Source organism: Rhinolophus hipposideros (genome assembly GCF_964194185.1).
Source record: "Rhinolophus hipposideros genome assembly, chromosome: 13".
Lineage (NCBI taxonomy): Eukaryota > Metazoa > Chordata > Mammalia > Chiroptera > Rhinolophidae > Rhinolophus > Rhinolophus hipposideros.
The window spans coordinates 15,311,872-15,456,050 of NC_138059.1; the positions used below are offsets into that span (position 1 = coordinate 15,311,872).

The 144,179-nt window shown below is 39.4% G+C and overlaps 1 protein-coding gene across 1 annotated transcript; it reads left to right on the forward strand.

Moving 5' to 3' along the window:
• Positions 1 to 5,373: 5,373 nt before the first annotated feature.
• On the forward strand, positions 5,374 to 103,184 carry ENPP2 (ectonucleotide pyrophosphatase/phosphodiesterase 2). The gene is given in 28 exon segments (XM_081070896.1): positions 5,374 to 5,433; positions 5,435 to 5,512; positions 5,514 to 5,636; positions 30,285 to 30,387; positions 40,241 to 40,396; positions 44,364 to 44,489; positions 46,893 to 46,953; positions 48,823 to 48,920; positions 49,145 to 49,224; positions 50,000 to 50,119; positions 57,314 to 57,369; positions 62,155 to 62,220; positions 62,937 to 63,009; positions 69,796 to 69,904; positions 72,803 to 72,928; positions 76,337 to 76,368; positions 77,058 to 77,185; positions 79,177 to 79,264; positions 79,426 to 79,513; positions 80,616 to 80,788; positions 83,284 to 83,335; positions 89,806 to 89,880; positions 91,198 to 91,334; positions 92,328 to 92,463; positions 93,354 to 93,431; positions 96,594 to 96,726; positions 97,871 to 98,027; positions 102,585 to 103,184. Coding segments are annotated over 28 exon segments (2,868 nt in total). The 5' UTR covers positions 5,374 to 5,388; the 3' UTR covers positions 102,756 to 103,184.
• Positions 103,185 to 144,179: the final 40,995 nt, after the last annotated feature.

The following is a 144,179-nucleotide window of genomic DNA, read 5'->3' on the forward strand; positions in this document are numbered from 1 at the left end:
CACAGGCAGGTCCGCCACATAAGAATAGAAGGAAAATAAAGAAATTGCTGGAGAGAAATGCAGATGAACAGACAAGACCCAAGGTCCATGGAGCGAACACGTTCTTCCTGCTAGTGGCACTGAGGAACATTTGGTGGGAAAACCGAGGTTCCTTCCATCAGCTTTTATGCCAGGAATGGGCCTCACTTACCCCTTTCCCCCACTTTCCATTAACAGCTACTCTTCAGCTTCAGCTCGATCCTGCCACTGTCCAGACTCTCATCAAGCAGAACACACGTGACCATCGGGCCGTGGCTATCAGCATGAAGTTTTCCTAGAAAAACAGTCTGCATTCATTTTTTAAAACACCAGAACCCTTTTTCCATATTAAACTGTACTTAGAACAACAATATCTAAGTAGCTGTGGCCAAACTTGAACTACAGTAGCACAACTATTTATCAGGCATTTAGAATGCCTCGAGGCCGTACTGTGCATAGGCATTCCCTCAGTTAATCTTTATTAGAATACGGCGATGTGGTGCTTATAAGGTAGGGATTATTTTTATCCTCTTTTTAGAGAAGAGGAAGCAGGGAATAAAGAGTGATAGCTCATATGTGGCAAAGCTAGAGTCTGACTTGGGCAGTTTGCCCTCAACATGGGAGCCTTACAGCACAGGAGGTCTGGCCCCAGTGGCTCCACTGGGACAGGGCTGGAGAGGCAGAGATGAGCCATCTTGGAATCCACTCCCTTTCCTTTTCTTTTATAGCAAGTGCATCCAAGCTTCTCTATCCTCCTTCCCCCAGCTAAGGCATTTGGATGATTTATCAGGTTGCTGTGTAATATGGTCTAAGAAATACTGCCTTGGTTTGTTCCCCAAGACCTTTACCAGAGCCCATATTCCGTCACATTGACTCCATGTGAAAGGGATGCTTGCGGCCAAATAAGTCTTCCAAAGTAGAACTACCGTGTTTCCCCCCAAATAAGATCTAACCGGAAAATAAGCCTTAGTATGATTTTTCAGGATGACATCCCCTGAACATAAACTCTAAGGCGTCTTTTGGAGCAAACCTTAATGTAAGACCCGGTCTCATTTTTGGGTAAACATGGTAGCTGCCAATCACAAAAAAAACCAGTTATTATATGATTCCATTTAAATGAAATGTCCTGAAGAGGCAAATCTATAGAGACAGAAAGTAGATTAGTGGTTACTTAGAATTGGGAAGCTGGGGAGACATGGAGAGTGACTGTTAATGGGTTTCATTTTTGGAGCGATGAAAATGTTCTAGAATTTACTGTGGTGATGATGAACTCTGTAAATATCCTACAGACCATGGAACTGTACAATTTAAATTGAGGCATTTGTATGTCATGTGATTTATAGCTCAGTAAAGCTGTTTAAAAATCCCCCCAAACAAGCAAGCAAACAAATAAAAGACTGTACATCATCTCTTTAAACATTCATTCAGTGTGCTAATCCATTAACTTTTGAATTCATTTCACTGTCTCTGCAGCAAGCCATCTCTGGCTGGGCCATCTGCTGCACATGAGGATACGAGGGGACAAGAACAGTCATGACACAGCAGGCAGCAGCATGACTACTCTAATAGGGACATGTGCAAGGAGAGAGGAGTCCCTTGGTGACTCTGGGAAAGCTCTGGCAGAGGAGATACTATTGAGCCCAAACCCAGATTTTAGCAGGTGGTCCAGCAGGGAAATTCCTAAGGTAGCCGAGATAGGGTATGGCTGTTTTTGGTAGCATATGAAAACTTGGACAAACAACAGTGTAAGGCTTGTTTGAGGCGGGGTGGGGTGGGCGGTGTTGCATTCCTGGATAACAGATCATGTATAGAAGGACCAAGGAGAAGAGAATTAAAAGATAAGCAGGAGCTACATGACATGTACAGAAGCACCAAGGAGTAGAGAATTGAAAGATAAGCAGGAGCTACATGACTCCATTCCTTGAATCATTCATTCATCCATTCCTTTCTTCATTGAGCATCACCTCTATGTCAGGCAGAGGTTAGGTTAGTGGTCTCAAGCTTGGCTTTTAGAATTGCCTGGAAAGCTTACAAAAAACGAATGCCTTGGTCTCACCCCACAGATAACTAGTCTTAGGGTGCTTTGGGCATCAGGATTTTTCAAAAATCCTCAGAAAATTTTATTTGGAATCAATGTAGAAAACCAGTAGGCTGTATGATCGAAATGGGAAAAACAAAGATCAAAGCAAAGCGGTTCACAGCACTTGGGAGTTTACAATCAACCAATGTTTTCTGAGAGCCTACTAGCTACACCCTGGGCACTGGGATACTGCAGTGAATAAAAGATGAGAATCCCAGCCCTCGTAAAGGTTCAGACTGGTAGAAGGAATAGAAAACAGGAAGTAAACCTACAGAGGGGTCTCTCATTACAACATGGGGTAAACGATTTGATGGAAATAGAGAAGGTTGACAGAAAAGAAGAACAAAGGGGAGGCTACTTCCCAAACTGGCTGGCCAGGGAAGGTCTCTTTGAGGTTACTGGAAGCCAGGTTCTGTAGGAAGGAACTGGACTTGGAAAATCCATGGGAGATGTGTCCCAGGCAGTGGACACAGGTGCTGTGTGTGTGTGTGTGTTTTGTTGTGGTGGTTACAAGGGACAGGCACATAGTCAGAATGCATCAGCAGAAAAATAGTTCATTATATGGGAGAGACTTGGATGTGTTTATAGATTGTGGTGTTTTATTTATCCTTTTATACCTGGAATCAAAGATGCTGACTGCATATAATAGTTGTTTTATATATGTTCACTGAATAAACAAACTAATGAAATCACGAGAGGAGAAATGGAAAGATAAGTGCATGGTTGATGAAAAAATGCGCCCGAGGAAATGGAAGGGAGGAAGTCCATAACACACAGGAGGGGCACCTCTGAGGTGGGAAGGAAGGAGTTGAGACTGGAAGTAACGTTTTCTGGGGCCGGGGCAGGAAGCAGAGTCCGTCCTGACAGCTGTTGAGTTTTTTGCTGGAGAAGGGGAGGTTGTTTGCTGAAAGAGAGCCAGCTGTAGTGGGCTTAGGGTTCTGAAGAGCTGGGAATAGTGGCTTTGTGTGATTGCAGAGGTGGGCCGATCAGGGACACTTGTAGGGTATGCGGTGGTGTGGGGCACGCCGCTGGGACTGCAGAGCACACAGAAATGGTGGTGCCGATGGGCATGAGTGTGTGACTATGTGTAGCTCTAGCAGGTGGGGGTTTTGCAGGTGGGTATGGCGGTGGTAGGACAAGGAAGTGAACACACTCAGGTGGAAGGAGAGACGGATGGAAACCGATATTAAAGTCTAGACTGGGACCTATAGGAAGTAGTGTCGAGAAGGCGCTGAAAGATAACAGGTAGAAGGAGCAAAGGACAAACTCTAATGAGTCGAAAGCCAGATATGTGACAAGAAGGGAGTGAGAGATCTGGAAAAAACAAAAAAGGGAGTTCCTGTTACTCCATAGTAGTCTCTGTACACATTAAATTACTTTGAAATACAATAGATACATTTGATTGAGCGCTATTGTATGTCCCAAGGGAGGCAAGGGGTTTTACCTACCTAAATTCATTCAATCCTCTTAGCTTATCCCATTGTTGCCATTTTACTGATGAGAAAACTGAGGTCTAAGTGAAGTTAAGTATATTGCTGACATTTTTGTAGCTGGGAAGAAGAATAAACTGCATCTGTCTGATAAAGCTAAAGCTAATATGCGTAACCACCAAACTGGGTTGATGCATATAGGTATATAAATATATATATATGTGTGTGTGTGTGTGTGTCTTTCTTGCTGTAGAACAACTTAGGACTCCTGCATCCTTTTCTTCTGAGTTGATAACCCAGGGCCAGTTATATTAATCCCTTCAGCACTGCAGGATGAATTCCACATTTCCTAGAGTGACACAGGAGGCCGGTCAGAGTCCAGCCCCACACCCTCCTCTCTAGAAGCAGCCTCCCACACCCAGTACTCCAGCCTGCAGGAACTATTTTCAGTTTGCTCAAGGCCCTGGGCAGTTTTGATACATGGTGTTGTCTGGGTTGGTGATGTCCTTCTCCTGGCAGACTCCTTCCAGTTCTTGCAAACTGAGTGTGAGTATCACCCCCTTTCCCTTTCTCTAGGCTGGAAAAAATATCATACCGGGTCTTATATACTATATACTATAATAATATAATATAATAATATTATATTATATAAAGCTAAAGCTAATGTGCTTTATTTATATTATATTATGTTATATTGTATTGGATTATATTATATTATATTATATTATATTATATTATATTATATTATATTATATTATATTATATATGATACAGGATACCATCTGATGCACCAGGTGGCCCTAAGGCATCCCTGCAGACCTCCACCATACCTCTGGTCATCACACTGACACTCTGGGATGCTGACTCTTTGTTCAGGATTCTCTTTACAACCTCACAGCCCCATCCCCTTTTATTTAGTGTATCACCATCTGGAAGCACCCAGACAAAGGAGGGGAAAAGGCTCTGATGGTGGCTAGGGACGTACTCTGGGGGCAGTCTCAGGAACCCCTGGCTTGTACCCACACCTCAGAGAGGCCAGTCTGGTTCCCATGGCATTCTTTTTAGCAGCTGATAAAGAGAAAAATTCAGAAAAAAATATATAGTTAATACATTCAAGATACATGTGGGGATCCCTAACCAAAACAGCTCTTATATTAAAACATTTTCAAAGTCACTTTTACAATTCAAAACATTAAAACCATTATTAGCTACTGTTATTTTAGATCATACGTTATCATTTTATTATTATGCTATGTGTTTATGTGTTATAATTAAGTTAGTGTGGCTGGTCACCTGGCAGGAGATGAATCCTTTGTGCCTGTGGACAGGAGGCGGAAGGAGAGAACCCAGATTTCACTCTCTGGTTGGGTGGTTGGGTTGGTACCTTATTTTTCTGGAGCTTCTGTTTATTGTGTATGTGTAAAATGGCAGTAAGAGCAGAGCCTCCCCCTCAGCCCCTTGCATTGTCTGGGAGGCCAAATGACAGCATGATTGTGAAAAGCCCTTTGTACACTGTAGCATGCTCTAGGGGGGAAAATTATGGTATTATTCCTGAAAGAGCCTTAGAGGAATTTCTACAGGATAGGCCTGCCCACAGTTAACCTGGAAATGCGAATTCTGGGGACTCATCAACAACACAGCAGGGAACTTCTGCAGCAAAATCCTTTTGGAAAGGGTAGGAATCCTGCAGCACGAAGGAGCAATGGCAACTCCAACCTCCCAGAGGCTCTCCTTGGGAGATTACGAGATGAAAAATTAACTTGGCACTGTTGGGGGTGGGAATGTGGACCGCTGGCCTGGATGCCCCCGTCTTCAGCCTCCGGACACTTTCCTTCCCCAAAGCCATTTTAGTCAAAGGTCATGTGTGAGTCTTGTCAAAGGCCAGCTTCCAATGGAATCATTGTCCCCCCGGGACCGCGGGCCCCTGACTACATCTGCATTGGAGAAATCCCAAAAGCAAACGGCCCAGTGCAAACAAGAGCAGCTCGGGGCAGCGGTCCCGGGGCAGAGCTCAGAGGTCCGCCGGCCCGCAGCAGAGGCCGCGCCCGCAGCGCCGCGCCACCACCAGGCACCCGGACGCCCACAGCATGCCCCGCCGCGCCGATCGGGTACGGTAGGCGCCGCCTCTCTCTTCCGGTCCTCCATTGCTTGGGCCCCTGGGGCCAAGCCGCTGTTCTGTCAGTCGAGAAGCCTTGCAAAGGGCCTCCAGATTTGCCAGAAAACGGTCCCTGTTGGGCTGCGTTCCCGTGCCCTCTGGGCTGGAGCCGTTTCCAGGCGCGCAAGATGCAGGGCTTAACTCATTCTGAGTGTTCGTGGCCGGGGAGTGTTTGGGTTTGTAAATCCGTATCTCGTTTCGGGGGGGGGGGGGGAAACGAGCCGGTGGGACGTGCAGAGAGGGACCTCGAACCGGTGCCAAGTGGGAGCCCCCTTGAGCACAGCCGGTGGGTCGCAGGGGACAGGGAGCTCTGACCTCGTGGGGCCGCGAGGCGGCTCTGCGTTTTGTTTATTACCTGGGGGACAAGGGCTTTGCAAGAAGGATGGGGATTTTTAAAGCCATCTGTTTCGGTCATGGTCTCTGGGATGCAAAGGAAATCGAATCATTTCCCAGATGGAGGGAGCCTCTTCCGCACCGCAGGGTCCCCTCTCGGGCTCCACAAAGGACAGACGGTGATTGGCGTGCACAGCGCTGGGGCAGCCAGTCTCTTGGCCCTTTGTACTTCACTATTTGAACAAGCCTTTCAAATAGACCCAGCACATTTTGGATAAGCGTTGAAGGAGCCTGGGGTCTCAACTGAGTAGGAGGGCTTTTGATCCTGACTTGGAAATCTCCCAGGACAAACAGAGCAGGTGGGGAGGGAGAGGGCACCTCCTGTGTTCAGGTGTGAGCGGTGGGTCAAAGGGTTCCGGTTGTCTGCCCTGCCACACTCTAGTTTCTTTTTAACAGGTTAAGCCTAGAGCCATTTCTCACTGATAAAGGCAATGAAAACAAAAGCCCTTCTAGGGCTCAGCAGGAGAAGAGAGAAGCCGGCACTGGTGTTTGTTTATGTGTTTATCACACACCCAGTTCCACAGAGGATAAGAGGTCTTCCACACTTCCTTTCATTAGATAGTTTTTAAGCTTCTGCTCTTCCCCTCCAGCTGCCATCTCCATTTTCTCTTCCTTCCCACCAAATTTCTTGAAAGACAGGCAGTCGCTGTTTCCATGTCCTCTGTACCCCCCCATCACACCCAGTTAACCTGCGTCATTCCCAAGGCTTCGCCCACTACCTGCATACCTATTAGCCTCCCATTAATTTATTCCTAGAGACCAACCTTTTATAGAGAACATCTCCACGGTGACATACCATGGAGCACCTGGGATTTTGTCTTCTCCCTCCTCTCCCAGGCCTGCTTTCCTCTTCCATTTTCCACCGCTCAAATGGCGTCGCCAGTGGCCAAGACAGATGCAACAGAATCATCCTAGGTCACTGCCTCTCTTTCTTTCACGATACATAATCAGTTCCCAAGTCCACTACTCTGCCTGCTTAATACACACCTGTGTTTCCAGCTCTGCTGCTACTCTTTCGGGTTAAGGCAGTACCACCCTAAGTTCTATTCTGGTCGTAACTACCCATTAGTCTTATTTGGGGGCTGTGTTGGCCACTCCCAAATCTCCTGTCTTGTTCCTGTACTGTGTCACATGGTCTCTCTAAAATGCAAGATAATCATGTGAATCTTTTTGAAAAGTCTTCAGTGGATTCCTATTTTTCTCCTTTTATGAACAATGTTGGTGTATACAGGTTCTCTGTGATGTGCCTTGTACTTTCCTCTTCAATCTCATCTCTTACCATTCACTCTCTCTCCACAATTTATGCACATTTTAATGCACACTTTATGCACATTGTGTGCAAGTTTAGGCACATTAAGCTATTTGTTAAACATGGCTTTCCTCTTCATCCTTCTCTTAGGTCTGTGTCGAACTTTGTTTTTCCTTAAAGACTCAGCTGAGAGCCTTTTTCTCTTGGAGATGACCCAGACCATCTGCTCTTTATCCTCCAGAATGGATTAGGTGGCCCTCCTACATTGTCCCAGAGCGTCCTTTATTTCTTCTGTGAGAACATTTACCATTCTTTATTGCAACTATCTATTTACTTGTCTGTCCCCCACTGGTCTGTAAATTCCTCCAGAGCAGGAATCAGCTCTTTGTCTTAGCATCCTTAGAGCCTGGACCCCCCTGAGATGCTCAATGACGTCTTGTGAATTCTTGTGCAATTCTTGTCAATGTCTGCTATTCTCAAGCAGTGACTAGGAAAGCACATTTGGAAATTATCACCTATAAACAATACAGTGAAGAAAGAAGGATGACAATCAACCATGATTAGCAGGAAGAGGCACAGTCTTCCACTCATTTAACCAAGGAAGGGTTTAGACTTTCTAGGTATTTGAGACAATGCCCATGTCTCAAAGTCTACCAGCTCCCTCTGCAATCCACATCTCCACTGATGGGTTTCTTCCATTGCTACCTGCATCTGTCCTAACCATGCTCAAGTCTGGGAACAACTGCATGAAAGACCTTTTGCAATTTTGCTTTGGCTTTGTGAAAGCAAAGGAACCCATTTCAGACTAGAACCTGACATGGGAAGAGGACACTGAGAGGTGGGCTTCTAAGAGAGCCTTAATAAGCTGGTATCCAAGGTAGATGCTCATGTATTTTGATACCAGAGAAGATATTCAGGGGCCTCAGAAGGCTCCAGCAGGTGATATCTCTAAGGGCTTCTAAAGAATGATCAGGCTTTGGGAGAGACTTTGGGACACTAGAGATGAGAGAACTCAATTTTGACTTTCTAAAGAGAGAAATATGTGCATCCCCAAACTCTAGAGAGAAAAATGAATGATGATTATGTTCTATAGAGAGTTATTTAAATTGCAAGTTCTTGTTTGAAGCTGTGGTTCTTTTGAGATTTGGATGTACGGTAACCTAAGGAAAAAATGCACACTATACAACACAATAGTATTTTTCACAAACTTTCATGGGGTTCATACAAGTCTACCCTTGGACCCCCTTGAGTTGTTATAAACCTCAGGTTAAGAATCTTTAATCAAAGGACTAATTCATTCAATGGATAGTTGAGAGAGTAGGTAGTGATTTATAGGAGCCAGCATAAGTCCAGTTATGCATATTTTCTCTTTTGAGAGGATCCCAATGTAATGTATGGTATTAGCCATGAACTTAGAGTCACAGGACCTGGGCTCATGCCCCTTCTCTGACATTTACTAGTAAATTTACTTTCTCTAGGAGTGATTGTTTTATTATCTATTAAAAAGGATAACAGGTGCTGGGAATTTTAACTAAAAAACATATGTGAAAGCACCTGGAATATAGTTATACTCAACTCACATTAATGAATTTAAAACTTTGATTTCATGAAGGGCCCAGATCTTATGATATTCTTCTCGATTAGAAGGATGCGTGTAGGCTGGATTAATGACTGGTTGAATATATTTATTAAAGGAGAGATCATTAGGATGGATGATTAAATATCATTAAACATCCATGAAGACATTATACACTGATTAAAGTTGCTCAGATAAAGGGCATAAGGATTAGGAGTCCAAAAGCTATGAATAAGTTGTAGTCTATTTTGACTTTTTATTTTCAGGAGGAGTGTGTAGAGATAGATATAAAGTGTATTGTGCATGGGTCCTAAAAGTCAATTGTAAATTATTTGGTATGTGTTTGTATGGGAAAGAAAGATAAAGAGTGGGGGGGTTAGAGAGAGAGAGAGAGAGAGAGAGAGAGAGAGAGAGAGAGAGAGAGAGAGAGAAATAGAAATAGAAATTGGCTTACCGAGTCTGAGAAATCCAATGATGTGTTATCTGCAAGCTGGAAAGCCAGGAAAATGGGTGGTGTGTTTCAGTTTGAGTCCAAAGAATTGAGGGGCTGATCGTGTTTGTGCTAGTCTGAGTCCAAGGCCGAACCAGGAGTGTCGATGTACAAGGACAGAAGAAGATGGATGTCCCAGTTCAAGTACACAGGGCAAATTCACCCTTCCTCTGCCCTTTCTGTTCTCTTCAGGCCTCAATGAACTGGATGATGCCCATCTGCATTGCTGAGGGCCATCTTTATTTAACTGATTCAAATGTTAATCTCTTCCAGAAATACCCTCACAGACACACCCAGAAATGTTGTGCCAGCTATTGGGGCATCCCTTCGCCCAATGATCTTGGTACAAAATTAACCATCACGAAGTCTTTACAAGGGTAATCAAAGTCGAGTGAGGTCATCAGGGTGGGCCCTAATCCAATATGACTAGCATCCTTAGAGAAAGGGGAAATTTGGCCCAGAGACACACATGGAGGAAAGATGATGTGAAGAGATACAGAGAGAAGATGGCCATCTCCAAGCCAAGAAGAGAGGCCTGGAACGGATCCTTCCCTCACAGCCCTCAGAGGGAACCAACCCTGCCAACATTTTGATTTTGGACCTCTAGCCGCCAGCACTGTGAGGCAATAAATGTATGTGTTTGAAGCCACCCAGTTTGTGAGCAGCCCTAGGAAATTAATACAGGTTTCATGACAGCATAATTCCTTTAGCATGGTTTCTGCTGGGAACACGCCACACAGCATTACTTTGCTCTTCAGTCAGAGATTCTGCTGTTCTTCATAGAGATGATACACGACAGTGTGTTGCTATTTCACAGTTAGCAAATCATTGTTATATCCATTATCTCCTTGACCCTGACCGAAGCATAAGCGATGGACTTCTTGTATCTCCGTTTCAGGGATAGGAAATGGAGGTTCAGAGAGGCTAAGTGAATTATCCAAGTTTCCGCAGCTTGGAAGTGGTAGAACTGAAACTCAGACATGGGTTTTTTGATACTAAATACTGTACTATTTTAATTAATTAAAACACTATGCCTTTCACCTTTATGGACATGTCAAATATCATCTTCCTTCTTTAAAGTTTGAAAAGACCTGAGTTTGGCATGCTGAGCCAGATTTCTCTTCCCCCGCCCCCCACCAAATGATTTTATAATCCTACTTATTGGAGGCTATCTGCTGCCGGAAAGCACCTACTCCACCCTCAGCTTTACCATCAAACATTTATCGGGAATTTAGGCACCTGTGTTTACGTGCACAGACTACATCTTCCACTCAAAAGCTTTGTTTACTGACAAACTGCGCTTTCTCAGTACACAGTTTAATTACCGGCAAATCCAACTGCAAAACTTTGGACGCGTTGGATATAATTGAGTTTTTCCATCATTAATACTGCTCAGATATTAATTCAACATAGTGATGTGAAGGGCACCTCACATTTTCCAGGAAGCTGCTTGACTTTAATCAGCAGGAACAAATGCAAGATTATCGCACTTTTTCCTTGGGTGACCTAAGCTTGTTCTTGGCACCAATGAGGGCAGAGCACTGGTTGTCTCATAGTATTTCAGTGGCTTCTACCCAGGGGTCTTATTAGTTTTGAACCTTGGGGATAATTCCATAAGAATGCAATTCTTTTCCTCCCAGAAAGAACAAAATGATGCTTGTGTTTGGTTATTCTTGTTATAAATAAAACCAGTGGTTCCCACATTGTGGAACCCTAGATGTCTACAGGTAAGGTTAACAGATTTTGAAAACAAAACAAAATAGACAACAATAACAACCAAAACCCCAGGATATTCCAGTTAAATTTCAATTTTAAATAAACGATGCATACTTTTTTTTGGCATAAATATGTCCCAGACATTGAAAATCCTAAAAAAGGTATTGTCTCTGGCAACCCTACCTATAAGGTAGTATTGGAGGTAGAGCAACCCTACCTGTAAGGTAGAGTATTGATCATTTTCAAAAGTCTAGGAAAATTATACAGTGTTACTTGAGAAGGCTCCAGAGTTTTCTGATAGTGTTAAATTTCCTTGATTTTTAGCTGGGATTTTTTTTTTTTTTTAACCCAACTTGAAACTATTGACCATCACATGCTGAAGCCATAATTATACCACCATGTTTGATGAGTTATATACTAGGGATCATGCAAAGCTCATACATTATCTCATGTAATCCTCAAAACGGGGTGTTGGCAAATGATAGTTTGCAGGCCAAATCTGGTCACCACCTGTTTTTTTTTAAATTAAATTTTATTGGAACACAGCCACCCCCATTTATTTTCATATAGTTTGTGGCTGCTTTCATGCTACAAGAGCAAGTTGAGTAGTGGTGATAGAGATTGTTGTCGTATGGCCCTCCAGACCTAAAATATTTATTATCTGGCCCTTTACAGAAAAAGTTTGCCTATACCGGCTGAAAACCACCCTCTGAAAGAGTTACTGTTATTCCTATTTTTAGAATGAAAAAAATGAAAGCCTGAAGAGATTTAACTGGGCAAAGTCTCATAGTTCTTAGAATTCAGACCTAGGTCTGTTGAATTTCAACACTTCTGCTCTTACTACAGCTGATCCAGAGGCTGGTTGTCAATTACATTTGTCTTCAATGGGTTTAACAATGGGGAAACCGATTTGTGATTTCTTATGAAAAACGTCCATCTCAAAGACAAGGCAGATGGGGTGGTGTCGTGGTTAAGCTGAGGCTCTGGAGCCACACTGTTTAAATCCCAGTTAAACCACTCAATTTCTCTGGTCCTCGGTTTCTACCCACGTGAATTACAGATGATAATAGTACCTATTTGCGTGATTATTGCTGGAATTAAATGAGATGATGTCTAAAAAGTAATTAGAAGAGTACCTGACAAATGGTCTACAAAACATTTGTTATTTTTATTTCAAATAAGTATTATTTCAAAGTAGGGGCAAAATAAAGAGTATGTAAAGGTTGGGAGCCTCTAGCATGGCTGGGTGACAGAACACTTCAACCAGGAAGCTCACAGAGCACAGTGTCCCCCGCTTGCCAGGTAATAGTGAGGAAAGATGCTCTTCCAGCTTCTTTATAATAGATGTCTTTGGCCTGAACGTGCCTTTTAGTCCCTGACTGGCCACGTTTGCTTTGGGAAGGAGTGTTGTGAGGTGTTACAGGGTGTTCATCCAGTGTTTGCTGGACTCTAAACCTCTTATTACTGTTACCTGATATTTATAGTCCTAACAGCCACTCTCAGTGGCTCCCAATTGACTAAAAATGTAGTCGGGCTACCAGAGAATGACCTTCCTAAATAACATAAGACAAGCAAGTGTCCTCAGGAACACCTCAATCTATAATTTGATCATTAGACAAAAACAAGGGGGAAAAATCAGTTTTTGCCAGTATTCCTCAACCTCCAAAGCATATTTTGTATATGGACTCACTCGCAATAAAATTTGTATGTAGTATGTATTAAGCATATTAGAAAAGCCTTGATCTTTTGAGGAGATTACATTGTGCCCTGAGAGAAAGGGGAGTGTAAGGCTTGAAAAGACTGGAAAAATGTTCAATACTACGAACAAACAATTCAAAGGCTAGTCACTCTGGCGGCCACGACAGCTGGAGGCTTTGCTAAAGTGTAGTGGCCTGACTGTGCATGGATATCATCAGGGTGGTTTTGCAATTTTTGCAGCATGGCATTATGGGAGAAGTCCCCAGCCACCCGGCTGCCATTTCACGGAGAGTAAAGCTGCAAGGCAGTTGCCTGATCCTTTTTCTCCTCTGCCACAGCCCTCCACCCTCTGATTACATTTCCCTTCCTCTTTCTTCACCATTCTTTTCCTTTGTTAAGTTACTAAGCTGCTGTTAATGGAATGTCCCTGTGTTCCAGGCACTGTGATCGGCTCTGGGGATACATGGGAAGGGAAAGTAGACCTGGTCTTTAACCTTGTGGAGTTTACAGTCCCTGGGGAGAGGCACATCTGCCAGGGGTTAGGTGAAGTGTTGCAAGGCACAAAGGTGGGGTGAGAAGGAGAACCATGGGGTGGGGAGGCGACGTGGTAATGGAAGTCCTCTCTCTGAGCTGAGAACTGAAGGCTCCTGGAGAGCAGAGAAGTCTGACAAATCGGTTTCCAAACTCAACCAGCTAGTAAGTGGCGGCACTAAAGTTTGAACCTGGGTTTCCCCGATTCTGAGAACTACTTTTCACTGAATCTCAAAAAAAACAACAACAAAAAAACCCTTGCTCTTCAAAAGTTTCCTTTTAGCTGTGTGGTACACCCATAAAGCAACTTGAACACCAATGAGGAAAATCATTCATTCAGCGATTCTGATCACGTACCGTGGGTTAAGCCATGATGTACGGGGACATAAGCGCAAAGTACAGCTGTGAGCACCCCTGCTGAGGGGCGTTGAGAAAAGCATGTGGGACTGGAGTTGCGATGCAGTAAATCGTCCACATCCCCTTCAAATTCATCACAAATGCCCCTTTTACTCCATAGGGTATGACTTTGATTAAAATGCAGGGCATGTGCATTCCGCTTGTTTATTCCTCTCATTCCTAGACAAACACAAGTCTAACAAAGAGGGAAACAAGTCTGCCCAGGCCACAAGTCGGCGTGGGAAGGTGGGTGTTTCGGGGAGGTTAGGCTGATCCTACCAGGTTGCCATTGCATCCCGTCCTCTGAATGCCATTTGGCACTCTGAGGTTCAAGGGGTACTGCAACCCACTGCCAAGGGAGGTCCAGCACTCCTGAAACTTAGAATTGGCAGCCATCTTTCTTAGGTATTTCGAGTTCTGTCTGTCTGAGAGCTGCAGCTCGTGCCTATATAGAAACTTCAACAGCTTTCCATGTTAGAAAGCTGTTGAAGTTTCAGGAGACAATGGGGAGGCAATCTCTGTCTTTGAGGAACTTCCAGTTTAGTAAGAAGAATTTCCCACTCTTCAGAAGAGGCAAGGAGTGGTGGAACGATCAGGGTCTCTGACCCACTCAGACTGGGTTTAAATCATTTCTCCGCCATTTGCTGTGCAGCCCTGAGCAAATTATTTCATCTTTCTGAGTCTTGGTTTCTTCACTCATAAAATGGGATTTCTATAACTACTTCGTGCGATTATAAAACTACCTTAATAGGTAGTCACTATTATAATCATTGTTACTAGATTTATTATTGTTATTATCAGAATATCAGTGTTCTAACACTGACTGGGTGACTTTGGGCAAATTATCCAAATTCTTCAGCTGTAAAATAGGATTGCCCTCACGGCCTTATGTGTGTAGTTCAAGAGCTCACTTCATTCTCAGATCTCTCTTACCTCTCTATTTATTTTTTTTCAAAGCTCTTATCACTAATGGAGGTATTTTTATATTTTATATTATTTCAACCCATAAAATGGAAGCTCCACGCGCAGGTATTTGGGTTCTTTGGTTAGTTGCTGGTGTCTTTTTGGGCCTAAAACTGCCTCCTGGACCATACTAGGTTCTCAATGAACTATTCGCTGCATCAATGCATGAATGAGTCAGTGAATGAATGCTAAATCCTATGTTAAATGTTTAGCAAGTGGAGGCTCCCTTCTCACTGTCATATCTGGTACTAAGCATAGTGTCACTATGATCGTTAGAATATGATGTGTGTTGCCAGAGACACCTATACAGAAAGATCGCTCCCAGCTCGGTCAGGCCGCGATCTTTGCTCTTAGCCCTGGCATCTCATCAGCTCTTTTGTCGTTGGGGTGAAACAATCAGGGCATTGTCAGTGTAAGGTCACATGAGACTGACTGCAAAAATAAGAGTTTCAGAATTTTTATCAATTCTCAGGAAGAAGTGGAAACAGCTGCAGAAAGGGAGGCAAGACTGCGAAAAGGAGAACACAGCATCTTTGGCAAAATATTTTGTCACATGAGGCCATAGGCTACATGGCTGTGACCGAGATTTACCCAGCCCCAAACCTGAAGGCATGCAAAACCAGCTGCAGCGATCAGATGACACAAAAAGAATACGCTGGTATAATGGCTCCAACCTCTAGTTGGTGCCAAAGTGAGAAACTATTCAGAATAGGTTCTGTTGCTGAACTGGTAAAGGCACTCAAGAAAAATCCACTGCTCTCCAAATGGGAGACTGGAAGACTTTCTTTTCAAAGCAATAAAAATAAATGTACCATAACGGTGTGGACTACAACAAGAAACGCTTAGCCGCTGGACTCTGGTTAGGCAGACGTGAGTTTGAATGAACTTGTGTGAACTTGGGCAGATTATTGAAACTTCTAAGCCTCTGTCTAAAAAGAGAAAGCAATATGTGCTTTACAAGAGCGTTGAGAGAATTCAATGAGATGATTTCTGTACGATGTGTGGCACACGCTAGGTCCTCAATGGAGGGTAGCTGTTGTTATGAACACTACATGGATTATTTTATTTAATCCCCACAGCAACCCTAAGAGGAAAGGACTGGGATTATTCCCGTTTTACATCTGAGGAAACGGAGATCTAGAGTGGTTTCCTAAGTCAGTCAAGGCCACACAGCTAGTGAGCATCTGAGCCATGACTCCAACCAAGCTGACAGCTTAGGATTTTAGTAATTAACAAGTTGTATAACATCTCTAATAAGAGCAACAGAAGCTTAGCGGGACAATGTAAGGGCCAGGATTTCGGCATCCTCTTGCGTAATACTCTAGTGGCATGCTGTGGTTATTGGATTTCAACTTTGCAGTGGCTCTGTTTACAAAGGATTGTGAGAGACCTATAAGGCTGGGAGAGGCGAAATAAGGTCAGTTTATCTTCCTCCGGTCTTCTCGTATACTACCCAGAAATATATTACTTCATCTCTTGTTGGGGGTCCATCAAATGATTTTGTGAAAGGTATTGCTTTCTCTTTTCCTTAGCCTCGCCCTGACCAGTGTTCGCTTTAAGTGGCATAAATTAAATTGCACACACCAGTTATATCTCTGTCCATACCTATCAGTATCATATGTGTATTTCCTTCAGGAGATGAAAAAGTAAGAACAAGGTATGTACCGTTCCTTTTGATTTATCCAGAAAAAATAAAACTGAATTCTGGTTATGGCATTTCGTTTGAGTAGCTCTTTGCTGATCATTACAGAGGGAGAAGACAACTCCGTCTTCAGAGAGTTTTAAGAAGGGAGGAAAACATTAGATGCTTAGAGTTGGAAAGGACTTTACATGTTGTATAGCCAGTCTTCCTTTGAGTTTAGATACTTTATAAGAATTCCTGACCAACATCACCCAGTCTTTCTTTGAGTACTAACTGTGCATTCTTGTTTTGTAAGAGAACTCTGGCAGCTGATTGCTACAAAGTTCCTCATAGTATGAGATGAAACATACTTCTCTGTAAATTCTAGTTTTGTCCAAGGAAGTACACAAAATCAAACTCATATGTCTTGCATTAATTACCCTTTGAACATTTAAGAAAGACAACCACACCCACCTTCTCCCATCATTCAGACAGGGCACCCGTCCACCACCCCACATAGTCACACATTCCTCAAGCATTGGCCACAAGGGGGGCTTATTAAATATCCAGTCTCTAAATATCAGTCAGCATGAGCCTTTTGTGTCACCGCCAGGCTCCAGTCCCTCTAGTGGCTTCTCATCACGCCCAAAATGAAACACAAAGGTTCCACTATGGCCTGTAAGGTCCTGCATGAAGTCCGATGGCCTGTTTGATATCCTCTGCCATGGCTCCCCCATCTCTCACTCTCCTCCAGCCATACTGGCCTTCCTGAACATACACAAGGCTACTCTGACCTCAGAGCCTTCCACGTGCCGAGTCCTTCTGAAGACACCTAGTTCTTCCATTTCCCCATCCAGTATCGTGTTCAGACATCTTATCTTCAAAGACCTTCAGTGCCACCCAACTGAAAAGGGCTCTTTCCGTTACTCTCTGTACTTGTGCTCTGGTTTGTTTCTGTTATCACTTAATTACCTGGCATTATATTCCTTCTCTCACTAGAATGTGGGACCCATGGGGCAGAGCCTTTATTCTGTTCACTTTGTATCCCCAGCGCCTGAAACATACGAGGTGCTCAATGCATAAATAAACAAATGAATGAATTAATGAATGGATTGGATGGTATGGATTCCTCATGATTTTAGTCATGCTTTGAGATGTCTCTCAAAGCTGTCTAGTGGTGATGTCCTAAAATGAGACATCCAAAATGAACAATCCAGATGGAGTCCAGGCAGGCTTAGACTCAGCTGAACTTTTCTCTTCTGGATCTGGGTGGTAATTGTTCATTAAAGGAAAGTAAGATAAAATGAGGTCATGTAGACTTGTAGTCAAGCCCTGTTGAGCTTTCAGGTAATGAAAACTCCCAGGTTTCTTTTATAAGAATTGTCATCAATTCTGGACTCTCTTAAATTCTGTGAAGTTGTATAACTGAATTGTGTATTCTCCTTCAAGAATGTTATCCCAGGGAGATTGATTTGGCTCTCTCTCTCTCTCTTCCAACTTTTTACTTCAACCTGTCAAGATAGTTTTGAATTTTGGTTCAGTCCATGGTACATACTACCTGGCAGCTAGCTGACACTGGAATATTGAGTTCAAGAACATACCCCCATATACTTGACGTAGGAATCAGGAAGCTACCATCTCTGTCAACCCCACAGATGTCTCCTGATGTGTAGGAAGCTGAAGAATGGACACTGAAATAAATGACATTGTGGAAAACAGTCTTGTTTGTCCAGTAGAGTAACCACTAAAAGGGGTAGGAAGATGAATACTGTCTCAATTATGCTGTCCAAATTTCTTGTGAACAATGACCATCTCAGGAACATAACTGTCAGGGTCTACAAACTGTATGTATAGTGCATTCTGAAAAAAAAAAAAAAAAAAAAGAATCTGTAAGACAGGAAGGCCCCCTGGGAGTGGGGTGGAGCAGAGACTGAGTGAGGAAGTTCCCACCATCCTCTGCACATACCCGTCACATACCTCCATGACAGATCTCATGATAGTATGTTTTAACAAACTGTTGACTATGCAATTTCCCAATTAACACATGCTTTTAAAAAATCAATATCCCTGATATCAAGTAGTACTTTGCCCAGAGGAAGCTTCCAATAAGCATTAACTAATGTAGTTAGGGCTTACGCCTACTAAATCTGCATCAAACCGATATTATATGAATTTGTAAAACTCTGGTTTTCCAAAGTTGAGGGCATTGTCTCACAATGACCAGCATTCTCTTTGATCTATTAGGAGCTTTGAAATGACATGGTGTGACGCCCACAGTTCTGGTCACTTCCTCCTGCCCAACCGGTTCTTCCTTTTTGGGTCAGAACCAGGTCAACGTTAAGAACAGAAGTTTATCCATGGCTTCTGATATGTTCTGAATTAGGAAACATGATCAAGTATCAAAGACTTATCAAACATTTATCAGATTCTCTGCCTTTAATAAACTTTTGCTAGGTTTCGTCTCACAAATAGTTGAAATTCCCATTGCTTTTAGAGCTTGCCAGTTTTGTAATCCTCATTGGGATGTCAGAGAGAAAAGATGGCTCCCCCAATTAATAGGTGCTTGAACGTGGGCGAGTTGTCTGATATATTTGAACTTGTGTTCTCTCTCGTATGTTGACAATGATAATACCGTAATGGATTTTATGAAGATTAAATAAGGTAATATATGTAAATATCTCTAGTATGTTGCCCTGCAAAAAGCAGACAGTTACTAGATACTAGCTATCACTTATGGAGTGTCTGCTCCATGCCAGATATGGGATAACTAACTCATCATACTTTCGTTTCCCTTTTTCTCCATCCCATTTGTCATATGAGCTGTCCTGTTCTTCCCATCAGAGGTACTTTAGCTCTGCAATCTTGCCTATGAGCAACCTTACAGTTTTATTGATTGTAAAGTGGGAAGAGTTAGTGAGCCTTGATTCTTCTGACATACAGGAATGTGTGTGTTTTCTTTTTGAGAAGTGTTCTTCAAATGCAAGGTGTTATTATTTTTTAAAACATTGAGGTATAATTGACATATAACATGAGTTTCAGATGTACACCATAATGATTTGATATTTGTAGATATTGCGAAATGATTGCCACAAGAAGTCTAGTTAACTTCTGTCACCACACTGTAGTTAACAAAATTTTTTCTGCGGATGAGAACTTTCAAGGTCTACTCTTAGCAACTTGCAAATATACAATTCAGTATTATTAACTATAATCATCTTGCTGCACATTACGTCCCCAGGAAATTTATTTTGTAATGGGAAGTTTGTACCTTTTGACCCACTTACTTCATCCATTTTCACCCACACCCACCCCCTACCTCTGGCAACTGCTAATCTGTTCTCTATATCTATGCGCTCGGTTTTGTTGTTATTGTTGTTTTTAGATTCCTCGTATAAGTGAGATCATATAGTGTTTATCTTTTTCTGTCTGACTTATTTCACTTAACATAATGGCATCAAGGTCCATCGATGTTGTTCTGAGATGTTGTTCTTAAATTCCCACAAGTTCTTAAATTCCTACAGTTTGTTGCCATTAAGATTCAAACCCATTGAGATTTGTAGGCGAGAACTGGGTTCTCTTCTTAGGCTATTTTATTTGAAAGTAAAATGAAACAGGAAACCTGATGCAAGTGGTATGGCAGAGGGCCTGAAATGCATTGAGAAAGTCCCAGGAAATCCTCCTATTTTTAGGAATGTAGAGAGTTTCATCAAATACAGGGCCTGGTTGAAATAGGTCCACACTACGACTCACTCTTTAGTCCTCCTGTTAATTGTCAGGTTTGGAGGGCAACTGAGGTGACTCAGGAGACAGCTTTGAAGCCACTGACCTGAAAGCTGAAGGTCAAGGTTAATGTTCCTTTTTTGTGAGTTCAGATGCTTTGGAATTTGCTTCCCTGCAGGGATAATCTCACTGGCGCTCTCTCTCTCTCTCTCTCTCTCTCTCTCTCTCTCTCTCTCTCTCTCTCTCTCTCTCTCTTCTCCAGCTCTTTTTATAATTCATAAACCATAAAATCCAGCCTTTTAAACTGTATATTTCAATGGTTTTTAATATATCCACAGAGATGTTCAAATGTCACCACTGTGTAATGTTAGAATGTTCTCATCACCCCAAGCAAAGCTTCACGCACAAAAGCCTCACTCCCACGTCACCTGACAACCACTAATACACTTTCTTTCTCTTGGACTTGCCTATTCTAGCTGTTTCATATACATGGAATCGCACAATATGTGGCTTTGATATCTGGCTTTTTAAAAATTTAGCATGATGTTTTCAAGGTTCATCCATGTTGTAGCAAGTATCAGGACTTCATTTCTTTTTATTGCTGAATAATATTTCTGAATATTTCTGAATATGCTGAATAATATTGTATGAATATGTCTCATTTTGTTTATCCATCCATCAGTTGATAATTCTGCTATGAATATTTATGTACAAGGTTTTGTGTGAACATATGTTTTTAGTTCTCCTGCGTATCTATATAGGAGTAGAACTGCTGGGTCATATGATATCTTTTTTTTTTTTTTTACACATTCTGAGAAATTGCCAAACTGTTTTCCAAAGTGACTGTACTGTTTTATAATCCTACCAATAATATATGAGGATTACTGTTTTTCCTTATCCTCCCCAACACTCATTATTATTTTTTTAATTTTAGCCATCCTAGTGGGTCTGAAGTCGTATCTCATTGTAGTTTTGATTTACATTTCCCTAATCAATAATGATTTTGTGCGTCTTTCCATGTACTTATTGTCTATTTATATGTCTTGTTTTGAGACATTTCTTTGGAAACGTCTACTCCAATCATTTGACCATTTAAAAAATTGGGTTTTGTATCTTTTATTGCTGAGATGTAAGAGTTCTTTGTTTATGCTGGGTACTAGACCTTTATCACATATATGATTTGTAAATATTTTCTCCCATTCTGTGAGCCATCTTTTCACTTTCTTACCATTTTAACAATAATGCATTCCAATCCATGAACATGGATATCTTCTCACCTATTTAGGTCTTCTATAATATATTTCAGTGGTGCTATCTTATTTTCCATATATAAGTCTCACAGTTCTTTTGTTAAATTTATCCCTAAGTATTTTAGAGTTTTTTTGATACTGCAGTAAATGTAATCGTTTTCTTAGTTTTATTTTAGATAAATTGCCCATTGCTAAACATATATTAAAAACAGATTTTTATGTTTATTTTGTGACATGCAACCTTCTTGAATTCATTTATTAGTTCAAATAGTTTTTTTAATAGATTCATTAGGATTTGCTATATACAAGATCATGTCATCAGTGAATAGAGATAGTTTTATTCTTTTCCAATTTGAATGTTTTGTTTGTTTGTTTGTTTTTCTTGCCTAATTGCCCTGGCTAGATGTACAGTGTTGAATAGAAGTGGTGAGAAAAGACAGCCTTGTCTTGTTCCTGATCTTAAATGGAAAGCATTCAGTCTCTCGCCATGAAGTATGATGTTAGCTGTGAGATTTTTGTAGAAGTCGTTTATCAGGAGGGGGAAGTTCCTAGTTAGTTGAATGTCTGTAGCTATTGTTTGATTGCAAGGGAAATCACAGAAATGGCAGTTTTGCTTCCCCCTGAGAGGGTACCATTGTACTATAAAGCATGTGACGATGCCATTCCAGTAGAAAGCATAAACTTCCTTTTTAGTGTGAGTTGAAACATGGTTCTTGAGTTGAAGCTCAAATTCTTGGGGCTTTCCAATCCAAATAAAAGGTCTTTATTATTTTAGTTGAAACCTGTGTCTTCAAAGCTATCTTCAAAGTGCTGTTCATTTTCTCTTGAGGTTAGAGAGAATGAGGCAAGAGGGGGTCATAACATTTCTAGCTTTAATTTACCTATAATCTCACCATAAGTAAAATGACTTTTCCTAGAACCCATGTGATGACAAAGCACTTATTATGTGCCCAGCAGTCTGCTGAATGCTGGGAGCATGATAGCAGATGATGTAGTCTTTATGTCCCTGGCTGTGATAATGGCCAATATTTGTGTGTTTCTGTATTTCAGGCACTGAGCTACTTACTTTACATGCATTGTATCATTTGATCTTCATATCAACCCTGGGTGACAAGAACTATTATATTACTTTTGTTAAAAGAATTCCGAGTTTTAGAGAACTTAAGTAAGGTCTCATGACTGAATGTGGCAGACCCAGATTGTTTGGATTCTAGAACCCAGATTCTTAGTCCTTATATCATGTCGTTTCTTTCTCCTTTTCTCTGGGAATTTATGATCTTGTTGCTGAGAGAAGAAGTACTCAAATAAAACAGGGACACTTAGAGAGACAAGGGACAAATGTCTTGGGTAGAATCCACAGTTTCTTGAATTGAGGATGGTGTAGTGAGTGTTACAGTTGAGAGGGGGATTGTTGTGAAGATTCTGAGCTTTGAGGAAGGCTGTTGATTGACGATAGTTTGGAGGAGCACAGTGGAAAGAGGAGGACTTCAGGGCTGAGACACTGCATGAGGAGAAGTGTGGATGGAGAAATGAGCTTGGACTCATTGGGGGAAGAGCTTGAATAGAATGTGAGTTTCTGTCCCTCATTAATGAAAGATCTGGCCCCGGGGGGCAATTTGGGCCAGATTTTGGGCTATGTGTAGGTATCTGAATACTACAACAAAGGGCTGGATTTAGAAGAGTATTTAAATAGTGGAATTAACTTAGTTATTGATTGTTTTCATTTGTTCGTTTTCACAAATTGTCCTCTTTGAATTTCCAGTTTCTGAGAAGGTGCTGTAGGGAGAAGGGAGGTGGCTGGTTAGTTGAGAACCAGACTCTCCATCCCACTGAAAGTGGAGCCACTCCAAATTTAAATGTTGGTATTCATTTTGAGATTTCATTTGAAAATAAGATTTTCATGCTTAAAAAAGGGTTATAAACCACTCAGTTAGCCAAATCCTCCTTTACAGATGAAGAAACGTGGGTTTGAAGAGACAGATAGTTAGTAAGAGAGCAAGAATTCAAGTTCCAATTCAAGTTTTTTGATGCCAAGTAACTTCATTCAACAAACATTTATTGTCTGGCTATTATCTCCCAGCAAAGATACAAAGTTCTGTGGAGTGCTCTGTGGACTGGTCCCTGCATTCAAAGATACCCAGAGGGCTAGAGTTGCCAAAATAGGGATTACAGATGAATTGGGAGCAGGGCAGGGGAGCCTATTGCATGGGAAGGGCAAAATTGGGAGTAGGGGGCTTCACAGAGGAGTGGTGTTACCTCACCTGAATCTCCATGAATATGTTGGAGTTTGCCAGGGAGATTAGGTAGAGAAGGGCATTCTAGGCCAGAGCAACAATATATAATAAGGACTGAAGGTGTGAGAGAGCACAACTTAATCAAGGAATACCACATATTTCTCTAATTAAGAAAACTTACCATTTATTAATCATTCTTCTGTGCCAAGCATTGTGCTAGGCAATTTACAAGGATTATTTCATGTAATACTCTTAAGAATCCTATGAACTGGAGACCAATGAGAAAAGTGAGTCTTGGGACAAAAAAGGGTCATGTAAGGTTTCATAGTTAAACAGTGGTAGAGCTGAGATCTGAATCCAGGGAGCTTAATTTCAGATTTAGTGTCCTGGGTGCCTTGCTAAGCAGTTTGGATTTTATCCTCTGTGTCAGTGGTTCTCCAACTTGCATCAGAATCATCTGGTGGGCTTGTTAACACATGGACTTTGGGGCTCTACACCCCCCTCCCCCGCCCCAAAATTCTGATTGAGTAGGTTTGCAAAGGATTTGCATTTCTCACAGGTTTTCAGGTGATTCTAACCCTACCAAGCCAAGAATCACACTTTGAGAACTCCTGTGATTGGAGTTCTCATTGGAAGGTTTCAAGTTTGGAAGAAAAAATCATCAGATTTGCGTTTTGTGCAGGGCTCTCTGGGCAATGAATGGGAGTGAATGACAGGTTGGATAAGAGAGGACTCAATGAAACAGTGTTTGGAAGAGGTAGAGAGGGCAAAAGGAGGAGCAGTTATGAGACGAATTTCTAGTGCGTGTCCAGAAGCTTGAAGACGAAGGGATGAGCCTAAAAGTAATCACATAAGAAGATAATTTAAGTACTAAAGACTCAGAGAGCTCTGTTAAGTGATGGCAATCATTGTAATTAATAACTAGAACCTATGGTGTCTGATCAGAAACGAAATGAAAGGATTGCAGCAGAAGAAAAAATAATTTTAAGGTTTCCATGAAAAGAAAGGAAGTTGGGAGGGTAAACAGGTTGTTTAGGTAGCTGCATCTTGGATGTGTCGGGTTGAGGCCCTTGTGTGGTGTAAGAGAACGACATCATGCTGTAGTGGAAAGAGGAATGAGTTGCCTTTGGGGACCTGGTTTCTAGACGTGGCTCAATCGCTTGTCCTATCACTTTGGAGATGGCACATACTCTTTGAACCTCCATTTATTTCTTCATCTGCAAGCGGAGTTGACAATAGCTTCTCAGCCTGCCTATATAAGACGGGTACAAAATGAAAGTCTTCGGCCCTGTGGGGAAACTTTTGGTACAACAATTTTCTCTCATCATACACCCTTCCGTTCATGCTCATGTGTTCCACAGTCCATATTAAAAAGTGGACTTAAAGATGTGAACTTTCAGGAGACCCACACACATGCTGGTGAGCCATCTCGCCAAACAGTTACAACCTTCTTCCATTCGCCTGGATATTTAGCATGCAAGTTTCACAGTAGCTGAAAAGAAGCAGACTTAAATTGAGTTTCGAGTTTTAAAGTACGTTATTATGATCTAGATTTAGGAACAAAGCTGAGTTATTTCCTGGCGGTAATTCCTTTTAAACCTCAATTATGGGTAAAAGTATTTTCAGTGTTTAAAAGTCCAATATAACTTTACTTTCAATCAGAGTTTTAAAACTACTGAAAAATGTTTTCAAGCTCCTAGCCATAGCTCTTCTTTTAATTATTTAATTCTAGAGCGTTAGCAAATGGATACATATATCTATGTCTTTCTTATAAGCCAATTAAAATTTTAGAAGCGACTTTACCAAGTATGTATTTGGTCATTGTAATTGTTAAATATTCATTAACTCAGGAGTCACACTTAACATGTCCCTGCCCCTCCACCCCCATACCCAATTCATTAACCAGTCTTTGTCCTAACTCTCCCAATTTTCTCCCTCTCCACTACCACGATAAACTTTTTGGTGCTAGGTATCACTTTCCTTTGTCTGGACTACTGATATTGTTTCCAAACTGATCTATTGCATCCATTCTTGACTCCCTCCACTTCATATCCATACTGTACAAATCAGTTTAACCAAAATGTGATTAAACTTCCACCTGCTTCAGCCCTTTGAAGCCTTTCCATGGCTTTTAGGATAACAGCAATACCACCTAACGTGACCATTGAGGCCCCAGTGAACTGGCCTCTACTAACCTCTCCAGTTTAATTTCACTCCCTGTGAATTTTGCTCTCTCTGCACTAGTCACGCTCGCTGCCTTTTCATCTCATGCATGTGCTATGCTTCCACTCTATGCAGAAACTTTGCATATTAGTTCCCTTTGCCTAGAACATTTTCCTCCTCTCTTATCTAGTTACGCCTATTTCCCTTCACATCACAGCTCAGTTGGTTCTCCATGAAGTCTGTTTCTATGGCCCTCCTGACTAGATCAACCCTGAATTACAGTAGTTCCCCCTTCTCTGTGGTTTTGCTTTCCACAGGTTCCATTACATGCAGTCAATCTCCATCTGAAAATACGATGTGGAAAATTCCAGAAAGAAACAATTCATGAGTTTCAAATGGGATGACTTTTCCATTTATTCCTGTATCTGTTTGATGACTATGGAGGGCAGGGGACGATGTTTGGTTCACTCCGTCTGTATTACCAGTGCCCAGAGCAGGGCTTGAGACACAGTAGAAGCTAATGAATATTTGTGCAATGGATTATTATCCTTAGAGAGCAGGGATTGTTCTGGTGTAAGAGCTTATGCTTGGATTCCATTGGGGGTAACTGTAATCGAAGTTTACGATAGGAATTGAAGTCACTGACAGAGGTGCCTGTTGATTTCAGCTCTCAATTGTGTAATAACTAATACATAGCACAAAGCCTGTTTGCCTTTGAGTAGGCGTATGCTATGTCTCCAGTGGAGAACCCCCTGGGAACATAAATTGCTCACAGAACTTTACATCTGTGGTTTTAGCATCTTAAGTGGTGTCTACTTTATACACATTTTCAGTCCTGGATTACAGGAGCAATCGAGCCAGCTTGTTTCTCTATTAGCTATCATAATTTTCTGCTCCGTTTAGATTGGCAAAAGACGGTTGTCCAGTTTTTATTCTGAATGTTCTAATAGCTCTCAACCAAAGCAGAACTGAAAAACATGGCTGAAGTCAAAAGATTTTAAAATAAAATAGGAAGAATGCCTGAGAGTGTTTTTCTTACTTTCACGGGGTATCTGCTGTAGTTATTGCTACATGATACTGCTGAAAATCAGGTGGTCAGTCATTGTCTAACAGCGTCGTCTTAGAACTATTCTGGGAACAGCACGAAAGTCCACGTAAGGCATGTTAATTCTGCCTCATGAGAAACTGGATGTGGATAAAATTTGAATCCGTTCCTGAAAATTTCGTGATTAACCACAAAAGGCAAGAATGACAACCCTCAATTACATATCTTTCAGATCTCACTGTTAACCTCAAGCCCTCTTACCTTAATCAGAACTTGGGAACAAGGATTCACAGAACCATTTCATGAAAAGGTAGACTGTGCATTTGTATAAATGCAACTACTGTATTGCAATTAAGCAATACACACACTGCTGCTTTGTGCCACCAGCAAAGTAAATAAAAGACTGTTCTGCTGCTTACATTTTGGAGATGATGTCCGTGGAGGAGCAGCCATGGTTTGTCATGAAGAGATTTAAACCTTAATGTCCAATTAATAGTAAATACTATTAACAATATATTAAAATTACATTATGAATTAGACCCAGCAATTCATCATTCAGAGCATAAACACATTTACTCAGAGTAATTTATTCTAATGCTCCATGTCTCTAAATGTGGTCCTTACATTCATTACTTGCATCAGAATAATCTATTGTGCCAGTTTTTGTCTGGCCCCCTAAAATCCCACTTCCTTCTCCCCACCTTCTAGATCTAATGAATCAGACTCTTGGGGACTAGGTCAGATACATCAACATTTTAAACAAGCTCCCAGGGTGATTCTTATGCCCAATAAAGCCTGATAACCGCAAGAGTGATTTCTAGAGCCTGAAACTGTGTCTGTTTATAATTGTAGGTTTTCTTCTACCAGGGGGCAGTGTTTTCTGAAATACAGCTGGATTAGTTAGTCATGCTGGAAGTTAATTTTAGTCTTTCTGATACACTTTCTTGTTCATTGACCCAACCGTGGCTAACATTATACCGCAATCTTCACCAGGAAAGCAGGTGGACTTTCTTACTTTGGTTTTGTTATAGAAGGGTTTGGACTATCTTTTAGCCATTTCAGTTGAGTTTCTAGACCTATCGTATGCATTGTCAGACCTTTTGGTTTTTTCAGTTTTAGACAATGAGAAGTCATTGTATTTTGTAGTTAATTTGATGCCCGAGGTAGGGACTTTGGTAATCTTGACAATTAATGTATAACGATGACTTGTAGTAAAATTCTGGTTAGCTGTGGTTAGATGGTGTGTGTGCGCACACAGGCACATGCGCACTTGTGTGTATGTGTCTGTTAATGAGTTCCATATGCATAATGACCTGGTAGAAGATAAAGTTCTTTGGCGGAATGGTGAACAGAAATAGTGACTGAGCTCAATTCTCTTAGGTAATTGGTAACAAGTGCTGTACAGAAGCCAATTATGGGTCAACTTGGCTATTACACTTAAGGCCCCCCACCCCCTGCATCGCTACTCTTCATGTCAAAAAAATTAATGAATGATGTTCAGCTTCTCAGTCTAATTTTTTTCCCCCCAAGGGGAGCTTTTATTGTCCTCAAGCTAAGTCCAATAGACAGAATCTAAAATTGTTGGACACGGGCAAGAGCTGAGGAAGTTGGGCAGAAGGGGAGGCAGATTTTTTGAGAATATTTGCAACGCTGTGGCATCAGATGCAATCTCAGGGCTGTCTTGATGGTTTCCTTTGGGGTTTGTAGTGTGTGTCTGTGAAAGCAAGCCTGCATCTCGAAATTGAACATCAATAGTAGAAACCTCTTCCATGGGGTTAACATCTTTCATAAGTCCTGCCTAATACCCGACGCCAAATCATTTCAGTATGTCCCACAGACTAAAGCGAGAGACATCTACAGAAAAATGCGTGAGTGTGCCATCTCTGCAAGAGTGCAAAACTAAAAGCATTTGAGAAAGGCAACTTAAAGTTTGGCCGTGTGTTTTCTTTTTCTCAATGAGCTGTTACTAAACTCTAGAATATATAATGAAACCCAGGCTTACTGTGCAACCCACTGTAAACAAGTTCTTGCTTGTGCACTATCGTGTTTTATTTGAGCACAGCCTCTGCTCCGTGAGTAATTTGTTGCATGGTAAGTGGCATATTTGTGTATGTACACACATATGCTCTGTGCAAGAATGACGGTCCCTGGGCCTGGGGAGAAAAGCCAAGGACAAGCCTTCTGCCCTCATTTGAATCCTAAAAGCGTACAATATTTAAATAACTTTCAGATTTAGAGGCCTTGATTTCTTTTCGAAGTCTCTCTTGGTTGCCAAATAGCTTAGTAAAGAAACTTGAACACTCACAAGAGCCTCAAAGGACACCGTTTTTTGGTGGCTGCATGATCCGTTAACTGGCAACTAACCAGGGAAACAATTCTTTAAAGCTAAATTCTTGCTACCATTGAGGTTTCCTTCCTAAATTCAATCATTAATAAAGCTTCCCTGTCCACTCCTCCACCACCCCCCGTCTACCCCCCCCACCAAAAAAAAGCTGACAGTTTTTTGGGGAAGAGGAGGCAGAAACTGAAATTATTTTGTCCCTCCTTATAGGGCAGAGGACTTTATGCTGCTTAGCTGGCATTCCCAGTGTTTTGATAAAAGTTACTTCTCTAAACTCTAACAACATGGGGAAAAAATAATGTTATCTCTTTTGTTAGTTACAGTCTTGGGAGATTTCATGGTGAGAAATACGTGAGAAATCAGGAGTAGCTGAGACCGTGGCAAGAGGGACAGGGCCGTTTAAACTGCCAGAAAAATAAATAAATGAGAAAGACAGGGAAAGTTATTAGGTTTATAAATTGTAAAACTTTCCTGGTTTAAAAAAAAAATAAAGTTGTGAGGTCGTCGACATTGAATAACTACATTGTAAACCTTAAAAGCTTTAAAAGCTGGTCAAAACCCTTTTATGGTTCTGTTTCATTTTTGTCGGATAGGATAAAATACATTTGGTTTCTTTTTTAAACACCGTGTTTTTGTGAGGGAAGGAAAATGAACATGAGCTGTTATTGGCTAGAGCAACACAAGAAACCCTCATGTTACCAGAGGAAACCACATGAAAGTGTCTGTGTGTTAGGGGAGGGACCCATAAGGGGGTGGGGAAAAGGAGGCTGATATTTCAAGCCTCTTTTGCTCAGAGCTGTGATTTGTGAACAGTCTGTGATGAAATCAAGCTTTGGACAAATCAGAGGAGCCTGTCAACCTCCCAGGTGGGATTACTTGTAGTTAATAGACTGAGCTCAGAGCCCCAAAAAGCAGTGTCCTCAGGGTAGGCAGAGAGGACACACTGCAAAAGGCTTTCCAAGAACCCTCTGCCATGGCAGGGAGCAGCCCACTCCAGTCGTGTCAGGTAGGAGAAGGATGGAATGAGCTTTCGAATCAATTCCTGATTTTGAAGTCTTCTGTTTGTTTTTGCAATTAAGACAGCACTGGATGGTGCATTTTGCAAGTTGCAGGCTTGGGGGGGCGATGCTGAAGTCATTTGAATGACCTTCAGATTATTCGATTTAGTCTTGTTTAGTAGCTGTGTTTGACAACTCGACCTCTTTATCCCCTTAGGTAATATCCCTGTTCACTTTTGCTATTGGAGCCAATATCTGCTTAGGATTCACAGCAAATCGAGTTAAGAGGGCAGAAGGATGGGATGAAGGCCCTCCTACAGGTAAGTGGAGCCACTCTTTGCATTTTCCATCCTTTGAAACTACTAGGTGATGAATATGAGCTCACTAAGAAAGTCCTCTTCAAGGTAATCTTGTAGTCTAACTAAATTAGTCCTGGATTTCTCTGGAAGAAAGCCAGCTTTGTGTATCACTCAGGTGAGAGAACACGGTTTTACATAGAGAACATTTATGATTCCTTCATGATAACTGCCTATTTAATTCTTTGTACTCTGACATCCATATGTGTTAAGATACAATTAAAACTCTTGTTAGTAGACAAGGCTGAAATAGAAGAGCTGAGAACAGGTGCTGGTTTAATATTGGAGCTACATGAATCTGACTTGTCATGTGATATAGGATGTAGTATGTATCTCCGGAAAGTTCTGACATCAGGGAGAAGAGGTATGGAAGTAAAAAAGACAATGAACTGTCTTTATGAAACTTCAGAAATTTAGGACTATCAGATTAAGATTTACCTAAAATAGGAAAAGCATAAAAGAGAGGAGGTGCTTAAAAGAGCTTATAAAGTCGACCTGCACTCGTTGTTTTTTCGTTTGGCGTAAAGAAAGGTAAGTTTTAATGGTGTACCTTGACTAACTAGTAGAACCGAGGTGAAAGACTTTCCTTTCACAATACACCGTGCCATACGCAGTGTGGGAATTCTTATAAAGGAGCTCCTTGTGCAGATGAAGGGGGTTTCACTGACCAGGTATTAAGTAATGAGTTGGTTAATTTCCTGGAAATTGGAGCTGCTGATGGTTTTATAAGTAAAAATTACATATTAAGTAAGGGTACTCTAGGGGGCAATATTTTCTTGACTTTCGCTGACGTCTACGCACGTTTGTCTGCCTTCCTGTGACTTTTGTATTGCTCTGTAATTCTTGACCTGCCCAGTATAAAAGACGCTCACCTGTCTCTGTTTAGCCAGCACGAGCTTTTATTAACCAAGCTATGAGGCGTATGTTGGTGGAATTCTAAGTCTTCAAGTACGTTACTTTTGCGTCATGCCAGGAGCTGGAAAGTAATTTTATATTGGAAGTAGTTTCGTGAGTCAAAGTGGGGTGTGGTTGGGGTGAAAAGTGAGAAAACAAATCATAAAAATGGCACCCCCAATGGAGCCAAATGGACAAAATGAGTGGTCTTACGTTGGGGAGAGAGAGGAGAGTGGATCACGGGGCCAGAGACTCCTGTTTTTATTGATAACAAATGCTCCCTTCAAAGACCTCTTTTTCTTGTTCCGGACAAGTGTAACTCCCATTAACATTGTCACTGCTTATGAATGGAAGGGGGGATTGAGTCCTTAGGATGTCATGTGGGCAAGCTAGCAGCTTGAGAGCCCATTGCTGGTTGTTTCCAATGCAGCCTAAAAGGAACTCCCCCCCCACCCCCGTTTCATATTACTATGTCACTATGGCTAAAACTGATATTAAAAGCTGCTTCTTTAATGAATGTGTAAAATCAAGTCACTCATTTTCAAAGTCGACTTTTTTTGGGGGGAAAACAGTTATGCAAGTCCTGGATTGGCACCCCGGATCCATATAATTTGCTGTGTGGTCTTGGGCAAGTCACTTGCCAAGTCCGTTACTTTAGCTATACAATGAGGAGCAGGCCTAGATGATTTCTAATTTTTCTTCTGGATTAAAAATAAAAAAAATAAAAAGCCCAGGATACTATCTATTCTGTTTCAGTGCCTCTGAACTTATGTGCTTTCTACTTGACAACATAGAAGAGATTTATTAATGTATAATGTATAATGTATACTATAATTTGTAGTATACAAAATATACTATTTTGTATATTATAAATTGTTTATATACATTTTAAGAAACAGCTAGAGGAGCTAATGAATTAATGCTGCTTCTGAGCAAATCATATAATCTATCTTATACTCTACAAAGTGAAGCGATCTGAAGTATGTATACTACAAAATGTTTGCTTTTTGCATTATTTACTTACATCATCCATTATTTTTAGGCCTTTATGGTATCATCTAAAATAGTTTATTAGTGAAAATGCTATTTATATGAAGCTGAGTCTTGGGATACAATGCCATTTCAGTCTGAGTTTTAGGATTTTGGTATGCTGGCACACTTTTTATTTTTTAATTTTTCTGTTGACGTAGCTTGTCTGGTATTGGGCCCCGTGGTTGATGTCTCCTGAATGAAGACCAGACATGTACTTTGGAGACTGGGTAACAGCTTCGTGCAGAGTTGAAACATTTTCATCTTATCAAATGTAACATGTACCTAGAATGGGCCTTTCTCAAATAACACATATGGTTGGTTATTCTGTCAGCAAAGACTTCACATCAGAAAACCCTGGGCAAACTGTTCTATATGTATTAGAACAAGATACTAGGAAGAAGGGCAGCCATGCCTCTATGCAACACTTTTATGTTCAAAGAAATCCTCGGAAGCTCAGTGCTTCTAGGTTTTCACCAAATAGTGGGAACACAAAGGGTGTTAACATAGGGCCCAGCATCAGACTGACCAGAGCAAGATCTCCCTTTTAAACACATGCACTTTCTTGTGGAATAAACGTCGTGTCTCAGAGTTCTCAAGTGCTGAGAACATTCTACACACATGCAGCTCCTCACAGCTGTACTATGGACTGGGGTGTTAGTTTCAAGGCTGTGATAGTACAAACAAATGGTTATAATTAATTAACTAGCACACTTGTTAGCTGGATATATTGTCAGGACCTAGTGAACTACTGGAAGTAATGGAGACATAAGATTTCTTCTAGCAGATCATAAATGATCTATAGATTTATTAGAAGATATCAGATGAGCAGAGCTAATTATACTTCCGTTGGGTAAATACGATGGGCAATCGGGTAAATGAGATGGTTCACAGAAATTTTCAAAGAAAATGTAAATAATAAGTGCACTCTAGTTGGACAGCTTTGCCCATACATCCAATGTAGCTAGCTCAATTCACCTTGCAGATTGCAAGAGAATTGACGTGAATACAGGTGTGTGTGTGTTCATGTACGTGCATATGTGTGTGTTTGTGGTGTTACGGTGGAGTCTATTTTACTGAAGTTTGTGATAGATACTCTTTCAGTCTCCATGTGAAAATGGGGTATCCTCTGAAATAATAAGCAACCTAATACTTTAAAGACAAATTGGGATATGTGAGCTCACAAATATCTGGCTAAGAGACTTGAGAGCTCAGTTTAATGCAACATCATTTTTGGTGGCTTGAAAGTTTAAAAGTATGTGATTGTGAATGAAATTCATGGGTAAATGTGAAATGACAAGTATCTCTAACAACTTTATGCACAAAGCTTTTCTTTGTGAATCGTAGAGACACCAGACAATAATAATAGGAATGAGAAGGTTCACTTTCATTTGATAACTTTAGGAATCTCATTTTACATTGAGATGGAAAAAGCTATTTAAATGATGGGAGAGTAGCATGTAGGAAACTGCAAGGCTGGCAGATAGAACAGTCCTTGCTGTGTAAGGAAAGCTGTCTCTTGAGGAATATCATGTCATGGGATTTTATGTTAAATTGAATGTAGAAATCAACAGGGGAGGGTTTAAGTCAATGTCAGTAGATTGAAATGATCTGAATTCGAATCTAAGGAGGGCACAGATTTTTCAGTCCTTTGTTAAAAGGTAGTGGTTTTTCATTTATCTTCAAACTGTACAGAATCCTCTATCTTGATGGCATGAACAGAAATCTCAGTCTTCAATAGATTCAACATAGATTCTGGAATCAACAAAAAAATCACCAAATCTTCCAAAATCATGTCTTAAAAAGAACATGTAAAACAATTCAGAGCCTTGGTACAAAATTTGAAAAATCCGTTGTTAATGACAACAGTTTTGTAGTTATATTCAGATGACCTAAAATTTTAGCCAGGCCTTTTACTAGCTCAAACTAGACCTGGAAATCTGATTTTCCAACCAGAAAAATGGGGGTGATGTTGCTTTTCTATCTGAAAAAGGTTTTTATTAAACAAAATGCCATATTCATGCTGATGAGAATGTAAGATGTCAAGTATATGATGATAGGTTTAATTCATCTTCAATTATGTTTTGAAAGCCAGTGTTTAAATTTTTACCTTATAGTGTTGTCAATACCTGCTATTTAAAATGACAATGCTTCATTGTTTTGCAGCAGATTAGCAAATCGTTCAGATTTACACTACTGATTACCATCATAAATGCTCTTTGAGTAGTTCAGAAGTTGAATTACAGTTTTTAATTTTTAAAATTGAAGTTCATAGGAATCGGTTTTGTTGTAGTTTATGAGGTCTTTCTGCGTGAGGATGTTGCATTCATAAACCCATTGAAGTACAAGTGTTTGAAAACTTCCAAGTTTTCAAGTATTTATTTAAACACAAAATTATCAATGAAAACTGGCCCAGCAGCTGTGACGAGAAGAGAACAGTGATGCTGGTTGTAATGAGTATTTATAGAAAGTGATGTATTTAAGAAGTGGAGATTCTGACATGCAAGCCTGTGTGTGAGTGCTGCTTACTAAGGTATGAGCCCAAAAGTATCAAGAAAAAATGGCAAGTTCAATACAAAAAGTAGAACTAGGAATATAATCCACAAGAGGTTTAAGGCAGTGTTAAATTCTAGAGTGTGTTGGCCTCTGGAATGTCACCCACGTTATCTGCCTCCTTTCCCTGCAGTTTACCCTTCAGACACAGGGGAATGAAACCAGTTCTGTTTCAATGCTCTTGAAAAGGAGGCGGCATAATGGGTCTGTCACCCATTTCTAAGCTTTATTCTCACTTTCAGGTAACACTGGAGCTGAGAACCACAGAGAATGGGAGGAAGAGATAGAGTACCATATCTTAAACTCTGACCTCAGAACCAGACATAATTTAGAAGAAGAAAGACTCTTGCAGCTTCAGTTAGGCTGAGCTAACTGTTTTCAAACTGAAATACTGCCTCCCTTATCGGCTGTCATTCAAATCTGAAATTTTCTGTTTTGCAGAGGGATTTGGAGGGAAATATGGTTGGGAGTCCAGGATGAAGTAATGTTTAGGTCACAACTCTTGTCATGAATTAGATTCTTTCCTATAGTCTAATTAAAATATCAACAGTCCCCCCCCTATATAAATGGCACCAGAAGTCTACAATACTACCTCTGTATATATATGGTAAGATGGAATGTTTTAGAAATAAGGTCTTCATTAAACACAAATAATTTCACTTGTTTCTATCAGAATTGTGAATTTGAAGGAAAGAAATCAGGTTTACATTGGTGTTTTTTTAAATCGTGAAATCATGCTTCTGTGAAAATAAAGAATGCACAGCACTGTTTTAATGCATATCATATATGTACGTAAGTTTTAAAATTTGAAGTCCCTGTTTTAGAAAAACATGTCAGTATAGACCTGTAACCTTTATATTTCAAGACTCTGGAACTGACTTGTATCTTTGAAGTAAAATAATGTCATGTAAATATGTAATTAAAAAGGCAGTAGTAAAATTGGAATCTTATGAAAGTATTGGCAAGGGCCTTGTACAAAATTCCAAACCTCTGTTATCACACATTTCTGACTTGATCCTTTTAAGGTTTTAATTTTTATTGTTATTGTTTTGATTTGTTTTTGTTTGTGTTTTACTTCCTTGTTAGTATTGAGCTTTTATGGAAGCCTCAGTACTGATCTGAGGTGAAAATTATAGGGTACCACAAGTTCACTGATCCTTCAGTTTTCGTCACACCTTTCAATAAATTATAGAGCCAGAGCGCTCACGTCAATATTCTCTGGATTTAGGTCAGATAAAAAAAAGTTTTACCAATTTCAGAATTCAAACTTGTAAGTCAGAGAATCCTTCAGGTATAATAAAAAGGGAAGTCCTAAAATCTGCCCTTTGCCTGATATGGGAAGAAGGGCATGAGACCTGGGCATGGAATGAAAAAGCTACAGCATGCAATATGAATTACAGAACTACAAAAAGAGTAGGGGCTGGAGCTTGTTATCAAAGATGGCGGGATTGGAACAGGCTCTAGAAAGGCAAAGTGAATATTGTTCTACTCTATCACTTTATTTTATTTAGAAAGGTGCAGCAGTTCAAATATTTGGGATGATTGGATTTAAGCTGGTACATGGCTCCATTCATCTTCCCACTTCTCTTCCTACCATTGTCAGCAGAGTACAGGTCAGCCAAGAATGAATTTTGGCACATGTATCCCCAATCCACACAGGCACAGGAATTTACTCTTATTTGAAAGCCTTTGGTAACCTAATTGTGAGTGCAATACTTTTTATGAGATAATAGCTTTGCATTATGAGTACAGGGGCAACTCTTTCTTAACAAAGCTGTCTTCAGTTTAAGGATTGGCAAAGAGTATTATAACTGATAGGAGCCAACTATTGAGTGAGCTTCAATTATTTTCAAAAACAGAGTGAGGGACCCACTTAGAGAGTGAATAAGAAAAGAGTGAAAATCTCATTAACAGAGTGGAGGAAGAAAGGTAAAAACTGGCCAAAAATTCATAACTATTTTGAAAGTAAAGAAAGAGATAGTGAAGAGATTATGATGAATGGAAAGCAAAGGGCATGAGTGAAGGAAAATTTCAAATGAACAACATAAAGAAGAGGACACAGGACAAGTCAACAACCACAAACAATGTGTTGTGAGATCTCATTTTCTCAGTTATAAGCATAGCTAAGCATACTTATGTATGCAGCTTATGAGAATGAGTGCTACAAAAAATTTATGAGATGGTTGTTGGAATGATTCTGTCTAAATAATACCCTTAAAAAGGAATAATTATAAGCATTTACCATATCTTTGTTTCTACTATAGGACTTTCTCTATTTCTCCTTTTTTCATTTCTCAATCCCTCCTCCCCCCCACAGAGTTTCTTAGGGTCCAGCGTGCACTGTTGATAGGTCGGCCAAAGTCAATAGAAAAATGAGATTTATGAACCAGAGGTAATACCCTGCATTGGACACCTGACGTTATTTCCTAAACTGAACTGTTGTGGTTTGTATGTATTTCAACATCCCAGAATCAGCCATGCAAAAGTGTTTCACATCTCATGGTCTAGTGAATTTGTTTGCGTTAGTTGAACTGATCTGATGCCATAAAGACTACAATTGGGTGATTCTGACTTCAAAGAGGCCTGAGGAGTAAGGGATGAACAGGATGTTCAGATAAACGGCTTCGGTGAACCTAGAAATGTCATTTAGCATCTGTTCTCCCCCGCTTTTGTGTTTTTCTGATTTTGAAAGTGATGCATACTAATTATAAAAAAAGTGAAAAATTCATAATCATGTAAATAAGGAAATAAAATTACAAATAGCATGTCATAAATAACATTTGTTAGATTATTTGCACACAATACATATTATATAATATGTATTTTATACACACATATACACATGTACATATACATATATATGTGTGAGAGAGAAGTAAATAAATAAACAAAAAGACATTTGTAAAATGTCTTAAAAATTTCAAACTACGGAAAAGTAAAAAGTCTCTTTGCCTCTCTTTCTCAGTCATTCTTCCCCAAATGTAATTCCTGTAAAGCGTTTCTTACCGGAAAAAGAAAAGGTTATTTACACCTGCATTTTTAAGAAGTTATGCACAACTACACTTTTTCTCAGTGCCTCTGCCCCCACCTTCTCTTTCTCATCTCTAGCTCTGTTTTTATTTTTATCTTTATTGCTCTTTTTATCTCGGTTACAGAGACGATCTAATATTATAAAACTGTTCTGTACTTTGATCTTTAAAAAAGTCGTTTGTATATTTTATAGATCATTCCATATTAGCCTATATAGAACTGCTCATTCTTTTTTTAAGGGCTGGGCAATATGGATATAGTGATTCTTTCATATACATATATTTTGGTTAATTTTTGCAAACATATGAGAGATAAATTCCTATTAATGGAATTTCTGGGTGAAAGATTTATAGGTATTTTAAAAAGTTGGTATTTCCAAATTGTGTTCTATTTTACAAGTATTTTTATTTTTAGCAACAGGCATGGCTCTGCTTGTACTTTCCGTTCGTCAGAAATTAATTATTTGGTAAGCTAGGATAAGGATCCAATTTATTTATTTTTTTCTAGTCAGCCAGTTCCAACCCTACTTATTGACTGATCCTTCTTTCACTTACGGATTAAGTTTTCCTTCTTCTGATTTAAATCTTACTTTCATTATAAAATAAGTTCTCATATATTTGGCTCTATTTCTTATCCTTACCTCCCAACACTGATCTACTTATTTTCTAGTAACAAACTTTTCTTTTTAAGTGGAATCTCTTTTTTAAATTATTATTAGTTTCAGGTGTACAAAATAATGTAATAGTTAGACATTTATACCCCTCACTAAGTGATAATCCCCCTCCCCCAATCTACTACCTCTCTGACATAATATACAGCTGTTATAATTCCATTGACTCTATTTCCTAGGCTGTACTCCACATCCTGTGACTATATATACAGAGGGTGCCAAAAAAAGTATGCACATTTTAAGAAAGGAAATAACTGTATTAAAATTATAATGCTCAATATATACTGATTACAAAAAATGAATACAAGTCATGTGTATACAATTTTTTGGCACCCCCAGTATGTATATACAATTTTTGGCCCAGAATATATATATATATATATATATATATATATATATATATATATATATATATATATATATATATATATATATATATAATTATAGTTGACATTCAGTATTATTCAGCTTCAGGTGTCCAGTGAGTTGCAGTGGTCAGGCAAATTGTTTTAATTATTTAACTTCAGAATATATTTTACTATCTAGTCATTACCAAATTACTCCTCCATTTCATTTTTTTCTATTTTCACATATCTATTTTTGGATAAACTTTTAATATTCTCTCAAGTTTCAAGAAACCCTCTTCATATTTTTATTGTGATTGTATTGAATCTTTAGGTTTATTTAGGAAGAACTGATATTTTTATAACATTGATATTTTCACCTCCAGGATGGTATGTCTTTCCATTTAATTAAAACCTTTAGAATATCTTTGTGTAGTGTTTTAATGTGTTCTTCATGTAGGTTCTATATGTCCTGTTAAATTTATACCTAGATATTTTCTCTTTTAATACTACAATGAATGGAACTTCCATTTAATTTTTGAATTTATATTGCCTGTATGTTACAAATTTGTGGAATTATCTCACTTAATTCTTTTTTTCTTTTCACATTTTCATTTGAAACTTGAGATTTCTAGATTACGATCATATCATATGGAAATAATGAAAGATGATTTATTTTTCACAAGCTGAGACTGTGGCATTTGTGTTTGTGTAACTCTAGTTACAGGTGTCGATTTTATGGTTGGGAGAGATTTTGAAAGCCTCTCAAAATCTCCAATTCCATATGTTCAGACTCTGCTCAGAACATGTAGGCCCAATTTTCCCTACAAAAAAACCAAGAAACTATAGATTTTAAAACAGGGAAATGAACTATTGTTACTAAGCGTATAGATCAAATTTCTGTTCTGTCTCGGCCAACTTTAGAATCCACAGAGACACTAACCCTCCGAGGTCAGTAATCATAATAATTGTAAAAAGTAATAAGACCGATAGTCAAAACTTGTTACACTTTCTATATGTCTGACCACCTGCTAAGTGTTGGGCATGGATGTTTACATTTAATGCTCATTATAACCTCCAATTACTTTTGTGGGTCCGGGCACTATACAGATGAGGAAACTGGCATGAGCAAGTTCAACAACCTGATGAGGGACTGTCGCTAGCAGCAGGGGATGGCGCCAGGTTGCACAGCCAGAGTCTGACTGCATTGCCACGCTGTACTACTTCCCAAGTATCACCTCCAAGGTGATATGACCCCTTCACCAGCCTCACTGCCTTTGTTTCTTATATCTTGCAGTGTTATCAGACTCCCCCTGGACAAACACCTCCGGATCTTGTAAGGGCAGATGCTTTGAGCTTCAAGAGGTGGGACCCCCAGAATGTCGCTGTGACAACCTGTGTAAAAGCTATACCAGTTGCTGTCATGACTTTGATGAGCTTTGTTTGAAGACAGGTATGCAACGTTTAAGTCCTTTAGCCTCGAAGAGGTGGCTTAAACCCCCCCTGCCGTGGTACACCCTGGCATTGCCACCCTGCTTTTGCCAAACCAAACTGTGCGTTGTAGTTTTATTTCTTGAATGATTGCAGTTGTATGACAGACACACCCGGTGTGACTGTTGTTTACACACAAAGCCCACCCAAAGAAGGTTGTTTGCACCTGCAGTTGTTGTTTGCTGGTTTTGGAAATATTTGTGGTCAGGCATTTTTTTTTTTCATCTTCATTATTTCTGTCTCTTTCTGTCAATTCCTGCATTCAATTCTAGAGCACATGGGCTGAAATTGTGCACATTCTTAAAGTGTTGGGTTATTTTCTTTTATCTATCTGTCTGTCTGTGTGTCTGTTTGTCTGTCTGTCTATCTATCTATATCTATCTATCTATCTATCTATCTATCTATCTATCTATCTATCTATCTATCTATCATCTATCTAGTTAATCTATCTGTACCTGTCTGCACAGTTTATAGGATTTGTTTTATTTTATCTGATCTTATAGTGACTATTGGTCTACTCTGATGTTATTCCCCATTCTTTGTGCAAGGAGAAAATTGTTATGGAATTCTACTTAGGGTTGTAAGCTCTGGGTAGCCCTAAAATCGTCCTGACTTTCTTTATATTTCTTCTCTACCGGAACCGTCAATAGAATATATAGGCTTCTGAATGAATGCACAAGAGTTGAGCAAAAGCCCCTTCGGAGACTTTTGCCATTCCATCTCTTCTGTTTCCAAAGCCCAACACTGCAGATGAGACTTTGAAGGTCCCACCATGTCACTGGGCAATATCACACTCAAATCTGAGAAACATGGGAATCAACCCAGTGCTTCAACCCCTAAATGGGAGATGCCACCGCTCCCTTGACAAATTTCTCCTCATTCTTAGACTTTTACGGTTAGAGGATTCATTCAAAAATCTAACTCATTATCACTGTTATTAGTCTGCTCTTTCTCGTGATATTAGAACAGAGATATTATTCACCCTTACTGAGGAAATAACTCTTCATTTATACGAAAACTGACATCAGATCCCTTACTCATTCTGATTTGTTTGCCAGCCCCGCCCCCCATATAAGAAAAGTGTTAGTAGGTTGTTTTTTTGCATAATACACTTTTCCAAACATTTGGCCATGTGAGTGTATGGGGTGGTTACTTTCCTTTGGAACTCCTCCCAGTTTCCTTAGTGTGGGTCTGAAAAGTTAAATGAACCTTGTAAACTGGTTGTGTGGAAGGAACAGATGTCCCAACAGAGTCCTTTGTCTCTAAAACATGATTTCAAACCAGCAGTCTGTGTTTGCTTGGCACTGAGGAACTAACTGCCATTTGATGTTTCCTCTCTTTGTTGATTATCGTGTCCCTAACATGTCATCCCAGCCCTCTGGATTTCTCATCTCAGAGCTCCTTGCCAAGTGTCATGGGTCTCCTGACTAGTAGCTTAGCTCTCTCTGAATGTAGCTCATGGCTTTCTTCCCAGGTTTAATAAATATGGACTACAGCAACAGGTTTAAAGTAGTTTATTTCCCTATGTATAAAGATAACCTATGCCCTGTGTGGAAGAATCAAATATAATAAAAAAGGTTGAAGGAGAAAATCAAAGTCTTTGAGCGTTTCTTACGCTGACACAAGCACTGTCTACAGATAAGCACAATCTGTTTCAGTGTAAACCCTGACTACCCTGAGTGTGTGTGTTTAGAATGTACGTATGTATGTATAGTTATACAAGTGTGTATTTATATGCATTTGAGGCTGTATCTGTATTTATATATCTTTACACACATCATCCTTTTGAATGCCTTCTTAGTATTCCATTGAACAAACCCAACCTACTTCATTGAGTAATTGATGGGCATTTAAATTTTCCCCCCACTTTCTCTATTATTATCAATGAACATTAGTCAAGCATATTCATGTTTTTGTCTACTTTCCTTAAGATAAATTCCTAGGAGTGGGATTTGGGGATCGAAGTATATATGCATTTTCAAAGTTGCATTGACACTTCTCAAAGTTTATATTTCTCTCAGAGGGCACAAGAGACATTCACCACTTCCTTTTCAGGAATTCTCATTTTTTAAATTGATATCCTCATATTTTAAAGATTTTTTTTCTGATCTTATGTGTAACTTTCTTATTATACAATAAAGTTAAATATGTTTTGTTTATTCTCACGTTCGCCTTGAAAATTATCCACCTGACTTGTAGTTCCTTGCTTGTAGTTCACTCTGAACCCTGAATTTTTAAAATTTCATTCTTATATGAAGTCAGTAGTTCTTCACTAAATCTAGCTTGTGAATAGTGATGCTTTTTTGTAAGCAAAGGGATTTTCTTATGGAATTAGGGGAGGAAAAAAAAAGTATGTTGGCAGATAGACTTATCCTTGAATCGGGAAAAACAAAAAACAAACCATGATCTCTATTAGCCAAAGCAGCCTTGGAAAATTGCTAACCCTTGGGTCCTGGATAAAGGAATTCAAAGTATTTAATCTGCTTGGAAGTGAGGCAGTGTAAATCAGGGATATAAAAAAATCAGAGAATGCAACGAGGATGCAAGATAATTCTAAAAGACTGGACGTTAAACAGTCATTGAATGATTTTCTAGCATGGCGACTAATACCTCTTTTATCTGTTTACTCAGTGACAATATTATCTCTTTGTACGCCATTGCTAAGGAGCAGCATTGCTTTCTAAAATAATTGCTTTCCACTTATGACATATTTGAAGAGAGGAAGACTTGAAGTGTCCTCTTGCCCAGAGAAGTCTTTCTTGATCATTCTACCTCAAGGAGCAGCAACTACCGCCCCACCCCACCCCATGCTGTCACTTTCTATCAATGCCATCCTGTGATTTCCTTCACTGTACTTAGCACAAGCTGAAATGGTCTTGTTTACTTGCTTATGATCTGTCTGTCCTAATTGCAATTGAAGCTCCATGAAGACAGAACCATGTCTTTCTCGTTCTTCACAACTTCCACAGCACCTAGAACGTGGCAAATATAATAGAAATATTTGTTGAATACATGAATGAACTATGAAGTTTCTCAATACAGCAATCCTGAATTTAAAAAGAGTCATATTTTATTTTCACGGTAATTTTTAATTAGACTTAATAAGTGTTCAAGGCATACCTACTATGTGCCAGGCGCATTCTTGGGCACTGGAGATATAATAGTGGAAGGGGAGATGTGTGTTTTCCTGCCTTGGCGCTTACTGTCTAGTGAATGAAAAAGTCAAACCAAATAATACAGCACTCTCTTTAAAATGAAAATATTCCTTTTCTGAATGTATCCTCTTGGTAGGGTTGAGTCATGGACTCTCCATCAAGTATGTTCAGACAGAACTCTGTAACCCATCTACTGGCCTCCTTGAAAGTGGGGACTCTGACCTGTCATTGTAGACAGGGCCCCATTTTGGTCAATGATTGGAAATGTGAGTGTTGTTAATATCCCCATACACTCTTCATATCTGTTTAGGACTTCAACCTCCAGGTGCATCTTGTTGCAGGGAGAGGCCATTTAGTGGCATTATCATTTGTGTTTACATCGAGCTGATTAAAGTTAAGTAAAGCTACTTCAGAAAATAAAAGAGCTGAGCAACAGTGAGTGTGCCTACACTGGTATATACCCCGTATTACAAACCATACATTTTATTGGGTATGTTAGACCCATTCGCAAACAGTAAGGGTTCCCCCCCTTTTTTTTTTTTTTAGAGAAGCCCGATTGTGTTTGGCTTTGCACTCTGATTTGAAAAATTAGGCATTCGTTCTATGTGTAAGTCCTCCAAATATCACCTGGGCCTCAAGCCAACTCTAATTTCACAAGCAGATTAAATGATGTGGGATTCTAGCTCTTTTTGTTGGCAACCCTTGTAAGCGATTGTGGCCTCTTTCATCTGGTTTGCGAGAAGCAGTGAAAGTGTTTTCTTGTGCCGATTTCAGCTGGCGGCTGGGAATGTACGAAGGACAGATGCGGAGAAGTAAGAAATGAAGACAATGCTTGTCACTGCTCCGACGACTGCTTGGCCAGGGGAGACTGTTGTACTAATTACCAAGTGGTTTGCAAAGGTACATGTTTCCTTGGATTGGCTTGAGCTTCAAAAGCATACACACTGGAGGTGCTCCAGGAGGTCCCGGATGTTGGGGGTATAACACCATGGATATGGGCTTGGAAGGAGGGAATGTGGTGTGCTTTTTAATATCTCCTACTTCTTCCTTCGCTTTGCTTCCTGCATTTGAATGATGTGAAATAACCCCAAAGTCCATACTGACGTAGAACCATAGTAATGAGAAGAGATTTCTAAAGTTCCTGTCTTGGCCTTAGGTCTGATTTCCTAGAAGCAGGGCCTCAGACAGGACTTCTGGACATGGGAGGCTGTGCAGAAAAACCGTGTAAGGGAACAGAAGAAGTGGGATTAAGGGGAGGCAAGCAAGGGCATGGTTTTGGGGAAATCTCTCCTTGGCCTACTCTACTGTGGGCTCTGGAAAGTGAATCCTAGAGTTCTTATCCTGCGACAAGAAGGACTGGCTTTCATACCCACTAGATGTCAGCTGTAAACTGGGGTCTAGCTGCAGCCTGAGAGGGGAGTACCCTCTGGTAAAGAGGATAAGGGCACAAGCAGCTCATGTTCTACCCCAAAGCAATCCATGCAGGTATGCTGACTTCGGATGGTTGATTGTAGAATGTGATGGTTTTATTCCAATAATAAATACTAGTCAATGGACTACCAAAAATATAAAAGATGCAATTTCCGTCTTTAAGGAGTTAAGTTGCCATGGCACCCACTTATAGAAGTTAATGGAAAGATCCCAGAATCTTTATGTAAAGCTTGCAAGTCATTTTTTTTTTAAATTTTTATTGGGGAATATTGGGGAACCATGTGTTTTTCCAGGACCCATCAGCTCCAAGTCAAGTCATTGTTTTCAATCTAATTGTGGAGGGCGCAGCTCACTGGCCCATGTGGGAATTGAACCGGCGACCTGGGTGTTATGAGCACTGCACTCTAACCAACTGAGCCAACTGGCCGCCCCTGCAAGTCACTTTTTAGTGTCTAAATTAAGTCCTTCTTTCTAGCTGTAATATGAAACATTCAAGAAGAGTTTCTGTTAAGCATAGAGAATATAGTCAATCATATTGTTATAACTGTGTATGGTGTCAGATGGGTACTAACCTTATCTGGGTGATCACTTTATAAGTTATATAAATGTCTACTCATCATATTGTACATCTGACACTAATATAATAGTGTATGTCAACTGTAATTGAAAAAAAAGTTAAAAAAAGATTTCAGGGGAAAAAACAAATCAATTCTGAAACATGTGTAGTGTCCAGTTGTGGCAAGAGGATATTACAGTAATCCTGAGTTTGGAAAATTTCCTCTACGCAGACAATTATTGTAACTGTTGATAAAGCATAAATTTGATTGAGAATTTATTTCCTCTTCCCTTTTATTTCCCTGTGTAATAAATGTACCAATAAGCCACAAAGACTATCAGAGGAGAAAATAAAGAAAAAGCCCTTGGTATCATTGGTCATTGAATCATTAAACAGTGGCTTTTGCTGGTTTAAAATTCTAGTTGCAGTACTTTTGTGAGGCTCACGTGTGTGCCCTGGGTTATTACAAGTGGGGGAAAGCTTCCCCATTTTAAGAAGCATGGCACTTACTTGCACAGTTGTCAATAGTTAGATCCTTGCTGACTAGGAGATTTCCAGTGCTCTTTACATGGGAGTAATATCTCCAAAGTCTTGGTCGCAAATTTTACTTACACCTATGTTGAAGAATCATAATTGTTGTTTGTTTTAGAACATTTTAAGGCAAATACTCTTTGATAATTTCTGTTTTCTTGAAAGAAAACCTCATTTTCTTTGTCTAAGTTTTTTTCTGTTCTCTATTCTTGATAAAGGAACTCAAGAAAGACATAGATTTATGCCCTCAGATCTTGGTGGAAGATAAAAGTGAAAGATAGCATTGGTTTTTATTCCTAAATTTGAGGGCTGTACACAGATCCATTGACAAATAATCCATTACAGTTTTCCATCTATCATCCCTGAGTATGCGAAGCCTTTCCCCCCAAATACAGGGAAGTTGTGCCATGCTTTTTTATGGCTTTGTGATGTTTAGTGGCTGAGAAAAGAATGTTCCATCTAATGACCAAATAGTTTATTTCTGGAGGGAAACAAACATGACATTTTGTTCACTGAACCACTCGTGTTTTATCTAGAGACCATTTAGACTCTGAAGGCTCACATATAACCACTTGGGGTTATTAAACGTTAGCTATCCCGTCATGCATGGGGGTATTTTAGGAAACCAAACCAGACATTAGATTTGATTTCAGAAGTTCTTTTTAGTTGGTGTCCCATCAACCACCAGTGTCAACCAGAACACAGGTCCTGGAGTTGTACTCTTCAAGCATCTGGATAGCATTGTAAATGAGATTCACCAATAAATGTACCTATTTTCCTTGTAGGAGAGTCCCATTGGGTAGATGATGACTGTGAGGAAATAAAGACGCCAGAATGTCCTGCAGGGTAAGTGTATGAATCGTATGAAATTTTAAGTATTAGTGGGTAAAATATCAGAGAACATGGAGGAGTAAGTAAATGGTTAAAAATGATGTAAAACTGAAATCCCCTTCCTCAGATAAACGTCTGGGTGCTTATGAATCATCGACCAGTCCAAAGCTAGAATGTACATCTTGAAGCAGTATAATTACAAAAAATTTATTTTTCTCCTATGACCTCTGCACATGTCAGAGACTGAATATCCCCTATATTCCATCTTAGCTGCAGATTTTACAAAGTATATCTCAATGTCACTGAAGAAGGAAAGAAACATTTCTGGCAGGGCCTTGTTTTTTTAGTGTTTTTCCTGAAGTGCTGCTTTTGCCTTTTTTTGTCGGCGGGTGGGGTGGTGGTGGGGGAGGGTGGAGGGGTGAGAGAGTGGAGGGGGGGACTGTAGAGCGTCTTAAAAATATCATCCAAGATGGTAACTCCTACCAGATGCTGAAGAAACTTGACAAAGCACTGAAGCACTGCTTTGCTGGGGTACAGCCAAAACTGAGTGACACCCCACAGTTCAGGTTGACCAGCATAAGGCATTTATTATGCCTTCCAGGAAACTGTTGAAAATTCATGGACCCTTAAAATGCCTGGCAGAAAATAAATTGTCAACAAATGTGTTTTCATTAATGTATTTGTCTGTGTGTATTTTTGTTTTCGGCAGTATAGCCTGGGACACAAAATCCAAGTATTTAGATATTGTCTTGATTTGTGTCTCCTTTTTTAATTTTAACGGGCCATTTGAACTTCTTTGGACTTTTAGAATGGGATGACAACAGTTTCTGACTTTAAATGTGTTCAGTTATTTTTGAGGCAAAAACAGTGTAAGTGGTAGAAGCCCTGTTCAATGACAATGGGAATGATAAGAATGAACTCATATAGTATTATTCTAAATGCTTTATATGTGACTCATTTTAAATATGCCTTATTTATTATTTGGCTTCAAATAAACTTAAGCCTAAACTTGCTGAATTATTATTTAACTGTTAGAAACAATTCTGTACATAGTTTAGTATTCTCAAGTCTGATTAAGCAACTATGTATTTAGAATATAACAAAGGGCCTATTTCATGAGACCATGCTCTAGTCAGATGGATAGTTTAGTTCTTTATTAACTTTTTTAGAGATCGTCAATAATTTTAATTGTTTTTGAAATTATTTTGTAATAAACCTAAAATAATTTTTTATTAGTGCTTAGTTCTAGTGACAGGAGTGCTACTGCTATTAATTTGATATTCATTCATTCATTCATTCATTAATGTATGTGATAAATATTTATGGAATCCCTACTACGTGTCTACAAAATAGAGAGATAAATAAGATACCAACTGTGCGTTGCAATTAGTGAAAATGAACATGTTAACAGGTTATTATACTATAATGTGATATATGTCAATGATAAAAGAGGTATGAAATAATATCTGAAAGGAACTCAGGAGTGTGCGCAGCTAACATTTTAGAAGAGGAAACCTTGAGCTGGGTTTTAAAGCCTGAATAGTTTTCCAGGTAACAAATGGGAAAACACCTATTCCAGGCAAATACAACAGCTTTTTACATTGTGACAAACGTTGTTTGCAATGTGAGAGGCAGCAGGAGAGGAAATATGGTAGGGGAAATCTGGAGTCCAGTCCCTTCCCTGGCTGTGTTATGACTTTGGTCACTTCACTCTGGACTTCAGTTGCCACCAATGTTACATGGCTGGAAGCCCAGGCTTGTACAGATATCCTCACTCGTAGTTTCATCATGGAAATTCTTGGTGCCAATTATTGAGAATGATTCAGCATAATGGAAACTCTGTGGCGATACGTTTTTCTGAAGTTTAATATGTTTCTGTTTAAGATTTGTTCGCCCTCCATTAATCATCTTCTCTGTGGATGGTTTCCGAGCATCATACATGAAGAAAGGCAGCAAGGTCATGCCTAACATTGAAAAACTAAGTAAGTCCTTTTCCTACGGTGTTCTCATCTGTAATCCATGAACTGCACAGTCACCGCTCAGCTATGGGCTTTGAGATCCATGCACATGTGGATTGAAATGTATGTTATTGTTTGAAGTACAAAAGTGAAGGGAACACATGCATTTGGTAGATAAAAATGGGTTTCCATACATGAAGTAACTTCTGGTGGTTCTCTTGTTCTAATATCTGAATTTCTGTTTCCAGGGTCTTGTGGCACACACTCACCCTACATGAGGCCCGTGTATCCAACAAAAACTTTCCCCAACTTATACACTTTGGCCACTGTAAGTATTTTCTCAAATGATGTGGACCCAAAGGGCTGGTTTCATTCTGAAATGACTTAAAGGGAGGTTTTTAAAAGGGAGCTTCCATAGTGTTCAAAGAAAATTTTTCTGTTTTCCATCTTATCTGCCTCAGTTGGTCACAGTAAATGCCCTTTAAACTTTGTGGGTGACCAAACTTCATTGCAACTTTAAAACTGAAACCTTTTTTCAACTACAGTTCCATCTGAACACAAACATTAAACCTCTCTCATAAACCACAAGATCCATTGTGTATTTTCTGAATTTTCAAATAAAAATATTGAATTCAGCGCTGCTATGCTTTAATTTTCTGACACTTCCAATTCTGCTTTGCTTTCTTCTTAAAAAACTTAATTTATTTATTTTATTATTATTATTTTAGGGGGCTGTTTGGGGTAGTAGAACTTAGGAAAAAGGAAAAGTGTGTTTAGAAATAGAACCTTCTTTGGAGGCATATAAGTAAATTTCAGTCTAAAGGTTAATTTATGGTAACAAAAATTTTCATCTTATTAAGTTACAACTGTTAAAAATATTAAATTTCTTATAGTCATGTCCAGATTCTCAAATGACTTATAATTAGTCCATAGATAATATTCTTGTTCAGATAGAAACATATAAAGGTTATATATATCTTACATAAATTCGGAAAGTAAATATTGCTATAAAAAAAACTTCCTATGCTAAGAAAATTTATGGTAGAACTAATATATGTAGATTATTATAGTTATTTTAACAATCAATTTTCTTTTACACAAAGGGGCTATATCCAGAATCACATGGAATTGTTGGCAATTCAATGTATGACCCTGTATTTGATGCCACTTTCCATCTTCGAGGGAGAGAGAAATTTAATCACAGATGGTGGGGAGGTCAACCGGTAAGTTTTGTGATTTTGTGTGTGTGTGTCTGTGCATTGAAACATTTCATCCCCACATTTTTTACCTGTGAAAAAAGTGCATGTAATTTTCTCATATGTGACAATGTTTCTGTTTTTTGATATTGTGTATATATATATGTGTATGTATGTGTATATATGTGTATACATAATATATATGTATGTACATAATATATATGTGTATATAACATTTATATGTGTGTGTGGATATACACATGTGCATACATAATGTGTGTGTGTATATATATATATGTCTGGGTGTATATATATGTGTGATATATACGTGTGTATGTGAGGTTATGATTATAAAACTGTGAGATGATAAATGTCTTCATTAGGGTGATAGTAATGGATGATAGTGACATAGGGGTGAATTTCAGAAACATTTTGAAGAAAGAATAGTCAGATCTTCATGACTTCCTAGATTTGGGGGTGCAGTGAAAAACAGAAGTCAATGACGATGATTACCCCCTAATTTTGGTATAGGTGACATATGAACAGAAACAGGGAAACTTGCCAAAAAAGTGAACTCAATGAAACTGACAGTAAATTCATGAATTATTTTGTGTAATCCATATTTCAAACTCTTGGAAGTTCCATATAGAATGTGGAGTCCTACATTGATTCTGTCCCAGCAAATTAATATTTTGAAAGAAATTCTCCTCTTTACTTCAGATCAAATGGCTGAGCAAAAAGTAAACAGTAGTGTAGGTGGCTTCCTACGTAATATTTTTTCTGTGACTGTGTGTATGGTTAGGTAACTGCTTTCGTCAGACATGAGCAAAGCAGCAACCTAACGCCATGGCTGTTGAATGTGCAGAGCTGAACTAAGGGCACACGACCTTGAGTAGAAGGATCAGTACCCCACAAAAACATAGTCCATCAGAAACATGCAGAGGGATGGCAAATGGCTCCATCTCATGTCAACTCTGATTGGGGGCTGTGGCTCCCTGGAGCGCTGGGAGAACTGGGAGATCTTTGTGCAATCTTTCCTGGTAAGAACAGTGGTCAGTGTCTGCACACGTCCATGTAGCTACCATCCCTAAATGATCTCATATCTGGAAATGTTCACTACAGTCTATGGGCAAAAGAGAGAATATAAAGTCAGAAAAACAGATGGTATTGCTCTATGAGAAAAGGTCATTTGTGATAAAAATATTCATATTGCATAACCAATCAGTATGCAAGTTTAAATATGGACTTTTTTAAAAAAAATAAACATTGGAAGACTTGTTGCATGTCTGTAGAAGTGCTTCTTTAGAGCAGAGGTTCTGATTCTGCTGTCTTTATTCAGGCTGGACTCCCAGAGGTCTCTGATGACCTAGGTTGTCAACATAGCGAAATTTGTTTACAGGGCGGATTTCACAAACAAAGTTTATGATAGAGGAACAGTTTATGTGTAAATAAAATGATTGAAATTAGAGCTCTGTCAAGCTACTGCTAGTTGGTAGTTTATATTAATTTTTTCATGGAAGCAAACTTGCCTGGAACCACAAAGGCTATAGAGATAAATAGTAATTTTATCAAATTGGATCACCTTACACCCAGTGTTGACATTAGGTTTCCTGTGGGTTGGCATGACTCAGAAGATGAGTCCACATATTCATTAACTTCTGCAGAAACAGAGCCGAGGGAATGCTACTAACCTGCCCAATGAAGTGAAGTCTCTGTTCTGACTGTTTGCCTGTTTCCTCCCTAACTCTCAAAATTGACACATTTGACCAAGTTTAGTACTATCCTAGTGCTGACCAAGATTTGTGGTGACACTGATTTGTGTTTCTGTCTATCTTCTTGAACAAGAGGCCACCATATGAATTCCAAAGAGCATAGCAGCCATAACTTAAAAACATAGTTTATTGAAATTTGACATAGAGGAAGAACATATGGAGAGAAAGTATAAGAAACTATGTGCACTATATAGATGATGTATTATAAAAAGGTGAAACTTATGTAATTTTCTAACCAATGTCGCCCCAATAAATTTCATAAAGATAAAAAAAGAAACTACAGTATAAGAGTTAAAAAAAAGATAAATATATAAAAATTGAGCCTTACTAAATATTCTGCAAGCATTTACATATCCTTTCAGAGGCTTGTTCATTTCACAAAATGATCAGCGGGAAAAAAACCACAATTGGAGCAGAGAAAATATTTATTAAAAAAATTGACAATAAAAATATAAAAATATGTATAAAAATTAAAATCTGTGGTAATTAAATTAAACTCAATTTATTTTTACTAAGTGATTAAACCATGAAAGACATTTAGCTAACTAATGTCGGAGTCAGATTAAATGGTGAATAAGAACCACTCTTATCCTAGTTTAAAACCTAATAGATGGGATGAGGCATTTGTACAGTGTGCATCGAAAAATTTGAATCTCACCCTCAGGCTTCCAAAAATAATTTGTATAATTTAATTTCATCTTTTGTTTTTAAACCCTGATGTAGCCACTTCAGTGAAGTCCAGTCTGCTTTTAATTTGTTGATCTTCAGAGTGTGCTTATTAAAAGCTATCATTCACTGTATGACCCTACATTTCTCATATGTATTTTAATGAGATTCTTTTGTTGTTGTTGTTTTAAAGTCGCATTTACTTTTTTCTCATTACAGAGATAGGTTCCGTACTCATAATAGGGTTTTATAAGTGGGTATGTTTCTTTAGAAAATCTCTCTGCTATAATCCTGCAATCTCTTCAGTCTAAGATATCACAGTGGGGAAATTCCCTGCTCAGTTTAAATCTGGACTCAGCAAGGTGGATGCATGAGACTCCAGGGGACCCATTACCCGTGGAGATTTGAAGAACAGGACCACAGGCCACCAAGATACAAGTCCTCTAAAACCGTGATTTCTGGAGTAAGGCATTTCTAAGAGGGCCAGATGCCGTCTCATCACTTGTCAGTTGCGAGGCCTACTGTCATTTTCTGCCAGGATTGTGATGCAATGTGTCCTGGGGTCTTCTACTGAATTACAAAAATGCAAGAAAGGTGGTGTGTTCAAGGAAGACACAGCAAAGAGAAGAAGAACGACATTAGAATAGCAGTGAGCTTCCAGGCCAACGGGACAGGCTTGATGGAAAGCGCAAGTCATTCACTTACCTCTTTTTGCCTACTTTGTTATCCTGCTCGTGAGAGGCCTTGCGTGCTTTGCAGGAGTTTCACCATTTCCTTATTCTGTTGTTTCTTTTCCATATCCTACTATACATCTATTTTTTTTTCTCTTTTGACTATATCTGAACAGACTTAGGATGGACTCTGCTCAACTGGCCCCTCTGCTGCTAGACTTTTATTTTTCTTTCAGCTTTCAGTTGAAATATCTGTCCCCAGGTCGCCTTCACTAAGCTCCCCCAGCCCGACCTAAGCTCAGGGACCCTCCTTTGGGTTTTCATATTATTTCTGTCATAAATTTGACCATATTCTTTTGAAAGTATGGGCATGTCTGCTTTAGACTGTGGTCCTCACGGGGGTAAGGACTGGGTTTATTCATCTCCTTATTCTCAGGACCTGACGCACAGCCTGACACATTTAGGTATCCCACTACTGTGTTTTGGGTTGATCGCTTCTGCCCGTTTGTCTATCTTCCTTCCTGTACTTCATCACTTACCTTCTTTGGCCCAGACCACCTGAAAAGAGCCACACTGGTCCACAGTCTCTTCTGCTGCCTCTGCCAGCCCTCACATCCTTTGTTTTGGCTCTTGAATCTCAGTGATTTACTCCTGCTGATACTAGGGCCCCACCCATCCCTTTGGTCTCCCAGAATTCAATTTATTCTAGCTCTGTGCCTTTGAATGCAAAGGAATAATCTCCCCGCAAAGAGCTGCTAGCAGTACTACACTCATAAGTCATGTTTTTGACAAATGTGTTTTGCTTTTTTTTCAAAACTTCTCCCCTTCTCCCACAGCTGCATACTTTACTTAATTGGAGAAAGTGTTGTATGTCACATTTAAATCCTTCTAGTACCAGTGCGAAAACTTATTATTATTATTATTTTTATTCCTGATAACATGTTAGGAAGGTACAATAATATTCCCATTTGTCCCCTTCTTAAAATGTAGCATCTAGGACACAAATGTTGAAATCTGCCTCTAGATAAATTGGGGAAATGGAAGAAGTATTGGAAATAAAGGCAGAAAGGCTAACCCCAGTGTCTTTTCAGCTCAGTGGTTTTGTTGTTGTTGTTGTTTTGTTTTTCTTAGCTGTGTTGTTTTACCAATCTCTAAGGAAATTTATATTACATCCAAAATCAGAGAAATCATAATTCCATTTCTCTGAATTAACAAGGAACTAGGAATTAGTTTTTTTCTCTCTCTCTTTATAGCCCCAGAAGCTCCTTTTCAGTTTTCTTCTTTTGGACCAACGATTTAATGTCTTTTTCTTTCTTTCTGTGTAATTACTAGATTTAACTTCTGAGTTCTGAAATATATATATATGACCTGTGTAAAGGAACTTTTACAGCTGCTTATGATCTAATTTAACTTAAGAACTTTATGCTTTAACTTCATACCATTTGCTAAACTTGACAGATCAACTTCCTTACTGCTAGGGTCTTTTCATTTGAGATTTTTCAGTGTGTTTTTAAATTTCTGTCTTATTGGTTCACTTTTCACACTTTTCTGACCAGGCTCCCAATTTTCTTTTCAATAGTATGGTCAACATGACTTTTACCAACAAACAGAGAGAATTTTTCTTTCTTTCTTTCTTTTTTTTTCTTTTTCTTTTTTTTTTTTTGTATGTGAGAAGAAATAAAAGAAGAATTCTTTTTGTGGGAAACAATAAAAATTTTGAACCTTTAAATTGTCTTTGTAGTTCCCATTGCTTTATACAATTGGGTGATTTTTTTTTTTCCCCTGATGACAAAAATGTGAATTGTCCCTAAAGTTTTTGTGAAGAACAGAAAAACACAAAGAACAAATGATCCTGATTTTGTCATCGTGATAGTTTTAGCACACCCACTTCTGTCATCTTCTCTCCTCAGGCTCTCCCCTTACACCCCTGCAAAGACTGCTTCTGGTGATCCTTTTCCTTGAGTGTTACTGAGCTAAAAGTTATTTATAGGGCTTCCTGTTGCCCAGATAATGCCAACATCAGCATGTCTTCCCCAGCACAACTTTTGAAAGTGCAGGGTCATCATCTGACAAAGTTGCAATAAAAAAAAAAATTTCCATTAGAAACCCCCAGATTGATCTTACCTTTCATATCTGCCAAATATTGTGTAGGGCAACTTTCTTGGAAATATCAAGCAACTCGATTTTTATAGGAAGTTGTTTTGGATAGGAATACACTAAGCTTGTTTCCCTGAAATTAAAATAAGCATGGAACTAGATTACTGAACATAAGAAACTGGTCCCTCCAGGATCTGGTGTGGTTTTGAGGCATCTGTGGGCTGTCCTGCTCTTAGTCTGAATGAATCTTCTTGCTAGTGGAGGTGCTGGAATAAGAATGCATGAAACCCCAAGACATATTTGAATCCTGCTGGGGCTGGGGTCACCTGGGCATACCAGCATTTGTACAGAAAGTGGAAAGATACTCTGGACCAAACCCTGGCAGGGTAATTGGAACAATCTGAGATCCTTAGATCTCTGATCCATCCCAAAGGGATGAGGACCCCACCCCTCCCATGCTGATGATACCCACTAGCAGCTCAGACTCCACAGATCTGAGAGGGTGTGAAAGAGCATATGTTCTCCTGCCCCATCCCTTATGTGCCAGCTGCAGCAGCTGTGATTTTGGGGGCTGGAAATTTTCAGCCCACCACCCCACCCCAGCCTCCATAAGAAGCTGGGAATATTTGCAGAACTCTACCAGGCCAGGTGTCTCAGGCCTTTCTGAAACCATGGCCAAGCTCTTCAATGCCCCCACACCTCCCCAGTACCCCTTTGATAAAAAAAATAAAATAAAATAAAGGCTTTCATTGGAGTCTGTAAGATACTCTCAAAAGTCTGGATGCAGTGAAACCAGAAAAGGGAGTGGCTGCAATCCTAGGCCATTCTTGCTTGGGTTTTTATAACAAACAAGCCACACTTCTCCTTTCTGTTTTCCTCCTAAAGTGAGTGGGTTTCTTCTCACAGGCTTCTGTTCCATGGGACACTGGCCATGCTAAGCTGTTTTTAATGTTCCTAGGATAACTAGATTATACAGAGATGCCAAAAAAATGTCTACACATTTTAAGAAAGGAAAAAGCTGTATTAAAATGGTAATACTCAAATATGTCGATAACAAAAGATGAATACAAGTCGTGTGTATAGATTTTTTTTTGGCACCCCCAGCATTTATTTCCATTATTGCATAATAATTAAGATTAAACTTGATCAAGTGTTTACCAAATGCTAAGACACTGCTTTAAGGACTTTAAATGTATTAACTCCCTAAAGCTTAGAATAATCCTATGGCTAGGTAATATTATCTATACTTGAATGGAAACTGAAGCACAGAGAGCTTAAGTAACTTGCTGGAGGACCATGTGGCCGGTAAATGACAGAAGCAAGGCTTAAACATCCAGCTATCTGGGTGCTAAGCTCAGGTTCTTAACCGCCCTATCTTCTATCTCCCAATAGCATGAGTTGCAAAGAATCTTTAAAAAGTCTGAATGAAATACTTGGTTCCCTTAACTTATTCCAGGAACGTCTTCCTAAAATTCCATTTACTCAAGGCTAAGGAAACAATACAAGGGAAAATCCAGAATGAAAAATAGCCCCTTTCCCCCCTTTTCATTCACCTAGTTTAAAACAAAACAAGACAAAGCTGGGTTCCCATATCCTGGCATCTGTGTGCCAAATTGGGGTTCTCTTCTATGGGTTTTCAATAGTAAAGGAAACATATGGCGAACTCCTGTGTCCTTTGATGAACCGAATGCTGTCGTCTGAGCGTGATGTTCCAAACAATCATCAGACAAAATAGGTACAGAAGAGACTTTTGAGATGAAATAAAAGTTTGAAAAATGCCACTAGAATCATAGCAGAGCCTTTGAACGCCTTTGCAGAGAACGTATCAAATAACATTTATGGAAATAATGATTCTGAGTTCCAGATGTGAAAAAAAAAGTGGTTGCAAATAATGGGGAATTTATGGTGTGTTGTGGTTAAAGCAAAAGATATCTGATGTAATATATTTTAAAACCTTTTTCTTCTTTGACCCAAACCCAGAACATGTTATAAGCCTCTTATATTTTCCTCATTAGCTATGGATTACGGCCACAAAGCAAGGGGTGAAAGCTGGGACATTCTTCTGGTCTGTGTAAGTTCCTTTTCTTTTGTCAAAGTTTGTAAAATTACAGTTATGATTCAATTTATGAAACATTAATTCAATTTTGTTTAATTTCAGTTGTATGTAAAAGTACTCGAACGTTTGAATATTTTATGATTCAAAATAATCCTCCAGTTATTTTTTTTTAGAGGTCGTCTCTCCATCCTTCCTCTCTCCTCCTTTTCCTACCCTTTCTTCCTCTCCCATCTCTCTTTTTCCCCATCTTTTCTTAACAGAATGTAAGGAAGATTTTTCTCTTCTTCTCCTTTTCATTCTTTAGGTTTTTCTGTGCCTGTTTATAAGTTTTGGGTAACTTGCCATCCAGGGAATGTATATTTCTCTTAGACTATTTATTGTGGTTTGCATTATCATTTTCTGTAAATATACGATAACATGCTATATTTATCTGGGTTTACAACTTTAAAAGTCTAGTGTGGTCTCAGGTGGCTGATATAGAAGTCTAGAGATTGGATATTCCAGACAAGAGACAGGAGAAACCTCTGTTTTTATCTCATTTTCTTTCACTGAACTCCAGGATTTTCCTAGTCAGAAACATCGGACCACTTCCCCACAGAGGTGATGTAGTAGTTAGTGTTCATAAAACAGAAAAGACTTACCTAATGAAAGTGTAAACATGTTGATTATTTTTAAGGCTCTTTAGTAAGAAAAGGAATCTGTTTCAACTTTCATGGGGATTTCGTTCCCACTGAGATGTTCTTTCCATTTTTTTTTTAAAAACCACCTAAACCTGTTTCCATGTTTTCCTCATATTCCTTAACAAAAATCTGACTATTCCGTAATAGTAGTGTGCTGACAGCAATCACAGGTTTAAATTAATCCAGAATGGTTCTGTCTATATTCTCCACATTCAGGAATGAAAGTAGCTTTTTCAGATTTGAAGGGCTAAGTTGAAAATGGGTTTGGTGATTTAAAGTTAAGACAGAGTATCCCTTTAAAAGTTTTCCCCCCATTCCCCACTTTTTTTCAAGAGATTTTCTGAATTGAGAACTAAGTTTGGGTATGTTAGACATGACATGGTTTCATGTAAATGGCGTGTCAATTTACCAATTTAATTTTATGCGTTACATTTTTTAACCCTTGACCCTCATAGATGCTTATAGAAGTGATTTCTTCTGCTCTACAACCTGCTTCCTAGCAAAATGGAGAGGAGCCAACAACATAATTAATACTTAGTTCCACCCTTAACCCCCAAAACTGCTGCAAAGTTTCATTGAAAAGGCCCAGTGTTTTGGTTCTGAATGGCAATTTTCTCCACACATTTCAAACCACTTATAAGAAGGTGGCTTTTGTGTGCTCCAAAGAGATCTATAGTTTGCTTTGCTTCTCAGACTATTATTCTTGTATCTCTATATCTTGGAAGTGACTTGGGTTCATTTTATTTTTCCTTACTTTTAAAAATATCTTTTTATAACTTAAAAATAAAAAGAAAGTAAAGGTCAGACTTCCAGTTATCTAATGCAATATATATCAAGGAAATCTATACATAGGACATTCTGAAACATTTTAAATTTAAAACCAAATTCAAACCGTAGACTTAGAAGGCTATCTTGTTAGCATAGTTCTGTACTATGTTGATAATTCTGCAACCAAGAATTATTCTTGCTTTTTAAATGATAGTATTTCCTTCCACAATCAGCCTTTGCTGATGCTCCATTATATGCTTTTGTGTCAGTTCATGTCCGAGGGCAGTAATTCCCTTTATATATGAGTGTTTAGATAGATTGCTGACCTTGGACAAATGATTTAATCTCTCAATAAATTGATGGCCTCATCTGTGAATGGAAATGGTAATATCTTTATCATAGGGTGTTGTTAAGATAGAATGAGTGAACTTATTTTGAAATGCTTAACATGATACCTAGTACATCAAGAACAACCAATAAATGGTGTGTTTTCTTAATCACACTATCTCTTTCAACATTGACGAGACAATGACTATATATGTCCTAAGGTTATTTCTTCTCCTTTATCACTAAATACCTCATCTATTCCTTCTTTTTCCGTTCCTCCTTTTTTTTTCTTTGTTTTTTTTTTTTTGACCATGTCTAATGTACTAGGTCTCGTGACAAATTCTGTATTAATCAGTGATAGTACAGGCAGCAGCATGAACCCCATTTCCCATTCTGTTTGAACATACGTTCTTCCTTTGTCAGATTTGTTTGTGCTGACTTGAAATTGTATTTCAGACACTGGGTAAGAGCCATTCATGTCTTTTTGGTCTGAGGTTATTTTACAAAGATAATCTAGAACTCCTAGGAAGTGTAGGGACCACTTTGTCCAATACCTCATTTTTGAGATCAGAACACCAAGGCTTAGAGAGGTAAAATGTTGGGCCCAAGGTGACACTTAGGATGAATTTACATCTTGAAGTCTTTACACACACACACACACACACACACACACACACACTCACACACACACACACTCAGACCCCTGTCCAGAAAATGATAATCCCCTGCTTATCGTTCCACACACAGAATGGTGTGGACTCCTCCATGAAAGTCGTTTTGGTAGGAGTATCTTGTCTATTTATATTCACACAAATGCCTTGAACATAATAGGCTTTTAACAAATACTTCATGAATGATTGCACCATCTCTTTGGACCTGTGAATCCAGTATCTACTGATAAAAGCTAACATTTTTCTGAACTCTTTCTCTGTGCCAGGCCCTATTCTAAGTGCTTTGCATGTATTATCTTTTTTAATCCTTACAACAACCTTATGGGATAGGTACTATTATCACCATCATTTTGCAGAGGCACAGAAAGGTTAGGTAACTTTCCGAAGTTCATCATCAACACATATGCAGTCAAGATTCAAACCCAGGCATTCTGGCCTCAGAGCTGTTATTGCCTGCCCTGCCCCATCCTCCCACACTCGTCAAGCACCCCATCCAATGAAGGCATTTAAAGGGTGAGCATTCAGGGGTGTAATAGCTTGTATTTTTCCATTAGCATCAAGTGAGTTCATTGGAGTCCATTTTTGTGACTTAACACCAATTACATAAAATAAGGCAGATGGTAAGTAGGTAGTGAAGTTACAGAAAATGAAAAGGCCACAGTATTCACTTTTTTTAAAAATTAGGAAAGAATTCAAAATATGTAATTATTTTGTTCAGATACAGGAGATTTCTAAGGCTGAAGAATTAAATGCCTTAAGTGATTAACCTGTCTTTGCTATGCCTATTTCTTATTCAGTTATAGGATATAATAAATGGGGTCACATGTATTCAATAGCATTGGAATTTATTTAAATTAGGACTCATTTTATGGTAAATGTGATTTTCTGGGCTGGTAGGATAGTTTTATCCAGAGAGGGAGCCAGAAAAAGAACAAATCCATGATTTAGCTAAAGGCTGGTGTGGGTGGGGCTGGGGATGAGAGGAGGCTGCTTCATTAGAGCTCTTGCCACCCCTAGCCTTCTACCTTGGCTCTGAAAATTTGTCTTTCTCTTTGTTCCCGCTTGCTCATGTCCACCAAGAGTGGCTCTTTAAATGGCTCACCCAATAGCCCATGATAAATTTTTAGTAGAGGTTATTTTTTAGAGCAGTTTTAGGTTCGCAGCAAAACTGAGCGGTAGTTACAGATTTCCCATATAACCCAGCCCCCACACATGCACCGCCTCCCCCATGATCAATATTCCCACCAGAGTGGGACATTTGTTATGGTTGATGAGCCTACACGGACACATTATTATTGCGCAGATGCCATAGTTTGTACTAGGGTTCACTCTTGGCCACAATAATTTTTACTAACCACAAGTAAACTTGGGCTTTAGATGGAATTCATCATAAACATGCTGTAATGCCTAGTCTTGGATGGGGGAGCAGAAAAGCCTGTTGTGCTCCTTGTTAGGAAAGTATTAAGCAAATTGCTCTATAAATAAAGATATCACTCAGCTTTGGAGCATCTTAACATAACTCAGCCCAGGATACAGTGCTATCGTGTTAGCGAGAGCTCTTAAAGTGAATACCAGATTTAGGGTAATTATATTTACAATGGAAGAATGAGACTTAAACACAAAAGTCATTGTGGATGAAGATTATACCCTTTTTGTCAGTCACATAATTATATGTACCCATTCCTGATAGATTTTTATAGAGCTAGAAGAGAATTTCAAGAATACCTTTCTAAACCCCTTATTTATAAAGGAGGAATGTAAGTTTCGGATTAAATCATGTTTCTAAAGACATTTAGCTAGAGACAGAATGACAAAATTCTGATCATTAATAAAAATATGATTTTCTTTAAGCATTTACTGTGTGCTAGCACTATACATCCCCTTTGCCTGTTTGGTCTAATTTCATTCCTACAACCAAGAAGTTCAGTGTGCCTTGTTATCCTTCTTTTACTGATGAGTAAACTGAGGCTGAGAGAGGTGAAAGAGGCTTAAAGGTCAAGAGAGGTCACAACACCTGCAAGAGGCAGATTGGGGTTGTAAATCCTGGTCCCTCTGTGGCCATAACTAATAGCTTTACCCAGTAAATGGCAATGATTGCGAGCCTGGGGTCTTTTCCTCATTTGACTGTGAATCAGAGTTTCCAGTCTTATCCTCTGTGGCAGAGGTTGAGCAATATAATATGTTGCAAATGGAAATGGAAGTTTAAACACTGATTCAAGAGGCCCTTATATGAAGTGAAAACAGATGGTGGTAAATAGAGAGCACTTGGCCTGGGTGTAAGAGCAAGTGCTCATCAGGCTGGAGTTTGTGGAAAGGCAACCTCCCATCATGCTTTGCTTGTTATTACCCTCCAGGGTCATCCCTCACGAGCGGAGAATATTGACAATACTGCAGTGGCTGACCCTGCCAGACAATGAAAGGTATTTGTTTCCCTCTCCCTGACTTTCTTTTTTCAATATATTTTCATCTTAGCTTAAAATTGGGTGAAAAACTAGATACACTGTGAAATAGAAGTGTAACCAAGGTTCAGTATTATTAAGTTTTGTGGTTCTCAGCCTTAAGCGTTACTTCCCTAAGAAGGATATAATGGACATATGTGATTGAGGACCATTTAATTCCGTGGATTACTACAGCTGTTAATTCTGGCCACTACAGCAGAGTTTAAGGGAGTTCCTGGCTTTGATAAATGAACCAACAGCATCCCAAGGATGGGGAAGCATTAGGACTGATTTTTCAGTTTAGTGGAGTTGTTCTCTCAGGCAGCAGATTGCATAGCCTGGGTGAATGGTCACTGTGCTCTATTATTTTGAGGGTCAAAGACCTGACTGAGTGTGTTCAGATTTTTCTTTGTGACTTTTGATTCCTGAAGATGGTACCAGGCAGTTGCCAAACTGGGGGCGGTCTGTGTGTGGGAGGTGGGGTGGTAGATGCAATAGAAAGAAACAACCAAAACAAAAACAAGAAGACTTTTTCGGTGTGATTTTAAAATGGTAAGACTATAGTGGTTGGTAGATTAATTACTTTGATTTGAGAAGTTTTTTTTTTTTTTTTTTTTTTTTTTTAATGTGTAGGGATACTGGTATTCTTTGTTATTTGTGGTTTGGGGGAGATTCTGAACCTGTCAATTTTCTTGTAGGCCTTCGGTCTATGCCTTCTATTCCGAGCAACCTGATTTCTCTGGACACAAATATGGCCCTTTTGGCCCTGAGGTTAGTAGCTTATCCTCCACCTGAGCAGAACCTGTGTCCCTGGGCTACCTGACTTACTGACCTCATTTCATCAAGTGTACAAAATCTCTTGAGTGTATGTATCTGCAAGGTTTATACATAGTAAAAGAATTGCAAGACTAAAAATATTTTTATAAATCTTCAACATACTTGTTTCTCTTACAGGAATTTCATTTCCAACTGATTTGATACTCATACTTATCCTAAAGTTGGTGTCCATGGGAGGGTACAGTCTAGCCCTGCAGGCATCAGTCAAAAGGTGAAGGATCCGGCAGCGTTGGCATTTGCCATCCCTGGGATAGGAATGGAAAGGAATCTGGAGATGAAACCTGCAATACAAAACATTAAACTGACTTTCAGCTCCCTTAAGATGATTATGACAGAGTAGGTCAGCTAAGTAGCGCTAATAGCCTTAGCAGATACAGTTAACGGGGCATGTTATAGCAATGAACACTTTTTTATTTGATAAATTATGGAAACCATCACCACAATCAAGAGTATGAACATAGCCATCACTCCCCAAAAGTGAAATGAATTCTGAACTGAGAGAAATACAGTGTTGAATGAATCTGTTTAGCAGAGTAGTGTGGCACCCTTTATCAAACACTAAAGAATCTTGTAGAAGACAATCTGTTTGTAAGGTAGTATCCAATGGAACTTCAAATTCAGGACAGGAAAGGGATGGTAATGTTTTACTATGCCCCTCTTTCATTTAGAGATGGAAATCTTCCCAGCATTTTGGTGTGATTTTAAAATACTATGGAATTTGTAAATCTAAACCTCTTAATATTTTACATATTTTCCACCACTCTTATTAGGGTGGGGAGATCTACAGCAACATAATAAAACTTGATTCTGGATTAGAAATAATTTGAAAAACTCTTTGTTGATGGAAATTGCCTCCAATTCCCTAACAGGCCACGACAACACTCTTGGCTATAATTAATCATTGTATTCCGCATAAGGATGAGTAGGAAATACAGATAAGTATTATACAGATAATACTTGGTTTAAGTATTTTTGAGTGCAATGCAGCATGTTTAAACAAAGGCAATAAACACCAAGGAGCCATAAGAATTTTTGTCTGAATGCTTTAACATTAATCCAGTGGTGATTTTTGTAAGCACTGGAAAACTAATGGCTATTTAAAAACATTCTTAGTTTGCCTTAAATCATTGAAGTCATGTAAGTCTGATGCTCTTTTTCCTCTCCCTTTGATGTTTAACCAGTGTTGCATGATTATGGAACACAAATGATAAAATGAGATAAACATCTGCATGCATGAAACACAAATCTTATTCTTGCCAGAGCAAGCGTGGCTGTTTTATCTTTAGGATGACTTTCTTTGAGATTAAAGTGAACAAAAGGAACCACATTATTAAAATGTTAAAAAAAAAAAGAAAAAGGAAAAAAAAAATCTCTAAGCAGTTCCATGTGCTCTACTCAAAGGTTCAACTTTGCATGGGTATTAATATACCCCTAATAAGCTCCATGGCATAGGCAAAATAAGGATTTTGGGGGCAACTTAGTATAACCATTTTTTTAAAAGCAGGAGGCTGATAACTAAAGAGGTAGGAGCTGTTCGAATTGCTTGTCTGGTTAATGAATTTACAGATAGGACCTCCGGACTTCTGACTCCCAGCCCAGAGTTCTTCCCAGAGAACCATTTAAACTACCTTCCATCCAGGAGATAAGCAGAGTCATCAGTTAATAACTATTCACATCATACAGAGCATTTTCTTTATGTCAAAGTTCGCTTTTTATAATACAGATGAGGTACAGCTCTTACAATCCTCATTTCCTTAAAAGTTATATGGCTCGGCATTAAATGTTCTTTATCGATGAGCATTTCTGCATCTCTAACAGGTGTAGTTCAGTTATAATTAGTGAAAGTGTTTGTGTGTTTTAATCAAGAAATAAACTATTACAGTTGATATTCAATATTATATTAGTTTCAGCTCTACAGCACAGTGGTTAGACATTTACATAATATTGAATGTCAACTGTAATTGAAAAATTTAAAAAACTGTTAACACAAAAATAAACTAAAACTTTTTTTTTAAGTGCTAAGGAATGATAAATGAAGTATAATATAGGATGTTTTAATTTGCTGTAATGATAGTTCTATACTCAGGTCTGCTCATAAATATATGAACTGATTTTGTCTTATAGTATTTATGAACTAAGAGTTGGAAGTCTTCATTCTGTGTTCTTTTTAGTATTAATATTTCTTGTAACTGGGATATTGTCACAGACCTACTGGGTGAAACATTCTTGATTAGATATCTTGGGATGTATCTCCAGTTATGATAACCTGGTAACCTGATCACTTTCTTCTCGTAATACAAGGGATATTTTCAGATTCTGACCGTTTCACATTTTGTTCTAGAAACCTTATTTTTACTGAAATAAAAACAAAATAGTTTAAACTTTTAAAACACGAAACCAAAGTAAGCCAGCAAAACCTCTCTTCTGTTGTAGAATTATTGGTTTATAAACCTGTATATCCATCGTTACATTTATTGTGCATGTAAAGATTATACTCGCTGAAATATTGTTTTTAAAATCAGTGCCATGTTACCCTTTCCGTCTCACGAGAAAATATCTTGTATTTGAAGTTTAATTGCAATGATTCAATCTAGCAAAGTGTTGTGTGCTGTGGAACACAGTTGAAGTTCTACTTTCTTAGCTTAATATTTGAGTGTACTTTTTTTTTTCCAGGACAATTCTCAAAGGCTATTTAATTAGATGATCAAGCATTGGGCTAATAGTTTCAAGAAATGGTGGATTGCTCCTGGTTTCGTAGTGTAATGGTGAATGTTGAGAAATATGCTTGCTTGTGATTTTTGGCGCAATCTTTTTCTCTTTGACCTTCTATGCTTTCTCTGTGACCCCTCATTCGGCTGCTCCTCTGGGCCTAGAGGCAGAGCTTTGGCTGTCTAGTTACTACCTTCAGATGGCAAAATATCCTTCTGAAAAGCAGGGAAATTTGCCCCTCTATCTCCCATCCTTTTAACCTCAGGCTAAATCTTCTAAAGTCAGACTAAAGTATGGCTGGTCAGTGAAAACTTAGCTTTCGTCTACTTCTAACATTAGAAGAAGGAAATATATGCAATATAATCACTGGATGAAAACTCGTTTTGACTAAATCCTATGTCTCCCGCTGCTCCTCTAACCTGCTGCAATCGGAAGGGCCTGCCTTCTGAGTCTTGGGAATGTTGAGGTCTGTTGCAAATGGCCGGGTGTCTGACGGGCAGACTTGAGCGCTACCTGAATGTATTCGGCGACCATGAATTGGGAAACTCCCTTTTTCCTTTTGCTTGTCTTCTTATGGAGAATTGCTTAAAACTAGAAGCATTTTTGTTTTAAAAAAACAGAACCCAACCAGAGTCTGTGGGGCTGTGTCTTTCCATCGCTGTGCCAGAGAGAGAGGATGAGACAGAAATGGAAGTGGCTTTGCAGTCGCTTGCTCTGGAAACAGTGAAACCGCATGGCAGGTGGCCTCCTTTGTGGATACACTAACATTGTCCCTCCTTCTGCCCCTTCCTGCATCTGAATGATTCTCTGGATGGTCCCACCGAGAGAAATCAGCTAGGTAGACAGCAGAGCTTGCTGCTTTAATTCACCTTTGCACCATCAGCAAATCAGGGGCCTGGTTACCTCCAGCATTTGGGAAGTCCCAAAAGGTTGTTTTACTTACTCAGGTGGTATCAGCCTGTATTGCTCTCTAGATTAAAAAAAAAAAAAAAACAGATGCGTAGTACTGCCATTGCCCCCTACCCCCCAAAATGGGGTTCCTGATAGAAAGAATGCAAGTAGACTCTTTTCTTGATATGTATACTAAGAGGAAGCGATCTCAATGACTTTGTTACCTTATGTTACAAGAGAATTTTTTCAAAGTTCTATTTATGGTTATCTCATGGCTTAGAGCTGTCCTGTACTGGAAACCTAAATTATCAGTGACACATTTTCTCTCCTGCTGAAAGTCCTGATTCGTGGAAGTACATTGATGACCAAGGAGGATGGCTTATTATTGATGTTTTAGTCTATCCTTGGTTGTAAAATTTTTCCTGATCCTTGCCAAAGAAGGTGACAGTTGCTTTGATATCATTGGTGGTGTGAACAGATACCTGTCAGATTCTAAATTGGAACCACCCACATGGATCCCACTGTTACCTTGAAATGACCAAGTGGCTAATATTCTACTTAGTTTTCAGCTAGTACTGTATAAATGGCTAGCTTTTCATAACCAAGGACCAGTCTCACCCTAATGCAAAAATTATGGAATGCAGAACTCTATGTCACCTTCAGGTGTACCCATAGTCTCCTCAGCCCAAAGAAACCTACTTGACTAGATCCACTTAAGTTATATTCTTGTTCTCAGTGAAGACGCTGACAGCAGAATCATGATCAATTTAGGGGGCTTCTCTCTATAGAGACCCCTGAATAATATCTCATACCCACTTTTTCCTCACTTAAGGAGGCTTAGTTTTTCCAACTAAGACTCTGCTGACCCAGATGGCAAAGTGTGAGCTTTGTTCTGTGACCCAGAGGGACAGACGACTTCTGAGTCCCGACATCTCTCTCCGCCAGTACAGGAGAGTAGTTATGGCTTACCTCTTACTCCGGCTAAGAGACCTAAGAGGAAGGTTACCCCTAAGAGGAGACAGGAAAGACCAGTTGCTCCTCCAAAGAAAAGAAGAAGAAAATTACATAGGATGGATCATTATGCCGTGGAAACTCGTCAGGACAAAGTAAGTTTATCTATTGTTCCAAAGCTTTGTGGCGGGCAGGTGTGTTGAAGGTTCCCTTCAGTGCTTTGGTTCGAAAATCAGCTGAATACGTTTCAGAAAAACTCTGGCGCCTCATCCTTGGCTTTGAAGTCTGGAAGAATTGGATACTTCCGAGGGTAACACTGATGTGAAGACCTCCTGAACTTTCAGCGAGACAGGACAAAAGAGGCTTCTACTTTCTTTAGAGTCAATTACCCTACAACTAGGATTCATAGTTAGGCTTGAGTGACTGACTGTAAAGGAGACCATGGGCTTTGCTTGCATGTGTCCACAGATTTGTTACAATGGTTTGTAGCCTTGGTTCTTGAGAACAACTAAGCAAGGTAGCTGGGGGAATCCTCAACAATAATGTAGATTAGAACTCAATAGAAAATTGACTTAAAATTGTGGTCAGTACCTTCAGAATTCAGAAAAGGTCTTAGATTATAGACAAGGAGATAGCTGAGACAGAAGGAAGAGGAAACGGTCGGTAGATGGAATCGTGTGTGCTTTCAATTAGAGATAATGAGTAACGTCTAGTCTTTCCAGTATATTCAGACCAGCCTCTAGGTTGTTAATTTTCTAAAACCTTCAGATACCTCTAAGGCACGATCTTATTTATGATTGTCTGAACTAATCACTAAGAAGAAAGCTAAGGATTTTACCTGAGTTATCCTGTTTAGTAAAGGAAAATAAGTCATTGTCAAGGGTTGATGTATGTTTTGTATGTGGTATTTCTTTGTCTAAGCAAAGATCTTAGAGGAGAGCAGTGTTTTCTCAGAAGCAAATACCACTTAGTCCTTCCTCTGTTAGTCTCTTCAGATTATGCTGCATGGATCATTCTGAAACTTTCATTTGTGATTTCCTCTTTGGGATAGAATTTGAAATACTGACCTCTGACATGAAGAAAAATAAGTTTACAATTGACTTTACTGATGACATGATATGAGGAAAGGTTTTGATTAGCATCTGAGAAGATGCTAATGAGAGATAATATTATGTGTCTGAATGAAAAATGATATGCAGATCCCTTCTGTTCTTATCTCAGTCATCTTGTGTGTATGTGTGTAATTGTAGCTAAATTGTAAAATTCATCTAAAGTACTGTTAAGTCTTTATCTGATGTTTCCTGAAAATCTTTCCAATGGACAGAGATGAGAGTGAGAGGGGAGATCCCTAGTATATGGGAGAATTCATGCTGTTAGAAACTTGCATTTGAAGCAAAAAAATGAGAGATGGATTATGTTTCTTAGACTTTGGAAATGTTCTTCAGAGAACCGAGTTTTCATTTTTCATTAGGCTAAATAAGAAATCTTCTAGAACAAGTTTAGTGGTTCACTTCTGTTTGTTAGGAGTCTTATAGATTCTTATTTTATTCAAAGTCAGCTTGAAGGGGACTGAATTGAGAAACAGTAGCTTGTTTCTCAGAAGAGGTTCTTCTATTAAGAATCTTTTGTTCTCAGAATTGACAGTTATTTGGAACATTAGATGCATTGCATTGTGTTAATGATGTCCTAATTTAACATCCAGTGAAGGTTACCTTTTAACCTCCGGACTGCTTTTGATTCACTTAGCCTCCATCTTCTTGCCATGGTTCAAAGCCTAATGTGACTTCACCTAGGGAAAAAGAGACTTAAGTGATCCATTTGACTTTCTGCTCAGTCTCAAAATTCTTGGATTTAAAGACCATTATTACATTAGAAAGGCCATTTTGTCTCTAAAAAATTTTTTTTTAAAAATTGATCTTAATATTTCTGATAATTTTTATATCAAAGTATCTTGAAGGGGATTGGATGAGGAGTGGTTTTATGCTCCTAAAAGAATACAAATAAAAATGCTTAGACCATATTTCCATTAAGAATGGCAGGGAAATCTCCCTAGACAAAGCTCTGCCTCTGGGCCTGAAGTTTTCTTTCCAGAATGTTCTAGGAGTAGAAGATCTGTGGGAAAGTGAACGAAAAAAAAATCTGCAGGAACTAATTTGCTCCTTTTTCCAGATGACAAATCCTCTGAGGGAAATTGACAAAACAGTGGGGCAATTAATGGATGGATTGAAACAACTAAAGCTGCATCGCTGTGTAAATGTCATCTTTGTTGGAGACCATGGTAAAGCTTTGTTTCTTCTTTGCTAATAGGATAGATTTATAGGTAATGTTTCTGATGTTGAGGAAAGGAGCCCTTTCCCCTCAGAATCCCAGGTTGTGTTCTTCACCTCCTGCCCCTGGACTTCTGGATAGAGAAAGAAATCAATCCATGACTCAAAACTGTAAGATCACCTGACCTGACGCTGACTTCATTTTGAACAAAACCAGGGACTTCCTGTATCTTCCTATTCTTTGCAGGAAAAGCCTTTCTATACAAAATCTGTCTCTTATTAAAGTTTTACAGACTATTTGCTTGTGATATTCATAACTTCCTCTGCGAACACAATGTACCAGGTAATAATACCCCATCCCTGATAGCCACATCCCCAAAAGGCACCCATAGAGTTTATGTGGCTAACAATAAATCTAAATATGATAAGGAGGTGGAGACATACGATTCTTCTCTCTGGCATATGAGCAAAATTAGTTCCCTGCATTCACAGAGAGAATTCAAGATGAAAACCAGAGGATCCTTCTTCAGTAAAAAAGACTGTTAAAGAGAGGAAGAAGCAGTTTAGGAAACAGTTTTTCTAAATCACTATATAAAGTAGAAAAATTCATGACCCCCGTTTTGAGGTGATCAAGAGAGTCATAGCATTATATGATTATAGAGCTCGAGGGGGGACCCTCAGAGAGCATTCCTGTTTCACAAGTACTCAGACTGAGTTTCAGAGAGTGCCTCCTGCATTCCAGAATTATCAAATTGAAATAGTGACTCTGGAATATGGGGCTCCTCCCTCCTAGGAGAGAATTTGGAAGAGGGAAATTGATTGACTCTGGTGGTTCTGTTAAGAACAACAGACAAATCTTCCTAGTGAAAGCTCTGCTCTGGACTTGAAATTTTCTTTCCAGAATGTTCCAGAATATTTATGAGAAGTGTTTTTTTTTTGGGGGGGGGGGTTTGTTTATCTTTCCTTTTATTTTATTTATTTATTTTTTTTAAAGCTGTGGGACTACCTTGCTCTTTTGCAAGGACTAAATTTGACTTGCTGCAAAATCATGCTCCGTGAGTCTGACTTGGTGGACAGCTGCAGATAGGACAAAAATTTGGAGCATGTGGCACAGCTGATTCAATTGAAGTTGCCCAGAGGGGTCAAGAGCAGTTGGTCACAGGTTGAAGCCAGATGTCTAAGTAGATGGGTCCCAATGAGTCACATGCTGGAGCATTGTAAAAGTCTTGCATAGGTAGATTAAAAGCTTGTCTCGCTAGTATGTAGGCTTCTGAGATGTGTAGATCGCTTTGGTTTTGGTAAGTCACAGCATCTCTTAACTAAAAGGTAGTATGTCTAGTGTTTCAGAGCCTGTGCTTTGGAGTAAGAAAGAGTTACAGTAGAATTCAAATTGTACTGCTCCACTTAAGAGCCATCTGACATGGTACACGTTATGTGACATCTCCACGTCTCAGCCCCCTCAATCTGTAGGATGAGAACCCTAGCGCCACCTACACAGTCTGCAGGGTGAAGGGGGAATGATGTGTCAGAAGCACATCTCAGATGGCCTTGGAAAGCAAGAGAGATAGTTCACCATTGGGGTGGCATCAGTGACTTCCTCGAAATGTAACAAATGGAAGATCTTTCCCATCTTCCATTAATATGTATTTGGAGACTTCCCCTTCCTGGGTTAATATTCTGCTAGAATATAGTAGCTGTTTATTGTTTTTATTTTTCTTCCTGAGAATGTAAATGTTAAAATGCAAGGTATATAACCCTTGTGCTATGTTTGGATATGTTTTTTTCCTCTCTCTTCATTCCAATTTGTATTTAAAAAAAAAAGAAAAGAAAAAAGGTGGGGCTCTGAATCTGGGCTCCCAGAAAGTGATAATTTGAATTTTACTGGATTCAGGCCACTCTGGGTTATAATTCTTTATTCCAAAATCTTAAACCATCCTTTACAGAATCACTTATTTTCCCCCTCTTGAATTTTCACATATTGGATTGTGCAATGCAATATATTAAAATTTCGTAGTTCCCATGTCATCTCATAAATTCTGAAATGACAGTAAAGGTCACTATCAGCCTTCGTAGTCTGGGATTCTAACACTTGAATTTTTGTTTTTATGTATTTATTTTAAACATTAATCAATAAATTTTCCTTGATGGGGGCAGGAAACAAATCTTGGGTGGGGGAGGGATATTTATTGGTTAAAAAAAAATTCCCTACCTAGCTAGAAGCTTTTTGTGTTCTAGTTGCTAGCATTCAGTTTTGACTGATTACATTGTTTACAACTTGTTTTCAGCTTTATTTTGTTTTTCAGTTTGGGTGGTCATTGGGGCTGACATTTTTCTTTCTCATCTCTTGTTCCCAGTACTGTTTTGTCAGTAACATCCAAGGCCACCAGTGGAGACAGAGTGAGGACTGGTGATTATGTACTCAAGTCAGGAGATATATTAGAGAGAGAGAGTTGGAAAATGACATTTTGTAAAAGAGACATGGAACTATATATTCCAGTTATTTACACCACCCCCAGCTGGGAAGAGTTTGAAGCAATCTAGGATTTTTTTTTTCCCTAAAGAATAGATCTTTTTCATAATGACTATGTAAATAGATTTTTTTTTTTTTTTAAGATTATGGTTACTTCCTTTGTCTTGCTGTTCTTGCTGAATGACTTAAACTGATAACTGCAATGATGCATTTTCAACCTTCTAGTGCTACAAGATAATATGACTAAATCAAAGTCTGGTGAAAAGATGATATAAAGAAGCACATAAAATTGAAAATCAAGTTAAAAACTTAGAGAGCTTCTTGCATGAAGCTGTTAAAAATGAATTAAAGAGATGCCTGGATCTTTAGTGTCTGTGTTAAGATTTTAATTCTAAGATTGCCTGAAAATCCTTTTTTCTTTTTTTCCTCTTCCTTATAGGAATGGAAGATGTCACATGTGATAGAACTGAGTTCTTAAGCAATTATCTGACTAATGTGGATGATATTACTTTAGTGCCTGGAACTCTAGGAAGAATTCGATCCAAATTTAGCAATAATGCTAAATGTAAGTTGAATCTTAAAATACTAAGTTGTTAAAATGGTAATACACTGAAATAGGTAAGGCCGTGTTCTCTGAAGCTTCCCTGAATACCTGGGTAAAAATCCTAGCTCTGCAACTTCTTAGCTAAGTGACCTTGAAGAAGTCATTTAAACTCTAAGCCTCAGTTTTGCATCTGAAAAATGGGAATGATAATAACAGCTACCCCGAAGGGTTGAATTTATACCACGTAGAGTGATTCCTGGCACATGGTAGCATTGTATAAATATTTGCTGTTGTTTTTATCATGTAGAAAACACACTTAATTTGAGACATGTGTATAACCATAAACTCTTGTTTATATGAGAAGAACTTTTCAACAAGATGTTCTGGCTAGCTGTTTAGCTGAAGCTAGGGAGTCCATGATAGGGCTGGCAGAGCCACACTCAGACCCTGAATGTTTTTAGGCTTCCGCTTGAAGGGGACTCTTTACCTTTATAAAAGTGATTGACAGAACCCAGGAGGAGAAACTATTAAGCCCTTGTGAAGTGGCAGCTGTTTTGAACGAGTAGAAATAAACAGGAATAATTTTATCACTTATGTTTTACACACTCAGGTTATAAGATCCCACTGACAAGAACTTGAATTTATGAATGAACATGCTTTAGGGGCTGACCACCTAGCTTTTGAGAAAGGTCCATATAAAATTATTGGAGACATGCTGCATTTTTTTGGGGGGGGGGAATGCTTTAGAGTTTTTAGCCTTGGGAATAAGAAACCATTGGCACCAAGTGTAAAGCTTTGGAAAATTAAGTTTTTCCCCAACTTCGTTCCTGAGTCAACACAAATGGGAAATGTTCCAAGGTCAGCTCCAGGCAACGCTGCAAAGTAAACAAAACATCAGTGTTTCTGCCTTGTCTGTTTGATGTTCCTTTTGTCCTCCATGCCCTTCCTTCTCTGCCCACTTGAGATGGGCACCTCCCTTGCCAGACACAGACTGCAAGTGCCTATGGCACCCTCTTGATTTAGTTTTGCATTTTAGGGCTTCTGCGAGAAAGCGTTTGTCTATTTTGAAAGGTATGTCAGGCATCAGGAAATGTAATGGGGGGGTTGTTTTGGGGGGAAGAAACACTTCCCTTGGGCCAATGAAATAGTAACTATGAAATAATGAAATGTTTTGTACTTTATAAAACACTTTGTGTATGTGATTTGATTTTGTGAAAGACCTTAGATCCGGTGGTGGAGAGCACAGACAGTGGTTCAGGATGTCTGGGTTCAAACCCTGGCTCAGCCAGGTGCTCGGGGGGACTTTGGGGGAGCTGTTCAACACTCTGGGCCTTGGTTTCCTCATCCATAAAATAAGGATAGTGGGGAAGAGTAAATGGGGCATTGCATATCCCTTCGATTCATGTTTGCACGTAGTCAAAGCTAGATAAATTTACTCATGACGATGGTGTCTTGGTTCCATTGCTATTTCAGCTAGGTATATACACCATCCTATTTCATCCTCCCAAAAGCCCTGTGTGATACGTGTTATTATGCCCTCTTAGAAACAGAAGAGATCAAGGCTAAAGAGAGAGGTGAAGGAATTAGCTCAGAGTATGACAACTAGTAAGTAAGTGGCAGAGCTAAGATTTAAGCCCAGATTCTCTGGTTCTTAACCACTACCCTTGTGCTGGGGGCCTCTTACTCTCATGTGTCGTGGGAGCTGTTAGCATGAGAGGACCAAGCACTTCAGAATTGATGGACGGGTGTCCCACACATGGATTCAGGCCTTGGTTACTTCCTAGTAGTTCTCTGGGATTGGTCTGAGCACGAGATTGCCCCACGCTCTTTATTACTATTCATTATTGAAGAACATGACGTTACTCTCTTTGGTCCTTTTGAAGACTGTGGTGTGTGAGGCCACAGAGTGTAGAAGTTCAAAGCACGGCTTGCTCAATCAGAGTGCTGGGGTCCTGGGGTGTCAGCACCCCGAACTTTTAAATGCCCATAGAATTCTAGCACCTACTTCCCAGAGTTGTTGTGAATGACCAGAGAGAAAGTGGCTGGAAAGCTCTTACGGATAGACTATACACGTGTGTGGACACAATTTGGGTTAACCATTATTGCAGTCACGCGCTGCTTAATGATGGGGATAGGTTCTGAGAAATGTATCATTAGGCGATTTTGTCCTTGTGTGACCATCACAGGGTGCACTTACATAAGCCTAGAGCATATAGCCTAGTACATAGCTGGGCGTATGGTCTACCATCGTCATATAGGCGGCCCGTCATTGACTGAAACATCATTACGTGGCCCAGTTGTACTTATTTTCTTTCCATGAAAATATGCAATTGACATTTAACCCCAATTTAAGTAGAATGAAACCCACGTTTTAGCACTGGGTGGCATAGCTTTAGAACTAAGATTCTGAAAATCGTCTTCGAATTGTGCACATTTATACTGGAAGGCAAACTTATTCGTGCATTTTCAACTAATTCATATTTATCAACAAACGTTTATTGAGTGCCTACTAAGCACAGGCCTTGGGGATATGGCAGGAAAGGACACAGACATGACCGGCTTCACCGATGTTTATATTCCAGGGAGGGCTGCATCTCCACAGTTGGTATCTCTTCTGAACTCTGCTTTCCTTTTCTGCTGATTCTATAATAACATACTAAAGCAAATTTTTGGAAAAACAAAACAAAATCCAACCAACCTGCAATCTCCTCTTTCTCCCCACACCCCCCGAAAGGGGACCTTCAGATAACATAATCCCATCCACAGTTTATACACAACCATTATTTACATAGTTCTGCTTTTAGCTAGGTCAGGCTATTGACTAAAATATCCTTTGTTTGCTGGTAATGAAAATAAAGGAGGTGCATACATGTGTGTGTCTGCGGCTGGAAGGGGCAGCTACCTATGTAATTAGACCTATGATCTTTCTGAGGAAAGAGGACTCCCTTTAGAAGACAGAACTAGGTGGATTAGAGATTCATCTTAAACTTGTTTCAGAGATCTGCAGATAAATAGGAAGTTACACTAAAAGCCCCACCCAAATGCCCAATTTAGTTCCTGATGTTCAATGCGAATAAACTGAATCCAGGCTCCAGAGACACTATTTTGGACCATTTGGGGGATTTTAAAGAAGCAACTGACCTAGCCATATCCTGGCGCTCTTGGAAGGAGGAATTCCCTTCCGGAAGAGGATACCCAGACCCAGCAGGGAAATTTACTATAGGAATTGTTCCGCTTGTCGAACTGCTTTTCAGTGACTGAAATATTAAACACCCACACACAATTTAACTGTATTTTAAACAAAACATTAAAGTGATAGCCCTTTTGCGGGGAGGGGGGAAGAAAATTGAGCGTCTGGACGCAAAAATGATTTCTCTCAGTGATCATTGTCATCTCTTTTGAAATTGTTCTCCTTCTCTCTTTGAACAGATGACCCTAAAGCCATTATCGCTAATCTCACGGTAAGTACAGCCCTCCCTGGGAGCAGCTTCATGTGCTAATCTCCTGGGTTCGCTCCCCCGTGGGGCGGGGCGGGAGGAACATTTTCCTCATTGCCCTGCCGACCTGTATATCTGTTCCCCTCAGAGCTTTCAAAACTCCTGGCCTGTGGACAGCTGCAGGCTCCCTAATGGTCTTGGCAGCGATACAAACTGACAATATTTGATCTTTCCATTAGTAGTGAAAAGCATTCACTCATGATTAAACAAATCCTTACTCTCTCTGAACCAGGTTGGCCCACCACCCACCCATCACTCCCCCATCCAGGATAAAGACCTTTTTTAAAAGCCCAGGAGGATGTAATCACATAGGCCTGGCTGTGCTGCCTTCTCCCTTCCCCTCCTACCTCCTATCCCATGACTTGAAACTGTTGGGAAAGGCCCTGGAGCCTGAATTGCTCTTAGCAATACTCCTGTGAGTCAGGAATGTATCTCACTCCTCTCCGATAACCTTCCATCTCCAGCGTTATCTAATCCTCTTTAACCTATTTGTTTTCAGTTTATATTCTTTGATAGGGCGTAACAAACTCCACTTATTCACCAACCGACCTTTTGTGTGGCTTAAAACCTGCTTCCATTTTCTAGAGGGAGACTACCTAAGCCTTTTTATAGAAGACAATCCATCTAAAGTTCAGCTTCCATTTATATTTCAGTGTAAAAAACCAGATCAGCACTTTAAGCCGTACATGAAGCAGCACCTCCCCAAACGTTTGCACTATGCCAACAACAGAAGAATTGAGGACATCCATTTATTGGTGGACCGCAGATGGCATGTCGCAAGGTAGCTTGGGAGTTGGCTGTCCCTGTTTCTCATCTTCATAACCACCTCTTTGGCAACTGGAGTGCTAGGAGGTCCTCAGCCATCGTAAAGAGAAATCTCTGTTGGAAATCTCACTGTTTCCAACGATTCTGTATACTGGCAAAACAACTAGTGCTGAGACAATACAGCTCTAGTTTCTGGGTTTCAGCATCTCTGTGGCTTTCTGTAGCCTCTCAGTGCGTCTCGGTGTGTCTCTCTCTGTTTCAGTTTTTTGAATTTACATTCTAGCCTCTATTCTGATTCCTGAGGAAATCAAAAGTGTCCCTGGGACACTGCTTTATTGCACTGAACTGAGTTGTCTCAGTTGACAAGACTTAGCCTGTAAGAACGTTTATAGAGGAGTTCAGAAAATGTTGTTAACCTTAAAACCTCTGTTACTGTGGACATGTTTTATTTGGCCTTGAATATTTCAGGTGTTTGCTTTCTTTTAAACTACAAAATATTCCAATATTGAAGAGTCTTTTGTAGAATGTGTCCTCTGGAAGCTCTAACCACTTCCAAAGAGTTAATCATTAAAAGTTTATCCATTTCCACACAAACTCGGCAGCAGCCCTTTCCCCCTCACTCTTGTTCTGACTTTCTCCTTAAGAAAAGTGTTGAGAATTAGTCTGTAGTAGTAACTGAACAACTACTATATACACCCTAGCTGGGTACTTCAATGAGTTTTCAAGGGAGAGAAGAGAATGAGAAAATCTTCTTGTCTCGGAACTTACATCAACATGGAACACCTGGAGAGACACATGACAAATACCTAAATATCCTGCTGTAATTCTTGGGGGTGGGGAGGGGGAGATGGTACATAGAGTTAAATATGTAGGATTATGAAGAGAGATGAATGAAGACCAGAAATTATTGAAATCATTTAGAACAGGCATGGGGAGTCTTCATGGAAAAGTTACAAAGCTATGACCCAATGTCTTGGCTGACTGTTCTCTGCAGGAACATTTATATATGGGGCAGCTTAGAAGAGAACAAATTTGGTGCAGTTGATAAGTTTGTATGAAGTAAACCTGGTTGTTGAGTAGAAGTTAAATGAAAGATGATGATAGTTGAGCAAATTAGCATAGATCTAAGCAAGATATTTTAATTAGCAGTAACTCTCTTAAACTCTTGCAACGTTGGGTTATTATATGTGTATTTCTTATTATCCCAAGCTGAAAGTACTTTTCCTAGGGGTGGGAACCCAAATGTTTAATTTCTTTATTGTCCTTCAAGCACTTCACTGTAGTGCGGCATTCCCTGTAGGTACTTAGGGAATATTTGTATTAATAAACATGAAAGATTTTTGGAAAAGTTCTCCGTGACACTTAAGCAAAAGGCATCTTTTTGTCACAAGGAAGTTCAAATACTTTTGATGTATAGAGAGCCGTGTTTCCTTTTCCTATTTTTGTATTGAGATATTATTTAGGCTTTTGTTCAATATGTCACTATTACTAAGTTTACCACTCCGTTATATTCTCTAGTTGTATTATACCATAGGTAAATTTGTATGCAAACATTTTTGTAGAATACAGATCTCCATTCATCGATTAAACATGACATATTTTAAAAGTACCTACTATGTGTTTGACATTGAGCCGAGAGAGGGGCATATAGAAGTGAGTAAACAAACATGGTCCTACCATGGAGAATCTGACAATCGTGGAGCTGAAGCACAGAGGCAGACAGCATTACCTTTGAGAAGTGCTTCGTCAGTGCAAGGGCAAGGGACAAGGAGGGCGCAGTGAGTTCTGTTCAGAGCTCCACATTTGTCCTGGGCTGATTGTCAAAGCAAAGGCACTTGGGAGAAATGAACAGCGTCATCTTTGCATCACCACAGGAATAATGCAATTAAAATAGAGATAAATACGCGTGTAAAACCCACTTCTTAGTGATATTTTGTGCACTGAAATGAGCTTTTTATCCGTGATTTCATGGAAATCCTGACTGATTATACTATTGTTTTGATGTAGGAAACCTTTGGATGTTTATAAGAAACCATCCGGAAAATGTTTTTTCCAGGGAGACCATGGATTTGATAACAAGGTCAACAGCATGCAGGTCTGATCACAGCACTGGGAATTGAAAATGCGTTTTAGTGATCTCAGAAGGGTTGGGGAGCGGTGGTATGAGTGAAGTTCCACAGTATTCCTAAACAGGGGAAGGGTTACTATTGGAACTTAGCAATGTCTAATTGTTTTTGTTTGCTTATCTTTTGGAAGACTGTTTTTGTAGGTTATGGCCCAACATTTAAGTACAAGACGAAAGTGCCTCCCTTTGAAAACATTGAACTTTACAATGTTATGTGTGGTAAGTCACTTAGTTAATAACAACCCCTGAAACACTCTTGAGTTACCATACGAACTTCCTCAATGTCAGAGAAAGAAATGAGGTGTCTTTTTTCTGGGGCCACCTCATCTCCTTGCAGAAATTCTGTTGTAACTGGCCCATTGGTTTGAAGGACAGCATATCATTCCCTTCTATGGCTTCTTTGTCTTCCTTCACCCGTTGACTAATGAGGAGTTTTCATAGTGTTGCTGTTGGCAGCCTTTGGCTGATCTAACATAGCATTACAGTCTGACACCACTGGTCAGAGAGACCTGGTGAGGCAAGAGTTGCGTACAGAGCTTTCTCCCACCTCCATCTCTCGCGTTGCAGCTCAGTTAAAATTTTGCCAGCTTGCGTCCTGGCCAGCTATTTATGTGCTCCTAATTATTTTTCTTCCTTGAACTTCTAGTTGCTGAATGAGGACAACTTTTCCTATTTAGTAAGGGAGTGCCAGTCTGGTGGTTAGAGGGGGAGTCTGAAAGTCGGGTCTCCTGGGTTCTTTTCCCATCTTGGCTGCTGGCTCTCCCCTGTCCTGCCTCTCAGCTTAGGCAAGTCACTGTGTGCCTGCTTGGCAACCATTCACTTGCTATGAAATCAGCCTGTTCATTTCACAGTGGCACTTCAAGGCACAGGGCCAAAGCCTCCTCTTGTCCCCGTACTTCTGTGGAGTGCATTAGAGGGCAGGCTAGTGGTTGTTTATTGATTATAAGTCTCATTTCAAAATTTGGGATAACAAGGTTCATGGAGACAGACAAGCAAGACACTCATAGTCTTTGGGTTGTAACTATCATAGATATTGGCAATAATTAGGTAAGGCCCTACTCTTTCACTCTTTTGCGGGGGGAATGTGTTTTTATGTTCAAACAATGCATATGCTGTTTCAGAAAGCTGTGGCCAGACATGGTCAGGCTAGAATGGTTCAGGGAGTAAGAAGGGAGTGCCTACTATCTAAATTTGGTTTTATCCAAATTTGATTTGTGTTCAGAGTTTTCAGACCCTTGGAAGGTGAAGGGTTTTGACTCTTGCCATATCTCATCAAAAGATATTTACAAAGCACCTGGCTTCTTTTTGTTGTTCTCATTAGATCTCCTGGGATTGAAGCCAGCTCCCAATAATGGGACCCACGGAAGTTTAAATCATCTTCTGCGTACCAACACCTTCAGGCCATCCATACCAGAGGAAGTCACCAGACCCAATTATCCAGGGATTATGTACCTTCAGTCTGATTTTGACCTGGGCTGTACCTGTGATGATAAGGTAGAGCCAAAGGTAGAAATAACCTTTATGTTTATCATGGAGGAGATGGCTGGGTGTAGAGCAGAACTTTCCAATAGAACTCTCTGTGCTATGTGAATGGACTATATCTGTGCTGTCCAAAATGCTAGCTCCTGGCCAGATACGGCTTTTGAGCACTGAGAACTAAATTTTTTTATTTTGTTTCATTTAATTGCTTTATGTTCAAAGAACCCTATGTGGCTTGTGGCTACATATTGGACAGCACAGGTTATAGAAAACAAAGGGCAAAAAGGAGAGAATTCATCATGCTATTTGGTGGAGTCAGAATTCCCCACCGAAAACTTTTTCCTTTTCTTTTTCAGTCTGGATCAGGTGTCTGTCAGTCATGGTCCCAATAGAAAACAGGTGGCCCACACAGAGGAGGTTTTTAAAGAGCGCTTACAGGGATTGTTTCAAACATGTTTACGGAGAGAACTATTAACAAAGGCTGAGTAGAGTAGAGGGATATCACTGAGAGATGGTGAAGTGCCCTGGCACTAGCAGGGTACCAGTCCTAGGCCTGAACAATAAAGGGGGGGAGCAGTGGCTAGAACATGGAGAGAGAGCTATGTAAGAAGGAACAATGGAATTTGGTAGATGGGTGCTAATACACTACAACCTTATAGGAAGGAAGCTGGGGTAATCAATACCCCTGTTGTCTTTCTCTCCTCTAATCCCCTGCGGGAGCCTCCCACCGATGGAACCCAACAGGAAGCCAGAGGTCAGTCTCTCAGGACGCAGAGCAGTGTAGGGAAGGGTGCAATATGGGTAGGGGTGGTGGTGCAAATAGAGACTAACCAGCACATTGTGTTTGGACAATTTTTGAATACCAAACAAACTACAAGTGTTAAGCAATAATTTGTTTATTGAATTCTGTATCGATCAAAGACCTTTATAATTGCCAATCAGTGCTTCTGATAGCAAGAAATAATCAGTGTTACCAAACTGAGTTGATGTGATTCCAACCCAAAGCAAAGAAATCAGTTATTTTTACATGTGTGGTTTTATAATGGGTACATCTGTGCTCTTTCTATTAGAGCTCAGAGAAATGGAAACTAGTTCTCCTAGTGCCCCATCCCCATCCCCTACCGTTTGTTACCTTCCGGAATTCCTAGGGACCTGGGAGTCACCATTTTGGAAGCTCACCACTGGAAGAATCCAGTTTGCTCTTCTTTCCCCACCTCTAGTTTTTCTCCTTTCTAGTTCTGCTTCTGACAAAAAAAAATTAGGGTAATTACTGTAACACAGGTAATCCTCAGAATTCAGCTCAAGACGTTGCATTGCCAAAGTCAACAAGAAGTGGTCGTTGAAGTGGATTCCAACTATAACATTAGAGGAATCCATTAGTTGCATCTTGTTTTTGGAATTATCTTTCTTTTAGACAACAAGAACTATTTTAGATATGGTATCTTAAGCCATATTGGAGGAATTATGGATAATCTTTATTTTGTCTATGGGTTTCTCCAAATGACTACTTTCCTATTCTTAAAAAATAAAAAATCCAGATATACTAAAAAGGTATAGAGATAAATAAAACGACTACCTCAATACACACATCATGAGAAAGAAAACATTACAGATCCAGTGGAAGTTTCATGTGTACCCTCTCTCTTCCCATTCCTATTTCCTTCCTACCCCAAAGGGAACTAGTATCCTGGATATGGTATGTATAATTGTCATGCAGGTCTCTATACTTTTACTCCATACACATGTAACTCTTAAATGACATATTAATTTTTAGTATAGTTCCCTAAAATAACCTATAGTATAGTTATACATAATATAATTTTTATGTAAATGCTGTTAAGCTAGATATGTCCTGTAAGTATTTTGTTCATCATGCTTTTGAGATATATGCACAATAAAACATGAAGTTTTAGCTTATTCATTTTTACTGTTAATAGTTAATATTTCATTGAAAAAATATACCATAGTGATTTTATTCATTTTTGTACATGATAATATTTACTAGTAATTTCTATTGTTAGCTTCTGCCAACAATGCAAATGTCTCCTTGTACTCATGTGCTAGATATGGCTCTCAGATAGAGAAGGGTAGAGTTGCTGAGCCATCACTTTTCAGCTTTGGAAAAAGCAATTTCATAAATTAGTTTGGGAATCATTTTAATGTCACTAGAGATTAATCTGAAATATTGAGGTGCTATTCTAATTAAATTGCATATATGTGCCCACATAATCATCATTACCAGCATGGGAGGTTGAATACACTGTTTGAAGAAAAGGAAACAAAGTCATGGAGAGATTAAAGAAGGTGCCCACGACCATTGAGCTACTAGGAAGTGGAGCCTAGAATGTCAATTTGAGATGAATTTGTACTTCCGCCACAGAGCTTGTAATATTAATAGAGTTTAGGATCTTGTTTTGAATTTAGCAGGCTACTAAGTAGAGACAAGCGTACAGAAAAGAACATTTCTGATTTGCTTTTTTTTCTCTCTTTTCTGGTTTTCACACATGAAGAACAAACTGGATGAACTCAACAAACGTCTTCATATAAAAGGGTCCACGGAAGGTAAGAAGTTGATGGAAAAAGCAATCAGATAAATTTTGTTTTCTAGTTTTCAAAAACTGAAGAGACTGCTTATTTACTTCATAGCATAAGCACAATATTTTTTAAAATTAAAATTTGGATTGCAAAGTGATGTTAATATCCATCTGGCAAAGTGTATGGGTTTATTCTATGTACACAGATGTCAGCTGTGTAATACTCAGAAATATTCTATTACCTTTTTTTCCCCCAATAGCTTTTAAGCCCTTTGAAAAACAAACATACCGTTTTCTATCTGATGGGTCATAAGCTAAGGTGCTGATGGGAACTTCTATGAAGGGATTAGAAGTCACAATGATAAATAATAGCAGCTGGTACCTATACCGTAGCTCACCTACATGGAGAGTCAGTGTATATGTTGTAGTGGGGAGAGAGACACAGAAGGAACCAAATCAGAACTCCCTATTTACATAAGGATCATCTTGAGCCCTAATTCATTCTCTCATTTTATGTACAATGACAACATGCATGATTAGTCAACTTTTGCAAACTTGCGATGAACAACAATTCTCAGTGATTTGTACCAAGAAAGCTGCATTTCTTGCTCATATTTCAATATGCTGAGTAGGCTAAGCATGGCACTGCCCCATGAATGCTCATTATTTTGGAATCCAGGCAGAAAGAGCAGCCCCTACCTGGGACATGCCCTCTTCACGGCGGAGAGAAAAGAGGAATGGCAGAACCCTGCCATGGGTCACAACACTTCTGCATTTATGAGGCATTTGTCACTTCCCTTCACAATTCACTGGCAAAAGCAGGGTACATGAAAACAATGGAGTAGAGAAGTATATTCTTTCAACAGGGACACTCCTGTAAGTAGCATGGCAATGGGTGGAAGTATATAATCCTTCACAAAAGGGCTGCCGATAATTATAATAACAATAATACAATCTACCCCACAAGCTCTTTTTCCTGGTTTTGAAATTCCAGAGAATTAGAAGAAATTAGAAGAGACGGGAAAGGCTCCTGTGCAGGTCACTACAGTAGATGGGATAGCATCTTATAACAGCAAAGGAATGATTAACAGTATATTAAAAAGTAAATAGAACTGAAAGCACAGCAGCCCCAAGTCCTGCACTAGAGATGCACATAGTCAAATTCTCCTGAGAGCAATACTTGAGTTATTAGCTTACATATGGTTCTGTTTATCATATGTGCCGTTTCCAATCTGATTAAGTAAAGGTTGAGGAAACCAGTAGATTTTATTTACTTATTTTCCCTCTTTATAAAGATCTTCATCTTTCTTTTTTCCTTCCTGCATTACCACCACTCCTTTTCTCTCTTTGATCAGAGAACACACAGACTCTTTGGCATGTAATTGGATGAACACAGCTTTGAAGATAGGACTTAGTTGATGGAAGGTACACAAGTCCTTCACAAACTCTAGGAGTCATTTGAAATGTTTGACATCTGACCTCTAGTGGACTACAATGTCATCATAATGAGAAAAATTGGAATGTTTCCAGTGACAGGGGCTGTGGAGTCTCATGATATGAGTTTTTCAAATATACAATCACCAAGGCAGAGAAATAATACTGAGATGTTTCTCTTCTAAAAGTCACTAATGAAATAGGTAATTATGATAATTTAATATTGACTCCCAGCTTGTTTTCACGATTCAAGCTCTGGCTCTTCCTGGTACTAAAACATTTCTGTCTGGGGAGAAAAATTTCTACATTTAGTTTGTCGATGGCACTGTGCTCCTGTGACAAAACCAGTCCCACAACTCAGCGTAAACAGTAGCCTCAAACTTCTGAACATGAAAATAAGAGGCATCTTCTAGGTGAGTCACTGCCTTTCAGAGCTGGTAGGAGCCATAGTTAGTAACCTCAGCCATCCATTGCTCTGCTCAGAAAGTGAACATAAGTGTCTTATTTCAAGATGATTTTACATCACCAAAACTTAAAGCTGATATACTTTCATGGAAATGGACCCTCATGGGCATTTGTTGAGCATCTTGCCTGGACTGGGAACTGATTTCCCTGAGACATCTGGTTCTGGCAGCTGTGTCACCGATAGTTTCTTAGATATGACTTCACATTGGTAACATAAAGTGTTAGGGGAGAATCATCGTAGCACATCTCTTTGGTCTGTTCAAGGCCTATTGGGACAGCCTTTAACGATCCAAAGGACACTTTAAAACTATTACATGAAATAAAAACAATTATATATCATTGTATTTGTGTAAAGCATTTCCTTGTTTGGATTCTGGAATATGTATAAGCCTCAGCATTCTCTCATTTGTCTTTTTCTGTCTCTTGGCCGCTTGGTCTTTGTCTGTCTAAGGATCCTATCTCAGTCATTTCTTTAGCTACAAAGTGACATTTTCTTGGTCAGAGCTCTTTCAGGCCTTTATGGTGTTTCCTGGGTCATAAATCGAGACTCCCACCTGAAATACCCAACGTCTGCTCCGCCAGAGTAGAACCTCTTGAGTTGAGTCACGTGGGTGTGAGTGCACGTGTGTGTTATGCTAAGAGTAATTGCTTCCCTAAAGTTTTACACAAATGTAAGTTGTATTATTTTTATTCTGAGATTTTTTAAACACACCTGTAGGTAGCTGATTATTATTATTATTATTTAGAATAAACCACATGCTATGTACATTCTGTTTGTGACATTCACATGTGGCTATTTTAATGTCATTCATATGCCATAAAAGTTCTCATGCATCTATACAAAACACATTTGGAAAAACTGGGCCTAACACTAGGGAAACAACCCAGGGGAATGTAACAAAAGAAAGGTATATTCAATTAATCTTAGGCAATATTTTTCTATAGCTATCTCAACTGTTATAGAATCAAGTCCCTCACTAAAATGAAGAGGAAAAAATATATACTGTTCAAAAATAGTGGTCTCAACTGCTTGCTAAAGACGTAATAGTTCTAGCTGTGTGGTGAATTCTGCATCTTCACTATATGACCATTGTTTCTGAATGATGTGTGCTTAATGTCTTGGCAAATTTACTGTGCAATGAAAACTCATTTCTTTGAGACACTGAATCAGTGGACGAATGAATGAACAAAATGGAAGTTTTAAATCTCTCATAGCAAGCAATTCTGTCACTACAGTCAGGTATAATTTTCACTGTAAGAATAACTGCACTATTCATTTTCACCTTAGTCTTTCTCTATTTATGTTGCTATAAAAATGTTTCATATTTTCTTAGGTTGGCCTACACTATTATCTATGTGAAAAAAGGAATTAAAAAATTATTTTAACCCCTATATATGTTTGGCTCTTTGTCACACACAATAGAAATTTTGTTTGGAGAAGAAAAATGACTTCAATAAACACTAGTAATTCTTGTGAACTTTAAGGCAGAGTCTTGATTATTGCTAGAGACGGAATTGCTTCTGTCGTTCTTTTCAATTCTGAAATGTTTCTCATTTTTGTTATTTCTGAAGATGTTGTGCCGAATGTTAGTTGTTCTATAGGGTTTCTGTGTATGTGCATTCTTGTATATGTTTTCGGGAAGGAATCAATGCATGGTGTAATTGTGATTTATAGTAAGATTTGCGATGAATTGGATGGACTAGATACTGAATTTTAATAACATTTACCTACCAATATTTCTTGCTGACATTGAAGTAGAGCGTAAACCCTTTACGAAACCACTACAGCTATAACTACAACGACTTTGGGTCAAGACTGGCTTTACATATTTCGCTTCTAAGCAGTGCAACATCCCAATGAAATAGGAGGGAGGCTTTGGGATTTAGGTACAGAATCACAGAACTATAACGAGCTGAGATGAGATTTGACCCTGGTTCTATATGATACTAAAGTTCCTGTGCTTTCCTGTGGAAGTGTTTCTTATTCTAAGGGTTGGAAAAAAGAGAATATGTCAGGAGAGAATCTTGGTACATTCCAGGGTTTGGAAGTTGTTTCTGAAGTTCCAAATGCTTTAATGCAAATTGCCGCCCTCATTTGCTTCTCAACAGGCATGACGTAGGCAGAGCTCATGCCCAGGAGTGGCTGGTCCGTCACTGCGATTCACCCTCCATTGGAATAACCCAGCAGTCAGTATCCAAATGTAGACTGCTTTCAAAACACTAGGAGGAGAATAATGGACCAGGAGAATGGAGGCCTAGATTCTGGGTGTTGCTATGTAGCTGAATGATTGTATACAAATCACAAACCTCCAATTCCTTCTTAGTAAAGTGGAGATGATATTGATCTGCTTAGTCTATCTCTTGGGGTCATATAAGGCACATCACATTAAAAGCAAATTCTTTAGAGTCATAAAAAATGGTATTTTAGAAAAACAAAACAAGCATTCAACAAGTATTTACCAAGTATATATGTGTGTGGCATTGTTGCAGCTAAAGATATGGTGGTGAACAAAACAGATAAAATCCCTATTCTTCTTATTTTATTGTGAAATTTAGCCAGTTGATGAATTACAACATAGTGTTTTAAGGGTTGAGGTGAGAAAGCACAGAACACTAATAGAATCCCAGCGGAGGTTGCCATGGCAATAAATGACAGTAAGCAAAGGAGAAGAAAGGATGTAGGAAAAAGAAAGACCTTGGGTAGAGATTTTGTGGCAAAATGTAGGGGCATTTTATTGTGGGAATGAACATTTTAAAAAATAAACAAAAAGGAGAGATTTTCATGTGGCTCTCAAGTCAGCCAGCTAATCTGTGGGAGTATGAATCAGGAAGCTGAGACGGGAAAAGAAACACAAACTCAAGTCTAGATGACCAAATTTTGGAACACAAAAAGAATGAGTGCTGTGGAAGTCCACACCACTTAAAAAGATTTGCCTCACAGTATTTTGCCAAATGTGGTATCTGGAGGAGAACCTTGGCATGTACCCAAAATGCCCAATACTATTGTAAACAGGGATCTGGGGTGTAGGATGAAGGCTCTGTCTGGAATTCCATGGAGTAGGAACCTAATCTGGGGAAACATGGACTGTACTGGTTCCATATCAAGAAGTCAGGACAAACATATTTTCAAAGCAGAGGCTCACAGTCTTGTCTGGAGATGAAGAGCTTACGTGTTCAAAGACTGAGATTCAGGTACACTCTTACGGTTCAACTAGGGACATTTACGAAATGTAAATGCAATGTGTGGCTTGCCCAAGATGTCATAAAGAGTAGCAGAGTCAGGCTGTGACTCTTTGAGTCTCTGTGGTTCTTTGATACTCTGATAAACTGAGAAAGGAAAGTCTAAATTTTTATTCTGGATTTTGAAGTTTGTGTTTCTTACTGCAAAGATGATTTCACCTCTTTCTTAGATGGCACTATTATGCTTCAGGAAGACCCAAGTAGATTCTTTGGGTTGGGGAGCTTGGTTGATGAACTTCAGGAAACTGTCGAATCTATTGCATAGGTTTTTCTTCATGCTGTATTTGCCCAGTTAGCAAGTAAGAGAAATTTAGTCACATGATATTTGTGTTGCAGCCATGCGCCCAAAATTTCAGTTGTAAGTAATGAAGTGCACGTCTGAATAAAACTATACATCTATACATAAAACTATACAGTCTATACATGCAAAGCAGAAGAGTGAATAGAAGTGGAGAAGCTTAACTGGGGAAATCTTTCAGGAGAAAGTGAAGCTTAAGATTTCTCCCCTTTTGCTCTCTCTCTCCTCTTCCTCCTCATGTCTCTTCCACGAGGGCTAAACTGATCATATTATTTATCATCATTTTTGAGTATGAAAAGAGGCATTGTTAACAAGTATGCCAAGGCTACAGGCATAAACCAGATGTGGGGTCAACCTGGCTTAGCTTCGTATATTCTGTGGGGACTGTCCTGATGCCACCTCACCCTCATTTGCAGCATTCATCATGCTCTGTGTTCCCTTTTCACTCTGTAGGTATCTCTGATATATTGCACTCCATATTGCATTTTAGTAATTTGTGCCATGTTGGTCTCTCTCCTTGAACTGTGAGCTTTTTGAGGGTAAGAGCTGTATCTTAATTATCTTTGCCCCGAATCTCTATTCTATAGCCCAAGCCCTGTCACGGAGAAAGTGCTCAGTAAATGTTTGATGAGGGGGAACACATTAATGAAAAATTTGAATGGAATCAGTGACACGACTGGTAGAAAATTTACTTCCGGTAGAGAGAAAGGGAGTCGCGTGTCTAGAAACATAGAATTTCTAACGGTCATGAGCAGTGTTGCAAATAAATCAACCTTCGTGGAACAGAGTGTTATGTTGAGAAATGCCAATAAATGAGGAGGACTATAGAAGAGGAGCAAGAGTTGGTGGAGTCTATAGATTATTCAAGATTATTGTTTGCTGGCTGCTTTAAGGAGGGGTGTTGCATGGTTAGATGTGGCTGCTGGTTTGTTGTCCATTCATGGAGTAGATTGGATGCTAGGTTTGCATTTGATTTTGGAAGAATATGTTTGGTAAGCATTAAAACTTGAATGATAAAAAGAAAATAGCTTCTCAAAGAATTTTGATACTTCTGCTTCCAGCTGAAACCAGGAAATTCAGAGGCAACAAAAATGAAAACAAGGAAAACGTTAATGGAAATTTTGAACCTAGAAAAGGTTTGGTTTGAGTTTTGAAGGGAAAGCCTGACTTGTTTTACTGCCCCCAAGTACTACTGTTATGATTTGCTGGCTTTTTATTTGTTCATTATATTTCATTTGTATAATGTTATCACATTATATTCTAATTCTTAGGGGTGGGTCCCCAAATTTGGCAGATAAACGAAGGCTTCTACATATAATGCAATGCTGAAGCCAAACTACCCAGAACAGGCTCGTGCTGTAACAGTGTGTGCTGCTTTGCCTCAAATCAGCAGTTCTACTTGGGGAGGGTCTACGAAGAGTTTCCTCTGTTACTTGCATAGAATGGTAATACTTTAATTAAAGCAACATGTATAAATAATTTAATAAGTGATTGCCAGAACTGATTTTCTCTAATAAAAATAATCATAAATTTGTTTTGATTATCACTTAGGGAATTGTGCATTGCCTAAAACTCAATACCTCAATCTCTAAATATTTTCATCTATAGGACCCCAATTTCCAAGAATCTATGGAAGTTCTGACTTTAACTTATCCAAAATGGGCAGATCAAGCTCCAGCCATTTCTTGCGGGTGTGGAATGAAAGTTTGCACACTAAACTCCCATCTCTTCTTCCTAAAAGAGTAAGGCTTCAGACCTTTTATTTTTCCTAAGAGGAGAGCTTTCTCTTGGAGGTCTGAATCTACATTCCGGGGTCTTAACTGAGTTCTTTGGTAACCGATGATCTCCCCTCTTCTGTATTTAAACATCGCTCTTGAATGAAGACTTATTTTATCTATACATGTTCCTTTAAGTTCTTACCGAAAGAGTTTTCCTCCTCGTGGCAAAGCTGCTTACTTTAAATGCTCATTACTGCTCACTGTTTATGCTGAAGTAATGCATATTTGAGTTGCTGTTTGCAACTAATGATCGAAGGGTGCCTTCCTCTTAATTAAATCATCGGTTAATTTGGTGAGCCTTTTCAGGGGTCAAAGGAATTGATTCTACAAAAATCAATCATGTTGACTTCTCATTCTGCTGAATCCTTTCAAAATTTACTAATCGTGTTTCCTTCCTATACAGACTCAAATTCTTTACTACTGAAAAAAAGCGTTCAAATAAGTATGGCATTTACGTTATAGTTTTGATAACTGTAAGCCTTGACCCATACTTAGGTGATCAGATAAACCACAGAAGTGTTAGGAAAACTATCTTGATTAAATTAAGGAGAAGGAGCTCTATGTTATTACTAAGTAAGCAAGCAAATTTTGGACAACTGGACTCTCTTCCAATATTTAACATTTGATGTAAAGTTTAATTTATGTTTTAACACAGTTTATTTTTTTCTTCCCTAGAGAGACACCTTCTCTATGGACGGCCTGCAGTGCTCTATCGGACCAGATATGATATCTTATATCATACTGACTTTGAAAGTGGTTATAGTGAAATATTCCTAATGTCACTCTGGACATCATACACTGTTTCCAAACAGGTCATTGAGAAAATTGGGTTGAATAAAATTCTTCATGTGATTACTTTCTTTGCATTGATAGAACAATTGCTGGCTCAATGGAATTTTGTGTTAGGAAAAATTTTTAATTTTTTTCCTGATGAAAAATACATCCAAGTTTGGATCTATTGCACAATATTTTGAACTAGACTTTATTCAGTGTTCAAATAACTTCATGGTAATGTGTTAAATATTGAAGGGAGTATACTCATTCTTTTAGTGTCTTTTGCTCTGCTTGTTATAGCCCAATAGTTACAGAAGCCACCTAGGTTTGTGTGTTGGTTTGAATAGACTTTATTTGTAGAGCAGTTTAGCTTCATAGAAAAATGGAGTGGGAAGGGCACAGATCCCATATGCACCTACCCCACACACATACAGCTTCCCCCACCATTAGCATCCTATTCTAATAAAAGTTTTATGTTGGTGTTTCAGTTTTGATGAAGGTGAGATAGGTAAATTTATAGCGGGAATTAGAAAATATTACTTGGCAGTTGAGAATATGTTTTTTAATTATTGAATACAAATGAGTACTTCCATTACCCCAAACACAGCTTCTTGTTAATGTCTGTTGTGTGCACGTGTGTATGTTCTGGCGCATGCAATATATATGCAGTCTTTCTCTTTATAGGAGATATGTCTATATAATTGCTCAGAGCGTTATTTTTTAAGTGTCTTCTGTAGAATACTATTTATTATTTCAACAGGGGGATTTCTGCTTTGTATTCTGTGTTATACATTGTTTTCCTTAAAACTTTATCAAGAGACTTCTGCTAAAAAAAGAGTTTGAAAATTTCAAACTGAGGTCTTTCGATTATTTTTTAAGGAGTCAGATTATGAGCATAGGAGCCATAGTAAAAGCTAGCGGGGTTTTGATTCTGGCTGTCTATAACACAGCAATCTGGTTTCAGTCTTGTACTGTTGGTTTGACGTTGTCTTTGCGATGCCATTACTGAATACCTCTGACTCACCATGCAGGCGGAGGTGTCTGGCATCCCCGAGCACTTAACCAATTGTGTCCGACCTGATGTCCGTGTTTCTCCGAGTTTCAGTCAGAGCTGTTTGGCCTACAAAAATGATAAACAGATGTCCTACGGATTCCTCTTCCCCCCCTGTAAGTTATAGAGTATCAGGATCAGACCATTCTAAAGGGATGTAATTTTGTGGAGTCTGGAGTGTGCGACTTGGTATGTAGGACGTCAGTGGTTTTCAGCATTTCTTCAAGATGGTGTTTCAGAGATTGAAGAGACGAGCTTCTGTGGGATCCTTCTAAAATTGGCCAGGAAAGAGACCAGCTTGCACACATCTTATTCTCCAGAGGAATTTTAAAGTGCAAGGGAATATTCTGTGTGCCCTCTCCATCGTGAAATGAGAATCTGAAAGTGAAATAGTAAACCGTTAAGACATTAATTGGGGCAGCTGGATGGCTTGGTTGGTTAGAGGGTGAGCTCTGAACAACAGGTTGCCAGTTCGATTCCCACATGGGCCAGTGAACTGCACCCTCCACAACTAGACTGAAGGACAACTACTTGGAGCTGATGGGCCCTGGAGAAACACACGGTTCCCCAATATTCCCCAATAAAATTTATTAAAAAAAAGTTCATCCTTTAAAAAAAAGATATTAATTATTTAAATAATACCATCATGGTGATCTCTTAAGAATATGTGAAACCCTTTAATTATCTCTCATTACCTTAATGACATTTGTTTAAGGTCCAAATTATACTAGTGACATCAAGGACTTCTTTACATACTATTTAGTAGACCAAAGACGAGTTAGGAAGAAGAAGCATTGTAAAAATTTTTGAGGGACAACTGTTGAGTAAAAGAAAGATTGAATGGGAGGGGATATAGGAAATTCTCTATAAATGAAGGATTGAGTGGAAATAAAAGAGTAGATCCATCTACTTTATCCTGTTTGGACCACTTTAGAAGATTGATTTTTTTTTTTTAAATTGATACAGGTTTTGGTAAGAAATGACAGTTTGTTTTCCTAATATTTAGATCTGAGCTCTTCACCAGAAGCTAAATATGATGCATTCCTTGTAACAAATATGGTTCCAATGTATCCTGCTTTCAAACGTAAGTCCAATATTTACCTAGTAAACTATGATTTATGAAAAAAGTATTTCTAGATTTGCCACTTACCTTTTCTACCTCTGTACTACTTTTTGTGTCTCGTCTTTATGATTTTTGAAGACCTTTCATATAAATTCTCTATTGTTAATCCAAAATATGAATCTGTGAGGGAGATTGGCAGATTCTTTATTCATGGTTTATAATTAAGAAATCAAATCATAAGAAGTGACCCAGATTATGAATAGTAGAAGCTGAACGAAACCAAGCTTGTGTTTTCCTTCTCATCTGGTGTTCTTTCTATTTCCATGTTCACTATAAAGCTCTTTAAAAGGGGTCTTCTCTGTATTCCGGAGGCCACTTGACATTTAACAACATCTATATTTATTTACTGGATGTTACAGTAAAAGCTACTTGTAGCACCAGTCTGCTTTAGGGTGATAATGATGATGTATTTTGATTGATCCTGAAATTTAGCAAGAACGTAATTGTCTTCTGAATTATTAGAATGTTACATTGGTTTTAGAGCCGCGAAAAGTATCTTAGTTTCTCTGAACACTTCTAAGTTTTTTGTACGTGACATAAATATTTGTGGATGATAGTGATGCTATGAATAGTATAGAGACAATGAGCCCTGGGCCAAAAACTGAGTTCTAGTCCCAGGAGAGTGACCTCTCACTACGCAATCATAGAAATGTCATTTAACCTCTCATTTGTAAAATTAAGAGGTTTGATTGCATGACCTCAGTAGTTTATATACAGATCTATGACTTAATTGTCCAATGACCAAAACAATGCTTTCTATTTCTCGTAACAAAGAATTCATTCATTTGCCCATCCATCCATCCATCCATCCATCCATCCATCCATCCATCCATCCATCCATACATACATACATACATACATAGAGAAAGCATTCTGGAGTAGCTTTTACTTCCCTTTAGTTCATTTACAATAAGCAGACTTATATGCTTATAAGGAAAGGTAGGAAAAGAAGACACCTCTGCCTACCTGGTAAATAACATTATGTTACAGGACTTTAAGGGTTGAAATAAAGTTTCAAAATTGGACTCATCGGAATGAATGATTGTAGAGTATCATCTAGAGTGGCAAGCTCCCCAACTTTCGACATTGGTGAAATGTCCAACATGGTTTAGAGAAATAAAAAGTTTGTTTTATGTCCTAGTTTAGTAAATTAGTTTATTCAAAGATAGAATCCATTGCTTGTGAGTGAAAAAGTAAAGTATACTCTTAAAAGAAGGTTTCCTGGTTTGTTCTCAGGCACAATGGAGAAATGTCTCAGAAACCTACAGAGACACATTTCTCACAATATTACATGAAATACAGCTTCCTTTAATTTCCACACATCAGGGTTTCCTGGATTTCTCTATTCTTTACTGATGCCTTTTGACCAAGCAGTAATAAAGGAAACACTCGGTACCACCCTGAGGCTGGCATGGCAAAAGTCCTTTCACAGAGGGCTCACTGTTCTTCACCAGGGAATGGTTTTATTCACATGCCACATGTGGGTTTGGCCTTTAGACTGTTCTTATTGTGATTTTTTTCCCCTCCTTGCCTCTCTAGTTTTTATGCTTAACATTTGAATTTCTCTTCCTCTGTCCTCCTTTCTTTATTGCAAATAATTATCTGCAGTATTTTGGCTTTGGTAGCCTGTTCTTTCTCACTTAGAGTATCAGAAGGTATAAGCAGTTGAAATACTATGAGAAAACTGGCCAAGTACTTTTAAATAGGAGGAGGTAAGGAGTAATAAAGCCTGAACTTTATAACCTCCATGTAGAATGGAACATAGTAAGTTGAATCTTAATACATTTCAGAACCAACTCATCGTTTGCCTTTCCTGTTCTCTTGCTATTTCCTTCCTTTGCCTTTCTCTTTTCCATTCTGCTCCTCTCCTGCCCCTCTGATTGGTTGGTACTAATGTAAACTGGAGCTAGAGTGGACAATTGAGTCTTTTCCAGGGGGTGACCTTGAAACTGAGCAAAGAATAATGGAAGAGAAACCTGCCATGCACAGATCAGGGAATGAGTTTTCCAGGCAAAAAGAAAGAGCAAATGCAAAAGCTTACTTGGAAACAAGTTGACAAGGTTGGGGACAGGAAGAAAGCCACGTACCTGAGGGGAAATTGGTAGGAAGTAAAGTCATGGAGGTAGGCAGGGACAAGGTGCAAAGTTGGGATTTTATTCTAATTACGTACAATGAGAAATCATCTGGAGTGTTAGAAATTGGTGTTGGGGGAAGTGTGATACAGTCTGATTTGTGGTATAAAGGATCCATCTGGCTACTGTATAGAAAACAGGCTACAAGGAAGCAAGAGTTTCTTACAGGGAGCCTAGCAAGTAGTCTTTTGCAGTAGTTCATTGCAGAAAAGATGGTAACTTAGACCAGGGTGGACACAGTGAAAACGGTGAAAGTGGTCAGATTGGACGGCTGCGATGTATTTTGGAGGTGGCACTGACAGGACTTGGTCACATGTGTATGAAGTAAGGAGAGAAGTCAGGGATGTCTGAGGATTTTGACCTGAGCATCTGGTTAAGTGCGAGTGCCACTAACTATGATGGGAAAGCCAAGAGTTGGAGCAAGATTGAGAAGGAAAATCAAAAATTATGTTTGTATAATTTTTTGCTCTACATGATTAAGTATTCAAGTGGATCGTGAGATGTATGGTTGGAAGGCATGCCTGGAGCTCTGTCACGGCTAGAGACATAAACTGGGGAATTAGCATATCTATAAGATCATGAAGAAAGAAAAAGTAGATTAAAGCTTTTTATTGATTTCTCACAAATACTGTTCTTCCTGTTTTATACTTCCTGTTCTCTCTGCCCGGAATGTCCTATCTCCACTTCTTTGCTTACGAAACACCCACTTATCCTTCAGATCTCAGCTCAGTAACCACTTCATCTGCAAAATCCTTCCCTGACTTATTGGGCTAGGGTAAACTCTCTTACCAATGTCCCCATGTCATTCTCTTTGTTGATCCATAAATGACACACACATACAGCTAATGCTTTAGGATGTATTCTACTCAAGAATCACAACAGCGCTCTTGACTCTTGGTTTGAGAGATTTAGCTTGTAGAATGCATCGTAGAGAGAATTTGGCCAAAACAAGGAGTTTTGTTCATGAACTATTGATTTTGTCTTTGCACAGGAGTCTGGAATTATTTCCAAAGGGTACTGGTAAAGAAATATGCTTCAGAAAGGAATGGAGTTAATGTGATAAGTGGACCAATTTTTGACTATGACTTTGATGGCTTACATGACACACAGGACAAAATCAAACAGTAAGCTTTTAATTTCCACTTATTGTGCATTTTTAAATTCCAAGATCTCACTCAGGACTATTTCTTCAAATATTCACGTACTGGAGAAAAAGGGATACCCCTTCAATCTTTTGCTCTTTGAATCTCTTTATGATTTTTTTTTCAGTTCTTTTGAACCTTTGATTAAGCGTGGCATTGGTGGTTGGAATGGAATTGGGTTTTGTGGTAAATAAATGCACTTTTGCGTCCCAGAAAAGAAAATGTATCAAAATATTTTAAAAAATGTTTTGTCATTTATTCTTCAACAACTTTTCTGTGGGAAGATGATAATTTTCACTTATCTTCATTATTGGGGTGTGGGGAGACTTCTAGAATCCTTTAGATTTTCAGAATTAGTACATATCAATAGGAAATTGCATATAGACTTTGGTCAAATCTAGTTTCTATCCCTCTCTGTGTTGCTATTGATAAGATAATAGAATAAGAATATTCTGTTTCCACGTACTTACAGTCTGGTGGAGAAGGCAAGAAAATAAAAATACGACAAATTCATAATGCCATCATTTAATGTTCTATCCTCCCAGGCTCATCACTAACACTCAGTTCTTAGTATTTCCTTTAGTAAGTGAGTTCTTTGTACCCAGCTCAGAATCTCACTGTGGCTTAAAAGGGCTGTTATTCCCTTAGCTTCAGTGTTTCCTGTCTGTGGTCCATTTTATACAACTCTATGAAAGTTACTTCCCCGAAACATGGCTCTCATAGTGACATTCCCTCGCACAGAAATCTTCAGTGGAGCGTTACTATCTAAATAATAATGCCCAAACACCACAGCTCAGCACTTAGAACCCTCCATAATTTGGCTTTTATTGACTCTTCCAGCCTTACAGTTCTGCTACATTGATCTATTCTTCATGTCCAGTGTCCAAGTCTTGATTCAAACTGTTTTCTTTGCCTAGAATATCTTTTTTGCTCTGCCAGGTTGAGAGTGAGTGTGATTTCAGGCAGCAAAAACATGTTCAAAGATAGAGAAGTGGGCTAGTGCTTAGAAGAGAAAACTGATTCTATTGAGTGGGAATTTTAGTGACCTAGGCAATATTCATTGGTCATCACCTGAAAATGAAAGCTCCTACACCAGCTGTAATTTTATTTTACCTTCCTGTTTCAGGTACGTGGAAGGCAGTTCCATTCCCGTTCCGACCCACTACTATAGCATCATCACCAGCTGCCTGGATTTCACTCAGCCTGCGGACAAGTGTGACGGCCCCCTCTCCGTCTCCTCATTCATCCTTCCTCACAGACCCGACAACGAGGAGAGCTGCAATGTGAGTTCAAAGAGAGTCCTTTAGGATTTGCTTACATAATTCATCTTTATTTCTCAATTTGTATTCCCACGGTTGAACTAGAACACACTTATTATGAAACATTTGGATTATACAGCCGAGTGGAAAGAAGAGAGGACTCTAACAAAACTTGACTCAACACTTAGGAATTGTATGTTCTCATGGCTTTTTATTTTTCGATGTAAGAGTGTGTAGGGGTGTGAATGTGCATTTAATGTAGTTCTATTTATGTCTTAGATTTTGACAAATGATGAAAGTGCCCAAATGTTTTCAGTTTTGCAAAAGACATATAGATTTTATAAAAAGAAAGAGAAAAGTAGCAAAATTTTAATAATTGTTTAAACTAGATAAGAGTTCATGGGGGCTCATTATATTAATCTCTCTACTTTTGTGGATGTTTGAAAATGTCTGTAACAAAAATATTTAAAAAGACACACACACACACACACACACACACACACACACACACACACACAGAAGTAGATACTTCACAAATCAGATTTTCCTTTGCTACTAGTTATGAGGGCAAATAGAACAGGTCACCCCATTCTCAAATATCAGGATGACTCCTGATTCACTCATCCCTACGTGGAGACAGGATGGCATGATGAAAACAGCCCATACAGGTAAACAGGAGTCATGCTGTATGCTCCTGGCCCTGAAGTAATTCTGCTCTCAGGTATAAATCACATAATTACTCCAGGTCTCTTCAATGTGATGGAAAAATCTGTGCTCCAAAGCTGATTTTAGAAGTAATAGTCTTTTATGCTTTTGTTCATTTAATAGAAGGAGCAGGGATAAAATCTACAGGAGCTGATTTTTAGTCAACAAGCAGTACTCAGATCCCCACATTGTGTAAGGTACCGGGAGAAACAATAACATGTTTTGTAGAAACATAGTCACTACTCTAGGCAGCCTTCAGTGGGGGAGAGGTGAAATGAAACAGGTGCAGGAATTGCTACACTAAGAGGCAAAGTGCTGTAAGAATAGCTTCCACAGAAATTATCAGCTTCATGGGCAAGGTAGCTTTGGGGCTATGGCTTCAATTGTAGGTGAAGATCTAGGCTGTGATTATCCAAAGAAGATAAGGAATACAGGAAAAAAAAAATTTTGAAACATGGCCAAAAAAGCTAATTAAGTTTGGCCAGAATACTGGAAATGAGGGTAACAGTGGGAGACATGATTTTAGACGTTATTTGAAATCAAATTTGAAATATAAGAAGTAGTAATAATATTCACAATAGCAGTAGTAGTCGTTGTGACTATTGATTGAGTACATGCTGCCGTCCAAGTACTATCCAGGTCCTCTGCATATATTATTTCTGATCATGTAATTACGAGGCAGAGGATATATGGTTATCACTATCCCCTTTTGTTAATGATTGAGAAACCTGTAGCAAATAAAGGGGAAGTATGTTACATGGTTACCTGGCTGGTTAGTAGGATTGCAGAACTTTAGATGCAAGGTTTCTGACTCCAAAAGCCCATCCTCTTTCACGTTTACCAGATTTCTATAGTGGAACCTTGGGATCTGAGGACTTTTTCTTATTGTACAGGCATTAGAAAGCCATGGAAAATGTTTAAGCTTAAGAGCAATATTTTAGTTTGTGCTTCAGGGAAATAAATTTGAATTGGAGGGGATCAAACGTGGTGCTCAAAGGGAACTTTGGTAAGGTTCACAGGATTGAGGTAACAACTTGAACTGGGGTTGTGATCTTAGAAATTTAAGAAGGGCGGAAAGCAGCAATATTTTACCAAAGGGATCAGTAAGATCTTATAAAGAATTGAATGAGAGGTGGAGAAGCAAGGGAATTGTAAGAGAGATGAGTTGTCATTAACATATTGGCTTGACCTTCTCCATTTTGCTTGTTCGTAAATCATTAAGAGTCGCTAATGTTGTATAGGGGGATATAACGCCTCTGTATTGCTACATAATATACTTTCTTTGAACTTCAGTTTTCCTAAAAAAATTTTGTGGGAAGGTAAAATTTTGGCAAAACATAAATAAACACATGTTAATGGAGTGAAATTCAAAATCGCCATGCATTTTTTGAGGTAAAGCAGAGACTGCAAAGAACATTTGATTCGTAATAAGCCATTGAAGGTATACCTAGATCCTTAGGAAATACATATTCAAATGTCTCTGTTGTTAGGGGAATTTGGTGAGGGGAGGGTTTGAAAACGGTCCAAGTTCAGGTCAGAATCATTCTTTAGTTACGGCAAAATTTTCACCTGGCAAACAGAAGACACATTAAATCCACTAATGTGTCTTCCTTTTCTTCCTGGTTCCTGAGTCTGAGTAGAGCTCAGAGGTAGTTCTTAGACAGTCCATGGCCAGTATGCTTCTTATTGAAGAACCACCTTGCTTGGAAGTTCACCTTAAAACTTCTGGGGCTTCAATTCCCAAAGTCAACTGGGAGAAAGTCAGGTGAACAGTACATTTTCAGAGGAAGAAAGACAATAGGCAAATTCCTGGGTTGTGCCTTGGTTTGCGTCAATGTTCTGAGTTGTATATTCTTGAAGTTTCTCTTTTCCTTCCTCCCTTGGTACACATGGACTTTTATTTGAATTTTATCAGTTTTGCATTTTATACCAGGTTCTTCCTCCGCATATACTTCTGTCGATTGCCAGCCAACATCAGGCAGAAGACATTGTTTTCATGTGAAGCATAGCCAGTATTTGCTAGTGACTAATGGGATGCTCGATTTTTAGCACGTGAGAACCATAAAAAGATGTCCCTCCAATGAATTTAGCAAATCACTTCCCAAGGGAAGAAATAGCAAAACACAGATTTTCCCCTGAATTCTTATAATCCTAGCTGGCCATTATTTAAATTAGAAAACAACCTTGTCACCCCTTGCCCACACATTCAAATGACTTACTGACCATTGAAAATCAAATAAATGAGTTGAATACGAAAATTCTCCCAAAATATAGCTTCATGCTTACTCTGCTAACTCTGAGGGGGTCCTAAGGGCTTTGGAGACCTCCTACTTCGTTAATTATATGGTCACGCCAAGGATTGGTCAGTACCGTTGTGGGTAGAGTTATATTTAGGTCTTTCCTTTCCTGTGAATTGCGGAGATCTTGGTTAGCTTGGGTTAGGAGGGTGGGGCATGGAGGGTTAAAATCCTTACTTCCCCAGCCTGCAAAGAAATTTCTTCCTGTTTCTTCATTTTGCCTGGGATGGCCAGGCATCACTTTCCTGAACCAACACCCTCGTGGTACACATTTAGCACTGGCTAAACAAGCTGCTGTAGCTCCCTGTCCAGGTCTGTGTGGGTTGGAGCTCTCTGAGAAAACCCATTGCAGGTTCTTGGGCTTTGGTGGGTCATTCATTGAGACCACCAGCAGGAAAAGAGTTGGGTGAGGGCATGTTTGAACATTCTCAGCCCTGGACGTGCAACCACCCTTCAACTTAGAGAAAGACTTCTGGGAGCTATTGCAATTTAGGGGGCATTTGAGAATGAAATTATTTGCAGAGGCTCTTCTGCTTCATGTCTACTAATGAAGATAGGCATTTCCCTATAAACCTCAGGGCTCACAGATGTCATTCTTTCTTTCAACTTCCCTCAAAAGTGAAAGAAGATCTTTTTAAAATGTAAAGAACTGCTTCGCCTGAATTGCTTTTTAGTTTCAGCTCAGACATGAAATAGATTGTTTGGTGTGGGACATCTGAATGTCCTTTGTTTGGAATGTGTGCCAATGAGGCAGTTCTTGGCAAGGAGCTAAGACAGAAGGAGATTTTTTTTTCCCTTTTTTTCCATGATGTTTCCTTACTTTAGTTTCCCTCCCCGCTTCTTCCATCCTCTTCTTCTTTCTCCCTCCAGGGAGCTGTTGAAGTAAGCATTCTTATCCTTTTGAATCAATGGAGAAACTGAGGCATAGGAAGGTCAAGTAGCTTGACCAAAGTCTCAAAGCTGGGACGTGGTAGAGCCAGAATTCCAAACGAGGCCTCTTGGCCCCAAAGTGCTGGCCGGGTGGATCAACTGAGCTGCTTCAAGTCAAACTCATTATTCCAATGTCAATTCCTTGCACTCTAAGAGATGATGTTGTTGACGTAGCAGGTTCTTCTGGAAGACTAGGCATGCACGCACATGGTTCTGGGCTTTGGGCACAAGCTGTTCACTTTCCTGGGGAGGCAGAAGAGCATTCCAACTTATCTGTGCTCTGTGCTCCACATTGCAATTTGACAGCAGGGGAAGAGCAACACATTACTGAATTCTCCATGACCTTTGGTTTTCCTAAATTTGATTTATGTTTTGAGAAGCGATTGAGCCAAGTGCCCTTTCATACCACATGTCTCGTTTATTTGGTACAGCTAATTGCTGTTGAAAATGTTTACAGCCACGGGCAGGTATTTGTGGTGCGTTACTGACAGGCATGTGGTTGAGTGGCAGGGAGGCCAGGAAGAAATAGCACTCATAGGCTCTGGGTGCAGGAGTGCGGAGAGGTCATTTGTGGACTTGGCACAAGCTGACCATTTGGAGAACTCCTTTGGAAAATTGTGACTCTTATTGTATTCTGTTTGCATTGCAGAACTCAGAGGATGAGTCAAAATGGGTAGAAGATCTCATGAAGTTGCACACAGCTCGGGTGCGGGACATTGAACATCTCACTAGTCTGGATTTCTTCCGAAAGACCAGCCGCAGCTATTCTGAGATTCTGACACTAAAGACATACCTGCATACATATGAGAGCGAGATTTAACTTTCTGATCCTCTGCAGTGCAGTCTTATCAACTGGTGTATATTTTTATATTGTTTTTGTATTTATTAATTTGAAACCAGGTCATTAAAAAAATGTTAGTATTTTAATCTTGTACCAAATCTGACACATTACGCCCAAATGACTCCACTGTTTTTCTCTAATGCTTGATTTAGGTAGTCTTGTGTTCTGCGTAGAGCTTGTAATAAATACTGCAGCTTGCGTTTTTAGTGGAAGCTTCTAAAGTGTGCTGCACGTTTGATATTTGCATTGAGGAAATGTTAATTTTCCAATGCACGGTTGCCACATTTAGTCCTGTACTGTATTGAAATACTAATTTTGTAAAGTTGCATTCATTTACTGTTAATTATGACAGACATATTTAAGCCTTATAGACCAATCTTAAATATAATAAATCACACATTCAGTTTTTTTCTGCTTTTATTTGGCCATTATTTCACCTATGAATTAGAGTGTTTGCATTTGGTATATTCATGCATGAAAGGTATACATTTCCTGTATTGGGCCCTCTTCCTAGTTGAAAATAGTTCACATTCAAATGGGCATCCATTATGTTCAACTTCTTCGGTGGCCTGGATGAGATACTTTAGGTACATATCTATGGAAAATCAAAAGGACAGAGGGAAATGGAGACCAGAACTCCTGAATATCCTATCTCTTTTAAAAATATTTTGAAGTTTGGCAGAATAGATTCTTTTGATCAAGTTGGTTCAAAGCTCTAAGTATTAGACTCAACTGAGAAAGTATTGAGCATATATTCTGTATAAAGTATCAACCTAAGAAACATGGAGGATAATAAAGAGAACTAAGACAGTGGGATGAGATATAGACATAAAAGTATAAACAATAAATCAAGGTAAATAATAAGTACCAAGGTGGCCGTTTGGAGAATGGTCTAGTGATAATACAAAATGACAGAAAGGTTCGAATGGTAGGTTGGATGATTTTAGATGGACACAATTATGGCTTTAAATAATAATGAATCACAGGGTAAAGAAGTCATTCAAACATTTTCAGCCCTCCTGATTGTGTCATGGAAAAAGACTCACCTTAGTGTTATCATATCTATAACAGTTGCTAAATTGTTTCATTATTATCGTGTTAGTTTTCACAGTTGCCCCTTTTATGGTCAGTGAAATGAGCTTTACATTTCTATAAATTTTTCTTTAAGAATAAATTTAAGAAGGAAGACATTGTGTCAAATAAAAACTACAACAAATGTAGGACAGATGGTACTGAGATATGGGAGAAATCACGAAGGTGGTAAGAGAACAAATGATGTTTGGGAAAAGGCTACAGGAATACATTGGGAGAAGTGAATTTGGTAATACTATCAAGCAGCCACTATGTCCCAGGAACACTTCTGGCACTTCACATGCCTTGTCTCTAAACAGTGAGAAGTAAGAAGCTCAGGGAAGATTTTATGGAAGGGGAAGAACAAAGATGGGAATGGAGAAAAATGCTCGAATTGGGCTTTGTAGTTTGGAGTAGGGTGGAAGTAGGGTAGAAATGAATTGAAATATAACTCGTTCTTCATTTAACAGTCAATGTTTTATTGAGCATCTCTATATACCAGCATCTATATTTGCCCTTGGGGATGAAATAGTGAATAAGGTAAACATGGTTCTTGATGCCATACAGCTTGTACTTTAATGGGAGAAAGAGACCCCCTTTAAAAGTCCTCACAGTTTAGTTGCAATACGTGCTTTCAAAGAATTAAACGGACACAGAAGGAAAAGGGGTGGAAAGAAAAGATCCTTGTAGAGGACATTACAGCCAAGATTGGAGGATAAGAAGAGCTGTCCTCAAGAAGAAAAGGGACAAGAAGCAAAAGCGTAGCCAAGGGCTGGGGGTTGGAAAGGTCTTGGGATGTGTGAGGATCTGAAAGAAAACAGGTATGCTTGAATACAGTGGCAAGATCGGTAGGTACCAAGTAGGTAGATTCTTGTAAGCCCCATTGAGGCATTTGAATTCTCTGAATGCAATGGAGGTGTGACAGGATCTAAGATTTCAGTACGTTAATTTCAATATGCAATAATTACATAGTATGGTCTACATAAATTCTATGTAAAAGTTCATTCAACATGAGAGGGTCCACCTACTAGGTACTGTAGTTCTGTCTGCCCACAGCAGAATTACAAGGGAGAAGTGTCAATTCCATTTTCCTTAATAGTTGCAAGGTCCTTGTTTAGCCATATTTCTATATCACCTCAGATTGAACTCTTTTCAAAATAGGTTACACCCAAGGCTTTGGGGGAGAGCAGTTGCAAATTTAGTTGAGTTCTGCTACACTATTTTTATCCTTAGGTCAAGTCTTTCTCATAAATAAACTCCATACCCAGAGAGAACATCAACCACTGTGTATTTCAGGTGAGTGGCTTTGCAGATAAACACATGTCATTAATTGTGGGGTTATTTATGAAAGTCTCTGAATGGACAGGGACTCTATTAAAATGAGGTCTGGAAGACTATTTTTAAGTTGGGATATTTGTTTCTTGTTTTTTATATTGAGACCTTGGTCCATTCATGCTTTCATTGAGCAAGTTGCCAACGGCTTGCTAGCATGGTGGTCCTGTTCTAGTGGATGGAGTCAGAAACTGCCTCTCTAAAATGAGCTCACTGTAAATAGTGTAAACCAGGAAAGCAGCCACATGGTTTCCCAAGGGCAAAAACATTCTGAATGGTTTTGAGGAGAGTTGGCTTTTTTTTTTTTTAATCTCTGAAGAAAAGTAATGCTTGGTGCCAATTGGGTTTGCAAAATTCCCCAAGAGCCATAGGCCCCAAATTCCAGTTCCCATTATTCCTTGTGGTGGTAAGAAGAGGATGGCTGTGAATGAAGTCAAGATGATTCCTCCTGTTTGTATTCCTCTTACTTCATCTGTCTCTCACTACCTCTTTGCTGAGTCAGGACTGGGCTGTCTTGTGGGTGGGAAGTGGTAAAGGCAATAGAAGTTCTCTCATGGGTTTGAGCAGAGGGACTGGATGAGACAATGAGGAACAAGGTTTAGATATTTGAGTTTGCAGGCTGGGGTAAGGAGAGAACTGCTGAAGGCCCAACTGAGTGTTGTGATACTTCCTGTTTGGCTGCATTTCTTTTCTTTTCTGAGGTGCGGGGAGCTGCATTTCTAGGTACCGTGTTTCCCCGAAAATAAGACCTAGCCTACAGTCAGATCTAATTGCATCTTTTGGAGCAAAAAGTAATATAAGACTCGGTCTGATTGTCCAGCTAGGTCTTATTTGGGGGGAAACAGGGTAGCTCTGTAGACCATAAAGCAGACTTAACTAGATATTCCATCACCAAAAGGATTTATTAAGAAAAAGAAAGAAAAGACTGCAATCCAGTGAGTGTTGATATGGTGAATCACCTGCACACATTGCACTGGACAAAGATGGAGGACGACCTTACAGAGAGGAAGAGGAAGTTAAGGGGAGGGACTTTTACAACCGTAGAGCTCTATTGTGAACATAGAGTTGTTCCCATATTCTTATAGAGTTGTTCCTGTAAGGCTCTCCTAGGACACAGAGCGTGAAACTCCTCCCACAAGCCCTAGTGTGGGGACAGAGCCAGGAGTGCAGTTTCCAGGCTCTCGGCCTCACATAGAAAGGTGCTGGCTCAGGTAGTAAATGGCCATCAACTGTGATTGGATGGCCATCAGCTGTGGCTAGTTGGCCGTCAGCTGTAACCAGTGAACCATTGGCCACTAATATAACTGCTGTGGCTACGCTAGCAGAAAATGGGGGCTAGCAAGAAGATGGTGGCTGAGCCTGTAAGCGGAGCAGTGAGGATTGCGGATCGTGTGACTACTGCTTCCTGTGTCTCTAACCCAGCCTGCGAGAATATAGTGGTATGACTCCCCTACCTATGGCTCCGTGACTGTTCCTTTTTGGCCTCATCATATCCTGCATTTCTATGTGGGGAGCAGGAGCAGAGACCCTGCCTGAGTCCCCGCATGACACCTAGCTTCTCCCAAAGACCCTCCCAACTGATTATGCCTAGTTTAAAGTTTCTATCACAATTTTATCAGTGGATGACCTTGACTCCTCTTGGCGGGGATGTTCAGTTTTGTCTGGAATGTCAAAGTGAATGTGATGCTTCCGCCCTAGGAAATTTTGCACTCTAGCTGTTGGGAACAGGCAGAACTTCAATCCCTACATGGGCTCTGGGCACTGTTCTTCAGGTAGTTCTTTAGGTAGTTTCTTCACACACAGCCCGAGGTGCTGATTTGTGTTCAGCTGAACACTTGAGAGCCCCCTGCGGCATGCTGGAAGAGGAAGACCAGGAGCATTTCAGGACAGAGGCAATGAGACAGGCCATATAAGGCAATGGTTAAAAGCTGCAGATTTGCAGTTACACAGCCTTGGGCAACTTAAACTCTTAAATCTAAATTTTCTCATCTGTAAAATAACGATAATAATACCCACTTCTCAGAGTTGGCATAAGAATTATGGCAGGACACCTCACTGAAACATAAGTTGGGGAAATTTCCCCTTCATTTTTATCTCCAATTCCCACCAAGAAAGGTACCCTTTTTAAGTGTTTTCTTGGCTTTGGTGCTTTTTGCAGAGTACATGTGGAGAGCAGAAGCAATTTGAAATTAAAGGATTTCCTGTCTTTTGTGAAAACCTAAACCCACTGAAGAGGTGAAAATAAATAACTTTTAGAGTGCTAAGGGAGAAAGGGACCTTTCCTAGGATCCAAAGTGGAGAGAAGCCTGTGGATCAGAGCAGGTGGTTATACTCCAGGATGAGATGTATAATCCTGTTAAGGAAGTAGACCCTTAGGCCCTGGGGGTCCTGACCACAACTTGGAAACAGGAGATTGGCAAACCTGTAGGGACTGGGAGCCATTCAAAGTGAAGCCATGCATACCTGTTGCACTTCTCCCATCATTTTTCATTTACCAGAGTCTAGTGTGACCCTGGAGGAAAGATGGGAGCCTCAATAAAGACTGAATTAAAACATCATGTAGCCCATATAAGCTGGAAGCTTAGGTTAAAAATGACATTTATTGTAAGGAAATAAAGTTTTATTTCTTGTGGTGTGAGATGTATACTAACTACATTTGGAAAATGCTTAGCATCGTGTTTGGTACATGTCAGGTGTTCAAGAAACATAAGTTAAATGAAATCACGCCAGGAAAAAAGAAAAAAATAATAACGGAAGGAGCAGCCCGAGAGGTAAGGAGTGAACCTGGAAAGAGAGGGTATTGTGAAACCCAAGGATAAAGACACTTTCAAAAATGGAGGAAGTGGTCAGTGATGTCAAATGCCACAGGGAAGTTAAGATGAAAATTTGAGAGCATCTATTGAATTTTGCAATAAGGTGGTCATCTATGACCTTCCTGGAAGCATATTTAATGAAGTGGTCTGAAAAGCAGCCAAGCTGTTCTGGATTGAGGAGAGGATGGGAGACCACACTGGAGGCAGTGAGTGGAGACTGCCCTATGAAGAAATAGGAAATAAGAGAAATAGACAATAACTGTAGCAGGGTGGTAAAGGAAGGGAGGATATTATTCTACTTAGGATGGGTTAAAGCTTTTACAGGCTGTTGAGAAGAATTGATGATCCTGGCAAGGCACTAATGGCTAAAGCAATTGAACTGTAAACAAATTTGAAATTGAAAGCAATTGATGAATAAAGAGTCAGCTGTAATAGATTTGCCTTCAAATTAAGGAACTAATAAAATTACCTCTTGGGATAAGCTTTAGTTAAGAACATATGATATGTATCACACTTTGCAAAATCATGGCCTGCAGGCTGGATACAGACCACAGATGGCTTTGTTTGCCCACATGATATTAAAAAAATAAAATAAAAAGAGAATTAGATGCCAAAATTTAAAAATCAACAAGCTTCCCATAAAAATCCATCTTTTGGCCTCTTAAAAAACGTTAAAACAAATTTTTACTTCGTCATTGTTTGTAGGCTATTGTTCCTATCAACAATTAGTAGAAGCCTATTTGGCTATATTCTCTAGAACATGTTTTCTGTAAAAGGCTTTGTCATACAGTCGTTACTCAATTCTGCCCTTGTAGTGCAAATGCAACCATAAACACTACCTTAAATGAATGGGCTTTGCTTTGTTCAAACTAAACTTTATTGGTGGACTCTGAAATGTGAATTTCATATAATTTTCATGCTTTTAGAAGTATTGTTCTTTATATATATTTTTTCCAGCCATTAAAAATTTTAACTGTTCTTAGCTGTTGGCCAGACTGAAACAGCTGTCTGGCTGGGTTTGACCCTTTATTTGTGACTGCTGCTGTGGATTGCCACCTGTCCCATTGTTCTTCCTACTCCAGGTGGAAGACAAATTGTGCTTTTTTTTTTTTTTTTAATTGTGTGTGTGCTTTTGTTTTGCTCACACTGACCCTACCTACTACATTAATCTGCTTTGCTGTCCTTTAGGCATTTGACTTGCCTTGCTATTTTAACTACCTTGTTTAATAATCTTTAACAATCTTTCATTTCTTTCCTTTCTTAGGGCTTTGTTTGCTAACTGAGTAATAACTGAAGCCAGTCTTGTACTTCAATATATTATCTCCCCCACTTCAAAATTGGGGGATCTTGTCTTGTTCTTCATTATTTTCAGAGAACTTTGCATAGTGCCTTGCACAGATTTGATTATCATCTTGTGATAGGTGAGTGGCTGAACTATACTCTCGCTTCACCCTATGAGATAGTTAATGTCATTATCGGTGAAAAACACTAGGCTGAGATGAAGATAAAATGCTAATTCAGAGGCCCACATCTTACATCTTCTGACTCTGAAATGAAAACTGTGTTTCTTCTGTGTGCTGATGACATCCATTCCGGGCCATGAAAACACCCCAGCCAGAGACCTGAAGTTTTTTTGTCCCATTCCCTTACTTTGCTAAAACTCAGTTGCCCAGTTGGTCAAATGAGTTCAGTCTCTGCACTATCCCCTTTCACTTAAACAGCTTGAATCTGCAACATGAGGAAAGACCCTGGGGCTTTGAAATCAGATGTGGTTCAAGTCTGGGCTCTGCCAGGGGCCAATTCTTGGAACTGTTTTTTACCTTGTGGCCAGCTCATTGGTAAAATAGGGATGGCCACTTGCACCTCTTTGGGTATTTGTGAAAATTAGAGATAATGAATGTACAGTACCTAGTATTGTGTGACTGGTTCAATGAACATTTGCTATCTCCATGGGAAAAAAAAAAAAGAAACAACAACACAGGGCTCTGGCAATGGGGATGTATACTAATCATGTCAATATTTTGAAAGTTTATCGTGTTTCACATGATAAACACTCCATAGGCATTATCATATTAAATACTCACAAAATATAGTATGGCCCACTGTCCTGGGAATGAGGGGAATTCCTGGGATATAAGACTTTCAGTTCTGACACTGGGATAGTCCCTGGCACATTGGGACAAATTGGGTCACCTGAAAGCCCATAAGTTACGTGTGTTAGTGGGCCCATTTTACAGATGAGGAAGCTAACATTTAGAGAGGTTAAGTGTTGCCCAACGTCATGTATCTGTGGCAGAGCTGGAATCCCCGGTCACATGGGTTCAAGGTCAGATCCAGAGTTCTCGATCTTGACCCAGTATTCCTTCTCCTCTCCTCTAGCTATACTGGATGTGGGAGAGATGAGCTGTCCATTCCCAGTAGGAACTTGGTTGAGCAGTTTCATAGTAGCTTGAGTTTTTTTTGGGGTGGGGTGGAGTAGAGGGAGGGTGGTTTAAATTCCATCCTTTCACATTGGAAGGAAAAAAAAATATTTTTTCCTAATGGGAAAGCATTTTTAACGGGGGTGGGATGGGGAGGGTGGTTAAGAGTGAAAGTGGAGGTGGACTTGATCTCTTTCCTTTTTTACGCTCAGTAAAAGCTCAGGATAATCTCAGTCCTGTCAAGGTCCCACCATGTATCCCCGAAAATAAGACCTCGCCGGACAATCAGCTCCAATGCGTCTTTTGGAGCAACGATCAACATAAGACCCGGTCTTATATTATAGTAAAATAAGACCGGATCTTATATTAATTGTTGCACCAAAAGACGCATTAGAGCTGATTGTCCAGCTAGGACTTATTTTCGGGGAAGTATGGTAGTAAGCAGCTTTCTGCGGCTGGTACAAGCACACATCACACACAGCAGTTCCTCAGATAATGTCCTTTTGTTTGACATTGTTTATCAATCTCGTTTATAAGGTTAATGAGATTCCATAGGAACTTCACTCTTGTTTATATTATACGTATCAATGAGTCTTTGGCAAAATTGGCTTCATGGTACATCGTTTCGCTTAAAGTCACAGGACTTAACGATGACATTAAGTGAGAACTTACTGTACCTCTAGTGACACAATAAAGAGTTCTGTTACTCTGAATCTGGGTAAAGCATCCCTTTCTTTTATCCAAGGAGAGGTACACAGTTTTATCAGATCCGAATATAAAAGTGTCAGTTTGACAATGCGTGTACATATAACTCAGCCTCATATGATGAAAGTCCAAGTATGTGGAGGCAAAATGAATTGAACTGAATCCAACCATGTTTGGTTCCTGAACAATATTTATTAACAATAGTAATATTAAAAGGTAGCTTTTACAGGCCCAGAAATGGGGATGTTCAGTGGGTAGTACTTGGGATTTCCTAATGACAATGTGCCTTTTGTTTGTGTGTTGTACCTGAGACAGACCAAACAACAGTGACTTCAGGGAGAACTCCAAAGACTTGCAGTACCCCGAGAAGCAGGAAACAGCTGGTATCTTTTTGGCCTTTCCTTCCAGGCCCCAAGAAGCAAAGCCATCTGGGGACGGGAGTCTGAGGGTGCGTGGCAAGGGGAACGACAGTGGTATATGCTTTGGTATTGAGTGAACTCTTCCATTAAAAATGTCCCCTTCCATTATATTTTCTATATATCTCCAAGTCTTGTTTTCACTTTGATAAAAGTGAACTGGCATCTTAAGATGCTTAACTACAGGGCTGGGAGGACTATAGGTGGAGCCGGGCCGCTTGTTAACTCTCTAGTCTTGACTTCCTGTTGAACTTTGTGGTAACTTCGGGGGAGGGATGTGAATAAAGGGGGAAGCCATGTTAATCTCGGCCCCTTTTTTTCCATGTGGGTGGCCGCTTGGGACACCAGTGGGTGAGTGTGCATATACTCACTCCTTGGTGGCTTTGTTTCTTTTTTCTTTTCCAGAATAAACCATTCTTTTGGTGGATTTTCTGAAGAGTTATCTTCTGCCGATGGACATCATCAGTACATTATCACATCAATACATTACCTTTCAAATATTATTAACAACTGTGTGTGAGAATGTACTGACAGGAAAACATTTGCTCCTATTCTAATTACTCCTTTCCACAAGATGAGCTTCTGGACTTGATTTAGTTTAGTTTATTAAAGGTCTTGGCTTCCACAAATTATGGGGCAATAATACTTCTTACCCTCTTACCCAAGTTGGATTTCTACTTGGGGTGACTAGATGCTGATGGTTTGGGCTAGTAAGGTCTTGGTAGTCAGAAATTATGAGGAAGACTCAGGACAGTTTTCATTTTATAATACCTTAGCTGTGGTAGTCGCTATGTTCCATTTGTCAAGATAAACAATTTTTGACCTTGGAATGGAAAAAATTTCTATATAGGAAACATAAGTCAGCATTTTGTTCAGTTCAAAAAGCTGGTCATCTCCAGGTCTGCATTTTTTTCTTGTATCTTCTTAGGGGATTTTTCCCTGGGGAGGAGGTGGAGATTGCTCATGTCTGTTATTGGTTTGAAGTGGTCAGAAACAGAAGGTACACTCAAAGGGGATGGTGGAAGACAGGTAAATGAAGGCACAATTTGGAAGGGTTAAGGCAAATTCCTTACTTCTTTCACAGCTCTTGCGTCAACTTCTAACATTTGGCCACATGACCACCTCCACTAATTCATCTCCTCTATGTCCTACCTGACCACAAATCTACCTGCCCACCTGGACACTGTGCTCTCCTCACTAGCTTTCTTTCAGTGCCTGAGTCCCTTAGTAACACCCATTGATCCTTGGCTAACTTTAACCTGACCACCAGCAGCCCTAAAGTGCTGTAATGAACAAATACATAACCAATACTGACCTAGCCACCCACTGGTCCTATCTCATTCCTCTGAGCTTTCTCAATTACAAGGGTAAACTCAAATGTTGGTCCTGTGTGAGGCTGGGGGGAAATCTAGTTCATTTCGTTTTTGAAAACCCATAAACCAGCTCATTCAGCTGAATTAGATGTGAAAAGGGCATAGCTCCAAAGGCCCCCCGCTGTTAAGCTTGTAGGTTTCTTGTAGAGGCTGGAGAAGAAGGAGGAGGCAAAGGAGAGAGAGTATGTGTGGTTTGATTACAGTATAATTTTCCACCTCGGGGAGCGTTTCAAGCGTATTTTACCAATGTCAGGGAACCAATGACTCATCAAATAGTCAAGTGTTGGTTTTGGAAAAGGGAGAGGAAGTCACTGCTTTGGAGCGCAGTGATGGACGTGCACGAAGGTAAGATCTCATCGCACCGGTGGGACTAAAATGTTGGCAGGAATCCCTTGCTTTTTTCTGAGCCTGGGAGAGGTGCCATATCCCCCAGATCCCAGGAGTGGGGTGACGCACTTGCAGTCAGAAAACATTTAGCCTGAACCTTCCAATGGTAATACTTCCTGTGTCTCCAAGGACCAAGGAGCTGTGACTGTGAAGTGAAGCCTCAATTTTCTTAAGACAGAGAGGGGACAATGCTTGCCTTCTGTTCCCTGGTGTTGGCAGAGGTGAGGTGGGCAGAGCTCCGGGCCAACGTGCGCTGCACAAGAAAAGCAGCTGTAGGAGAGAATCTTGCCAGACTTTTCTACCCTAGGCCCTTATCTCTGCTCCACTTGCTGAGTTGGGGAATTGAGAAAGCACAATTATTGATTCAGAAACATGAGAGATGGGCATGAGCACAACAGAGAGAAAAATAACAATGGCCAGGGCTATTTAGCAAAAAACACAGTTCCTTATGTAACACTTACTTCATGTAAACTCATGTTACCTACGTGTTACAGGTCACATGTATGGCTAATAAAAACGATGTGATGAGGTGGAGATAACACACAGATAGAAACACATGCTATGATTCTTTCCCTTTTTTCCTTTCCTTTCCTTTGGGTCTTGAGCAAAGACCATAACTTTCTGACCACTTTTGAATTCTCTAGAAATATTATACCTCTCCTGTTCAGTCTTTTGTTGTTGTTGTTTCTTTTTTAAATGAGAATGAGGTGTGTGTAGACACTTGTGCGTGTTTGGTGGGCAATGGGGGGGGTTTGGAATAAAGTCCTATTGATCATGGTCCTGTTTCAACTCTTCTTAGTAAGGTCTGGTGGTAGACTAGTGAAAAAAGAGGGGGGCAGGGACCTCAATAGTTGGCAGCATTGGGAACTCTCTTTAGAATGTGACTTGTACATGACAACTTGGTCCTTGGATTTTGGCCTTCCTTGTAATTGTGGTATGCCAAGAAAAGGGCCACTCAGTAGCTGGTGAAACCTACCTGTAAAGAGAGAGCTTTAATGGCTGTCCTCAGATTCACTCTTCTCTCCATGCTACTTTTTGTTCGCCTTTCTTTTTCTCACATGGATAGGGCAAAACTTCCAACCTTATTTTCTGCTTTTCCGGATCTATAGTTGGAGAAAGCCACACAATGGCACATAGTGGTATCATAAAAATTCATGATCACACCCTCTTATGAGCCCTCCATGTGGCTCCTCAGCTCTCATCCACCCTCCACAATGAGCACCATCACTCTGTCCCAATCTGAACATGTCTTATGCCCCTTTTCTCTGACCTTCTGACATCTTCTCTTACTTTCAGAGGAAGTTGAAGCCATCAGACCAGAACTTCTTCAAACTTAGAAGTCTCTATCTGTCTCTATAGCAAAACCCATCTTTACCTCCTGTTTCATTATTGGGGTGCTCCTGCTCCTAAGGTCAAGCCCTTCCCCTTGTGCTTTAGACTCTACATTCTTCTGTCTTCATGGAGACTCGATACTATCAGCGAGTGCCCTCAACTGGAGCTCTCCGTGAATAGTTAAACTCGTTTAGTTCTCTTTGATCTGAAAAAAAAAATTCCTTTTATATTATACCTTTCTCCTCTTCTAGCTTCTTCTAACTGTTCTTCCAATGTTCTTCTAATCCTTTTCAACTTACAAGCCAAACTTCTCAAGCTATCTACCCTTGGGGCCTTTATTTTCTCTCTACTGCCACCTGGCTCCTGCTCTCTCACTCCAACTTGCTCGCTAAGATCACTGATGAGCTCATGCTACTTGAGCCAATGGCTACCTTTCAGTTCACATAGTCTTGATCTCTCAGCAGTATATGACACCTCTGATGCCGGCCTCCTTCACGGACACTACAAGATGCCACCCTCGCTTGGATTGCCTCCTCTATCTTTGGCGGAGGCTTCTTTCTGCAGCATTGTTCTGGGTTCTCGTGAGTCAGTGCTTTTGTGATGTTTGTGAGATCTTTAAACTAACACATTAAAGATAGGTAGATTTTTCAATAGGCAGACATGAGTCAAAGGGCCCTCTAAGCTTAGGGAACACATGAGCTAGGCAACAGAGAGAGATGTCAAAAGTGCAACAATGATTTAGGAGCACTGGGAGCTGGGTTGGAGGGGGACAGAGATGGGTATAAGAGGGTAAATTTGATCAGATTTTTTTTGTGCCTAATTAGACAGTAAAAAAGAAAATATTTGACAAATGGAGTAAGATGCTTGGACATGTACTTTATATAACTCTGGTAGGAACAGAAATGTGTCTGAGATGTGTGAGAATAGTATATGATAAACTTATTGGAAACAGATACAGTAAAAGGTGATGGAGGGCCAAAGATGGGCAGTAAAAGTAGTACAAAAAAGGGACTTGGAATGGAGACCAATTATGGGAGTAGAAGTATAGTGTTTGGCTGGGGAATGAATGGATTGGGGCATCATTTATTCAACAAATAACGTAAACACCCAGATACTATGTAGAATACTGGGGTACAAAGATGAAAAGACTCCATCATTGATTTCAAGGAAATATATAAATGGATAATTATAATAAATACAACATAAGTATTAGAATGGCCCTATGTTCAAGAAACAGTTAAATCATAAAGAAGGAACTTTTAAGTCTTTCTGGGTGAGTAAGCATCATAGGGGAGGTATTTGATTTCAGACTGAAAGAATGAACAAATGATTGGGCTGCAAGAGTATTGAGTGCCAGAACCCATGTCTTACTCATCTCTGAGTATTTCTAGAGCCCATTATGGTGTCCAGACAATAGAAGGACCACAAAATGTCGGGGTCTAATGGAAGGTAGAAATAAGGAAGGGTAGAAAATGATGAAGCAATGGACGACAGGAAGGAAATGATGACAATGTTGAAGTTGAACTTACAGGCTGCTTGGCTGTTTTCCACATCCTGAATGGTATCCTGTTAGCTTGAAGGAGCTGATCCTGCCTTTGAAGTTTGCTAACCTGCAATTAGGAGAGTTTAGCCATCAGGAGAATCAATAAGCAGAATTACAAATTTTGATTCCAATTACTTTCAGAAACTTTGAAAAATTTTATTATATTTTGGTCCAAGGGACAAGCCACAGATTTAAAGGAGTCTTGATATTTTCTGGAATCTTTTTGCTCATCTTTAATTGAAAGGATATTTACTTGTAAACTTACTTTTCAGGGCAATCCAATTATGTTCTCATTTCACCTTGGCAGATTGGTTTCATTAGAAATAACCCACCGTGGGGTAATGTTAACAAAATATTGCTTCTAAACTAGGCACCGTTTGATGAAAGATTTGGATGTACTTGGTGGGTTGCTGTTCCAATTTCAGACATTTGCTGGCATTCCCTGAGAGTCTGCCAAGAGCAGGGGATGACAACTAAATGGGCTTTTCATACTCTGAATGTGGCAGTGGAGGTTGAGCCTTGTGACTCTCTTTAAAAGCCTGGGGGAACTGATGATCGAAAGCCCTGAACAACTCTGAGAAATGTTATTTCAAATGAGTACTTGCCAATTCCAAATTTACCAGTTAGAATGTGAAGGTGAATTAGGTCATCTCTCACCTTTATACATTGTGTAACCCAATTTGTGATGCAATGGTACATGCATTGTCCCTTTTGGTCTTCATAGTAACCCTGGGTTGTAGTCAAGAATATCCTTGCTTTGTGCACTTTATGGATTCTACAGACGAGAACTAGGTTTAAAGAGACTAACTTGTTTGTTGTTATTTGCACAGATAGTTAAATGTGTATGAGGTCTTGGAATCAATTTGGTCTACTAATTCCCAGTCTAGTGCTCATTATACTTAATCATGAAGTCTTAATCATGGTAAAATATTTAAATATATTCATTGAATGAATGACAATTCTGTCTTTGCAACAGATAATGTCCATACCACAGCTGTAGGCAGAAAGGCATAATGAGGATAGAAAAGGTACTAAAGACAGTGGTTTTCCTCTATAAGGCTTGAACTTAGGTACACCTTCCTGTCAACACAATGGTGACCTTACTGACCTACTAGTCCAAATATGTGTCACCTCATCAAGGCATATACCAAGAATCCCCTCCCGAGATCTCTCTCTCTCTCTCTCTCTCTATATATATATATAGAGAGGGGGGGGGAGCTCTGTAAAGAATAGGGACTGACAATTATGGAAATCTTTTATGGGTAAAAGTTCCAACTAAGATGCTCTGTCTCACCAGCTTCATGGTACAAATGAAGCTCTTCATTATCTTTTTTGACATTCAAATTAATTGCGTCTCAAATTCCTTTAGCAGAGTGACAGTGCTGGATATACCTGCCAGCTGGATGTACAATTAGCAGAATGTACCTGCCAGAGTGATTCTTCAGGGGAGAATAATCTGATGCCCCCATTGTTATCTGCTGTCAAAGGCTTGCCATTTTATAACTCTGGTTTATTCTCATGCAAAAAGCTATTATTCTCAAAGGACTCACAATGGGTATTGGATCAGGAAGAACTTCAAATCAGCTGCATGCCTGGCAGGAACCAGTCCTCTTTCAATGGCAGTAGACCTTGACTTTGAACCTACATCTTATGTCCAGGCTCCATATTTCATCATTGTGGGTCCCCTTTTGAAGGCCTTTGATGGACTTAAGTTGAGATCATCCCATTCTATCAAAGAGGATTTAATGTTGAACATCACAATGGAAGTTGTTGAAACCTCTACCATCTCGGTATCCAAAGCTCCTTAACTTGGACACAAACTTTCCCATTGAATCACAGTAAAGCCTTTGGCACAACAAAGAGTATCAGGATGGGGAGGGATTTGTAGATACCCCCAAATCATTGCAACTAATGTTCACTTGAATTATCTTTACATATCTGAGAGAGGCATTTTAAATGATTCTTCCTGGAACCAAGAAGTCAAGAATGTATGTACTCAACACATTTTTCATAACAAAACTAGGAACAAATTAATGTTTGCCCACAAAAGTAACTTGATGTAAGTGTCCCAGACTATTGAAAAATTTGAAAGCCTTAGTGTGACACAAATATTTGGATAATTATTCTGTATGGGAATAGACCATTGTCCTGACATGTGAATACTGAACGGTCTAAAAAAGAAGTCTAAAAATTATATAGGAATGATGATGTTATGAATATCTGACTTGTAGACTCTTACTCAAGCTACATTTCACTCTATTGTGAGAGAAAGAGAGCATAATATATATTAGAGTATTATATATATGTATATGAGAGCATTATATCTATTAGATATACATATTATATATTATATATATATACATACACACACACATATATATAATATATATTAGATATCTAATATATATCTAATATATATATATATATATATATATATATATATATATTAGAATGCCTAAAACAGGGAGCAATGGACAATAAATAACAAGGTGATAAGAAGGGCAACAGAGCTCTGCGTCCAAGAAGAATAAGAAGCCTGAACTGTATGTTGACATTAATTTCAGGATTGATCTATGCCTGATGTGAAAATGTTGGGCCCAATGGACTAGAGAAGAAAGTGCCATGATGTTAGAGGTTATTGGAGAACTGCAGTGGAGTTGAGCAGCCAATGGCAGAGGGGTTCAACTCCGGTGATGTTGGTGCCATCAATAATGGCAGTGAGTATTCTATGGCAATGACATCAGTAGTAGCTCTGGTGGTGTTCTGATTGTGTTTTGTCTTCCTTTATTCCTTCTGGGGTATCATTTTCCAGCTTGCCAGTCAATTCTGTGAGCCACCAATTTTCTTCCAATACGTTACTTTATTGCTTAAGTTATTCAGTGTTACTTTCTGTCTTTTGTAAACAGGAAGCCTGACTAGTGCAGATGTTGGTACGAGGAGTATATGCAGGTCTACTCAGGAAAATATGAGAACTATGAGGATATCTGAATCAATTAGAAGTAAAAACAATGGAAGTTCAGCTCACAATCAGAGGTGAAGCTCTGGAAGCTGATGGCACATAGTTGAGCTATCACCCCGGGGAATCTGGAATGAAATGCACATTAAAAGCAAGGCTTTGGTGTACTGAGTAGGTTAATGTCCTAGAATTGAATTAAGACCCCTAGGAATTTGAAACTATGGGTTAAGGTGTATATTATGTGGGTTCTCATCAGGAAAGAGAAGGCATACTCAAATAGGGTATTTGAAGAGTGTTCAACAAAGGACTTATTTACAATATTGTAGGTAGTGCTGAGGGAAATCAATAAGGGATGGTGAAGTATCTTAAGGATTTGAACTACGAGATCCCTTATTGCCCACTATGCTTAAAAGAGTGAGGAGAAGGAGCAATTATAAGAACCTAGAGAGAGCTGTAGTTGCAACTGTAGCTTTAGAAGAAGATTTTCCAATAGAAACTATCTACTTTGGTGATAGAATTCAGCCACTGCTAACTCCTGTCCTAGCAGGTTGGGGCCAGGACATAGATTCCTCCTTTGTCCACCTGATTCTCCCTCTCATGCATCCAATTGGGTGGACCCAACCTAAAGATGGAAAGTTCAGGTCACCTGATTGATGTAGTAAATGGAGGTCTCCCTTCTGGAACACAGAGCAAGGTGGAAAAGAATGGAGTACAGATCAGGTTGGGCAAACAGAAACTATCCATCACAGGGAGGTTATTTCTAATGGCACTAGATAACTTTAAAGAGATGGACCAATTTAAATTCCTACATTCTTGGCTCAAGGAACAGCCTGAAAGAGAAGTATTTTTCTATGATTATGGAAAAAGAATATCTTATCTCTAGGAGGCTTAGGCCTAGGATAGCCAAAAACCAAATAAATAGTTGTGCTGTGTTTTGACAAATTACAATATCAGTTCAATTCAAAGTATCATCAGACTTCTTCTAAAGTTGGGACAGTGAATGATAATGAGACTCATGGATTAGAATGGGGATATGTGGGAGACTTAGTGCCTAAACTCATAACCCCTGTATACCTCCATGGCCACTGGAAACAGCTCTTTCCAAACTGGATGGAAGGCTGTGTAACTAACTCCCTAACTCTTGCAGGCGAAAGCCAATTCTACCTTTGTCCTCTCTCCACTAATCTCACTGACTCTTGGTCTATAAATAATGTTTACTCCTAGAATACCTGGTATGGAGACATTAAAAAAAAGTGAATCTTGGAGAAGAAATCTTACAACCCCAATGTATTACAAGATTTTACACTTTCTGTGGACACAAAGCTAAGATGTGCGTGCAATAATATATTTTGAGGAAGTTAGATTAAGGATGGAAGAAGCTAGTTTTATTTCAGGCTGAATTTATTGATATTGGTTCATTTTCTGATTATTTTGGGTTCAGTGTACAAGACTGAACAGCTGGGTGTGGTTCTAATTGTTTATTCACTTGGTTGACTGAATTCTGGACCTACATGAAAAAGATGCCAGTTTCATTGTAGAGATGGAATCCAAAGAATTTTAGAGATAGGAAGGTCGAAAGGGATTAATTATGTATGACTCACCCACTTATTGCCTAACCATGGTCTTCCAAAAGGCCCATATTGCAACTTGACTCTTTCCTTTGTCTACTCTGCTTCCTTCCCCACTTTTCCACAGGTGTTGATCCCAAAAGCTTTTCTAAATAAATATTCTGAAAATGAAATGCCATTTCAGAGTCTACTTTCTAAAGAACCTAGCCTGTAATACCAGGCTATAGACTGATTTTAGTTACAAAAACAAGGAATATAGCCTCAATCCATATTTCTTTCCTTGGTGTGCATGTGAGTGTGTGTGTGTACTTTTCTTCCTTTTCTGCTCTCTTGCTCTATTCCATTTTTATATGTATGTAATATAGTATATTATTGAAGGCTGACTTTGACTTTAGTCAAAGTGGCAGAATAGCGGGATGGAGAATGGACATCATTTCAAGATCTGGGACCTGGAGTTGGCTACGGGGTTAGTTGTCCTGGGGTTAGTTTCATTTTTTTAGGCAGGAACATTTTTGGAAATGTTAATAAGGAAAAAAGAATCCTGGAAGACGTTAGCCAGAGTGGAGGACTATGATGGACGTTAGTCATTTTTGTTGCCCTGAATCTAAAATGTCCTGTGTATTTTGGGGGAAGCCCTAAGAGATGTGGGAGGTCATTCTCTCCACAGAACTGAAAAAGGTGGGACAGTCTCACCTTAGCTCTGCCACCTAGTCTCTAGAGCATTTTCAGGTGACCTGTGTATAACCAATGAGATTTTCCAGCATCAAACATTGAATGTTGAGGAAATGACACAAGTAGGATGGTCAGTTAAAAATTATTACTGGAAGATAAACAAAATTGACAAACCTTTAGCCAGACTCATTAAAAAAAGGAGAGAGAGGACCCAAATTAATAAAATCAGAAATGAAAGAGGAGAAGTGACAACAGACACCACAGAAATACAAAAAATTGTAAGAAATTACTATGAGCAACTATATGCCAACAAATTTGACAACCTTGAAGAAATGGACAATTTTCTAGAGGCGCACAACCTTCCAAGGCTAACTCAAGAAGAAACAGAAAGCCTGAACAGTCTGATTACCACCAGGGAAATTGAATCAGTAATCAATAATCTCCCAACAAACAAAAGCCCTGGACCAGATGGCTTTACAGGTGAATTTTTCAAAACGTTCAAAAAAGAATTATCACCTATTCTCCTCAAGCTCTTCCAAAAAATCCAGAAGGAAGGAAGACTCCCAAACACTTTTTACGAAGCCACTATCACCCTGATCCCAAAACCAGACAAAGACACCACAAAGAAAGAAAACTACAGGCCGATATCTCTAATGAACATAGATGCAAAAATTCTCAACAAATTATTAGCAAACAGAATTCAGCAATACATTAAAAAGATCATACACCATGATCAAGTGGGATTCATCCCTGGTATGCAGGGGTGGTTCAACATCCGCAAATCAATTAATGTGATACACCACATTAACAAAATGAAAAATAAAAATCACATGATCATATCAATAGATGCAGAAAAAGCATTTGATAAAATACAGCAACCTTTTATGATAAAAACCCTTAAGAAAGTGGGAATAGAGGGATCATATCTTAACATAATAAAGGCCATATATGACAAACCCACAGCTAACATCATACTCAATGGGGAAAAGCTAAAACCATTCCCCCTAAGATCAGGAACAAGACAAGGTTGCCCACTTTCTCCACTTCTATTCAACATAGTACTGGAAGTTCTAGCCACAGCAATCAGACAAGAGAAAGAAATAAAAGGCATCCAAATTGGTAAGGAGGAAGTAAAATTATCATTATATGCAGATGATATGATACTATATATAGAGAACCCTAAAGACTCCACCAAGAAACTATTAGAACTGATAGATGAATTTAGTAAAGTAGCAGGATATAAAATTAATATTCGGAAATCAGTTGCATTTGTATATACCAATGATAAAATAGCAGAAGGAGAAATTAAAAAAACAATTCCATTTACAATTGCTCCAAAGACTGTAAAATATCTGGGAATAAATCTAACCAAAGATGTAAAGGATCTGTACTCAGAAAATTATACAACACTGAAGAAAGAAATGAAAGAAGACATAAATAGATGGAAACACATTCCATGTTCATGGATAGGAAGAATTAATATAGTTAAAATGTCCATACTGCCTAAGGCAATATACATATTCAACGCAATTCCTATCAAACTACCAACGACGTTTTTCACAGAAATAGAACATATAATCCTAAAATTTATATGGGACCATAAAAGACCCCGGATAGCCTCAGCAATCTTGAGAAATAAGAACAAAGTGGGAGGTATAACGATACCTGATTTCAAACTATACTACAAGGCTACAGTAATCAAAACAACATGGTACTGGCATAAAAATAGATACCTAGACCAATGGAACAGAATAGAGAGTCCAGACGTAAATCCATGCCTATATGCCCATCTAATCTACGACAATGGAAGCAAGAATGTACGATGGGGTAAAGACAGTCTGTTCAATAAGTGGTGTTGGGAAACCTGGACAGACACATGCAAGAAAATGAAGCTGGACCACCTCCTTACACCATATACAAAAACAAATTCAAAATGGCTTAAAGACTTAAATGTAAGATCTGAAACCATAAAATATCTAGAAGAAAATATAGGAAGAAACTTCATGGACATTACCCGGAGTAAGATTTTCACTGATATATCCCCTCGCGCGAGCGAAGTAAGAGAAAAAATAAACATGTGGGATTACATCAAACTAAAAAGTTTCTTCACAGCAAAGGAAACCATCAATAAAACAAAAAGGGATCCTACTGTATGGGAAAAGATATTTGCCAATGATATATCTGATAAGGGATTAATATCACAAATCTATAAAAAACTTACTCAACTCAACTCCAAAAAAACAAACAACCCAATTAAAAAATGGGCAGAGGACTTGGGGAGACATTTCTCTAAAAAGGACATACAGAAGGCAAGAAGACATATGAAGAAATGCTCAACCTCACTAACCATCAGAGAAATGCAAATAAAAACCACAATGAGATACCACCTCACTCCAGTCAAAATGGCTATTATCAATAAATCAACAAACAACAAATGCTGGCGCGGATGTGGAGAAAAGGGAACGCTAGTGCACTGTTGGTGGGACTGCAGATTAGTGCAGCCACTATGGAAAACAATATGGAGGTATCTCAGGAATCTGAAAATGGAACTACCCTATGATCCAGTAATTCCACTCCTAGGCATCTACCCGGAGAATTCCAAAACTCCAATTCAAAAATCTGTATGCACTCCTATGTTTATTGCAGCACTTTACACAATAGCCAAGATATGGAAACAACCGAAATGCCCATCGGTAGATGACTGGATTAAGAAGCTGTGGTACATTTATACAATGGAGTATTACGCAGCCATAAAGAAGAAAGAAATCTTATCATTTGCAGCAACATGGATGGATCTAGAGAACATTATGTTAAGTGAAATAAGTCAGAAAGAGAAAGACAAGTACCATATGATCTCACTTATATATGGAATCTAAAGAAAAGACTATGTGAATGAACTAATCAGAGACAGTTTTGGGGACGCAGAGAAAAAACCGAGAGTGGTTAGATGGGTGTGTGGGAGGGGGTTGGGGATAAGGGGAAAGGTGAAGGGATTTGGAAGCAGCTGGTAACCACAAGATGGCTTCAGGGTTTTTTTGAAAATTAATTTGGGGAAGGTATTCTATAATGTTGTAAAGATTTTGTTGGGTATCCGATGGACATGCGTCCTATTTGGGAGACCACCTCAGGGATACTGTGGATACCTGATCATGGCATTGTACACCAGAAGCTAAACATTAATGAATGCCAACTATAATTTTATATATATAATGTGATGGTTCAGTGTGAGGTCGGAGGGATAGTGGATGGGGGGAGGGGGGTTCACAGTATGAGGGATATAAATGATGAACGTCTAAGTATTACCTTGTTTTGTACACCTGAAACTAATAAATAAATTAATTAATTTAAAAAAAAAAAAAGACCGGGTATAACATAAAAAAAAAAAAAAATTATTCCTGGAGACTGTGGCAGATTCATAAGTCCAGTGTTGTTATAACATGGATTTGTGGCTCAAGGAACAGTCCATCTAGAATGGTGACATCTAGGCACACTATCTCTGGGCAGGACCTGGGATAGGTATCCCTTGGTTCCTGCCACACCTGGCTGTCTCATTTTCTTGCCAATTCTGTAAGGTATCTAAAGCCTGTGCAGTCAATTTTTTTTCTGTTTACGTTACCCAGAATCTGTCTCTGCCATTTGCATCCTAAGCCCTAACTAATATTACAAATACCCCAGAACACTCATTAATTCTAGGGTGCAGTTACCTGATGGGGTTGAGGAGTTCAGGCACTTGAACTTCAGGGCACATTAATACAAGATGGATGGAGATAGAGGAGAATGAGCACCTCTCCACTTCTGCAACTCTTGGATGAAATAACGTCTCTGTTTTTTTGCCATGAGAAGTCTGGATATTTGCAGTGAGGGAAATGACTCTGTAGTGGCCCCAGACTCACAATATAAGCAACATATATAAACAATAGGGACTTACTGTTCTTCTGTGGCCCTGACTCTGTTCCTCATAGTCTTTATTCTGTTTTCCATGTTTATCTATGACACCAGGATATTTTGTGTTGGCAAGAATGCCTCCATATCTCCCAATATCCCCACTGCCTAGAAATGAACAGAAACCTGATTTTAATTCTGAGTGATTCCCAGGGAATCGAGAAATATCTGTGCCATAGACTTGTACTGATCACTGAATAAGGGGCCAAGGGCCATCATGAACACCCCCTTTCCAGTTCTGCAGCAGCTATAAAGCTGGAAGAAACAAAGACGCGTGTTGTAGCCTCTAGTTGGGAAATTTAGAGCCGTAGACTTTCTCCCCATCGGAACAGTCCCTAATTCATTCACTTAGGTGCACTCTCAAAGCTCTATGCCAGACTTGTGAGTACCGTAGCAATGGAGAAAAAAGAGGGTGCTTGGCAAACCCTACAGACTGCCAAGGCAACCACAAGCTGCTACACATTTCTTCTCGACTCTTATGTCATTCTCATTGCAACAAGTAAGTAATAAATCTCCTTTTATTTCAATGGCAGATGCTAGAGAGTGTTATGTTTGTTTAGGTAAACCCATAAAAGGGGAAAGTTAACTTATAGCATCTGGAAGATAGGGAGTAGGTTAATCCCTTAGGAGCCTGGAAGGGGTTGAGAAAGGGAGTCTGAGTTCCAAAGACCATAGTAGGGACAGAGAATGAACAGAACAGAGCTGCCCTTGCAGTCTGAACTTGGGGCACTGTTAACAAGATACCCAAATTCCCTTCTGCTGTGGACTGAATGTGCCCCCAGACCCCACCCCCAAATTTATATGTTGAAGCCCTAAGGCCCAATGTAATGGTACTAGGAAGTGGGACATTTGGGAGGTAATTAGGTCATGAGGGTGGAGCCCTCATGCATGAGATTAGTGACCTTTCAAGAAGATATATGAGAGAGCTCACTCTCTCTCCACTATGTGAGGACACAGCCAGAAGATGGTCATCTGCAAACCAGGGAAAGTGGCTGTCACCAGTAATCAAATTAGCCAGCACCTTGATCTTGGACTTTCTAACCTCTGGAGCTGTAAGAAATAAATGCTTATTGATTAAGCCACCTAGTGTTATAGTAGCCTGAGCAGCCTAAGAGTAAGACAGCTTCCCCTAAGAATGCAGCAGGTATCTCCTTGTGAGGTGGGAGATCATTCATTAGAAGAATGTAATTATAGTAATGGCTTGGATCTCATCTACAACTGTACCACTGCATCAGGAATTGAGAAAACACGTAGAGTCTTAAGAGAGTTTTAGACAAAACCTCCATCATATTACTTGTTCAAATTTACTGAGCACCTGCTACATGCCCTCCACTGTGCTCAGTGCTGCACAGGTACTCTCTCATTTCATTCTCTCACCCATGCGCTGTGGTAGGTTTTATTGTGTCCATTTTACAGGTGAGGCTCGGAAAAGGTAAAGTCACTTGTCAAAGTCTCTTTTTCTGTGTGACAGAATAAGTCAGCCCCGATTTTGTCTGATTCTGAAGCCCAGGCTGTTTTTACTAGAGAGATGGAGCAAAACATCCATAAAACATCTGCCCATAAGATAGGCATATTTGACTGCTTGGGGCTCATGTCTATCCTTTTGAGATTAACAACAACCAGTGTTCTTCTCCCCCCCCCCCCCGCCCACACATGTCCTTGGGTACCACTAGCAGATTCAGAACCCCAGGCTGCCCTGAAATTTGATCCTACCCAGTGTGGGATCTTTCATATTCCTCTGTTCTCTGGCCTCACGGTTTACAGAAAGCACAACATCAATCCAGTTTACCCTGGAATGAGTTCTAAAAGAAAGCACATTACTTTACATGCATGGGGAAGAGAAGATAAGGGGGTGAGGTTTGAAACAAACTTTGTTTGTGAGAGTGCTTTGTTTTGTCATAAGGGCCTTTGTCACGTGGTACTTTAAAAGAACCCAAACAAACCACTGAAATAAAGAGTGGTTTTAAAGACATACGGTTTGAATCACTCCTGTTCCATAGAGTAACAGAAATAGGAGATGAAAATGACCTGCTTGGCCATCTTGCCCTTTTGAAGTCACTGCAGATGGTTCCCGGTAGACCAGGCTGCCTTAGTCCTCTCGGGTTTGATGAGCTAAGCTTTGGAAGACTCATCATGAGTCGGCCCCTGAACAGTTCTTTCTGCTTGGAGATTTTCCCAACGGGAAGCCAAAGTTTTCCTTTGCTCCATTTTATCTCATTATTCCTCCTTTATATACTTGGATTTTTTGTCTTTAGAAGTTTTTACTCTTTTCAAAGGCTGGCAGTCTCAAGGAGTTTCCCCAGTGCCCTAGCTTCTCTGAATTCTCATCAGTACTTCACCTTTTTCCAAGATGGAGGACCTCCAGAATGAAACCCAGAGACTGGCACAAAGCGTGGGCTTGGGTGGTGGTGATGAGCTTAACTGAGTTTTCCCCAGGTCTTCTCCTCATAACTAGTATTTCTAAAAGTTGCTATTCATATATCCTTAATGACAGAGAAGAATGAACACATACAAATCTCAGAGGAATCTGCAGGTAGCTCAAAGGGGCTTGAAATTTCTTTGACATCATTTATTTTGTCTTAAGTATTCATATCTTAGATAAATATCTGTTTGTTTCAATGAGAAAAATGTATTAAACAGTAACCAATTGAAATACTCAACCCTCCAATCTCCCCCACCCTGCAAGCCCAGCCCTGCAAAATCCTCAAGTAAAATTTTCATTGTAGGAATGTGCTTTGTGCTAAGTCTGTGACCTCAAATGCCTCCAGACATATTATAATGACAATATAAATGCCAGTCTGAGAAGCATGACTTTAAGAAGTAAAGTGCCTATTGGAGTAAGGTGAGAATGAAGACTTTAGAATAGGGTCAGGGAGGAGAGAGAGAGTGTAAGTAAGAGAAAATGGCTGTGCTCTGTTTTCGGATAGACTAGAGTTTGAATCCTGAATGTGTGAGTCAGGGCAAATTATTGAACATCTAGGATATTCAGCTTCTGCATTGGGAAAAATGAGGATAACAAACTTCTTTGTGAGGTTTTAAAGAGAGAGTTTTTGTGAAAACACTTAGCACTGGTTTAGTATAGTTGGCGGGAAATAAATATTACTTGCCTTTCCTTTATTTGGGGGAGGGTTCTGAGGGAGGAGATAAAGAGAAGAAGGCTATTTAAGCCTCTTTCTGGGTCATTTATCTTCCTAATATTCCCTTCTCCAGTCCCACTCATTTGCTGGAACAGAAAACTTGCAAGTCAGACTCAGCCCCTACTTGATGCCTGAACCAGTCCTGGCCAAACATGGCTGTATTTTAAGGCTCCTCCCCTAACCCTTGGAAAGAACCTGGAACTAGTCTTGTTGCCAATATTGTGCTGGGAGTGGGCCAGGGTTATCTGCCCACACTCTGAGCTTCAGTTCTCTCCAATCTCCACCTTCTGACTGGGACTAGGCCTCAGTTTCCTGAGTGCATTTCTGTTGCTTTGCTGAGACTGGAGTCTTCTGTCAACAGCACATCTACCCAGCTGGACCCAGCATGTGCACAACTCTCATTAACTGCTTCTCACCTCTGCTGAGCCCAAGTGATGGTCTGGTCTTCAGTGTTTATTGGTCTGTTTTGTTTTCTCAGTCCACTGTCTGCACCCCATTCATATGTCTTGACACCTCCGTAATTCTCACTTATCCCTTCTCATGAGTGCAGAGCCAAGTTGATGGTCAGGTCTTTTTTTGCTCTTTATATATTTGTGTGTGTGTGTGTTTTCAAAGATCAGTTCAGTGTCTGAACCCCTTTTGATGTTTGAGGACACTTCTTTTCATGAGTCGAGCTGGGAGCAGGTCCTCCTGCTAAGTATGCCTGAAAGACCAGAAGCTTCCTGGCCCTCTGCCCTCATAGCTAGAATCTGCGCCCCAGCCTACACTTGGCCAAACAGATGCCGCTGCTGGGGTCTCTGAATTTGGAACCAGTGATTCGGAGTAGCAGGACACATGCCAGAATTCATGCCAGAGGCAGAGGTGGTGGCACCCATCATACACTATCATCAGAAGAGACACCCAATCCAGGCTGCTCCTATGGAAGTTCAGATTACCTCTCTTGCTCTTCCTGCCCATCTTGGAACTTGTTTTGTGGGCCTTTCCATCATTTTCCTGAGCTAATTCATGCCCTTCCATGAATTATTTTATGCTTTAGGTAACTGGAGTTGGTTTTCCAGTTCCTATCTAAGAACCCTGACTCAACAACTCCTTTAATCCAGGCCAACCAACCTGAATTGTAATGCTGCCACCTGCTGGACTAGTTGTTTCATGTCTGTACCTCTGTTCAGACCATTACCTTCAGGGAGCAGACACGCTGTTGTTCTTTGGGGTGAGCACTGTATGTTTCCCCTAAATCTCTCGTCAATGAAAGACTTCTTTCTCCAGATGCTGGGAGTGTCGTTGGGACACTCCTGCAGCTACCAGGACCTTCAGGAATCGCCTCATTAGCAGAGTGCCACTTTGCCCACGGCCACATTTCAGCATGGTTCAGATCAATGACTGATACATGTGGCCATCTCAGCCCAACTGAAGACAACTGTTAAGGGCCATTCTAGCTCCAGCACTCCCTGTGAGGTTTACTGAGGCTGCCCCTGGACTTGCATTGCCCAATCCTGTGCCCTCCCTATGCCCAATCCTGCATCCATCCTCTCCCTTCCTCAGGTGTTGACCTTTTTTTTCCCCCCCAGTTACAGTTGACATTCAATATTATTTTATATTAGTTTCAGGTGTACAGTATAGTGGTTAGACATTTATATAATTTATGTAGTGATTCCCCCAATTAGTCTAGTACCCACCTGGCACTATATATAGTTGTGACAACATTATTGACTATGTTCTCTGGGGTATAATTTACATCCCAATGACTATTTTGTAAGCACCAATTTGTATTTCCTAATCCTTCATCTTTTTCACCCAGTCTCCCAATCCCTCTCACACGTGGCAACAACCAGTGTTTTCTCTGTATCAGTCTATTTTTGTTTTGTTTGTTCATTTATTTTGTTCTTTAGAATCCACATGTAAGTGAGATTATATCGTATTTGTTTTTCTCAGTCTGATTTATTTCACTTAGCAGAATACCCTCTAGGTCCATCCATGTTGTCACAAATGGTAAGATTCATTATTTTTTATGGCTGAATAATATTCCATTGTATAAATGTACCACAATTTCTTTATCCAGTCATCCGTTGATGGGCACTTAAGTTGCTTCCATATCTTGGCAATTGTAATTAAGCTGCAATGAACATAGGGGTACATCTGTCTTTTCAGATTAGTGTTTTGGATTTCACTGGATAAATATCCAGAAGTAAAATTGTTGGGTCATAAGGTCTATTTTTAATTTTTGGAGGAAGCTCCAAATCATTTTCCATAGTGCCTGCACCAGTTTGCGATCCCACCCACAGTGCACAATGGTTCCCTTTTCTCCACTTCCTCACCAGCAGTTACTTGTTGATGTACTGATGATAGCCATTCTGACAGGTGTGAAGTAATTTTACTTGCATTGCTCTGATGATTAGTGATATTGAGCATCTTTTCTTATGTCTACTGGCCATCTGTATGTCCTCTTTGGAGAAATGTCTATTCAGGTCCTCTGTCCCTTTTTTAATCAAATTATTTTTTTGGTATTGAATTATATGAGTTTTTTAAATAAATTTTGGATATTAACCCCTTTTCAGATGTATCATTGGCGAATATCTTCTCCCATTCAGTAGGTTGTATTTTTGTTTTATTGGTGGTTTCCTTTGTTGTGCAAAAACTTTTCAGTTTAATGTAGTCCCATTTGTTTATTTTTCTTTTTGTTTCCCTTGCCCAAAGATATAGATCAGAAAAAAATATTACTAAGAGCAATGTCAGAGAATTTATTGCCTATGTTTACTTCTAGTTTTAAGGTTTCAGGTCTCACATTTAAGTCTTTATTCCTTTATTCTTGTATATGGTGTAAGAAGGTGGTCCAGTTTCTTTCTTTTTTAAAATTTTTATGTATTTGTCCAGTTTTCCCAGTACCATTTATTAAATAGACTGTCTTTACCCTACTATATATTCTTGTCTCCTTTGTCATAGAGTCAATGACCACATAGGTGTGGGTTTACTTCTGGACTCTATTCTCTCAGCTGTTGATCTTAATAAACTTTGTTAAAAACTTCCTGTATGCTGATCTCCATCTCAGTCAGCTTCCTGGGAAACAATCTATCACAGTCTTTTCCATAACTGAATTGTCAGGACCTAGAAAAGTTTCCAAAAAAGAGTAAGTAGAAATATGTATTTGCTGAGTAACTGAGTGATTCCTTTTGTAGATTGAAAGGCTACACTTCTCTTGCCTAGGATTGATCTTCACTTCTGCACTGGAAGTGCTGCACTTCTTCTCACCTCCTCTTGCTTCTCTGCAGACTTCTCTCCACCCTTCCTCAAGCTTCTTACATATCCTCAGTTCTTGAATAGAAGAGAATTTCAAGGCTTGGTTTCAGACCTTCTTCTCTAGGTGGTGTCAGCCATCAACATGGATTGTTGGCTCCAAAGGGCCGTTGACAAGTCCGGCTTTTTTTTGTTATATTACCAACACCTATCACAGTGTTTGGCACTTAGTAGTCATTCAATAAATAATTTATTGGCTGAAAGTCCTTATCCTCTGCGTTTCTCTGTTGGGGAAAAGAAAGCTAACATCGTAGCAGCATGGGAGAAGTTCTGAAGAGGAGAAAGTTTATGTTAAGCCTCCTAAGTGATCTGTGTTTTGCTTTCTTCATATAGCCTAACGTTTTTGCTTCTTAGAGCCTTTTCTCAGTCATCTCTTCCAGCTTTACTTTTATTCTTCATTCACATTAAAGTGCAAAAAACATTGGTGTAGCTAAAAAACTATTCTCCAAGGGAAGAACTGTTGTAACAGATACCAGTAATGCAAACTAGAGGTGTGATGAATAATCATAACTATTTTAATATTAACCATGCTTGTTTGTTTGGCTCTGCACAAGCAAGCTACTTATACCCTCTCATTTGATCTTTACGATGCTATGAGGCCATACTGACTATTTCTATTTTATAGTTGATGAAACTGAAAATCAGAGGATGTAACCTCACCCCAAATTACACAGCTAGTCAGTGGAAGATTAGGAATCAAATTCTTGTCTGCTTAATTCTAAATTGCATACTCTATTTTTAAATATCATGTTATAAAAGCTAAAACCTGGAATTTAGGCACCATTGGCTTGCCAGGTCGGAGGGGATTGGTCAGATTCTAGCTTATGCCATGTCTCAGTGAGACCTGCCCTATTTACCAAATCTGAAACCTAGTTCTTTTCTGTGATGGCTCTTGGAAGAGAAAGGCTCCCCAGTCCCGCTGTCTGGCTGTCTAGCCTCTTCGAAAAGGACGTTTGGTTGGGTGAAATAGAAACTGATCTTCAAGTAGATGGTACAGACAATCCATAGGCTTTAGGGACTTTTGTCATAGCAGTCAAAGTATCAACTAAGATAAAAAACCAGTTAACACAGGATATAGACGTGCAACATTTACTGATTCAAATTTGAAAATTTTATCCAACCTGTATGGGTGCAAAAGTGTCACAAGGAAGCTGTTTCTTTAAAATGGAGGAAGGAGAGAAGAATGAGTCCTTCTAGAGAGAAAAACCAAGTTACACCCCGATAGTGATGTAGCCCCATGGTCAAAACCAATTTATTTCTCTCCAGAGCGTGGTCTTTACCAGAGAGCTCTCAGACCGGAATGCCAGCTCTGACTACCCTCTCCTTTTCATTTGGAAATAAATCTTTCTTTCCAGTTTTCCAAACCTCTCTGTCTAACCATGTGCTTGGCACAGTGTTTGATCACAGCTCAGAGATCTTAACCTGCTTGAAAAATATTGTGGATGGATTTTCCAGGAATGCTAACCTAGACTTGAGAACAATGTATGATCTTAAGTAATAGTTTCTCTTCTTTTCTTCTGCCCACTGTCCTGCACAAAATACACTTGAATAAGTTGCTGAATGCATGTGCATGGGGGGTGGGTGTTCAGGGACTGGAAAAGCAATTTTAACTTATTGATGGGGGAGGCAAATGCCTGAAAGGTTTTGCCTTGGTCTGATTGCTCACAGATGTGATAGGCAAACTCATTATTGATAATGTGGAAAAACTGGCAACTTATTAGGCAAGAGAATGCAATAGTCAGTATTGACTCCTTATGAGGCAGTCTGGATAGTACTTCTAAAATATCTATGCTACCTATTTCCTCGTTTATCATATGAAAATTACCCTTACCCAAATTTTTAACCTCAGTGTAGCTGCCCAGGTTGTTATTATGGCTTCCATTTCCCCTACAACGTTATGGGTTATATCTCTGAGTGCTCACTACCTGCCTCTGTGTTAAGGGATTTATGGAGATCTCTTTGCCAAAGCTTTATAGCGCTAAGAGGTGGGTGTTAATTATGACCTCCGTTTTACAGAAGGATGCTGAAACATTGTGGGTTAAGAAGCTTGCCCAGTGTTCCAGAACAAGCAGGGAGCAAAGGCTGGATTCTCACCCAGGAGTGTCCAACTCCAGAGATTTCACTGATCACCAGGAAACCAAACTGTCTCCACCTAGATGCTGCTGAAGCAGCTTACTTGCTGAAGATAACTTACCAAACCGTCTCCAGGTTGCAGCCCTCCAGCCATGGCCTCCATGCCTTTCAGGAGAGTTCGCTCGGTGTCTGTATGCTTTTCAGACCCAACGAGGGGTGAACTTTAGTGAACTGGGCAGCCGACGAGAAGATGAGTTTAGCAAACACAGACGTTCCCTCCCTCAGCATGGTGTTGCTGGCTACAGGCTGCTATGTTTATTAGCAGTGGAGACAAAGATCCGCTCTGCTGAAGAGTTTTATAACATACAAAGAACTGCGTCTGTGGCCTTTCCTACTTCAGAGAAAAACAAATGCCAGGCCACAGGATTTGAGCGATAAAAACATCAAATCTGGTCTTGATCACGTCCCAGCTTGTCTCATGCCCTCTGAGGGTGTCATCACCAAGAAAAACCCCTGTGGTCGTTCCATAGTCCAGGTTTTGGATCTTTTTTGCTTCTCCTGAATGGGGCACTTTCATGAATGTATTTTAGAAAGTGCCAGAGTTTTCTCAGCAACAAAACATTTATAGGGAAATACGGACATTTTTTACAGATCTAGTCCATTCAGATAGTGTTGTGGGGGGGTGCTTATAGGATGTTTGCGGCTGCGCATGTAGCAGAAAAATAAGCTCCAACGGGGGTAATCAATCAAGAAAACATGTTGATTTACATAACTGTAAAATTCAGAGTTAGTGTGCAGTTCAATCTCGGTTTGATCCTGTGGCTCAATGATGGGCCCAAAGCATCCATGTCTTTTTATTGTTCCGCGCTGCCTGCCAAGGGCTTAGTAGCAATACTACAAAGTACATTCATGGGTTAACATGGCTGCTAGCCGCAATTCAGGCCAAACATCTTCTTGTTTACATCCGAGAGAGATAGATGGAGTCTTCTCTCCACGATCACACTAGTCCTTTGCCGAACTATCATCAGCTTAGACATGAGCACATCCACGCGTCAACCACTGTTGCCATATGAATTAGGAGAGATCGACTTCACCAGTGGGTCCGGATTGGCTTACATCCGTCACTGGACGTTCACCTCCCTTCCTAGAGTAATTGGTTCAGGATTGGACTTGTAGCTGGTGTCTCATCCAAGCTGGAGATGGCATTCTTTGGCAATAGTGGTTGTTTCTTGGTGGATGGGGGCAGGACCAGTGGATGGTGGGCCTGCAACCACACTGTCCTCTTCAGAAGGCAAGACCAAAATACAGCCATATAGTCAGCACTCTTTAATATTTTGGTCACTGAGAGAAATGTATACACATGAGAAAATTAGTTACAGTATTTAAAAAAGATCCAATCCTTTTGCACACTGATTCTGCCTCTACATACCAAAATGGATTAGAATTTCTTTGTAGTTCTTGTTCCATACAGTATTGAGGTAATAATGTAAGCTGCCAAAGTCACTATTTCTGGTCAAAAGATTTCAGGAGCAGATCCAGGTTTGGGGATGTATCGTGTTTTTCCTACAAATTTTCCTTACTAAATTTCTCTGTAAAGTTACATATATACACACACACACACACACACACACACACACAAAAAAAAAACCTACAAAAATATTCGTACCACTTTCACTGCATAAATGCAAAGTTATGGAAAGTAAATAATAATACATTTCTTTTCCATCCCGAAGACCCCAGAAATGATTAATGTTAATACTTTAACATATGTTTTCCACACTTTTTTTCATGTTTATAGACAAAAGGTACAAACACATGTATAGAGTTGTTTTGGCTATGTCTTTTTATTAAAATAATGAGATTATATCATGCACATTACTCTACAAAATAGAGTACCTAACAGAACCTCACTGACATACTTCCATATCAATAGCTGTAGATATAACTTATTTGTCAATAGTTCCCAATTATGGATGTACTACAAAATTTTTCCAACTCTTGTATTATTCTACTCTATTATTGATAGACATTCAAGTTATTTGCTTTTTTTTTTTTTTTGGCCACAGAAAACGACGCTTTTCTCTTTATTTAACTCAGCAAAATAGCTTTTTTTTTCACTAGACTAAACTGTGGTGTATTGCTTCTTCTTTTTTTTTTTTTTAGCCATTGAATTGTACACTTTAAATGGGTGAATTGGTATGTGGACTAAATTTCAATAAAGTTGTTATAAAATGTGTGTGTGTGTGTGTGTGTGTGTGTGTGTGTGTATAATCTTTATCAATGAACCTTCAGAGCATGTTCCCGTGCTTGGCACATAGTGTCAACTAATAAATATTTATTTAGTTACAAAGAGAATTAATTTCTCTTTGTAACATGAATTTAGTACAAAAACTAAAGTGGTGAGTAATTCACGTACCTTCCAAGGCAGTTCCAAATCTTCAAATTTTTAATATTACTTTTGTGGTCAGGTTCTGACAGGAAATAGACTCAAACAAGGTGATTGAGGTGAATTTAATGAACGGACTAACTAAGAGGGTAAGAGCTGATTTAAGGGAAACCCACACGGAATAGTGAAGTTGCCCAGAGCTACCAGGAGTCTCGCTCTTATCTTATCGCAGGCTGTAGGGACAGAGCCAGGAGTGCAGTTTCCAGGCTCTCGCCCTCACGTGGAAAGGTGCTCACTCGGGTAGTAAATAGCCATCAACTATGATCGGATGGCCATCAGCTGGGTGAGCCATTGGCCACCGGTTACTGGTTATATAACTGCTGGTTATATAACTGGTTATATAACTGCTGTGGCTACACTAGCAGAAAATGGGGGCCAGCAAGGAGATGGTGGCTGAGCTAGCAAGAGCGGATTGTGGATTGCGGATTGCAGTTAGTAAGTGGATTTGGTTGGTTGGCAGACAAGCAACCGGCGGATTGTGGATCGTGTGGCTACTGCTTCCTGTGTCTCCAACCCAGCCGCCAGTGAGACTATAGTGGTCTGACTCCCCTCTCTATGGCTCTGTGGGTGTTCCTTTTTGGTCTCACCATGTCCTGCGTTCTTACGAGGAGAGCGGGAGCTGAGACCCTGCACAACACCCTGCATGACACAGGCCTAAAGTAGGAGGCGTGGAATTCAACACTGGAATCCAAGAAGAAGCTGTCCCTGGGGGAGAAGACTACTTGCCTCAAACAGTGAAGTAACTTCATCAAAGGAACCCAGCCGCTACCTACCCATGGCCTGCCAAAGGGATTCTGGAAGGATAAAGGCCCCAACCTCCATTTTCTTCTGTCCTTTCATTTTCTTCTGTTGCTTTCCATTGGCCAAAACTAACTGGAGTGAAGGGGAGCTCTGTTTGGTCCCTGAACAGGACAAGAGAGAATAGGACAAAAAACAAGAGAGTGGAGAATACTTAGCACATTGCTCTAGCATATCTCCACCTCTTAGAGTTCAGGAATTCTGAGTGAAGAATGTGAGTAGTACTTCAGGTATAATTTTATACACATGGAACTAGACCAGTTTGCAAAACTGACTTCCACCACATGCACCACTTTCTTATCTTCTTACTCTTACCATCAACATTTGTAATAAGAATGAATAAAAAGATGACACTCATTTCCATACAGGGTCCTGTCTGCTTTGCAGTGGCTAGCACAGGGCCGACTAATCTGCTTCAGGAATTTCTTTCTCATTAGCATCGTTTATATCCAGATGGGCAAGAAAACAAATAATTCTGGAAAAGGGTCAGTCTTTTTGTCTTTTTTTCTCTCATATATATATTTTTTTAACGCGAGGGCCTCAGTTATCTATTCTGAAATCTAACAGTCAAATTCAGACTTTGCCCCAAAGAATATAGTTGGAGTAGCAAACAAAACTGCTAGTTCCTAAATACTTAACAGAAAATGCAAATTAAGCCTACTTTTCTGCTCAGACCTTGAGATAGGCAGACAATCAAAGAAGTTCTCAGGTAGTTTCAATTTCAATGGATTTGTTTCTCCTGTTCATCTTGGGGGCACTGACTTAATGCCCATCAACCATAATTATATTATTGCTATCAATTGGTATCTATAGGGCTGCTATAACACTGGGTGGCTTAAGCACAATAGAAATGTTATTTCTCACAGTTCTGGAGGTTGGGAAGCCCAAGATGAAGACATCAGCAGATTCCGTGTCTGGTGAGAGCCACCGCCTGGTTCATAGACGGCTGTCTCTACACTGTGTCCTTGTATGGGAAAAGAGAAAAGAGCTCTCTGGTTTCTCTTCTATAGGGGCACTAATCTCATTCACAAAGGCTCCACCCTCACAACATAATCATCTCCCTCAGGTTCCACCTCCAGATACCTCTATCACATTGGGAATTTGATTTCAATATACAAATTGGGGTGGAGGGGGCACAAACATTCAGTCCATAGCGATTGGGAAACCTTTATTGAAAGATTTCTATCAGCCAAGCACTGTGCTAAGCCTCCACATACAATGTTTCAGGAATTCTCACAGTCATCCTATAAAGTAGGTGCTGACTTTATCCCAACTTTACCAATGAAGAAATTCAAGCCCAGAGAGTTTACCCGTGGTCCAAAGTCAGGTAACGAAAATAATGGAAATGTCAATTAGCAACAGGAGAAACAAATCCATTGAAATTGCAACTACCTGAGAACTTCTTTGATTGTCTGCCTATCTCAAGGTCTGAGCAGAAAGGTAGGATTAATTTGCATTTTCTGTTAAGTATTTAGGAACTAACACTTTTGTTTGCTACTCCAACTATATTCTTTGGGGCAAAGTCTGAATTTGACTTTTAGATTTCAGAATAGATAGTCAGGCTAATTTTATAAACTTCTAGTTCAAACAGTTTCAACCTCAAAATACTCATTCAGGAGAGTTCCCACCTGTTGTCAGGACTGGAACTCCCGTCTCTTTAATGCAGGAAGTTTCAGTTACCTCTGAGATAGGATAAAATTGGTTTCTAAGGGATTGTTTTATATTTGTCTACTCAGGGAACTGCCAATGAGTGGGTTGGGAGCTAAAAATCTAGGGAAGAGATTGATTCTCCAAAAGGTTAGCTCAGCTGTCTCTGCTACTTAAATTACCTTAGACTATTTGCATAACCCTTCTGAGCCCCAGTTCACTTATTTATAGGAGGGGGATATAAAAGATTTAGGAAGATTGCACAAGACCACATATGCAAAGCATCGAGTATAGTGGTTGGCAAAAGGTGGTCAACATACACTATGTTCTGTTCTCCTGTGCACCCACCATCCCAGTTGCTGTGAGTTTTCGCTGTTAATAGCTCCCAGCTTCTTGCCCCCTTCTCAGTGAAAAAACGCCTCCTATCCCAGGAGGGTACACACCACTGGAGCCGATGACTGATAGATATGAGAGTACAAAAGACTGACCTTGGCTTTAATGTGAAATCACTTTGATGTTCCACAGGGCCCCTGTGGGTTAGGCCAAGACTAGACCTTACTTCAGTATTCTTTCTTGCCCCCTTTCTTCTTCCCTTGCTTCCTTACAGGTTCTTCCTGACCAATGCTCCTTCAATGAATCACATTTATTGGCCACCCCAATTCTGGCTTCTAGAGAACCAGACCTCAGATACTTAAAAAGGGGCCCAAGCTAAAATAACTCTCCTTCAAGTCTTTTGACAACAATTCCTACAGAAAACTGCTAAATGCTTTTTTCTATCTTGAGTCAACTCCAAATTCCTCCATTTTGACACGGTCCCAGGAAATTTGCTTGATTATAAACCACCTTGAACCTCCCCCAAAACGTCAGTCTCATATTTGTTTAAAAGACTGTCTGTGCCCCTCCGTGAATGTCATCTTACCTCTACCTTTCTACAATTTGTTAGGAAAATGGAGATTATCTAGAGCCCGGAAAGAATGCATGAAATTTCTTGATGTGGAATAGCCTGGCTTTGAAATTGATAGGCGTCTAGAAGCAAGTGTTTTCAGACTAAAATTGATTGATATATTTGCACAGACTTTTCTTTTTTGGGGGGGAAGGTGGTTCTCATAAAGAAAGTTCTGGAGGCTGATAACATGAAAGAGGAATAAAGACTTCTGTGAGAAAACATTGGGTTTAAAAAGTGTTCCATGTGGTTGAAATATGTTTTATATCCAGTAGGAAAAAGTGTGGATTTAATCGTAATAGTGTGATTCAAGAAAGGTTCCTGTTGGCAGAAAACTCCAAGGAGTAGTTGGGGATTGTGACGTATAATTTTAAATGATTATATGCATAGGTTGTGCAATGGGTTGGTTCTCTGGCTTCAGAGCAGCCAACAAGTTGACTAAAAGAGGAGTGAGGATGGTGGGAAAATGGCATAGGGCATGAGAGGTGTATAAAACATTTGAAAACAGTTGCTGTGGAAATTTAATAAGGAATTGGCTATGGGTAGATACAGGGATTGTCAACAAGCAGGCAGCATCTAGTAGAGACCTGGTGACAGAAATTTTAGTAGAGCCAAATACATTTATTCTGTCACATATACATTCAACAATATTAACTGCCTTGTGCGCATTGGGTGCACAAAGATGAGGAAAACCCTTCGGGGAGGTTCCTACACCCAAAGGTCAGCTGTAAGAATGAAACCAGGTTTATTTCACTTAGCATAATGTCCTCGATGTTCAACCATGTTGTTGCATATAGCAGGACTTCCTTCTTTTTTTGTGGCCGAATAATAATCCATTGTATGTATGTACACTTTATCTTTCCCCATTCATTTGTCAATGTACATTTAGGTTGTTGCTAATTACAGGCAGTATCAAAAATAGTCTCCTTTGCTACTCATAGAAGCAGAAAGGAGAATGTGGTTGCTAGGGGTTAGGGGTGGGGGGAATGGGGAGTTGTTGTTCAACAGGTAATAGAGTTTTAGTTATGCAAAATGAGTAAGTGCTAGAGGTCTGCTGTCCAAAATTGTGCGTGTAGATAACAATACTGCACTGTACAATTAAAATTGTTTTAAGAGGGTAGATCTCATGTTACATGTTTCCATAATCATGGAAAAAGAAAACAAGAAACAAATAAAATAAAAAAACCCAGGAACATCTTGGCCTTGGATTTAACACGAAAGAGAAATAAGAAATTGAGGGATGAGAGATTCTAGGGAGAAGCTGGGTCAGGAGAACAGTGAAGACAGGAGAAGGTTAAATATGGGAATAATAGGAAGAAGCTGAGGGCTGGGGGAAACACCAAACACAGAGCAGGGAGAGGTGCTAAGATGGGCAGTCAGAAACAGAGAGAGTGAGTTCACAATTTGCTACCATGAATATAGATAATTAAAGGTGAAGAAGTTCCCCATTTTGGTATATGTATCTTCTCAAACTTTTTCTCTCTCTGCCCCAGAGACACAGAATTTTGTACTCACTCATGAATTTCAACCCCTCCTATGCCTTGTAGGATTACACTCCATCCTAGTCAATCTGTATTATTTTTTAAAGCATAATTAGGAAAATAAGAAGAGAGGGAGACAGGACTGGACGGGTGGGAGGAAATGGAAAAGAATCAGTCTTCAGGCTCTCTGCTTTGTTGTAGAGATTCTGAGGAATATGTTAGGCAGAAAATGAAACTCAAAAGAAAGTATCAGTGAAGTTAGACCAATCTATATATTAAAGAGCTGAGGGAGACACACATGGAGAAAAAAATGTAGCAAAATGGCAGAGAGAGAGAGAGAGAGAGAGAGAGAGAGAGAGAGAGAGAGAGAGAAGCAGATTGAGTGAACTTTTGGAAGAACTATAGGATAGGAGAATAGTAGAAAAAAAGAAAGGGGATTTTAAAAAGTTTTGCCTTGTATTATTGACTAAATTTTCTCTAAGAGATGAAAATAAATTAATACATTGAATTATTTTAGTAATGGTTTTTATAACTGAACTCATTTAGTTGAGACTGGGCCATTAAACCTTGAGATTTATTCAAGATACAGAAGTTCTACTGTTGAATATAACTTCTAATTGACCCATTGAGGATCAAATATTAATTATAATCTTTCAATGTGCATATGCAAACTGAGGATTGCAACTATGAACTGATTTGTTTGCCCATCTCACAATATCAATAAGTAATAGACTCAAGGGTTGAACTCAGATTTGTTAAATTCTATAGGCTCCAAGTTTTGTGCCACCTAAAAATGGAACAGTTCCAAATGAGAACTATGTGACTACAATGAGTAACAAGCAGCTCACTAAAGTTAGAAAAATTGAACAATTGTCAAGCCTGCAGATGTGTAGAAAGTGATATCTTTAATTAAGGGATAATGAAGAAATCAGGAGCCAGACTTAGAGAGCATTTATCCACCTCTTATCATATGATCATCATTCACTCAAGTAAGTATTTATTCCTTAGTAAAAATAAGATAAAATCCTGAGGTCCTATTGATGTCCAAAAGGAAGAGAATGATTTGGGAAGATGGCATGAATTTACCAATGGTGGGAGAATAGCAGAAGAATTGTTTTCCACTTCATGAGATATTTATATTTTTAACAGCGCAGAGCTTGAGATAATTTCTCTGAATCTTCTAAACTTTCTGTAGTGATGTTATATTATTTTGTGACATTTAAAACTATTTTTAAAATGAAAGCTATCTCATGGGTTCCAGAAGTTAAGTCTTAATTTTGTTGTTTATCGAGTGTGTGACCCTTGGCAAGTTACCTAAATGTTGGCAATCTGGGGTTCTTGATCTGTAAAATAAGACATGATAGTATCACCCTAGAAAGGTCATTGTGAGGTATTATTTATTATCTTATTTAAATAATATCTGTGTAATGGAGTTGGTAAACTGAAAACTATTCTGTGAATGCTACTTTTACTGATAATGAAAGAAATTGTCTGTTTATATAGCATTACACATACTTTTTCCCATTTCATAATTTCATAGTAATTCTGTCTAATGCTTAATATTCTATCAAACTGATGTATCATAAGTCATGTAGGATGTGGAGGTAAGTAATTTGACTTTAGTCACCCAGGAAATGTTGGAAGTAGGATATGAACACAGTTCTCTTTGACCTCAAAGCTTATGTCGTTAATACGATATTGCCTAGTAATGGAAATAACTATTATAGTTATCCAAAATCTCCATCTCTGAACCATAGGAGAATAAAGAATAAAAGGTAACTCTGTAAAGATAGGGCATACCTCTAAGACTGTCAATGTCCTCAGCTAGGGAAAGAAAGAAAATGTGTGTTTTTGTGTGTGTGTCGGGTGTGGTAAATAATAACAAGTATAAAAATAAGTTCTGCCTGGACCATTTGACCAAAGAAAAATGGACAAGAAACAGTCCTCAGACTCATTTTTGAATCAAGGCTTCGATGCAGCTGTAGCTCAAGGTTTAGGGAACCTCCCCTTAGACAAATATGGGGGATGCTGGCTTGCTAATGCCAGAGTTGGTCCAGAGAAACATGTACTCACCTGGGTTGTATGGTCAGTGATGTGGAACACCTTTGAAATACAACATTTGTTCCTTTTCGACTGTTATTGTGTTATTCTTAGGAGATCTCTCCCCCATCCCCCAAGTGGAAAGCCACAGACTGAGTATTATTTTTCAATAATAGAGACTAACTTGGCAATGGAATAAGGCAGACCACAGTTCCAGATTCAATATGAAACAGTTAGAAAAACCTTCAGGTCTTTGAGGAAACTGATCTTCAAACTTGCTCTGTTCTCCAAAGAGAAAGAGAAAAGTCATTTCCTTGGAATGGGGAATGTTATACATATTTTACTTCACTAGTTTGTGTTTAGAAATTGTGGGCCAGCCTTTCTTTCACCAAATACCCAATGTTAAGGATTCCCAGAGCCACAGTAGCAGGAATGCATTAACTTGTCACCTTTCTTTATAGTTCTCTAATATGTCCCCAGCTCCACCCTGGTTCCCATTTGGCAAGCCTGTACAGAGGCCCAGGCCTAGTCACCTGTGTCACTTTCACGGAGATGTGGTGGAAGGGATCAATAGCATTTGTTTAGTTAGGACCCATCGAATGCAGAGTGCTCTGCTGGGCTCACCATGGCAAGCAGGAGAAAACAAAGTGAAATTATGAAGCTCGACTAAAGATAGAAAAATAAATAAAACACCACCCCCTGTTCTTAGGGAGCACACAGTTTGTTGGGGAGATTACAAAGTTAGATGCCTACGTGGGGACTAGGCAGGGAAGGTCAGTGCAGATCATGTGAGGACTGTGGTATTTTGGAGAGCAATTCCTCTAGGTAAAGGGGCATCTGCAACTCAACTCCAGAAAAAATTCTTGCTATTCAGGAGGATGGAACAGTGCAGTCTGATGTTTCAAGAGATATTAGAAATCTAGAACTCTTTTTTATTAAGGAAAATATCCAGATTTTAAATGTTGACAACTAATTTGGAGTCATTTTATTTATTTATTTTTCAATCAGAGTTGGCAC